We start from the raw sequence: 144,179 nt of genomic DNA on the forward strand, positions 1-144,179 counted from the left end.
TGTGATATCTTTTAAACACGTAATTTTAGCTGAACAGAGATGCGGCATCCTTGTGGTGTTGTTTGTTGGTAGTGTACTTGTGCATGATGATGTTGATCATCATGGTCATTACCCTTGGGTTACTCAGACCCTACGTGAACTTGGTGTCACTGATGCACTCCTATTCTCAGAATCCATTGAAAGACCAGGAGAGGTGAAAAGATTTAAGCCCAAGCGAGTTGTCCAAAGGGGGTTAGATGACTTGCTATTAATAGATCGTCATTAACGATAACAGTAGTATCCATGTCTTAAAAGATAAAAAAGCATCATTATGGCATCCCCCAATATTCAATCAGATTTTTTTCTGATTCACAGCCACTACAAGAGACCCCCAGTTTAAACAACCAAACATGACAAAAAAACTTTTATCAGCCTTGTAGTGTGTTGAAAGATTATTTCGGCCATGAAGCCGATACCGTGTTTGCTCAGCCAATGAGAATCAGCGCAGTCCGATTACATCAACAGCACAGCTCAATATGTAAATAACCCCCAGGAGGTTTCCTAGCACACTAAACAGGTTCATGTACAGAGTGAGGACACAAGAGCATTAAAACCACCTCCTCCAAACATGCTTGTGGAGGGGCTGAATGGAACGAAAACACATTCAAGGCAATGTTTACCGAAATGTGTTCAGACGGGATAAACAGTATCTCTGGCATTGGATTACAGAGGAATGTCCCAGGGCTAAATCTCAGTCTACACTTATTCCTGTTTCCCATTTCTTCCTACAAACAGAATTCTGTTTAGAAGTAAACGTGGTTTGTGTGTGTCGTGCGTGCGGCAATGTTGGCAAGTCTAAGAGTCTGTATTATGTATTTGATGATGTATGGATGTGATCACAGATGAGTAAATGGTTGCATAACATGTAGGAGAAAGAGAGAGAGAGAGGGTATGTAGTGTATAAACACAATATATTATGACAAGGAAAAGTTAACAGGAATTAATGGTTCCTCATTAAGCACGCAAGGAAAGAAAGACGAATTGCCTTTTCTTCTCATTCTTTCTGTTCACTCTGTTTATTTTGTCTCAGTTGCCAAGGAACCACAGAACTCATTTGTTAATACAATGATTGCAAAAACATGAACCTATGAAAGTATGAACCAAACTCTGTCTCCTATCAAAGTCAGAATTTCTTTCGGAAAAAACTTCAATCTAAACATAATCAAACCTGTGATTGTTTTCTTTCGATAATATTTACAATAGCCTACTATCATGGCTTATCCATTGCAAAGAAAACCCAGGAGTTGCAAATGCAAACAGTCTTGATGTTTTTCATAACATACTGTACATTTTTCTGTGTGTGTGTAGAACCACATAGTGCTGACAAATTTAGATGTTGTTATTATAGGTGGTTTTGAATCTGCGAGTGATTCATTTGTTATGTATTTTTGTCAACACCTGGGCCCGTATTCATGAAAAATCTTAGCGCAAAGAGTTGCTCCTAGTGACACATTTCTTTAAAAACAAAAATTTAAATGTGGGCGTTTCCCCTTAAAAAACAGAAAAGATCCTAGTAAAAAAAAAGTAATTCATAAAGCATCTCAACACTTAAAAGAGCTCTTAAGGTCAATAGTTTAGGAATTGCGAGGAGGACTTTTAAGAGACTTAAGAGTTTCTTTAGCAGCAGAGAAAATGGACAAAAAGCACAAAAAGTCAGAAGAACTGTGTTGCAATGCATGACAATTTACATATTACTTTCAAGGTTTGTCTGGTTTTTAATTTTTATTGTTTTAAGTGTGCTCAACATTAGTTTTCTTGATTTTGGTTTTCTTGTACAGCTGCTTTGATGCAATGCAAAATGTTAAAGCGCAATAATAGATTCAATTGAATGACAGTGAGTCAATAACACACAACATATAAGATCATGAAGGGGTCATGTTTGTAACCGATCCTAGTAGAGACACGCTTACATCTCCAAGACAGCGCAGAAATTCCATAGCTCCAGAAATAGAAGAAATCATATTAACATATTTGGCAACTGGAGACATGCACATACAGAAACTTACTGTGTCACTATCACTGTTCATTTTCTATTTAATACGTTGATATTAACAGCATGGGAAAATATATGTATATACACACACACACACATATATATAGTGCATGTGTGCTCGTGATTATAGTAAAACAGAAAAAAAATTATAATGCAATTTCATACAAACGACCCCCTACTTAACAGTGGCCTTTCTTCCTTCTTGACCAACCCACCATACATATCATTGGGGTCAGCCCCGCCTCCTCACTAAGAAACAAGTTTGTGTCTTTTCCTAGCTCAAATTTGCTCTCAGATTGGTCCTGAATCGCTTTTAAGCTAAGACTCAAATTACAATAGGGTCGTATTTGTTAACATCAGTAAATGCATTAACTAACATGAACTAACAATGAACAATAAAGTTTTTCCACATATACCAATCCTTGGTCATTTTATATAATATCAATAGAATCATTCATGTTAGCTCATGATGCAATAGTGTTAACATTGATTTAAAAAATGTTTAGGCAAATGCTGAAATTAACTTGAACTAAGGAATATTGTTGTAGGAATATTGTTAGTTCATGTTAGCTTATGCATTAACTAGTACCAAATACAACCTTATATACCAATACCCGAAACCAATAATTTAACATTAAAATGTTGTCGTGTTATCTATTAATCAAATTGGTCAAGCTTCTAAAAGCACATTCATCCCTCATTAAAGTTTAACGCCACCAATGAGTTAATAAATGTCTTCTAAAGTTAAACAACACGACTGTGAGAGAAAATACGGCTAAAATATAGAAAACTTAAAATCTTTCTGGTTCTTGTTTGTCGTGACACAAAACATGACAACTAGACATGATACATGCAATAACACAATAGAAACAAATATAATGTATAGAAAAGAAATGAAAACAAAAGCCCGGACCTTGCTCAGAGATGTTGGTTGGCCCATGAGAAAATTTAATTACTTTTCTCTTTTGATTCTTTTGCCTTTTAATAATTAATGTCCCCTTCAGTGCTTCATTTTATAATCATGCTGAAAACTTCCCCTGTGGCACCATTAAATGAAAGAGGAAAAAAGCAAAAGAGCTGTGTTTAGTTTTCAAATGCACGCACCTCCCCATTAGTCTATGTAATACATTTGCTTCTCAATTTAGCGGAGGACCATAATTAGCCAGTTACATAATTCAAGATGCACAAAAAGTGTAATTGTTTAAATATGCATAAGCGAAACTGAAATTACCTCTTAGTATCTAAAAGGTTTTAAAACTGCCTAAAACTCACCTCACCTCACCTGTCATTCAGAGTATTGCATGGCCATCCCTCAGAAAGAGGCTGTCAACTTTAAAGTTTGTTTCCTGAGCAAAGCACCCATCGTAAAATATTAGATCAATTCTGTGGATGTTTTCCCATTATTTCTTACAACCTGAAATGATTGCAGATGTGAAAAAAAAGGATCGTCCTATAATGCATTTTATTGGTATCACTTGATATTACAGTCACATCCAAATTGATCCACAAAAAGTATGAAATCCTTATTGCTTTGTAAATGATCCGTTGTTATAAACACGACAGAGACAGCTTCACACATCTTTGAGGCAAAAAGGATTTCTGGGTACTGATGCTTTTACATCCCTGCGTTATCATTGCATCAAATGTCTAAAATTAGAATCAAGAGCAGCAAACCACATGCTAAACTATTTGGAACATCATTAGAAAGTAACTTTAACTCGCATTGCTTTACACAGACATCAGAAGCAGCTGGTCTGGCGTGATCTTAGAAATTGAGGTAATGCTCAGACCAAAGGAGCTCTCTAGGGTCCTCAGTAGATACACTTTGATGGCATTGGGTCTTTAAAAATCATTCCAAACAATCTATAGTCAATCACTCTCTTGTACAAAACATCAAGAATTAGAAAACACTGCTATTCTATCCACGGCAGTTCATCACACCAGGCTATAGTCGGTGAGTTGACCGAAAGTATCTAAATGAACTCTCAGACTACCTCAGGAAAACATCAAAGGACTTTCAGGGAAGGGTTGCCTCCATGTCAATGAGCATGAGTTAACAATTCTCAAGTAATAACTTTTCAGTGCATGTAAGGTCAGAGAAGCCTCTGTTCTCAAGAAAAAAAAACATGAAAGCATGACAGAGGTTTGCCAGACAACATCGTCAACATAATCAGAGGATTAGGATTACTGGAACCATACTCACAGCGGACATGACACACGGATAGAGAAACACAAGAAATCATGGTTAAAAGCAAACACTGAGGTGGGTTTTCATTTCAGTCATAAGGTATATTTGTGGAAGAGGGACTGCATTCTTGCCGCAGGGCCTGGTCGACCATTATGGATTCAACCATGAATTTCTCATTGTACCAATGAGAAATTGAGGCGAATGTGAGGTTGGTCTGAAGTTGAATTACAAATAGACCCTTAGGTAAAAATGACCACTGGCCAACAACAAATTGTCGATGTACAATGTGAAGAAATGACTAAAAGGATGTGATATTCTATTGAAGCTTTATATTAGTGGTGGGCATAGATTATTTTTTTAATCTAGATTAAAATGGCTCATTTGAATTCTGCCGAAGGCATTCAGAATATGTGTGCTACCCAAATAATGACTAAAAGTAAGTCTTTGAGAACGGGTTTCTCAAGCCAGGTGAAGCATTAGACCAGGGGCTCATCTCCTGTTTCCAAAATGCATCACAAACTGCTTGAGAAAGCTGTTCTACTATGATAATTGGTGATGAAAATAATTAAATTATGTTCAATAAGATGAACTTGTGTTTACTTCCGCATTAGCTAAGGGATGATTTGCGTTTAGGTGGTACTTGAGACTGGAAGAGCTCTTACAGTACATTTACATTTAGTCATTTAGCAGAAGCTTTTATCCAAAGCGACTTACAAAGAGTGAGGGAGCAACAAGCGATATGTCATACAGGAGCCATAATACATTAGATCTCAATACAAAGTTACTGGTTTCAACTAAAGCTAGACCACTACCTGTTGAGAGAAAGTTTTTTTTTTTTTTAAACCAATTCCGCATTGCACAAGGTGCAAACAACCTTAGTCTTGTCGATGTTTCCATTGGGAAGCTTCTTAAAAATTAATATTCCCTGAAGCAAACCCGGCGGCTTCATAGCTGGATCCATGTTAGCACGTCACGTTTGATGCGGTAATTTCACAGTAACGTTATGTTGTGTTCAGACCAAACGCGAATGGCGCGTCAAGCGCGAGTGATTTATATGTTAATGCAAAGAGCCAATAGACCTACTTGCGGCGCAAATCGCGCGAATGAAGCCCTGGTTATGAGATGATGAGGCGGCGCGAATGACGCGAATCACGCGAGTTGAAAAATCTCGTTCTCCCCCCGTACAGTGCAGTTAAGCTGGTATACATCCGCGCTAAAATATCAAGGTGAAAGTCATCATAGCTTGCGTAGTATAGACCCAGCTCCCAACCCAACTTTGAGAATAGATTAACGGCGACATTTTTTTTATCGCGCGATAAGAGTCTCACTGCGTTAACGCCGTTAACGGCCCACCACTACTTTATATATATAAATTCATGTTCATTTTTATTTCAGGTTTATGTGTTTTACCGATGTTGCCGGTGGTATAAACTCCCAGTCGAGCTTAATAAAGTTTTGATAATAGTCTTTCATGGTTAAAAATCTTTATCCAATAAGAGGAGATTGGCAAAAACTGACACATTTTTATTATCATAAATGTATCATCAAATGTTTTATAATTTTATTTCATAAATCAAATTAGTTAGCTGTTTATTTCCCGTTAATATTACTTATTTAAAACAAATACATTTTGACTCATATAACTTGGAAAGCACAAATAAAATCATGATTTTAATGTGTTTAAATAAAGTAAAAAAAATTGCAATGTCAAATATGCTGAAAAGCCCACAATTATTCATGGAGTACACTTATTTTCATACCACAGTACAGTACAGTGATGTGCTGTATAGAGGCACATAAAAGCTAAATCCGGACAGTGTTTCACTGAAAAATAACCAAACCATTAAAAAGGTTTGAGGGCCGGAAACATTAAGCAATTTCCTATTGTCCTCCTCAGAGCTCACAATACAGCTTATATCTTATTACCGCTCTTTAATGTTTCCTCTTGACAGTTTCAGGATTCCAATTTAAAAATTGCAAATAAATAACGCCGTGAATGTACTGATGTTCAAACATAAAAGCACAACTGATGGAAACTTCCGTCAATGACACTAATAATGATGGAATTGTGGTAATTAAATTTCTTCAAGACGTTTGATGTTTTAATGAATTTGGGTGAGGACGTGTCATGAGATATTCGTATTTGATTTGATAAAAAGAAAGGAATTTGAAGAGACCTCATTGTTCAAAGTCTGCATGTGTCCTCAAATGCAGGTTTTGCATGGGATGTAGCCAGTTTTGAATTGCAGTCTATGTTATATCAATAACATATAACACTTTAAAAAACTGTTATTGTAATCAGTTTTTTCTACATATTTTTGGAAATACGGTCAAAAAACGCAAAATATTTTTTTTTTACAAGAATTTAATTTCATTGGGTGAACCCGTAATTAACAGTTTGTTTCCGGAGCCCAATCTGCGGCTAAAGAAATGATCTGCAGTGTAAACCGCGGATATAGAGTCAGTTAACTGTTCTGTAAATACGGTTCAGTCTATAGTAATTAATCATTTGATGGATCTAGTGTTGGGATAAACAGCAGGAGCGGATGTAGCACCATAAGTGGGTCTGGAAGATAATCATTAAAGGATAGTTCACCCCAAAATTACAATTCTGTCATCATTTATTCACTCTCATGTCATTTAAAACCTGTACGACTTTTCTTCCGTGAAACACAAAAGAAGATATTTGGAGAAATGTCTCAGTGGTTTGTGGAAGTCAATGGGGACCAATGTTCCTCAAAATACCTTTGTTTGCGTTCTACAGAAGAACGAAAGTCCTACAGGTTTTGAATGTCATGAGGATGACTAAATGATCATCTATCTGTGATGTAAGGGCACCTTGTACATTTCACTTGTGTAAAGTACATACAAATGTCTCCATTTAGTTAAGCTGCAATGGATTTTTGGTTTCCTGGAACGAGGAAAAAGCCCACATTTCCTGTACACTCCCATTAATCTGTTTTGGGAATTTCCCCTTTCAGAGAGGGTTTATTGGTTAATGGGAGCAATGTTTTTTCTGTGACAGAACACTTTCACCTGTGACTTTCACCTTGTGTGGCATCGGTAAAATGAAACGCTCGCTGTGAAACCTTCCCCTGTGATGGTCAGAGTGCGAATGAACTCCTCGTTCATGTGTTTAATTGACAATGTTGAGCCGTATACGCTCTTGAGATTCCACAGGGATTTAATATGATCAATAGTGTCAAAAAGGATAAAGGGAAATCCAATGAAATGGTCATTACTTTTATCTCATTATTAAATCCTTCTCGCCTCCTCATTAGTCATTTGAGCTCATGCACAGAGGCGTCCTGCCTTAATGAAAGCTTGGAATCTCTCTCTCTCTATCTCTCTCTTTCTCTCTCTCTTTCTTTCTGAAACTAACTAAAAAAAGATACAGACAGAAAAAAACTTGAGGGTTTATTTCCCCATCTGTATGTGTGTGTGTGTATGTTACGCTGAATAGCTATTTAAATATCTTCTGTAAGTTTTGACTGTCATGAGGACAGACGATGTTTCTAAAATAAAATGGATAACAGATGGCCAATAATACACTCTTTCATTATCTTTCAAATGCTAATAAACTGTTCGAGTCTATGTCATTTGCACATATCGTTTGCCCACCTGTAGGTAATGTGAAATGTGAATAAACATGAATAAGTGCTGAATAAATAGGTTGTTAGAAATGTTTGGTTACATTGAAATTCAGTTACAATGAATCTGCACGAGATCTTAATGAATATGTATATATGTTCAATAAGAACTGTTTAATATTCCCTTTGCAGCGAACAGTGTGATTCATGTCCTTGGATGGTCTTTAACTGTCAATCATTATGTCAAACAGATGCTGATTGATATAATCAGATAATCTGATGAGAGGTGTCTGGACACTTGTGGGATCTAAATAGCACTACTGCAGATTCCCTATCTGCAGTGACAGAAGTTTTGAAAGAATCTAATTTTGGTCACACTTTATTTCAATCCCAGAAAATTCACTTTTAAATGTTTATCTATCAAAAAATTTAGTCACAACAGTGACACAAAACAGGGTGATGGGGATTCCCTAACAATCTTATGTCACATTGTTTTACGCCTGCCCATGACCGCTCATAGACTCCGCCTTAGTTCCACCATCCGCCAGAGACATGCTGTCCGCTATTTTCAGGCAAAAGCAGATGTAGCCACTAGCAAGCGTCAACAAATGTGTGCTGTTGTTGGATGTTGGAGGCCGGGAGGAGACCATTCCGACGTGCCTGGGTTCGTCCAGAGAATAATTCATTTTTCGGATCGACAAACCAACATTCACAGGTCCGTATCTTCTTTTGTGATCAACAGAATAAAAAACAAGAGTATTTTTCCTACTATGTTAGTCAATGCGGTCCAAGAATTGTTTGGTTAAACCCATTCTTCCAAATATATTTCTCTGTGTTTATCAGAACAAAGAAATTTTAACAGATTTGGAACAACTCCAAAGAGAGTAAATGATGATTTGGGTAAACTATTATTGATGCTGATTTATAATAAACAGCTCATTTTTTGCTTTTTCGTCTGATAAATAAACAGCTGATAAATAAACAGCTATTTTTTTTGCTTTTTTGTCTGCTAAATAAGACAAAGATCTTATCAAAGAATAATTAAAGTTCACCCAAAACTAATAAAAAGGGTCATCATTTATTCACCCTCATGCGGTTCAAAACCTCTATATATAGAACACCCACAACGATTGTAATACATCTCCATAAAATGGAAGGAAGGAGTCGGGAACCGGAAGACATTTTAAATATTTAATAAATTAATATAACAGCCGGCGGCCCCTCACGGACGACCGCCGGCGAACAAAACATATATACAAATACAAACATAACACAAGTTCGGGCCCGGTCCTCTCTCTTCGACGGTCCGGTCGCTCGTTCCTTTTATATGCTCCCATCTCCTACGTGATTCGAGGCCGGTGTGCGCACAGCTGGCGCTAATTCACAATTACTCACCGGACTCGAACCACGGTCTCGCCCCCCCTACTCTACTACAACGATATTTTGAGAAAAGTCTCAAAAATGGTGTGGTGTCCATACAATAAAAAATTAATGAACGCCAGTGTTGTCTGGCCAGCGTTCATCAAAATATCTTCTTTATCATTCTTCACTAGCGAGTCAGGTTTGGAATGACATGAGGGTGAGTAAATGATGAAAGAATTTTCACATCCTCACCTCACTCCTCACCTCTTAAACTTAAGGTGAGAACTGTTCTTCTGAGTCACATCAGGTCATGTTCAGAGAGGGGGCTGAGCTCTGCAAATCCCAGCATCACCCATCCCCTTCACCCTCTCTCCAAAACCCCTCCCTCCACTCACGTGTCAGCAAACCAGAAGTCAACAAATGCAAAAAAAAACATATCCAGTCACAGAATGTCTGATTCCTCTAGTGAAAAAATGCTTACAGCACCTCAAATACAGTTTATGATGCTTTTATCCTACATACATTTTACGTCAGTAAAACATAAAACATCTATTATTATTTTTAATACATCCTTCTCCGTTTTAAAGGTACGATTTTGAACAAGCTCCAAAATGTTATACATAATTGATAAACTAAAGATGCAGCCCTTGTAAAAATAGTCGAACTCGCCTTTTTTGAAACCGCCTGTTACATGCACTCCGTTCCTCTCAAGCCATCATTCATGGCCCGGAACCAAAGTGTCAGATGTTCACACATTGTCTTTGTGTTGGCCAGCACTGTCCTTCAAATCGATGCCTTGCTGACAGTTTAATGGCGCTCCAGCATGTACAGTCTCAATGATGATCTAGTGTTTCACAATGAAATCTGATTATGTTGACCACGAGTGTATGCGTTAATGCCTTCACCTTATCATAAGTGCTGGTCACAAGCTCCCATCCTTTCACCATCCATTAGAGCTTTCTCTGAGAAGACCGGCAGATGCCACGGTGGTCGTGTTATTACACACTATTGAATAAAATTGATTTGAACGGAGCTGGGGATGATTTGTGGGAAATGCAGTATACTTTCTAGACTAATATGAGTAATCCAGGACCGAGAATCGATCTACAGTGACAATGCAAATTGTTGCCTCTTCCCAGAGGATTTTGTCACAGCGATATTTTGCTGGAACAGTTTCGGAAGTCCGTAATTTCAGCAGCTCTGAAAGGGAAGGGGGGTGTCAACATTTGCCGTTAAAATGTATTTCGACAAGCTCTAAACACTTTTACATCTTTGTTTTATATAAATAAAAGAGGGCACTTGAGAGCCATTAGGTTTTCACGAGAGGTGAAATCAACCCGTATTTGAAAGTGAAAACATTGTGAGAAATTCAAACTGCATTGCAAACTACACATCGACTGCACTGAAAGAGAAGAGAAAAAATGAGTATGATATACACCGAGTACTCAGGGGATACTATGCCCTGTGGCTCTTTTCTGTTTCTCATCATTTCTGTGAAATCAAGACCAGAGAAGGTTTGTTATGATAGAATCATTCAAAACACTCAGGCATGCCTCATTTCACAGCTCAGCATCAAATAAAAAAAGAGAGAATATTAGCACTTTCAAATAACAAGGTTAACTTTTAAGTTTAACCCATTTGGAAAAACTCAAATGTTAGCTGAAAGCTGTGCTTTGTTGACTTGATAGAAGAACACGATTTTGAATAGAGCTGTTTTTTTTAGATTTGCACTGGGGACAAATATTTGACTTACAAAAATGTTTGTTTTACTTTTTTAAACAAGCAAAAACAAATATGTTTTATCATTACTATTATTATGATTATTGTTATTATTTGTTTATATGGTGATGACTAAATACCACTGAAATTAGACCGTTTTGGTCTATGTTTTAAAACATTTGCGTAATTTCTTTAATTTTATTTACAATTTTAATTAATGAATATAGGAGAACAGAATGGGTTGTGCAATTTTGTTTCTTGTTGACCGTAAAAATATATACATACTTTATAAGAGCATTTAGGCCTTTGCAACAATATGTATATGCTTTACTTATTTCACTTATTTCACAATAAAAGATTTACAATTCTAAGTTAAAACAATAGGTGCATTGGTTAACCAACCTGGTTATTAGTTAGTCTAAGCTGTTTATAACCAGCAGCCATGCATGTCCAAAATTCAGCATAACAACCTACATGACCATTTGATTTCTTTTTGTCGATCACCTTGGGCCAGCTTATGTCTAGTTTGGATTAGCTGATAAAGACTTTCAAGCGAGGAATTTACAACTTCATACATCTGAAAAGTATTTTGCATGCCAAGACTTGCGCAACAAGTCAGCAAGTCATTGTAAAACATAGAAGTCTAGTCGATGGGTCAGTGTTTACCTCATGTTATGACTCAAGGTTTACTGAGAGCTGCATATCACCAAGGGTTTGCACACTCCTCGGTCTAGTACAAGAGCAGCAATGAGCAATAGAATAAAATAGTAGCCTGAAAAAATCCTGAAAAAGCACTAAGAAGTACTAAAACCACCACAAACCCTTCCTCCAATTTCTTTGTTGGACAAATTCTTATTTGAGAACTGAGATTTCTAGATTTTAACTACAGGCAAGGAGGAGAATCTAATTATTGATCCACATAGTCTGTGAAATAGTTGTGTAAAGCCAGAAGAAAATATTATTACACAGAAGTTTCTCTTTAGCTCAGGAGATTTGATGGAGTTCTCAGTTGTGTTTTAAGTATCAACTCAGTACTTAGATATTTATTTTCTTCATAGAATTAAGAGATGTAAAACTAGAAACAAATAAAAAAAAATTGAATTTGATTGAATTAACAAAGATTCTGTAATTAAAATAATCTGGATTTGAGTTCATATTAAAAATTTCAAGAATATTGACTTTTGATTGAACACACAATCAGTACTGCAATGGAGACATTTGTCTGGCTTGTTTTCTCAAGAGAAATATACAGCCGTGGAAAAAACATTTCTAAATTATATAGGAGAAGCTAAAAAGTCATCACAAGTCTGCTGTAATGTGTGAGTCTGCTATTTACCCTGTTACCTTGTTTTAACTGTTGAACTGGACTGTTGCCTGTTGCTAGTTAAGATTATTTGAGCTTGTTTATTTAATCACTCGTTGACTGATAGTTTGAGCCTGTTTATTTAATTATTCGTTGACTAAGTGCTAAATTGTTAGCAATTTTGTTGCGTTGGTACTGAAGTGAAGTTGCCGTTAGCCGCTCATTACGGCTTGACATTATAAGTTTGCACTTAAAAGCACCGAGCTAGTTGATCGCTGTTTGATCCGTGGCCCATTCAAGTCGTTTCAGACTTTGTTTTGCTAATCGAGAAGGCGTGTTCCAGCTGTATTCTGTTTCCGCTAATCTCATCACATACTTAAGCAGTGCCTATGCAGTGTCAGCCCTCGTGTTAAGAACGACGAGTGTAAAGACCTGCGACTCTACCTGCGCGACTCCACTGAGCAAAGACACCGGCAAGGCACATCAGTATTCTTAACATACCTTTGATTTCATTTAATTGTCTACTAACATGTGTTTCGAGTTTATTTCTGTACTCCTCCGTAGGCAGCGTTCTCACCCAAGACGCAAGTAGGGTGACCACCTGCTAATAAGCCAAAGGGGGGACAAGGGGTATGTTTCTGAGGGACAATGTGGGACACTGCCTGGCGCGGCGGTGCCCCCACCCCCCGGACAGACTCACAGATAGTGGTTTACCCATTTCTAGCACATACCACCATACATGGTATATTAATAATGCTCTATTCCCCTAAACATGTGTAATTGCTGATGTATGCTCATGAATAGGCCACCCAATAAATATTTTTTTACATAAAGATTCACAATATTTTGAACATTCAATGAATTGACAAATGCACTTCCACTTACGATTTACTTTAGCTATTTTATTTTCCAAGTCTTTCTTGTACCCACACCTTCTCTTTTTAATTAATGGCTCAGACCAGTGGCCTTGTTAGGCCCTTTTTAGGGGAGCTAAATCCCCCCTAAAGTTCTAGCTCAGCCCCCCTAAAATATTGTGTGTAATGTAATCTGTACAAGAATTCGAGATCGCTTTATAGCCCCCTTTAAAACTCTTATTATGAAAACGGCGTTAGGCTGCGTTATTTAGCGCATTCTTCAGTTCACACAGTAGCACATTGGAGTTAACGTCATTAGCAGTAACGTTATAAGGTGTGTTCATTAACATGACATCTGCATTTTTGCCATTCTCTGTTATAAATGCATCTTAATATGATTTGGAAGCGATACAAGACCCTTTCCCATTCACTGTTTAAAAGTTTTATGTGCGTTCACCCCTCGTTAACTATTTGCTAACTTTACCTCAAGCCAAATGAAAGCACTAAACACCAATGACGGCATACTTCCACGATCAAGATGATATTGTAGCGCACAGAAAGTGTCATTAATGATGATGTGCTATAGTTATAGAGAGTTGACGGTAGTTTTGACAGCTCTGTAAAGAGGACGGGCAGAGTTACTGTAGATCAGCTGGTGCGGCAGTGTTATTCATTGTTCTGAGTTCAGAGGAAATAAAAGTGTACAGAAGCTCGATGTCGTTTTTCAGACTCTTCAGTATTTTTATCATTAATTGAAAACATATTGTGGAGGTAATAGATGAACACGCAGTCATGCAGAGAGAGTGACAGCGCTAATGTTAAACAGAATGAATGGCAGAGAAACATTTTAAGTTATTTTTACGAAATAATGATTCAGCAGTTGATTGTGATATTTATTTTATGGATTTGCGGCTGTTGTTGTCACTTTGAAATATAAATGTTGCAGATTAACCGATTAATGTGATATTCATTTGAATAACAATAACTTGTATTTATGCTTTTCTGCATATTCTTTCTTAATTCTTTATTTTAGTAACGTATACAATATGTGGTGATTAGAGTGTGGCTCTCTCTCTATATATATATCCTCATTGGAGGCTGAGCCCCCCTAATGTTGAAAACCTAGAATCGGCCCTGGCTCAGACTCAGTGTCTTTCTCCATTTTTCAAATTGGAGCGCGCATCTAAAAGTTCCTTCTTACTGTGTGCACGTGTGCGCGCTGTCATGACGACAACAACGGAACAACCTAGTCAGCAGTTCAACTGAGGGGTGGGTGTGGCAACAGTAGCGTGCTGAACTGTCAAGTAATGTTCGTTTGGTTGTCTGGGGCTCGAGGATATAGAGCGACCAACTTTTTTTTGAGCAAGTATTGATTATGCGTGACACGGTCTCAATTTGCGGGACGCATGAATTGGGCTTCAAACGCTGTGCGCGCACGCGCTACGCGGGACGGGTGGTCACCCATAGACGCAAGGCATGATGCACACACTCTCAAGTGTGTCCCATTCACATCTCCCCTTTTACACCTCTGTCTATTCTATGGGTCTCTGGAACTGCCAGTCATCTGTGAACAAGACTGACTTCATCCATGCGTTTGCCAGCCAGTCTGACATTCACAGTCTTCGTCTTACTGAGACATGGATTCGTCCTGAAGACTCCGCCACACCCGCTGCTCTCTCCATAAACTACTCCTTCTCTCACTCTCCCCGCCAAACCGGAAGAGGAGGAGCCACAGGTTTGCTTATCAACAATGACTGGAAATATTCCACACTATCTTCCCTATGCAACAACTATTCATTTGAATACCATGCCGTTAAAGTCACTTTTCCCACTCAGCTCAGTGTTTTTGTAGTTTACCGCCCCCCAGGTCCTCTTCACGACTTCATTGAAGAGTTAGATGTGCTGCTCTCATCATTCCTGGAGGATGGCGGCCCTCTTGTAGTCTTTGGGGACTTCAACATCCACCTGGAGAAACCCTATGCTTCTGACTTCCACACTGTAGTGGAGTAGGCGGGGCGAGACCATGGTTCGAAACCGATGAGGAATTGGTAAAGAGCGCCAGCTGTGCGCGCACCAGTCTCGAATCACGTAGGAGATTGCACCCGTTTACTTAAGACGGAACCTTCGCTCTCTCTCCCCGAGCACACTCTCTGCTAAAGTGACATCCTCTCTTCCCTCCAACTTTGCATCTCTAGATGCTGACACTGCCACCGACACCTTATGCTCAACACTTACATCCTGTCTAGATAACCTTTGTCCTCTGTCTTCCAGACCAATTTACATTTACATTTAGGCATTTGGCAGACGCTTTTATCCAAAGCGACTTACATTGCATTATCCTATACATTTTACATAGGCATTTGCAATCCCCTGGGATCGAACCCACAACCTTGCATTGTTAACGCAAGGCTCTTACCACTGAGCTACAGGAAAGGAGATGGCGCAAGACCAAGAATCCTGCTGACCTAGGGGACTACCAGTCACTACTCTCCTCTTTCTCTGCTAGTGTTACCAAAGCTAAAATGTCTTTCTATACCACCAAGGTGAGCAATGCACCTAACACTTGACAGCTTTTCAGAAATTTAACTCTCTTCTTTGCCCCCCTCCCACTTCATCTTTGACTGCGGAAGACTTCGCTGTATTTTTCACTGAGAAAACATCATCCATCAGCAAACAATTTTCGGTAACTCAGACCTTGGTATACACCTCCTACACTTCAACCATCGAACTCTCCTCTTTCATCCCACTGACGGACACTGAAGTAATCAGACTTTTCTGCAGCCACCCCACCACCTGTCCCCTTGACCCAAACCCCTCCGATCTCCTTCAGGCCATATCCAGCACACTCACACCTGCACTTACACACATCCTCAACACCTCCATGCTCACCGGCACTTTTCCATCTACATTCAAACAGGCCCAGGTCACGCCCCTAATGAATAAACCCTCATTCCACCCTTCTACCCCTGACAGTTACAGACCTGTTTCTCTCCTCCCATTCATTGCAAAAACACTTGAACGGGCAGCGTTCAACCAGGTGTCTTCCTACCTATCCTGGAACAAACTACTTGATGACAAGCAGTCTGGTTTCAAAACGAACCACTCCACTGAGACTGCACTGCTATCGGTCACAGAAGCACTGCGGCTAGCCAAGGGCGGATTCTAAATCCTCGGTCCTGATTCTGCTAGACTTAGCTGCAGCGTTTGACACTGTCAATCACCAGATAATGCTATCAACCTTGTCATCACTAGGAATCTCAGGCTCCCCTCTCCGCTGGTTCAAATCCTACCTCTCCAACAGATCCTTCAGGGTGTCATGGAGGGGCTCGCTGTTCACTGCTCACCACTTGATCACTGGGGTCCTTCAGTGATCGGTGCTTGGACCACTGCTTTTTTCCATCAACACGACATCCTTGGGACCCATCATACAGGCACATTGCTTCTCGTATCACTGTTATGCTGACGACACCCAGATCTACATCTCGTTTCGCTTGGATAAAAGGGCATCACCTCCAGCTGAACCTAGCCAAGGCACAATTTACTTGTGTTTCCAGCACACTCTACGATGCAACACGATCTCAACATCCATCTTGGCAATACCACAATCACTCCTTCCAAAACAGCCAGGAACCTCAGAGTCATATTTGATGAACAGCTGTCCTTCAATGATAACATTGCAAAGACAACACGGTCATGCCGATACACCTTATTCAACATTAGAAAGGTGAGACCCTATCTCACTGAGCATGCGGCACAACTCCTTGTCCAAGCCCTGGCAATCTCAAGGTTGGACTACAGCAATGCTCTCCTTGCTGGTCTTCCTGCAAAGGCTATCAAACCACTTCAGCTGTTTCAGAAAGCAGCAGCACGCCTCGTCTTCCAACAGCCCAAAAGGGCTCATGTGACACCCCTTTCATCTCTCTCACTGGCTACCGGTGGAAGCCCGTATCAGATTCAAGTCACTAATACTTGCCTACAGGACCATCACTGGATCTGCAACGGCTTACTTTCACACCCTCCCGCACTCCCCATCAAGATCCCTGCATTCAGCAAACCAGCGGCGTCTTGTATTGCCTTCTCACAAGGACAGTAGATCGCGTTCCCGGTCATTCTGCTTCACAACTTCTTCGTGATGGAACATTCTTCCTAACTCTGTCTGGTCAACCACATCTCTAACATCATTCAAAAAACTACTTAAATCCCATTTCTTCTGTGAATACCTGACAGATAAAAAAAAAACACCTACCCTTTCTCTCAACAGGTAGTGGTCTAGCTTTAGTTGAAACTAGATTTAGGATCTTTGTATTGGCACCTACACTGAAAGGAATTACTGTAAAAACTACAGCGTTATTTTACAGAAGCTGACTTTTTTTTAAATAATACAGAATATTGCTGTAAAGTGCAATGCATTCTGGGGTCACGTGACGGATTAACTCAAATGTACAGAATAATGCTGAAAATTTGATGGGGGGATGATCTTCAACAGTCGAGATTGGGGTAGTGCACAAAATGAGTTATTCACACCTGTGGTAGGTGACTTATTACGTTTTTTTTTCTCCATATTTGGTAACTATCATACTGGTAACATATCTATATTCGCGTTTTATATTGGTAACCCTGGATTCAACCTCCATCCGCGGGGACTGAAGGAGTCTTGCGTGGGGTTTCAGCACCGCCGGTCGCGGTAAGATTTCGGTAACACTTTATAATAACTGCACGCTATGAATCATTTGTTAAGCATCAGTACATAGTTAATTAATCATTTATGAAGCATTAGCCCCACATTAATAGACATTAGTAAGCAGTTTATAAATACAGCTATAAATGCTTTGTTCTTGATTTATAAGCATGTATATAATATGCTTAATAATCAAATTTTCATACTTTATTAAGGATGAATTCATCATTTCTAAATTAAGGATTGCATTACTTACAAACAAGTTAGTTAGGAGTTGTCACTGGTTCATGAGATCATTTAAAAAAGTGTAAGTAAATGATGAATAAACTCTTTGAATGCACATTTATACATCTTATTATTCTGACATATAGTAACAGTTACTTAATGTGTTAATAAATGCTTTTTTAACACACATTCCTGCTGTAATTCATGATTAATTAAGATAGTTATAAAACATTTACTAGTTGTCAGTTAACTATTTTTGTGAGCTCATCTAAAGTGAGGACTATGTATGCCTTGGAAAGCATTTACAAATGAGAGTTAAACGCTCAGTTATCTTCTAAACAGAAATAGGAAAAACACAACACAGAGGGATACAGAACATAGAAATATTTATTTTAAGATGCCAAAGAAATTAAACTGTACAGCTGTACATATTAATGAATATAAAACGATTTAATATAAATTAAAAAATAAACCTCTGCAAAATTAAAATTGTACAACCGAACGTATAAATTAACATTAAATGAATTGATATAAAATGAAAAATAAACTGTGAAGTGATATGCAACTCTCATTTGTAAATGCTTTACAAGGCATACATAGTCCTCACTTTAGATGAGCTCACAAAAATAGTTCTCTAACAACTAGTAAATGTTTTATAACTACCTTAATCAATCATGAATTACATCTGGAATGTGTGTTAAAAAACATTTATTAACAAATTAAGTAACTGTTACTATATGTCAGAATAATAAGATGTATAAATGTGCATTCAAAGAGTTTATTTATCATTTACTTACACTCTTTAAATGATCTCATGAACCACTGACAACTCCAAACTAACTCGTTTGTAGATAATGTAATCCTTAATTTAGAAATGATGAATTCATCCTTAATAAAGTATGAATATTTGATTATTAAGCATATTATATACATGCTTATAAATCAAGAACAAAGCATTTATAGCTGTATTTATAAACTGCTTACTGATGTCTATTAATGTGGGGCCAATGCCTTGATAAATGATTAATTAACTATGTACTGATGCTTAACTAATGATTCATAGAGTGCAGTTATTATAAAGTGTTACCAAGATTTCAAACATTCCCCGTCGCTATAGCACCTGAGGACAGAAGTTGTTCATGTTATTTAGAGTTTTTGTACACTCCAGGAGCGAAGGTGGTGTGTGACGAGCTACAGTTCATTGTATAAGTAAGTTAACGGTTGTTTTTTTAATGTTGAACATCGCGCCCGCCGTAGACACGGTAAAAGTTACATGCTTCGACTGTTGGGATTCACGGAACTTAGTGTTGAAGACCACACTCGGTCGTTGATTATTTTGGGGTGTAATTCAAATTTGCAAATGCAGTTATCCGTTAAATCGAGCACCCAAATTAAAACGAGTCACCAAAGCTTGCGGTAAATCGATGTTCACAGAGGATAGCCCGGTAAAGTGATTAATGTACGTAACCATCTAGATATACAGTATATGTAACGGAGGCCAGCTGAGAGCTTGAGCAAAAGACGTTAGCGACACCCTACTTTTAGTTTTCTCTGTCTCTGACTGTATATGTTGTCCTCTGCTTTTCTCTGACTATAAATTGAATATCTAACATTATTCTCTTTATTCTTTTCCATAGTTCTATCTACTTGTTGCGCTCTGATGGATCAAGATGTGGACCGTTTTACAGACTCACTTGGGCATTGTTTTGCGATGTTGTTACATGATGGTTATATTGGTTAACGTGTTGTTTAAACATGAATGTTAACATTCATTGTTTAAAGAGCCATGATGGCTACTATGAAGTTGTAACTGAATATCCATACTGGATATACAGTGATTTATGTATTTCTTCTAAAGACAGGAAATTAAAATCAAGCACTTTGCTGTAAAAAATACAGCATTATACTGTTGCTATTCAAAATTACAGTAAATTAATTTCCTGTATTCTGCAATTACAGTAAATACCTGTAAATTAAATTATAGTACTTTGTCTGTAAAGTTTACAGTAGCGGGCTGACAAACGGTGCTGCCAGTAATTAACTTTAAATTTTACAGGATTTTTTTACAGTGTATGTATTATGGCTCCTGTATGACATATCGCTTGTTGCTCCTTAACTCTGTAAGTCGCTTTGGATAAAAGCGTCTGCTAAATTACTAAATGTAAATGTATATATATATATGAATAGGTATGTGTTAAGGTAAAATGACCATTGTTTCATTTTGGTTTTCATTCTACTAAACAATATTTCTCCCTTATAAAAATATTTATTTTCGCAAATTAATGAATACTCGAGAAACAGGTAAACATAACAGAAACAAAAATTCAGACCTCAAATGCTGCAAAGAAAACAATTTAAGAGGTACACTCTTAAAAATAAAGGTGCTTAAAAGGTTCATAACAGCGCTGCAATAGAAAAAAACATTTTTGTTTCCACAGAGAACTATTCAGTTTCATGGACGTGGGTGGTGAGAACAAAGAAAGAGGACCCAGACGCAGACAGCAGGTAAGGGTTAACAAGACATTTAATAAAATATAAATACAAAACAAACACTAACGAGGGGGTAGCACATGGCAACAGGAACAAGGATTGACCAGACTAGACTAGACTAGACTAGACTAGACTAGACTAATAAGAATAAGAATAACACTAGACATGTAACTACAATAAACTAGACTTCCCAAAACACAGGAACCCACCCCAGATGACAATGATCCAGCACAAGACAAGAGACACGAGGTCAATATATAAGGAGATAAATCAAGAGGGGGACAGGTGCAGGGCATGAACCAATTAACAACCAATAATGAGATGAAAGGGCGGGAACAGAGACGAGACCTGGAGAGAGCATATGGAATGCCAACAGGGACAAAAACGCTATCTCCACATAAAACATGAAGTTCTGTCATGATTCTTCCACTAGATCAAGAGAAACATGCAAAGATGGGACAGAATCATGCCAATTCATTCCAAGGTTCTTTAAAGAACCATATCTTTCTCGCCTTTCCTAATCTGAAGAACTTTTTTCTCTCAGAAAGAGCCTCTTGTGAAACAGAATGGTTCTTGGTGTTAAAGGTTCTTTATGGAACGATTTAGACAAAAATGTTCAAACATTTTTATGTGATTTTATGTGATAACAGTGATTTTTATCACAGTTTTCATGTGTCTTGTCATGCTGTCAGTAGTCTTTCACATTGCTGTTGGATGACTTTATGTCACTCCTGAGGTTTGATTTTGTTGAAATTCAATAGACACTGGACTGGAATGGCCACAATACATCTAGCTGATTTGGAATGGTCTCTTCATTTTTTTCACAGCTGCATGAGGGACAGAAGACATAAGCAATTGCTCTTCATTTAATCTCACATGTCTAGGAGAAATAATTGAGACATTAAAGAGATCTCATCGGTGACTTTCCTTTCTTATGGTATGTTTGCATCAATATGAATGAAGAAGAGAAACTCCTGTCTAATGCACAAAAAGTGATGTGCTTTGGTCTTGTAGTATATGCTTAGTATAAATAGGGAAAACTACAGAACTTCAGCAGGATGTTTGGAGATTGAGATTCAACACAAGCGTGATAGTACACTGCTTATTGGTGAAAATGTATCTTGTTGCTCAGCTAAAGCAGCAATTATCACGGTATTGAAACCAGACTTTGTTGGCTAAAATGTTTTAAATTTGATTTATCTATCTGGACGAAATCTATTTGTTTTGTTGACATCCAAAACCCATTAGCCTGCCTTCCAACAAAAACAACCAATAACACAACAGACTTTTCCATTTTTCTGCCTTTCCAAGCCCAGCATTAAGTGACAAGGGAATTTGTTTTGGCGCATTAAATGTTTATCCATTCCATTAGACCTTTCGGGGAGTGGCAAACATATGCCCCATCACAGCTATGGGTGATTGCCTGTGCTTTCGATGTAGAAGATATGCTCTGCTTTATGTGCATTCACTTTTCTTTTTATCCTGGGTGTTCCTCTCTCTCTATTTTTCACATCTTCTCACTCTCCTTTTGTCCTTATTTTACTTTTCTCTTTCTCTGATGAGTAGAAAATTACCTAAGATACTTCAGGTTCCTCCGCTCCCACAATTTGGAGGCATGGGGGTTGAAAGAGAAAGAAGGAAAGGAAGGTGCGAGACGAGAATTCATACGTTAGATATCTGCCTGATCTGCCTGATAAACGTTAGAAGACACGTCATTTATCAAGGGGCACGCTGGGGAATGGAGACTCTCTAACTACTATGGGAGGAAACAGATACTTTTTCCACAAGGGCAGATAAAGAAGAGAAAAGGAAAAAACTGCCAATCAGTTGAGCAAATTAGCTGCAGAAAATGTCTGGAGGAAAAGAAGTACAAGTAATGCCATGGCAGTGTTACAATGTCACACTGGTTCATTGTCTGAACTTGAAGCCTGGCATATTATCATGCATGGAGTTTATATAATTGTCCACTTTCTGACAAGGTTACAGTCTTAGTGACTGAAGTGGTAGACTTGAAGGCTGTACTGACTTTGGTTAGATAGGAGAAAACATTCGTGGTGGGAAGGATAATGAGGAAGGTACAGTATATGAACAGAGCTACTCTATATATGGTGCTGATGAGGCAGTTCCTAGGGTAGACGGGCTAGTTGTCACTTTTTCCTGTTAATATTTCTCAGGGTAGATTTATTATTTTTGTAGGCACTGTAAACTTTAGCCGCAAATAAACAGAAAAAATATAACATGAAACAATACATTACCCAAACAATTTTATTCTAATGTATAAGTTAACACGATATAAGCTGTTAGCTAATATGCTAATAAAATAGCTTATTGTACAGTTATTTGGCAAAAAAAAAGTAAATCAGATGCACAAGCTGTAACGTACAAAACAATTTAATCAGAGCAGCAGACTACTGTTGATCAACAAATACTATAGTTATTGTTATATACTTTAGATTGATAACTTTGAAAACAGTGTCAATTAATATTGAAAACAGCCCCAAACTAACAGATCTATACTATACGGATAGACTAAAAAAATTGGTCCAGAACATACAGTTCAACATTCATGATTGTTGAAGAAGATTCTTGCTTGAATGTAAGTGTATTTAATTTATTTCAGTATATTGTAAATGTATTGGATTTATGTAATTGTATTGTGTGGTCAAATTCCTTGTACACTTGGTTATAAAGGTCCTTCTTCTTTTTCTTCTAGTGTTTAAACATGATAACACTGAAAATCTGGAGTAAAGAATTCACAAATATCAGTGTTTAGGAGATTTCAAAATCAAATTATTTAACCGTTTTCTGGAAAAATAAATTTATCTTTGTATCTTCTGGACATTTGATTCAAAAGCATTCAGTTATTGAGATTTTGGCCCCGTGACAACTAGCCCCAGTTTTTTCTACACGTTTTTTTTTAAGCAGCCAGCAACTGTTTTAAACTATAATCCTTTGAAGTAAACTGTGCTTTCAAAAAAGTCACGAGTTGTGAGGATTGTCGTTTCCATAACAATATGCAAGGAAGGTGATTGGTCGACCAGTATCAAGCTCGAAAAAATGAAATGACAGCTGAAATGCCGGTTGAAGCATAGTGTTGTATAAATTAAAGTTTTACTTTAATTCATTTTCACTTTTGATTGCACTTCTATCAAAATTTGTATTATAATTTTTAAATATGTGATTGGTTATTGCAAAGACGCTCTCTGTTAAGAATTCGTTACACTGCCTACGAAGCTTGTCCGAATCTGCTTCTCTGAGCTGCAAAAAAAAATACATCCTTGTCTGCTATTTGTAACCACAACGGTGCTAGCTTTATCTTTTTAAAAAAGCACCCCTTGTCAATTTTTTCCTGTCAGAAAAGACAGCAAATGTGAACACACCCTAAGACTGCAAAACAATTGTCTTTTTGATTCATGTCTTCTATCAATGCCAAAATCGCGAGAAACAGAGCAGCGTGTGGGTCAGGAAGTTCGAACGACAAACGACAAATTCTCATCACTGATGAGTTCCTCATTATATAAACATTTGTTCTTGTACTTTGTTAATCAGTGCAGCTGTCAGTGAGGCCAAGAAATGATAAAGCTCTTTATTCTATTGAGTTGAGCCTGTGCCGCGAACATTCAGATCAATGAACGGGTCGATGAGAGGCCTCTTTTGAGTACAGCAGATGCAATGATGTGCAATCATGAAGCATTTGATATTTCAGTAGTTAAAAATCAATACCTTTGTGTAATGGGCTATTTGGAGGTACTGTAAAAAGTATGATAAGCAAAGAAAATGTCCATCAAAGATTCTGATGGATGTGATGTGTTTTGAACTGAGCTCATGTGAAAAGTCCCCTGGTGCTTTTTTAAGTATGGCTTTTGGTGAATAAATATGTTGTGCAGGAATGCTAAAACACAGCAGATGCAAACACAAAGAGCATCAGGTATGTTTCTCTGAATGTTTGTTTTATTTTTATACCACAGTGAGAGCAGATAGGAGAGTATGAGGGACTTTTTATTTAAGAATTTAGTTTTAATAGAAGTCAAAGGTGCCCCAGAAATCTCAGTAGGTAACATTCTTCCAAATATCTTTGTGTTAACCAGAACAAAGACATGTATACATGTTCGCATCAGTTTGAGGTTGAGTGATTCATAACAGAATTTTTATTTTGGTGGGAACTATCCCTTTAGTTTTTCAGTCCTGCTCTTTATATTCACTGTAATGCACAGAATATTTCCAACCATAACAAAACAGTTCATCCAAAACTTGATTTGTAGGTTCGGGTTTGTTTTATTTGGGTTGGAGCTAAACTTTTCTGGACAGAAAGAAGGTATGGGAGTAGGCCTAAAGACACCTCTATACGCTATGATAGATCCTGTGACAATTGAGTTTGGCTAAGCTATGGTTATAAAAACATTATTATTTCTCAGTTTCAGCATTGGCAATGATTGCCTGTATAGCAATGCAGTATATTATAACATACTCATATATGTCATATAAACATAAGTCATATTTGAGACATGGAAACTGCAGAAATACTTCAATGAAAAATAGAGAGACATTTTGGAGTGTATAAAAAGCTTGAACGCTTTCTCTATACTGCTGTTAATGTATGAATTACTTGCCCAGTGGCACATATTTGTCAGAAAATTGAATCCATTGTTGTACATTTTGTATTTGTAATGTAATGAAGGAAGAGGGAAAATTTTATGAACATATGGCCTGAAGATGCTGCGACTTGCATAAATCAATTTCGCAGAATATTTCCCTTAACGTCAGTTGGATGCACATAAAAAGCATATCCACAAAAATAAATATTTTTGAAGAGATGAAGGAAAACATTTACTGTCACTCTAAATGTGCTGAATGAAAAACACAGACAAAACAAAAAGAAGGAAAAAATAAACATTAGCATAGATATCTCATCGTCTCTTTTTTAGCTTGTTTTCACTTAACTCTGTAGAATATTTTACCTGAGGGTTTTGGAGTCATGATGTTAATTCACTGTATTGTTTTTTATTATATGTTTTTGTGTGTTTCACCCAGTTACTGCATATAAACATCATGAATTGAACGCTTGCATGGCACTAAATAAAACCGAAAACAGAATTGGATCCATTTGTTAGACTTTCCATGCTATTGGACTAAATTTGAAAGGATGGCAAAATTCGGTCATCATTTACTCATGCATATGTCATTCCAACCCGCAAGACTTTCCGTGAAAATATGAGAGCTGCACTTTGTCATTTAATACAAGGAATTGTGGAAAAAGTTTGTCAATAGTAACCTCCCTCTTTCGAGCATCTTGAACATTCTGAAAGATACAATAACTGCTTTCGTGGAAAATCATTAAAATTCTGTCATCATTCCGTCACTAACATTCTTTCAAATATCTTCTTTTGTGTTCTGTGGATAAATACATATAATAAATAGAGACAGAAATTTCTCTTGGGTTAACTATCCCTTCTAAAGAGATTCTCGGCTGTAACATCAGTCTGAATGAACCCGAGCATTTTAGCAGTGAACATTACATGACCTTCTGCAGCAGAAGACTGCAGTAATGATACTTCATCTAAACGGTGTGGAATGACAACCAGTGCCCCAGTGCAAGACAATACAATGACAAAATGATGATCACTCACAAAGAGCTACAAAAAATTCTCCAGATAGCTGAGCTCTGTTCGGATTTGTTAGCCTGTAGTCTCTCCATAGCCAGGTCATATGGCTCTCGCATAATGGGGCCTAATTGCAAGCAATTACAGGGTCCATTATAGAAATAATAGTCACAATTTATCATCCTCACAGACAGAGTCGAAAAGGGGAGTTTTATATGCTTAAAATGTTAGATTTCCCAGTCTTTTAGGAGCTGCTTTGAAAAAAATGATCTACAAGAGCCAATAATTAATGTGTTAATTTTGACATCAGTGGATTTATTTTCTCAATGCTGTTCAAATAGCAAGTTTCTGCTTTCTGAAGCTGCTGACGCTATAATGGGAGTGGGGCTTGACTAAATGTGAGACAAGGGTGTGAGACAATAACTGTTTTGGATTTTCATAGCTTTTGTCATGGGTTTTTAATTATCTCTGGCTTAGAATTTGAACGGCCAAATATACAATTACAACATTCACAATGTCCCCAAAAATCTACAGAATCAGTATCACCATTCTGGTTATCATCGGTTGATAACAGCATTTTCACACTTTGTACACTCAAAGACATTTTGTAGTAAAACTCCTGAAGCCGTTTTAAGGATGTTACCAACAATGAAGTTGATTCCAGGTTTAATTAACCTTGTGAGGACTTTTAAAGACCCCCCCATACACATGCACGCCTGCTCACATGCACGCTCACACACACGCTCACACACACACTGTGTTGTCCTCCGTCATTGGGAACATTTCTATAGAACACGTAATTAGCCAGAGCTCTGCGAAGTCCATTGATTTGTCTTTTGTTGTGATAAATTATCTCTCACACTTCGCTCCATGTGACATACAGCACATTGAAAGTCAATAGGAGCCCAGGGGCAAATATTCCCCCTCAGCTGCCCTAATACATTCATGTTTGTCTATGTGTGTGAGGAACGTGTGTGACACACTCTGATAATATCTCTGTCATAATCACAGTCCTCCAGTTGATCTGTTTTGTCAAGTGTTGTCATGTATTAATGTACTGACTTGATGGATCTTGCTGCAAATGTTGGGTTCAGGGGGTGTGGGAATGGATTATAAAGCTGGGATGACATAGTGAGAAGCAAAAAAAAGCAAAAAACTGCATGTGGACTACAGGGGATAGTATTGATTTTTGTTTCATATGACCACAATATACAATTCTTAAACATACAGTGCATACAAAATAATATCACAAGACAGAAAGGAAACAATGGTGATGTATCCCATGTAGCTCTCCTCACTATTAAATTCACTATGAAGATATACTTTTCTTTCTTCGTGCACATTCAAAACAAATGTTCACATACAATTTTTGAATGAGGTTTATGTTATTATAGATGTTGGAAAAAACAGTGCGTTAAAAAAATGATTTTCTTACTTTTTCTTGTTTTTCTGTAGAATTGTCTACAAATTCTTGAAACAAGATGTATTTTCTTGATGATCAAAATTACCTAAGAAAATAAGTCTTGTTTTTAGTATGTCAGAGAAAAAATCTCCCAATGGGGTAAGAAAAATAATCTTGAATTACTGTTTAGCTGTTTTTAGTCAATCAATTCAAGATTATTTTTCTTACCCCATCAACAGATTTTTTTGCTCATCAAGAAAATCCTTCTTGATTCAAGAATGTTTAGACATTTTTACTGGAAAACAAGAAACAAGACTAAGTAAGAAATTCATTCAAATTCCGTGGTGGTTAGGTTTAGGGGTGAGGTTAGCGGATAAAATATACAGTTTGTATACTGTAAAAAGTTAAAACAAACGGTCATTTTCATGTTTTTGAAATAAAAAAAGTCAAATGTCTGAAGAACACTGAAAAGGTGTTACTCAATTTTGGGGCGTTAACAAACCAGTATAGGTGCTTTCAACCATCCAATGGATGGAACTGGAAATCGCCCACTTGATTTTTGCAGATCAATCAAAGAAATCAATAAAAATCGCCCAAGTAATTAATAAACATCTCTTTTCTATGAAACAAGAAAACCAAACCTCTGTGTGTGTGTGTGTGTGTGTGTGTGTGCTTGCATGTGAAGGGGTTTCAGATGTGCGTTAACTATCACTCAGATCACGCAGCACCTAAGATCATCAATCAAAGAGTTGTAGATTCTGATTTATTAATAGCTTATCAGAGTTACATAGAACCATGGGAGGTGAAGGGGCTGTTGCCTCTTTCTGCAAAGAGAGAGAGAGAGAGGCTTTGATCATCTGCCTGATATGAGAGGCAACACAAAGACAAGCTGATCTTAGATCTGGTCGGACTGCCTGGGATGACAGGCACAGGGGACAGTTTGCCCACCCGCCGCTGATGTCACATTACATCTGTACGACACCGGTGATATGAAAGAAACCATTATAACATTTAGATGTGGAGAAACTCACTGTCAAACAAGAGAGAAGTGCTGTTGAGTTGCAAAGCGGATATGATGATGAATTATGGATTTAACATGATACAGGCCTGCTTGGATGTACATCAACATGTATATTTCAGTACTTTAGGGGTGGTACACCGAATGAAAATTATTTGATCATCTACTCACCCTGAGGCATGTATATTTTATGTATGGTTTGTATACAGCTTCATAAATACATAGATATGTATCATGTGCATCATCTGAGTGGGAGGAAATATAAACAGTGAACAACAACTTTTTTGCAGACTTTTAATGCCATGCAGATAATAACTGATTGAGATGTGACTGAATTTCTTCAGAAATGTGCTATTTTTAGAGCTAATAAACAATACTGCAATACAAAGGAAAAAGCAAAAAAATGCTTACAAAAGTTATTTGGATTTAGTTTGGATTTAACCGAAAAATGGCGGATCCCACTCACTTCTATTGCATGGACACATAAAACAATGCAAATCAATGGGTGCCGACGCCGTTCGGTTCTCAACATTCTTTAAAGTGGCCCTAACACACACGGTTTCTACCAATCTCATATAAATCTTGAGTACCTATAGAGTAGTATTACATACTTTGTATCTTCGAAGAGTATTTAGTTTAATGACATTTATAAAAGAAAGATACAGCTACATGATTTTTTCCGAAATTATACAGCGTGAGCGGGGGGGAGGGGTAGGCTGAACTAAATCACATTGTCAACAAAACAAAGACCTCAGTTCTGGGACGCTGGGACGGCTCAATATATCAGTTTCAAACAATCTCCAAATTTAACGTTATATCCACAGTTTATATAACATTCATCACCTAAATGCAGTGAACAGACAAACAGCTGAACTTCGCGAACGTATGCTCTCTCTCTCTCTCCTCTACACAAGTGAAAGTGACGTCTGCGCATGCTCCTTCTCTTGCTCTCCTTGCTGCTGTGTTCTTTTCCGGGAGAATAGTCCAATATGGGACTAAAAAAAATGTTACAAAACAATTTTATGTGTTCGAATAAAACTTTCCGAAACCTGTACGATCGCTGTACGAGTAAAATCTGTGTATCGAGCACAGAAACGCTACATAATAAGCCCAACTTGTTTTTTGACAAGTTGACCACGTTAAGCATGATAAGACAGCACGTTTAACACTGTAAAGAAGTCAGAATAGATGATACATCATTGCAGCACCCCTTTAAAATATCTTCTTTTGTGTTCTGCTGAAGACAGAGTCATAGCGGTTTGAAATGACAAGAGGGTTAATAAATGATGACACAATTTTCATTTTTGTGTGAACTATCCCTTTAATTACTATGTATAATACTGATATTTAACTGAATTAACATTCTCTAGAAGTAAGAAGATATCAAACCTTTAAGAGGAAAAAGGATGTAGATTGTAGAACTTAAAGGGGGTTTTACCAATGTGTCATGCTTTCTGACTTCTTTACACTGTTGAACATGATGGCTTCTCATGCTTAACATGGTCAACTCTTAAAATTACTAGCTTGACGTATTACGTAGGATTTCTGAGCTCGATACACTCCCCCAAGGCTCATATAGGTTTTGGAAAGTTTTTTTCGAACATGAAAAACCGTTACCCAACAACTTTTCTCAGGGTCTTATCGGGCAATTCTCCTGGAAAAGCACACCAACGGCAAGACGAAAGAAACAGCCCGTCCACGCATAAACCGGCGAGCGATAGGAAGACCCATTTTCCATCAAGATTGGTTGTGCCGTGGGCCTGCAGTTAGTTACTCTTGCGACAGTGAGAGAAGTAGATGTGTGTTTGTTTGTTCGTGGCATTTCAGTGATGGATGTTATATAAATGGTGGATATAACGCTGGATTTGCAGATTTTTGTTAAACTGATAGATGGCGCGGTCCAAGCGCTAAAACACGAGGGACATGAACCGCAGGCGGCAAGTCAAACAAAAGCCGTATTCTCACGGGATTGGTATTACCTGTGGACCATGTAATAATTGATCTCAATGCTGACAGGTACGGTCATATATAATTCAACACCATACAACCATAGGCTATACAAACTATACGCAAACGCATTGCCATTACATCCGGGAAATAAGTCCGTAAATTTGAGTAAAATAGTTTGTAAAATCACTTAAGACTTCACTAATCCCGTGCGAATACACCTCATGAAATACAGATGTGGGGAGGTAATTTATAAATCACACAAGGTAAGTTTGTCTTTTGTTGCCAATGAGTGATTACGTGCATAATGTAAACAACACAAACTTATAGACTTATAGTGTACCGGAAGTTCAGTTGGGGTCACAAAAGTGTGAACACGCAGTAAAGTTTGTTTATATTGTTTCGATGAAACCGTTTATATGTGGATCGAGAAATGTGCATGATTCTATTTTTTGAGAATTGCATGTTGGGAAACGATCCTATAGCGCCTATATACACCTATAGCAATGTTCATGCATCTTGTGATCTGCAATAACTCTTTATTCCCACTGCAAGCATGTAAACAGAGACACACGCAGAAACGCACACACATGCACACATAGTAAATGTCAGTTTGTCAGGGAGTACGGCTTTAGCTCAGACCTTCTGCTTGTGCCAGTAATATATATGACATTATACACAGCCCCAACCATCTGCTGGCTGCGTCTATTCCCCCCTTAACTTTCTCTCTCCCTCTCTCTCTTTCATCTGAGCCAACATCTCATCATCTCAGCCAAACAACCTATTTAAAGTGACATGTAATTCAGAGCAAGGATGGCCCGGAAAAATGAAAGCGTTCTCTCCCGCACGAGCGACATCATGGCTGTGGAGATGCTCTCTCGGGCTCATTTGGGAAGATAGATGACTTTTGTTTACTGTTGAGACTTTTCAGGTAAAATTCCACATGCCCGTGGAGACTGTATTTGCTGAACTGTGTTTTTGGTCAAAGATTATGTTTCTGGGTAATGCGATGGCAAACATAACCTTCTAAACAATCTCTTAGACATGGATTTAGAATGTGATCAATGTATCTCAAATGAAATTTAAATTGCCATCCAAATTCTGTGCACTGCACTGGATATTTGTGTCATACTTTATGCTTATGTTCCAAAATCTTATGAGATGCCAAAACAAAGTATCTTCCAAAGCATCAAGATTATAATTGTTTTCTTAAGCCCATACTGTTTAAAAAAATTGGCAATTGAAATATATTTTAATATTGGCCTAAATTAAAAAAACTAAATAAACTAATGTTTATAAACTGAGATAAGTTAAGGTGAGGCACTAAAATTATTATCTGACAATAAATACAAACCAAACTTAAACAGACACATACATGTACATTTAAAAAGGATAATAGTTTTTTATACAATAATTAATAAATTATATATATATACAGTATATTTAAAATAAAGCTGAAAAAAATCTATCACTTACAATAAAACTGAAATAAAAATCATATAACTTCAAGGCAAAAGTGATGTCTGTCCATCCAACATAGACCAGCACTACATGTACTGTAAAAGACGACCCTGCCCACAAATACTGTATGCTGAAACATTAAAAACAGTCATCAGCATGACTCAGTGAAAACACAGAGGGTCATTTAAGGTTCATTTGAACAAACAAATAAACCAATAGTTAAATCTAATGCAGCTGCAGAAGAAACAGCCGGCTTCATCTAAAGAACAGCTAAAATAAACCAGTCATTAGTCTTAATCTCAAGCAGGGTTATCTAACTCACCAGAACCCCTTGTTTTTCTGATGTTTTCCAGCCTTGAATGGGCATTTTAAATTAAAGCAGGATTAATATTTTTCTCTGGCTGATATTTCTCATGTTGCTTGCAAATGTCACATAAGACATGTAGCATGCTCAAGATTCAACTTCCTCGTTGTACATAAGCATTCAATGCTGTTGAGGTAACGCCCATCTACAAGGTCAAATTTAACTGACCTGTGGTTTTAAAGAAGATATTCTGTATCTGTATATTACAATTCTGGTAGATTCTTGAGGAACAGAATTGCAGTTCCACGCATCTTCGTATACAAAAATAGTGGGTAATTGTATGTGTTTAAAGTGCAAATTGAGACCGTATTGGTTGATGTTACATAAACATTCACTGCCCTTCAACACCCTGAGCTCAAATGTGAAGCGGTGACCTCAGGTAAATCAGCATCACTGCCGTCATTCTTTCTGTGTATGCTGGGCTGCGGCTTGCTTCAATGTGTTTATAATGTAAACTCAGGTTATGGACAGAACTATATCCTGGCTGCTTTTTTTAACTCTACATTTGGGGTCACTGACAGGGCTACAGCAACACATGCATTAGCACAAAGGCCCTGAGCTCATACATCCATCATACAAGTGAGCAAATCTGTACTTCTACTGTATGTTTTTGTATTCTTATCTATTTGCCCTTTTTAACACATTTATTGAGAAATATTTTCTTTTGATGTACTTGTGTACTTTGTGTGTGTGCGTAGGCCCAAAACGTACTATAGTTAATGTGACTGCTTTTGATAGCAAGATAGCAAAAAAATTTTTTCAAAGAAACGGTTTAAAATTATTAGAGGGATCCTTTTATGTCCCTTTACAAAGTCTTGAATTTATTTAATAGGTATAGGCTGAATAGGTAATGCTTGATTGTTCATAAAACACATTATTTTTATACATTTAAATTACAGTATTTACAGTATATTGTATAAACTTTTATCAGAAATGCTTTGCTTGGTTAAGATGGCTCTGTCTGTTGTGATTGGCAATGACCCGGGTTCTGAAATGACACGCCCGTAACCACAGGGTGTTTCACAGTATGTTTTAGTTTTATGTCAGTGATAGACAATTAGGGAATAAAAAGTCTTCGGCATGCGGACAATCACAATGACAGCAGCTCAACCACACCTCAACCCCTTTTTGGTGAATGACCTGGGTGGGAAACAATTAAACAAGGAACATTGTGATGTGAGACCTGACAGAAGAAGAGTTCCAATAATTAGTTTTTATCAGAGAATGTAGAGTACACTTTGAGCATTATAACAATATTACACACTTAATAAAGTTCACTGTAACTAATCCAGTAAAAAAAACGAATTTGCAAATTGACAGTTTTTCCTGTAAAATTACATGTTTCTTATAAATTTGCTGACTTGTCTGTAATTTGAAGGGTTTTATCTTTAAAATAGACTGTAATAAAATGGGGTCCGGGGCGCCAGAAACCCCTAAATGACATGTTTTCCCTGTTTTTCTTGCAAATGTTCTTGTGTATTTAAAAATATGTCAACATTTTGATAATGAAACACTAAGATTTTGTAAAATTACAGTATTTTGGACATTATATGTGAAAAACAGGGATCTGTGTTTAGATACAGTAAAATATTGGTAAAATGTAAAATATATGAGCTTTAAAACCAACAGCTTAGTTTTTGCAAGGACTCATTTCTTATTACAGAAATCTCTGAAGCAATCAAGCAATCATGTGCAATTAAAAAATATATACATAAATACAAGTTTTAAATTATTACACAGGTAAAAAATTTGCGAATGACAATTAATTTGAGTCATTTATCATATATTAAATTGGTAGGGTCAATATACACCACACAATAAATCATTGCTAAAATTTGCACACATGTTACAGGGGGTTAAGATATAAGGCCAATTCCAGCGTTATGGATGTAACATTAAAATGCTCAGAGAATGAATTTGTTACGATTATATTGAACCATCTGTTAATATTTTACTGAATCCTTGTTGATAGTCTAAACATCAGAAAGTCTATGTTAATAAAAGGGAAATAAACAAATAAATATTTGTTGAAATAAACAAATAAACATGTGTTTTGAATGTGTCAAAAAACTATGCATTCTTTGGGAGACGATAAACTTTGTAGGATTTCTGTATAATAAAATGCACAGTCCTGAAGCAATAATACCCAATGAATAAAGAAGGGATGCCTCTTTATAGAACATGAAATAGTTCTTTTATTAAAATGTTCATGTGTCCATTAATTAGGAATCTGTAGCGTTATGAATGTGACAATCCTGAAAATGGCACTTACCTGACTATGAGAAATCATGCATTAAAAAAACAACAAAAAAAATTCTTTACAAATTTGAAGAAATTTGAAACACCAAATGTTAAAATCTAAGCTTTTACCTTGGTAAAAACTGCTGGTAAAAACTTTTTGGTGGTAAGGTTGACATTTTTCACAGAATTGCCCATAAGATATATTTTACTAACTCAGTGTAACATACAGTATCTTTAAATCACATAAGAAATGATTCCTGTGGTTCATCTCTCAAAGCACAAGCACCTGTGGATGTTTTAGTTTAGTCAGGTTTAGTGGATGTTTAAATTTGGTTCCTTTTAAGGAACCAAATTTAAACATCCACTAAACCTGACTGAAGTAATTGTCAAGATGTCCAGACACAGCTCAGCGTTATTTCTGTACAGATGTCACTTTGTTTAAAATGTGGTTATCTATGCAGTAATTCATCTTTAACTGCAAAACAAGTCCTTAAATTATTTTCAAGGCCGCTGTATTTATAGTCCAACTCATTCCTGATTTGCAAATCTGTCATGCATTTTCTATGCCTGAGCACGTTAAACCACTCAAAGCACAGATGTTCTCAACAGACATTCTCAAACATAAGTGACAACCACCTTAGAATCGAGTCCTTTATGCAATCAGGTAAAACCAGTTTTGGTTCTTCTCAAGGTGTCTAAGTAAAACCATGTGGGTTAGAGATTAACCACACCGACAGGGTCTGGGTTGGGTGGTGAGTGAATGGTCTTTCTTCAGGGGAACTCATGCTTGTCACAAACTATTTGGAGCGCTAGAACAGTACGGATGCGGACTGAACTAAAGGCGCCGTGGAAGATATCATTATCTGTCTAGGGAGCCACTGAGTGTTTCAGATGGTCTATTCGGTTTATGCCAAGATGTGGATTGAACCAGGGAAGAGGCGTTGAGTCACAGACAGGCTGTGTAAACTCCAGCAGACAGTAGATAGACAGCGAACACCTGGGAAGCTGCGATATGTGTAAGAATGTATATGTCAAGTAAGCAAGTTGGCGTTTCCCGGCCTGTCAGATGTTTTGACTGCAGCCGGCACAGTTTTGACTCTACTCTTTTCATTAAACACTTACTAAACCACATTTCTATAAATCAGGCAACCTGTAATACGTCTCATTTACATAAAAGTGGGACGTTTCTTTTTACGCTAATCAGGTCAAGTCTCTCCCACCTCAAGTACCACCCACAGGAGGTAATTTGAAAGAGATGTTTGTGTATATTTGCTGTTGATCGTGACAGCAGTAATTAATCTAATAGGACACTGGACATATATTTAGATGTGCCACACGAGTGTGTACATGTGTGTCTGTTTTGTATTTCAAAGCCACTTCAGATACCTGGATCTTAGTGGTGGAAGTATGCCGGATCTTGGTAGACAAACTCAAAAGATAGAAAGTGTGTTGTGCAAATTGTGTTCGGCATTTGTGTAAAAATATTTTGTGTGAACCAGGAGCTAATGCAGTCTGTGAATAAACAGTGCTATGTCTAAATAAATGTATTTTTGAATCTGTTAATCCCTGCACAGCTGATAACACATGCATGCACTTGAGGTTATTGATACACATGATCCAAGAGTACACATGTATATTTTATGAGTTTTGTTCTCCTTCAGTGCGCATTTTTTTTCTTTATATCTTCATAAATGTAAACAATTTTAACCCTGAAACTGCTATTAAGTGTATTAATGATTGTATAGACTCAATGTGTGCCCTGTTCAGTGGATGAAAATACCACAAATACACAGTGTTAAAATGTCTTATACGGTATATCGACTGAATTTCTGTTGTGGGTTATAAAGATCAATCTTTCAATGCAGGTAAAACACAAACAACACCTCTATTCTTGTACGGTTCAATAGTGATTCGCCAAAGGGGAAATGGGATCAGAGTTCCAAGTAGCCCTCTCATAAAATCCTGTCAAATTCTTATAGAATAACATTCCCAGTTACATTTCTATAGAATTACCGTTCCAAAAAGTAAACTTTTGGTGTGTCACAATTCCACTATTTATACTCTGCTCTAAAAGTATGTACTGTTTTAGATATGGAAAAGTATATACATTTTACCGCAAGTGGCCATTGTTGCATAGACGACACTTTGATCATGAACTTTCACGAACATTAAAATACAACTCTTCCTTGCATTTATTGATTCATTAATTCATATGTAGCCGGATGTTTACTGTATACTTACATTTATTAATTGCATTAACAAATGATTAATTCACACTTCAAATTTTTACAGGAAACAGGACCATTCAGGTAATTTGAGAAAATTCATTTCAGCATCCTTTGATTGGAACATACTAATTGTTAAATTCCTACAGAATTACTCTTCCAACTTCAAAGTACCTCTGTATATCAACTGCAACCTAACAAATGAATGTACATTCTGGACGGACCTCCTGTGATCCCGCTTTTTTATCGACAACAGACTCTTTTTGACTGAAGAAGACATAAGATCAAACAGCAATGTTTGTGGCTCTCTGTTTTCGCACCGGCTGTCAGACGAACCGAGTATTCATTTTACACCCCGAGATAACAAGAAGGCCAGAGTCTGTACATTGGAATTCATCAGAGTCCCCCACCAACAGAAGGAGATACGCAGGATCACGGAGGTCCTCTATGTCCGAGCAAATGCAGCAACAACTGCGCACCTGACATGACCTTGTCTGTACAGGTTTTGTCCGTGCACAGTTCTGCAGAGGAGGACTGTCTGATAGAGGGCTCAGAGAAAAGAGGATGGGTGACTACTTACACGATGACAACTCGGACTAAGGGTTTACATAAACAAGGAAGAGTTTGGGGTCATTCACTTTAAAGAGCTATTTCAAAAATAAATGTAATCCCCTCATGATTTACGTACCCTCAAGTTGTATAAATGTCTTTGTTTGGTTGAATGCAAAGAAGGGTATTTGTAAAAATGTTAGCAACTGACATTTCTGGGGCATCATTGACCACCATAGTAGGTAATAGTAATAATTGTATATTTTTTGGTTCTGTTTGACCCAAAAGACGATATTTTGGAATTTAGGAAATCAAACACTTCTCGGTCGCCTTTGACTACCATTGTCATTTTTCCGACTATGGAAGTCAATGATGTGCCAGAAAAGTAAGCAGTCTGCCAAGTTGCAAGTCCAAAGGTGAATGAATAACACAGTTCTGTGCTTGTAAAAAAGGGAGTCAACTCTGAATCACGCAAACGAGTCGTGACCTAGTCCGAGTCTCTAACCGCCATTTATCTACGTCACTAGAAATAGTCCCCGCCCACGTTTTGCTGGGACTGTCGCGAAAACTTCACTCTCCTCCCCCGAACACTGAAGCTTGTTCGTGATGCATCATGTCTAGAACCTGTGTTCTACATTGTGAAACTAAGTCCGTCTTATTTAAAGGAAGAACCAAAGGAAGACCTTCTAAAGAAACAATGGTTTCAATTAATTGAATCTGTTTGACCAATCACAACAGACTAGACCATCTGACCAATCACATGACACTAGGCTAGCGGATAGGAGGGGATTAGACGGATGAATTGTAGAGCGAATCATTTGAGAGTCAGTCAAGAAGTAATGTAAGAATAGATGCCTATTTTAACAACATTATCGTGTTTTTATACCTTCTATTTACATAAACTTGTTGTTGGACACTCCATAAACCAAAGTAGGACCTTAAAAATTATGTTTCTTACTCTTTAATGTTCTTATTTGGTAGACCATGATGTAAATGTTTTATTTATTTATTTAACATATATGTTATGAATATTTGTATTCATTTAATTATTATTTACTTCATATATTATTTTTATTGATGTGGATAATGTATTTTTACAGTTCTTTTGGCCTTTCTTCGGGTTTCCCTTTGTGATCCCTCCTGTTAGGAATCTTATTGTTGTTGTTGTTTACTAAATGGCACTAATTAACAAAATAAATTATAAAAATACGTATTATTTATTGGTTAAGGCTATAAATGTTTTCATTTCTGAGTTAGAAAATGTAATACAATTTACAAAACAGGCAGATAATAAGGGAACTGCATAACAGGAATGATTTAGCACTTTACTGAGAAGAATACAAAGTTATTTCCATTCTTTTACACCATTCTGAGTTTTCTCCGTTTTTCATTTTGTTATTCACCAAGTCTTATTTTTGCCTCTGTGAAACCATGATTATAAAAGCCTAATCTCTTTCTAACCTCTTTCTTTCTAACCAAAGCTTGCGGGCATATGTTCTTTCTCCTAGTTACACTGGAGCCTGATGATCATGTTAGATCATTTATAGTAGCAAAACACGGTTGAAACCATCTTCTCTTGCCAAATCGAATTCCTGTTCTTAAAAAGAACCCGATTGCATTTTGTCATTATGGAATCCCAATGTGATTATACTGCTCTGGTGGAGGACTGGTGAAGAGGACCTGCGTCTGGAGACAAAAACACTGGTCAGTTTGTAAGATCCGATTATGTGGGTACTTGACAAGACATCTCTGAATGACTTTGGCTTGATGACAAGTCTATTGTTAAGACATGAGAAACATAATACGCTCGGGATTAATGGTATATGTTTACATGCTCTCTATTTTTACTAGCTTTCAAAAGCTTGGATAGCTTGGAACACAGATTTGGTATCAAACCAAAGGCTTTTCGAAAACATATACACAGACGATTTATTCCTTGAGTCTCTGCTTGAAAAAATCTTGCCATTACGATTATTATATTCATATACACACAATTGACCACAAATATTGCAAAACAACCAGAAGGTACTTCCTAAAACATCAAAGGACATCTATTTTCCCTCTTGGTGGTGTGTAATCCCTGTGCGAGTCTGTCAGCGTGGTCTAAATTTGGCTCAGTCGCTCACTAGGGCCCAACAGAAGCTTAATGATACCAAATCTGTGGGATTCTTACCATGCTGAAACGAAGGACATCGTTTAACCAAGGACACAGTTAGCTTGACAGATCAAACACCAGAAGGATGGGAAAGAGACATTAATTAACTTGAAAGCAGATGAAGGATGATATGGGACCAGATCCAGGAGCAAGCAAGCTTTAGCATATCCTCACATCTCCAGTATCAGTGAATAGATTCATGGGTGACAGCTGGTCCATCAGTCAGCCTGAAGTGACCAACGCATTTTGGTTACAGACATTCTTCAAAATATCTTCTTTTGTGTTTGGCTGAAAACAGAAAGTCACACATGTTTGAAATGACATGGTGTGAATGATGACAGCATTTTCATTTCGGGGTGAACTATCCCTTTAAGGATTTGTATCTTTATTCTGTTTGTACAATGCTACGGCTGGAAAAGACACAGGGTATCGGAAAGCAACCTGATCGCACCCAATTATGTATAAATAACACGCTTTTGCATTATCATCTAATACGTACGGCAAATTGTGATTTTGCGTGCATATGATACGCCAATGAGTGCTTGTACCTGGGTGGAGAGCAGCCATTTTAAAACACTGAAGAGGAAACACTGAAATAATTAAAATAATAAGGTTAGGTTTAGGGTTTGGGTTAGGGTAGAGGTTATAATATGCACGGACGCTAACATTAGGTTTAGGGTTTGGGTTAGGGGACAGGGTAATTAGACAAATTGCTGTTTAATATGCAAACGCACTAATTGGTGTATCATGTGCACGCAAAAAAAGGCGTATTTATGCACGCAAAATCGCAATTTGGCGTCCTTATTATACGATAATGCACAGCGCGTGTTATTCATACGCAATTGGTGCGAATGGGCTGCGGAAAGTTAATGGGAAGATGGGTAATTGAGTTGAAATATGACAAAAGATTATCAGTTGTCTGTATATTTTTATCTGAAAATCTATAATTTGTGCTGTGTTGCAGTCTCTTAAAGATATTGAGAGGTTATTTTAGGCAAGTATCTCTACTGTTGAACATATGGATTATGAACGCCAGCAGAGAACAGCTAATGTTTTTTTGCCAAGACGCTGTAACCTTTCCAGTCAGGGGAATCGCAGATGGTGTCACAGAACCACAAATTATACTGTAACTAGAAAGATTTGTGATAAAAATACGACCGAGGTCTTGGAGTACGTTTCTCTTAGAAGAGGGCAACAGGTGCAAAAACAGTGTTTAATACACGCGCACTCTCGCTGGCCATTTTGACTCTGTAAAATTGTATAATGGTGTCAGTTATTTGTGCTTTCAGACTAAACCTTGACAACACATTCCTCTCTTCACTCTCACCTCTTTTATCTTTGTTTACCACCCTTAAATGTCATCGAACGAAGAGGTTGGAATTTAGAAAGCTTTTTGTGAATTGCGGTTATAACCAGTCAACACTCAACGACAAACAGCACTCCTGCTTTTGGACGAGTATTGGCTTGTGGAATCCATGTTAGTGAGACTCCATTGTTTTCGTCACGTGTTCCAGGTGTACCCTTATTCCCCTTATTAAGAATGGAAATAAACAAATGAAATATGTAGCCGCTTAAATAAATATGAATGATTACAGAAGACAAGCATTCAAAGAATGTGCACGAGGACAGTGTAGTCAGACTCATTTACTGCACCCAGATGCTAATGATGAGTGGTTTTGACATGATGCGACACTGCGCAGACCAATCGGCTTATGACATCAAAGTACTGTGATTCGCTCGGAGTACTTTGATGTCATACGATGATCGGTCTGCGTGGTGCCTACTAAATTCTGTCTTCAAGGAGGAAATACTGTAATTATGAGTTACAAGCACAGGGACGACCAAGCAAAGTCATATTTACCAGCGGGGAAACTTGGAATTCTAGGGATGTGTCTAAAATTTAGACAGCTAAGCAGTCAGGCAATGACTTCGAAGGCAGCAGTTGCACATGAAGGCATCTTCAGAAACAAGTTTCAGACCGGCTTTATATGCATTGAAATGAAATTCTGTAAATAGAGAACACTTTGGCGGTAACCAGTAGAATATTCTAAATTTACAACTACTACTTTCTGACAAAATGCATTTAAAAGTTGTTAAAACAAACCACAAAAAAGGTTGCTATTTTAATTTGTTGAGCTCGACCCAATCACAATTTCCAGGGATGCACAGGATTGTGGGATATCAAAGGCACTGAAGGATACATATACATCAATCAGATGATAGTATCGCCAGTGACTGGAAGTAAAGCAAACATTTGGATTTTCTTGTGAACGCAGCCTCTAAAGCAGCATTTTTCTGTTTTTGGACTCAGATGATACATGAGTTGCATAGGCCATCATACATGGATGATGCCGAGGATTGGAAACTATTTTCAGTTACATTCTGTGTTTCCATCATTTTTAATATGCAACTGATGGAGCACCTTATGAAAAATCCACACGACTGAAAAAAGAACAAAAATGACAAAGGTTTCCAAGACTTTTGTACCTGTCTGCCCACGTCATAGTTGTACAGTTGTCTGTGCAAATTGTGTATCTTTAACACTGTCAAAGATTATACATTTTGAGCCTTTAGCTTTGATTTCACAGGCATGTTCACATAACCTATCTGTTATAAAGCCCAAAAGAAAACACATTTTGTTACATTCTATATATTTTTGTTTGGTTTGCGCTTTTTCGAATTATGCCACTTGAACTCACGTCGTAGTAACGAATACCCAACTCAGAGGTAGTAGTCGGGTCTCCGAGGTTCACTTGAAGACATCACAAGTCGACCTGATGTCTCTGTCCAGAGGCAACACACCCAATACTTGTTTGAACGCCTAACATGACCCGCAGAGATTTTCATGTCTTTATTAAATTAGGTCATCTGAAAGCATCCCTTTGTACAACTCGTGACTATTACCACTACACACTCAATCGGAAAACCTCGTTATTCGTAACCTAATATAAACGCTAAGCACCTCTCCCTTTGTCTTATACGGTGGTAGACGCGATCTATACAACATAGCTGTCCTCTTTTTGCAATTTATCCTCGGCTTCTAAACTTATTAGTTATCCACGCAGTACCGTAAATCAGATAGTGTGTCCGCGCCGTGATTAACTCATCCATCGCCGGATCATTGAACATGTGGGCTGAGCGTAACGGTGGCACGTGCGCTCGATTTTACAGTCTCTCCTCGGGAGCGCACTGCCTCCGCCAGAGCGCGCATTGAGGAGTCAGAAGTCTGTCCGCATAGCACTGCCATCTGAAGTTTCTCACTGTCTTTGCTTGGGGATTTAATTTCGAAGATAAACGGGAGCGGGAGTTTATTTCCTATAGAGGAACAGTAATAAGCCATACGTTTTAATTCTGTATCATTTTGAAATATCACAACGCATCAGCATTCGGGGAATATGTGTCTTTCCACACGGTAAAGGTTTCTACGGAATCTGGGTTTGAGTTCCCCTCCTGAGCGGAAGAGTGAACTTTTCTCTAATAAATGAGGCATTGGATTATTTAGACGGAAAAAGAAAATCATGGTGCGACAAACGCTGGATACAGTTTGGGATTTTTAAGGTCAGAGAACGTTAGACAACAGCGTCGGTATTTTAACAGGATAAAGCAGAATTCGGTTATTCGGAGGAACATATGACAGGAGGAGCGCGCATCTTTTACGCACACGGATTCCCTGTCAGAAACAGCAAGATGTATATCTATATTTACGGCGTTCTGCTCTTTTTAGGTAAGTTTCTTTTTTAATTGCATCCTGCGGGCAAGAGTTATTGTTTCATCTGAAGTTCATACGAAAGCATATTTCGTTTCATTTCGTGTCATCTTGTGCACTGAAAATAACTTTGCTTAATCGTCATGATTTGACGGGGAATCATATTTTGACAGCTCGCGTGAAGATAATGTCAAGTTTACAACTGAGCAAATAATGTACATTCTTTAATTTAATCTCATATCTGAATCCTATTTCTTATGGAGGCTGTTATTCGGAAGCGCGTAGCCTTCCTTTAAACCTTTAAAATGCCACAGCGTTTTAAATCCCCAGAAAACATAATGTGCTTATCTGTCCTAACAAAGATAAAATAACATGTCTTAAAATATAAAATTTATATGAACTTTTACACGACGTCTAATTTGTATCTCATTAGAATCTAATAGGTCTAAATCCGCGTTTAATAGTCGTTGATGAGAAATAAATCGTCCACGAAGGTGAGAAATATCAAGGTCACTTTGTAGATTTATCACTGCCAGTTGCACACCTTTGTGCGCACTTTAAGACGAAACTAACACTGAATGTTTAAACAGCCTGCGGAACATATTTACCACATAGTAAATTTTGTAATTATACTTTAATTTCCAGTTACTCGTACTGTACCTTTGTTATTCATTTAACACCGAACTTCTTTAAGTGCATTGTACTGAGAAATAGCTACTAATAAACAACGTTTCACTGATGATTTATCATTTGTTGCATTTCTTGGAATTAAAGATGGCTCATTTTGATTTAGCAATTTGTTAAAATAAGTAAAATGTATAACCATCTGTAAAGGATTACTTAATATCTTTCCTGATCATCTTTAATTTCACGCACACGCTCTTAAGCAACACTTAAAGGTCTTAAGATGTATCGTAATTCAGCCTTTCTTACAGTCTTCTCTCATGAGTGAGACTCTGGCCAACGATGTCTCGAAATCTTTTATAATGATTATGAAAAAAATGATGATGCATTAAAAAACTTTGAAAATTATAAATTTGAAATGACAGAATTTTTGTTAGTATAGTGATGTTTTACACCTGTAGGTGTCACTAGTGAGTTGCACCTCTGTTAAAATGACCCAAAGACCATAAGAAAATCTGCATGCATGTACAAAAAGATCTCTGTGGATCTTTTTTATACCCCACTCATACACTTTTAATAAGAGTGTAAAATGGAGACATTTAAAGCTACAGCCTAATTTGAAAAGTGCTGTATAATGGCCCCAAAAAGTAAACCTATAAAATTATAAATGTATTACAGTGTTGTCAAATATTCTGTTGGAGTGATATAATGAATGATTCAATGCTATGATGACTTAAAGGCATGTATTTTATTCTTGGGCTGCACCCTGAGCTGTCAAGCTGTCTTTGTGAGTCATAAAAATGATTGCACAATCATCTGGGTTTTGCCACTGGTTTTACAGTCACTAAATCACCCTGCAAAGCTGTAAATGTGAGTGACTGTGAGACTACACTGAGGAAATCCAATCGTTAATATCTTCATAAAATCTTTTGGCAAAGATGTGGACCTTTACCTGATTTATGCAAATTATCCTATTAAACATTATTATTTCGCATTAAAAAATCTCATTTTAAGTGAAAGATGTAAACAACACCTGAACTCGCTCCTCTCCAACCTCTTTCACAGATGAGCTAGTCTTCTCCATGTCAAGCTCCTCCATTCTCTCCGAGTCTGGGCACCAGGAACCAATGGACTGTTTAAGGGCCAACGAGAACTGTAACCAGGACCAGAAATGCAGTCAACGCTTCAGGATCATGAGGCAGTGTCTGGCAGGCAAGGACAGGAACACCATGCTGGCCAATAAGGATTGCCAGGTTGCCATGGAGGTGTTGCAGGAGATGGCTCTGTTCGACTGCCGCTGCAAGAGAGGAATGAAGAAGGAAATGCAGTGCTTGCAGAGTTACTGGAGCATCAACATAGGCATGACTGAAGGTAGGAGCTCTTTGGGATTATGGATGTATGGTTGTATGCACAGATGCACTTCATAGATCGCGGAAAAGAGAAGCGTGAAGGAGCGGCAGAGAGGTCCGGGGCTAGTTGTCACACTTTTTATGGCATATTCACTACGTGTTGATCTATAGTGGGGCATGTTATCAGCGAAATTTAAAGAGTAGGCCTACAGTGTGTCATGCAGTGTGTAATGTTGCAGTGTTTGAAAGTAAGCAGTCTGCCAAGTTGTAAATCTGATGGTAAATGAATAACAAAGATATTGGCTTGTAAAAAAAGGGAGTTGACTCCGAATCACGCAAAGGAGTCGTCCCTAGTCCGATTCGCCAACCGCCACGGATGTACGTCACTACATACAGTATAGTCCCCACCTACTTTTTGCTAGGACTGCCCGCGAATACTTCACTCTTCTCCCCCAAAAACTGTAGCTTGTGAGCCTCATTCGCGGTAGACCAATCACAGCAGACTAGACCATCTGACCAATCACAGCAGACTAGGCTATCATTTGCGAGTCAGTGAAGAAAAAATGTAAGAATAACTGCCTATTATAATAAATAAATAAATATAATAATAGTGTTTTTACCCCTTCTAAACTTGTTGTTAGACACCACATAAACCAAAGTAGAACCTTAAAATCCCTAGTAAGGTACTCTTTAAGCATTGAAACAACAATGAAGCATAAGGAGTGACATACAAAGACATTAAATCATTGATTTGGCCAACATATATTGGTAATAAATTGTATGAAAGAAAAACAACAACACATCAGGCTGCTCTATAATGTAAAAATACACTTGTCTTTCAAACACACTTTCTTTATAGGATTGACTTCTAACAGAATGCATCCTAGCATGGTTTTTGAGATAGAAGCCCTTGTGACAACTAGCCCCCGTCATTCTTTCATCATAGCGTGCACACAACCACTGTATTAATATATAATATACACTGCAAATGGGGAACAGTGGGAGAAAGTAGAGTCCAGTGAAAGTACATGTGTAATCTGAGTGCATTAGCTGGTAGTGCTGTCAGGCCCATAAATGAGAGGAAAATGTCCTTGTGTGCTGTCATTACTCCTCACCGATGTAATGTGTAGGAGGAGGGTGAAGACTTGGTATTGCGGTGTCATGTTGGCATGAGTTGAATTTATATAACCTGATCAGTTTTGACCAAACACCTCAGTGTGATGTCACCGCGCAGCACATCTTCCTCATTCCTGTGGATCAGAGCAGGTGCGAAGCATAAGAAAAGAATCTAGTTTGTTTGTAATTGACTTGAACATTTTTTTCTGCTGGAATGTTCTGATTTGTAGACGTGCAGACATTATTTTTATGCATGAAAGCATGTCTCAATTTAACCGTTTTATGTTTTTGTTAGACAATTTTTGTATATGTGACCTTGGGCTAAAAATAAGTAAGTCATAAGTAGCACAGGTATTTTGTAGCAACAGCCAACAATAGATATTAGCCTATGTGTCAAAAGTAAAAATCATGTTCCATGAAGATATTTTGTGAATTGACTACTGTAAAATTGATCATAACTTTATTTCTGTGAGTGGATGCAGCATAATCGAGAGAAAAAATGGCCGGAAACACACTTACAAACTTCACTCGCTGCTGCCTGATCTTTAGGAAGTACCCACTCAAGTTTGGAATCTGTGTAAAGCTTTGAATTTCATCTTTGTCATTAGAGCGCTAAACAAAAGAGACCGTTAAAACAAACCGGTTTCTTCTTAGCAATGGCCTACTGTACAGCGCCCCCTATTAACAACTTAATCAATTTTCTAAATATATTTGGATTTTTTTGCATCCTCAGATTCCAGATTTTAAAATATGTGTCTCTCGATCAAATATTGTCCTATCCTAACAAACCATAGCCTGGTAATACCAAACTCTGCTACTTCGCTTTTATTCGTATACAGAGTCTGGAAGGACATAATTGACCAGCGTTTACTTTCTCGTGGGGGGTAGTGCTTGTCTGAAGTTTAAAATCATTGGTGTAGCCAATCACATAGAGTTTGGTTATGATGTATGTTAAACTAAAACAAAACCATGGAGTGAAATATCGGAGTGAAGATGGCTGTGAACGACTTTTGCAGATTATGTGAAGTAAATCTACACATCCACGGTACAATTATTAGATTAAATAGAAATTTCAAAGTACCCCCTTATTTACTATTCAAAGTTCTTTGAAGCCACCCTTCCATTTTGAACACAAAGCATACGTCCGCTTGAAAAGTGTGACTGGTGTGGAAATGAGAAATCACTGTCATAATACTGGTTTGAGAATAATTTTGGGTCTGAACAGAGGGGCCATTCAATTCCAGGATGTGTCAGTATGGTGTCAACCCACAGTTAACAGAGCACACATTCACTCTGATGAGCGCACAGACACCCTCAGGTCTTAAATGCAAAATGTGACGCCACCAATTGATCTTTTGAATTTGATTAGGTCTATTATGAACTGCATTGCAAGAATCTCAACATCTTAGTCCACATCTGCCCTTTATACACTAGTGAACAGTCCATCATTGTGGGTAACATTGCTTCTGTGCCTTGTGGTTTGGGAATATTTTTTATTGTGGTCCTGATCAAGCAAACCGTGTGGAGTCAAACTGATTGATTGACCTATTTTGGAGCGGTACGCCATATCAACCCCCGTGTGAACAGTGCAAAGCTTATTGGCTCTACTCCCTTAACACTGTTAACAAGAGGTTATATATTGTTTATGAGATAAAAGTGCATCCCTTATTGCCTTGTTAGGCACTGTTCTTGCAGACACATCACTGCATCACATTCCAATTCATATTCAACTTCAACTTTTTTCAGCGTATATTTCTGTACAGTATGAAAGAATTATATAATAGTTTACATTAATCCAATTTTATACTTAATGTGTTTATCAGTGGCTTTCTGATGTCAATGAATAATTCTTTAGATAAAGATTTTTAGTGTCCCACTTCAGAAATCAAAAGCCAAGCCTTTTCATTACAGAGGCAGCTTATCTGCTGACTTTCTCATTCTATGGATCTTATTTTTTACCCAGACTTTACAGGCACATTTCCCAGCAGGACAAAGCACGCAAAACATGCTGAAATATACAGTTAGATGCATCACAGAGGTGGATACAGTTAAAGTAACCTAAACATAAATGAAACATTGTGCTATAAAACAATATTTCACATTTGTATTTGTACATCAAGCTATCAGTCCAATTATCCTTAAAGGGACAGTTCACCCAAACATGTAAGTTCTGTCATCATTTAGGCTACTCACCCTAGATTTGTTTCATATCTGTAATGTCTTTGGTCTGATGAACACAGAGAAAGATATTTGGAAGAATGCTTGTAACCAAACAGCTCTTGGCCACCATTGACTACCATAGTAAGAAAAACTTCAATGGTAGTCAAAAGTGGCCCAGAAATGTTTGCTGTCCTACATTCTTCCAAATGCCTTCTGTTGTGTTCATCAAAACAAAGAAAGAATTTTCCCATGATGGTAGTCAATGGAGGCCAATTTGTTTGTTTGTTTCTTTACAAGCATTCTTCCAAATATCTTTCTCTGTGTTCATCAGAGCAAAGACATCTACACCAATTTGAAACAACTTGAGGGTGAGGAAATGATGACAGAATTTTTATTTTTGAGTGAACCGTTCTACCTTTGGGGACTGACAGCTGAGTTCATTCAATGGGCTATATGCATGCGTGGCTTCAGCGTTTCACATGAAGAACCCTAGGCAGTTTCCAGTTGGGGAGACTTAAAGCAGAGAGAGATGGTAAAATGGGAAAATAGTTAAGCAGTGGTATATAGAAGTGCTAGTCTACCATATTTAAAATGATACTTTCATAAGTTAACATTCTGTTATAACATTCAAATACGACAGAGCGCCAGTTCTATATACAACTGTTGTGTGCCGCAATGCACAGCATCTCCTTCTGTGAAACGCGGAAGTCACGCATACATAGGGCCCTTTCTCCACCAATATCATAACATAAAAAAGACTTATGCTTTATGTATTATGTGTGCAACAGCGAGGTTGGAATGCAATGCAGAGGCATGACCTGAAAGCGAACCAGTGGGTCCTATTAGATTTCATTCAAAGGCTCCAGTGTTTCAAGGCTATGCATCCTCTGTTGGATCAAGGTGCATGTCTGCACTTCAATGATGACGGTAAAAGGATCCCTGTCGCCATGTCCTGCTAGCTCTATTCTTACATCTCTCTGTAGTTTATCACAAACACCCTGGATTTAAACACAGGAAAGTTATGTTTTCTTATAGAACAGAGAAAGCCGTTCATCTCATGGCCTGGAAGTATGTGATTTGAATTCTGCCATCTTCCATATTTAAGTCAGTCATGCAATATAAATGTCATGTGACTAATCACTCTGGAGCTGCAGAAAATGATGTCATGGCAGCACTGATTTGTTATTGGTATAAAATAGACTGGCAGCAAACAGGGAAAAATATTCAAAATACAATTTCATGCTCCTATGGCCTACAAAACAGTCACTGGCAAAATATTTTCTGCAACATAAATGCTATTTATGTTGATTTATAATTAACTGGTTTTGTTAAAATACTGTATTCATGGTTATTTTAAATCTGCCTTTATTTTGTTAATGTAAAGCTTATGCTCTACAGACTAAACTACAGAAAGACGTATTGTAGGTTTACATTTGTTTGCTTATATAGATGGTTTCAGCGGCAACAATATAAACAAAGATTATGTGGCCCAAACTTAACCTCCAGGAGACCTACAAGAATCGATTACTGTTAAGTAGCTTTATTTTTATACATTTATGATACAATATAATATTAATTCAAATAACATTAATAAATATTAAATATAAAATAAATTGTTAAATTATAACCAAACACACATCGGAAGTTAACTAAAGGCCAGCCGTGTGTTCCAATGAAACGTCTATAGTATCTTGTATTAATATAGTTACAGTTTCCTGTTTATTGATTTAAAAATGTTTGAATTTCTAGTTTGTCATGTTTTTGTTTTGCTTTGGTCTTTTGTTACTTTGTAACTTTTTTGAAAATAAACTGCACCTGGGATCTCATCTCCACAACACCTCCAGCAACCCATTTGTTACAATCACACAGCTACTTTTGAATGGCTGTCACTGGAGAAAGATACTTTTGCCCCCAGAATAATGGCCAAACCCTGATCCCATTTTATAAAGCAATACTAAGTACACTTACAAAACATAGTGTGAATTAGAATTAGAAAGTCTTAGAATTCAATGAGATGAACTGAAGTACAGTATGAAGACAGCATCAAGAGGAGACAGTATCAAGCGAAGTGGTTGTGCACTTCTGGACACTGGCAGTTTAAATCAGCCAGATTCAGTCGCAGTTCATCTTGATCCGTTGTTCAGTGAACCAGGTTTAACTTACTGGCAGGCTAATTGATTTTGACACAAGCTTCCTCAGTCATCCTACCAAAGACAAACACTTTGCAGTAATTTTACCGCGGGGAAAACTGCGAACCATTGAGCAGCAGGAATGTGAAGCTCAGGGATCTGAGTTGATACCTAAAGGCTGGAGGTTTAGTTTTAAGATGCAGATGAAAAGAGGTTGAAGAGAGACCGAGATCACAGTGCTGTTCTCACCAAAGCTGAGATCTTCAGAAACACAGATAGGCCTCCTCTGGGTCTTTGGAAAAATACAAAACATTACCAAATAATTAAGGCAACAAGGTACGAGAAAATAATTTCACAATATCAACTACGTCTAAATGCACCCTCATAATTTGATTATAATAGCATTTCTGCAATACTGCGTTTACACTTAAAATAATAAGCGAGTAAGCATAGTCAAAGTAACAGATGTGGTGTACGCCAGTTTTAATATGTAATTGCCTCTGATCAGTGTCAGATCCTAACCTTCATACAGTAACAACGCAAAAGCGTACAATACATTTGCGTAAGCCATTTTTCATCGTATTTCTATATTCATCACGACGCCAAATAACTTAAAATTCTCCCACATAATGGTGATTTGCATGTGACGCCGATATATCAAAACTAGAGCCAGTAACACACACCAACTGTGTCTGAGAGCATCGTCTTTGTTGTGTATTATAGCAAATAATCTGACTTATTAAACTTCCATGTAAACGGGAGCAAAGAGTCCTTACTCTGATTATTGAAAATAATCGCATTATTGATGCGCATCATTGATTCAGCCGGTATAGATTCTCAATCAAAATGTTGTGTTTTTTAGGGAACACTTCAATAGACTACAAATTCAAATTTCTTCCATGGATGGATGGACAAACAGCTCAAATATAAAAAATAAAATATATATATAAGTGAATACATAATTAAAAATGTATTTTATGCATAACTTGATTTTAAAAGTTATGAAAATGCCCAAAGGCTACAACCTATTCCATGAAGAAAATATGTTTCTTTAGACTGACTTCTAGAATTCCATTAGCATGCCTCATTGAGATTTTTATTTTTATCTAATGAAAGTCAACTTGAACAACTTTCATTTAAATGTCTGACCCCATCATATTCTGGTTCCCATGGATACTCCTGAATCTCTATGTGTGCAATAAATACCCAAGGAGACAATTTCTCATCTTGTAAATGAAATGGCGGTGTTCTTCACTGGTCTTCTACAAAATCCGTCGCCAAAGGGGACATCTCATCTCATTCTACATTTTCTGTATGAGATTTATAATGTAGTTCATTTAAAATTTCTGTCTGAAAGTGAAAATCGAATGACTTGCACTGTAGGTTCATTGAACTGTGAGCGGGGGTTCTCGGGTACAGTTCAGGAGATGAACAAGTTCATCAAAATTGAGTTGCGGTTAACATTAAGGTCCTTAAGAACACCTTCAAGGTCAAGGTCGCAACAATCGAACTGATATGGCTGGAGTGGGATCAATTCCTAAAGGGTGTCTGGTTTCCCCATAGGTACTTTAGCGTATAGAAGATGTACAGTTTACGTGTTGCCGTGTGGCGGTTTCTTCGCTCCTGCCGTAGAGTGTCTCGCTCTCTTAAGCTATGATACCAACAGCAAGCACAAAGAATCTCTCCCAAGCATCTAGCTATTAACTCTATGACCGATAGCAGCAGTCAAAGTCTATTACCTCAGTCATCCACTTTCATAAGGACAGACTGGCCACAGGGAGGCGATAGGACGCCTCACCCCCACCTTCTCTATTTGTCCTCTGCTCTCTCGGTTCTAACCCATCCGAACCCCCCCAATTCCCCCATCTCCACAGCCTACTAAATCATCAACGCTGGCCCTAGGGCAGTTTGATAGCTATACACTGGATCACACAGGAGTTTCGAAAAGTGCCAGCCAGGCAGGAGGATGCACCTGCACACTTCCCACATTTTCCCCAGAAACATTTTGGTGGGTGTTTGTGCGTACAGCAGAGAAGAAATACGACGACAGGCACAGCAATTGTATCTCCTTGTGAATCCCTTTTTAATGATTTCCATTACTGTAAGTGGAGATGCAGAGAGACAATGGTGCTAGATGGATGAGCCGCGATATGCGGCGTTAAACAGCCAGGCCACACCACTGGGACTGGTCTAACTTTGCCGAGTAGGCAGAGGAAAAATGCTTGGCTGTCGACTGGGGAAATACCGCCTGTTTATGACTTTACAGAACTATGCACCTTTGTAGAACCACACAGGTATTATAATAGTGCTTTCAAATATGACCACCAAGTTTTATGCGGTGCGACTTTTGAATCAGGAGGCAAATGTTTTTTTTTCTTAGGAATAGAGCATTTAAACGGTCAAAATGCAAGACGCACTTTATTTTGTGTTTATTTTAAAGGGATAGTACACCCAAAAATTTTAATTCTTTCATCATTTTCTCATCCTCAAATGTCATAAAAACCTGTTTGACTTTCTTCCGCAGAATACAAAATAAGTTTTTTTTGTAGAACGTTGGTAACCAAACAACAATGGCCTTTATGGCTTTTAATATATGGAAAAAAAACACATTTCTCAAAATATCGTATTTTCTGTTCCACATAAAGAATTAGAGGCCGTTTATACAAGAATCTTTTTAACAAAACACAAAAACGTTTTATGCGTTTTGGCTAGGGATGCACGATAATATTGGCATGCAGATATTATCTTCCCATATTGGCTTATAAATGAAATTTTGGCCCAATGTGAAAAATTACGGCATTGTTTCTCAAACTGTTTTCTGCCATTTCCCACTTTTGAGCTAGGGAAGGGTTCCGAGCCCCACCTGTCCCCAATTGGCGATGTGATGATGTTGAGTGGACATTTTGATTCCAATTTTTTTTTCACTTTCGTCACGTGACTCTCGCTGCTCTGCGGTGCGGGCTATGCGTTGCAAAAAAACAGATCATACTAGCCTGACTTTATAACTGTGAAGCTCTATTTAAAGAGAACGCACAGTTTGCGCAGACCAGATTCACGTGAGGCGTATTCAGTCAGTACAGAGTCTGCAGGTATTTATGAATGTATGCTATGAGGACAAAAACTCATTGTTTAATGCAGATTACTGTGTGAAGGCTTTCCGTGTTGCCCTTCACTGTAAATACAGCAGTCGTTTACACGTTAATCACACCATTACAACAAGTGTTTCATTTGATCGATTCTCAATATGTCTGTATAAAAAACACTTATCTACCCGTTAAATAGCTGGGTTTTTTCTTTAAAGGTTTTATTAGACAATAATACTATGTGCTGTTTAATTGCCGTCAAATAGTAAAACTCCCTTTACAAATTTCATAGAATTATGTGGAATTAAAAATGTAACAAATTTTCTGCAGATACTTACAAATGACCTGAAAAATATCGGCATATCGGCAAAAGTAAATATCGTGCATCACTAATTTTGGCTGTTCATTTACATGACAACGGCTTTTGGGGGACTGAAAACGCACACTTTTGAAAACGGTCTCAAAGTGCAAGTTTTTGAAAAACGGCAAATGCCAAAAAACGTCAATAAACCTGTTCATTCTAAATACAACTATCTAACAAAAATGTTTATTGACATTTTCTGAATCAGACCGAAAAGCCTTAAATCTCAGGTAAATTAATAAATAAATAAGACTTATAAAAGATGACAATAAAAAGTCATAGAAACTACAGTAAATTTTTAATATAAGTCACTTTTGTTGTGATTTCCCTTTTGAAGAAACACTCTTGAGTCTCAGGTTTTGATGCCAAGAAGATAAACTGTATTGCTGAAACAATCAAGACGAGTTTTCTATAGAGAACTGAACTGCCTGGTTGGGGAAATGACTTTATTGAGGACACATGTCGAACGGAGTTATTGAGAGGCACTTGGAGTTACCATTTGAAACAGATGTTCTTCGTCACAAACAACACCAAAACCTTACCATGTACAGCAAGAGATGTGCTTCCACAGTTAAATGTAGAATAGAACTATAATGGTAAAATAATTTGTACATGATTCCTTTATATTTTGGATAATAAAATCTTCCTCACTCTTCAGCATGAATTTAGTACAGGCAGGTTGCTTATAACCGGTTCACTCTTAGGTCATTCATATTTCAAGTCATATCAAGCTCATTTCGATTTAGACGTGATGAAAGTAGTACCTTCTGTGCGGTAGAGTTTCCACCAGTTTAACCCATTCAGACCATATGAAGACCAGTTGCAAACATTATAGGTGGCATTTGCCAAATAAATCGATGTCACTTTTCAGCTGTGTTTCGATATATTTATGCTGGTTAGTGCTGATCTAGTCTCAGGCTCAGACGTCACTCCCACAGACAGTTGGCGGAACATCTGATGTATAATGCACACTTTACTGGATACACTTCAGCATGTTCGAAGTCGTCATCTGATTGGTTGATTTCAAGGAGATGTGGGCGTCGCGTTCTTCAATGGTCTCCCTGGAAACAACTTAGAGTTGTTTTTACATCGGTTGCAAAAAGAATTTATCACGATCGACTAAACGCTTAATTCTCAAAAGTATGCGAAGTATCGAAGATAAACAATTTTGCTGCTGTTAACCTTTGACACATTCATGAATGTACACCGGTCTGTTACTCTGAGGACATCTCCATGCCTCTAAACATGACGTGGCACAAAACGAAACGTGATTGGTTGCTTTACCTCTCAGTCATATGTCTTGTTGGGCGGGCATTGGCCAATGAAGTATAAGGTCTGGCTACATGAGACTAGTGCTGGTCCTGCAACAGTGCTATGCCATTCACCAGCATAACCTAAGGAAATTTATTTAAGCCATCTAGCTCGGACGTAAGCACACAACCATTCAAAACACGTCAGAAAACACTTATGAACTGTTATGTTGTTTGGGGTTTAACAGCAGCTGCGAAACAAAGTCTCATTAAGGTTCACTAACAGCATATCCCCATGCCCTGAAAGCAAGGATGAGGTGGGAGTCTTTCTTGTTTTGCCCGATACGAATTTGTATTACAGTTACGCCTTTTGGCACTTTCCATTTCAGAAGATCTGCCTCCTGCTGTTCAATAACCCCACTCTTCTGGAAAGATGTAGTTTGAAGAACAAATGCCGCCACAACACTGGTGAACATGGTTTACAGGCAAATGGGACAAGCAATCATGCCTGGGGGAATATAGACTCACAGGTAGAGGATTGTTTGAGCTCCATTAAACTGGAAATGGATGTGCGCTTAGAGGATGTAATGAAAAAAAAAACAATTATTCGGCAATATGCTGAGGACAATTCTTCATTTCACTGTGAAGCCCCCATTTGAGCAAGTGATTTTTCTTCTCAGAAAAAAATCTTTAGTAAATATATGGGAAATCAAGAGTATTTACATGCTGATCTCAAAGAAATATTGAAACCCAACAGAATTATACCTGCTGGCCATGTATTGATGTTAGCAGGCGGCCTAATCACATTTTTAATATATTTTTGTATTTTTTTGTTTGCGGGGCCTGTTTATGGAAGATACAACAAATCAGCTATGAATTCGTTATTGTGGGAGGTACATTTGGGAGATAACATCATTTTTAACACTTGCTGTCAATGATATTAAACGAAACAGAATTATGGGTCTCGAGTGTAACAACTACCTTCAGTTTTCAAGAAACCGTCATGTACAGACAAATCTGTTCTTTACTCTTTCCAAAAGGAGCTTTTGCAATCAATAATGCATTGTGTGTCTTGTTTTGGATTATATCTTGGAGGCACTCCCAATGCTAGGTAGTTCTTTTTTCACAGCAGTGCCTTGAAACGCACAGCCTCATTTCATGTTGATTTAAATACGATCGTAACAGGCTATGATATAAATATCACAAACAATGACGGCTGAACCCATACTTGTGTTTTGCTTTATTCAAAAACACCAACAAGTTTGAACCTTAAGTTACCTGAAAATAACCATCATTTATGTTTTAACCTGTATAAATTTCTTAGTTTTATTGAACACAAAAAATTATATTTTCTCCAATATGGAAAACCAAACAGCATTGGGGCACTATTGACTAATATTGTAGTTATTTATGGTGGTCAATAGTGGCCCAGAACTGGTTTCAAGCATTCATCCAAACATCTTTGTTTTCAGCAGAACAAAGACATTTATTGAGGTTAAGTAAATGATGACAGAAATGTCATTTTTAGGACTATCCCGTTAATAGTGCTGAATAAATATCTATATCTATAATAAATATGGCACCTTCCTTACATTATAAAGGAAAGATGAGAGAATCGACAACAGAAGACATTGAGAACATTTTGGATTTATTGAATCCCGCAACCTTACACACAGTTATCATATACCATAAACCAACATTTTATTCATTTTGATAATCTATTACTGCTACATAAAATATTGTAATGCATTTTATTAGCATAATCAAATACCATCAATTGGGTATGTTGTGTTGTTTTTCTAAAGACAGCTCTTCAATACAACTGAATAAATTATTATTTATGAATGCGTTTGGATTTACAATAGACACACTGCAGGTAAACTCAGAGGTCAGACGGATTATTACCACAACTGTAAACTAATTTGAGTGGAACAAAATATGACTATAAAATGATGCAGGAGGAGCATCCCCGTGAAATGAAATGAACTCATGTCAGCCACATGTCAGCCACACGGAGACTGACCCCTCACAAATCTCTCATTTGCCTCAATTTACTGCCAATAGAAAAAAGGACAACGCCATTTCAATTGAATCTATAAAGCTGTGGTCAAGTGTATTGACTCTTGTGATGCAGGGGTAACTGATAGATCTAAAATGTATAATCCAATGCAATTGAATAATTGAGTTTGAGAGAAGGAATAGAGATAATGGATATTAATCTATACCTTGCATTTCATTTTATTACTTTCATAGATGAATTAATACATTCTGGAAATACTTTGGAAATATCTTAGTACTTTTGGTACGTGGTGGTAAAATGACATTTTATGCACATAGTGTGGTATACAGGACATCTTGCTAGAAGCAGGCAGAACTTTAATCTCTGAAGGAGGTTGTAAGGAAGTATATACTTATGGTTTAGAACTATTGAGTGCAAAAATATCACAATGGCTATTAAAAATCATTTTTATTTATGTCTTGAGTTCACATACTGTTTGTTGAAGCAGAAGTGTTGTGGCTCCGTTGTTCCTCAAATACCTCTCTAATCTTCACTCCTTATTACCATCTTGATTTCCCAAGAGATGTCTTAGCTGAGATGGCTAAGTGTTTTTGGTAATTAATGTACAGATTTTTGTGACACATTAGGCATCAAAGCAACAGTGAGGTTTATTTAGTCGTCTCGCAGGACATTTTTTGATGACTATGTTAATATAGGCTTCAAAGTTTTATATAAGCAACTAAGAGGAAATTTACTCACACCCACTCACCCTCTCTGTCTCTCTTCTCACGTGATGGTTGAATTTTCACCAAATTCACTTTAGTGATAGTACAAATGGCTTTGTTGTCAATATTTTCTTATGCTTCTTTATATGTTCCTGTTATATAGGTCATACTATATCTACAACTATAGTTGCATTTTATTATTTGCATGTCATCCATTTCTAGTCATTATACTGACAATCACAACAGATCAATTTTTTGGAAGCAACACAACAGTACCACAGAGTTAGTAAGGCATATAAGTTAGCCCATACCTGTATTGTTTTTTATTGTTTTAAACTAATACTGCCAACCTTTTAATATATATCCAAAGGGCTTATTATAAAGCGCTCTGTATTACTTGATTCTGATTGGCTAGTCGCAACATTCAAATGTTATTTCCTATTTCAGCTTAAAAGTAACACATCGGCTGTTCGTCAGCTCCCTTGTTCTGTAGTCAATGATTAGGGAGTTGACCATTTCAAGGTTTGTCTCATTCGCAAAATCTATCCAGTGCACTTAAACGTTCGTTCCCTTAAAATTCTCACAATGCACCGCGAAAAAACAAGGAGCATCGATGCTCCCTATCTTCCCCTTCCCTCACATGACAATTCTTGAAGCCGTATAACCGAAAACGCCCAAGCCAACTGGGTACTGCCAGTCATCTTGACTGGTGTAGTTTGATGACCCTGTCTGGGTATATTATGCAATAACAACCACGTGGCATTATCGCATACACATACATACAGTATATTGAATGAAAATTATATATACTGCATTATAATTTTTTGCACATTTTGCATACTTAACATGTATGAATAAATTTTCCTTCTCCAAAGTAAGGTTTTATCAGATTTAGTTGGAAATCTGTGGACAATTTTTCACCAAGCAAACCCTTCCACCCACAGACATACACAGTTTATTTTAAAGCAAGGATCTTTCCTAACAGGATGTTGCTAAAATAAACTATTGGACGTTGTGGATTAAATCACGACCTGTTTCTGTATCCAATGTCTATTTGGAACAGGATCAAAGACCTTGTTCAGTGAGGTTGATACTGAATGGCTTGGCCGATACTCAAGCATTTGCTTGCTTTGCTTGAATTACTTTCTTCCTGCTGACCTAATGGAGCATTAACAGGATGGCTGGGGCTTATTAGACTGTTTGTGTCCCAAACATCAATGAGATGAACAAAGGCGTTGGTGACAGCATTAAACAGTCTCGTCTTTATGTTAGGACAGAGCACTGCTATTTTGAGTCAGGGATAACTTCATTCTTATCAGCATGAAGGCTAAATAAGTATCTATGTATATATCAAATCTTACAACATGTGAATATAGGCTACAATCTGCCATCAAGGGTTTTTAGAGGACATGACGTTATATGCAAAAAAATATGGAGGTGTTGCGGAGGTCACATATTTTGAATGTCTAAAGTCATCCTTAATTCAGGTCTTTCACAAACAATTATATAAAAGCAATACCCAGCATGCATCAGTAGAGCGTACCACATGATTTAGCTGTAGATTGGGAGCTCTGCTGTATTAACTATTAAACAAAATCTGTATTTTGTCTACTGACTAAATGCTAGATTTACCCCACAGCAGTGGTGTAGTGTGCCCTGGAGAAGTGGGTATGCTCTGACAAAAGAGTAAATGATTACAGAAATCTCTTTTTTGGGTGAACTATCCCTTTAAGGAGCAACATTATTTGTAGCAATGTTGTTAAAACCGACAGTATATTGTACATTTTTATTAAATACTTAACTTCAATACATTAATTTAAAAATAAACAGGTTCTTGCCATCTACATAAAGTATAAAATTAGTTGTTATACAAAATATTGTCTCACTTGTCACACCAATGGTCAATATAGTGAAGCACCACTAACTTCGGTAAACATTATAACGCACTTTAAAGAATTATAGTCTCTCTATAGCAAAAATCCGCTGGTATAGACAGCAAGTACAAGTCATCTCATGTTCTGAGATGTTCTGTGGTGATACTGTGAAAGTGTTGAGTGGGTCGCCACCTCACCTCACACTACAGAGAGGCATTGAATGTTCTCCATAGAATGCCATCAAACAACATGTGTCCGTTCAGCTGTCACGTCACAACTCCTAAGCTATTCTCCCTGACAAAAATAGACAGACACAAAACGCAGACAAAGAGACAGAACTCAGAAAGCGCGAGAGGGAGAAAGACACAAGGGGAAAAGGAGAGACACAGACTCCCTGTGGACTCGGGTAATAAGCTGTCTCTTCAAATGACCATCAGAGTTCACTTCACATTGCGATGATTGCAGGTGAGGGAAAAGCCAGTGAAAGATGGAGCTCTTTCAGATTGAAATGTCACAAGTAAAGGACGTATGCTCATAAGTGCTACTTAAAACGGGTTCACACTGCGCTCTGAATTATGAAGTTCAAACATAACCGATCAATCAAAACACAGAGGAAAGCAAAAGACAATAACGCTTACTCCTGCGGTTTTCAGAAGCGCTATAGGTGTAATTCGGGTACCTGACACGTGTCGGAAAAAACAACATCAGTCATTCAAGTCAATTCGGGTTGTCTGTTATAGTTAAACTAAAGTAGCCTAACTTGACTTTATTTAACTGGACTTTAGTTTAGAAAACATTTTAGAATTTCAAATATCTAGTATATGCTTAAATGAAGAATTATTATTGTTTGTGTATAATAATTGTTCATTGTTAGTTCATGTAAGCTCATGCTTATGTTAACTTGTTAACAAAAACAACCTCTTTCTAAAGTGTTAACCTTCTATTATACTTAACCAACAAAATTGGTGCTTTTGCATTTATCCAGTTGTGTATCTGCTTTTCCATCCTTCCAAATGTCTTCAAATGTTCAACCAATCCGATCTCACGGGAATTCGTAACTATTCTACGAGTTGGCAAATTCATATAAATTCGTACGATGTGAATCCTAAAAATAGAAATAGCAACACTGAAGCCCCTCCCCTAACCCCACCCCTGAACCTGACATCCCTGGCGGGAAAGCAAATCGTACTAAAACGTACAGATAAGATCGTACAAATCTATACGAATTAGACACCTCGTAGAATAGTTATGAATTCCTGTGAGATTGAATCTTTTTTCTGCTTAGTTCACTCCGATTTAACTCACCCTCATGCCGTTCCAAACCTGCATAACATTTGTTCTTTTACAGAAGAGACATTTTGAGGAAATTGTACCGGTGTCTCTTTTCCATGCATTCACGGTAAATATAGACCAAAGTATTTAAGCTTAAGATGATCATAAAGTACTTGAATTTAGCATGTGTACTGTATTTGAGTCAATAGTCACTGATAATCTCTAGTGAGCTGTTAACCGCTATAACCGAAGTAAATGAGAACTTCACAAGGAGATTAGTCTCTAGACCAATCATATTATTTAACTCAGTCAACCAATCAATTCAAAGAATGTAGAAGAGACATTGCTACTTTTCAATACACTCTTATTTATGGGACACTTTTATGGGAAATTTCCATCTCACAAAAAGCTGTCCAACCTGATATCACGGGAATACATAACTATTTTACAAGGTGGCTTTTTCGTATGAATTCATATCTTGTGAATCGTACAAACATGTGTGATTTCTAGAATAAAAACAATTCTGAAACCCTAACACTAACGTCACTGGCGCATAAGGAAATCGTACATAAATGTAAGCATGAGTTCCTACGAATTAGCCAAAATTAACCATACGTCCTAAGTAGCACGGCAAAATTTTTAGTAATCGCCAAAAGTACATCTTTAAAACATATTAAATAAAGATCATGTTCCATGAAGATATTTTGTAAACTTCCTACTCTAAATGTATAAAACTTAATTTTTGGGAGTGGATGGTCTGCTAGAGTGCCTCAGATTAACATTTTTAAAGGTGATTTTCTCAATATTTTGCTTTTTTTGCACCCTCAGATTCCAGCTTTGTAAACAGTTGTTGTTCCGCCAGATACTGTCCAATCCTAACAACCCATATAGGCTATCAATAGAAAGCTAATTTCTTCAACATTCAGATGATGTTAACATCTTAATTTCGAAAACTTGGTTTTGTCTTCCAGGGTCGCATATTGTAAAATATATAAGTTTTTGCCGTGAGATTGTGTTGAGCTGTCACATACGTGAGAAATGTTGATCAAATATAAACTGTGGAATGTTAAGTATTGCTAAAATAATGAATGTCTTGCAGATTCTGTCCAACTGTAGTAACTCCATGGCCTCTGGTCAGCAGATGGAGTGATGCGTAAATATGCACTGTTCCATGTTAGTGGTCTCATGCGAGTTAGGGACCGTCTGACATACGTCATCTTTCATAAAATCTCTACACGTTCACGCGGTCCGGGCCTATCCCGTCTAACTCAGATACATCAGTGTAGCTCACAGATTCTTTATCCAAAGTGACAGTGGAGTTCACTGTATGATAAAACAAGACTGACACGCCTTAAAAACGCAAATGATCCACACTCCCTAACAGAAATGAGCAGTTGAGTGCAAGGTGGAGGGGTGTAAATCACACAGAGTTATTGTTGAAGCTTGAATTTAGAACTACCAAGAAATGAAGGGAGCATTAATGCCACTGTCTTATTTTATTTTTCACTTGCGCGATATTCACACACTCATTGCTCTACATTTATAGTAGATCACATTTGCTTTTATCAAAATTCAAGCTACACAATTTATAAGCACATGCATTCCCTGGAATCAAACCTATTGGCGGCTCTGCCAGTTGACAGGAAAGCTTGTATGTTGTAGGCTAGATTTTTCATCTCACCAATGAATATAAATAATAGACAAAAACACATGTAAAATAAATGCTAATTACATTAAATGTTAACAGTAGCAGATTCTGTTTGGAGTCCAGTGTAAATACTTAAATACATATGCTGTTTTCTTATGGTAGAGTGTAGTGGTAGACAGCCCGACTTACATGTTCAGTATCTTGATGCAGATTTTTATTCATCTCATTCAGGACTATTTTCACCATTATGTTTGGTGGACACAGTGTCGGAGCGTCTGGGTATGCAGGTGCATATGGGCCCATGGGATCGGGGCCATACAATACTGTAGAAAATGAATAGATTACTGATCTCAGATTTGGTCTACCTATGGATATTTGTGAGCGAGACATACCCCGGAAAAATTGTTTTTGAATAATCATAAGGTTAGGGGAAGTATGGAGGTCTTTATTGTCCCAAATAGGTGGCATCCATTTAATCATATAACACATATAATCATTTGCACTTACTGGATTATTTACGTTGTTTACATTACTGTATCAAAACGGAATTAAATTAGATTTATATGGACTCTATGAGCTATGAGTTTGTCAATCTCAATCTGATTGAGGTGGTCGAACAAATAAATGAAGGGGAGGATTATTGTCCAATCAAATGAGAGAAGGCGGGATTTGCTTTTGACAGAAACAGAGGTTGAAGGAGTGAAAAAGCCAGTGCGATTTAAGTAGCTTAATGTTTATTATTTGACAACTGTATTATCATAAAAATGTAAGGACGGTTCACAAGTCGCGTGTCACAAGTTGCGAGCCCTTCTCTATATATTTAGGTCTGGTGTCTCTTCTTAGAGTAAATATACTACAACAAGTATTGCAATCAGAATTGTATCATCTCATTCTCAACATGTCATTTCAGAAGACTGCTTCGAGAGACTCAAACAAGTAAATATAAAACATTAGGATGTCATTGCTAACCGGCATCTTAAATTCTAATGATTATTTTTTCTTTTTTAGGCGAAGACTTTTATGAGCCATCTCCTTATGAACCAATGACGCCTCATCGCCAGTCAGATGCATTTCGCCTGGCGTCAATCATCTCAGGTAAAAATATATTTTTAGTTTTTAATGCATTATGTATCATGTTTAGAAATGTGTGTCATTTATATGTATATATGCATATGGGTCAATGGTGCATAATGATCATGTGCTGCGACCAATAATACTGTATCAATCATTTAAATACGTATTGACTATACTGGAATGGACTGGACATGGTTGACTTTTTATCATTTTCTTTAAAATTCAGTTTTTATAATAAATCCAGACAGCAACAAATTATTCTCTGTTATTTTACAGTGCGACACTACAGACCAGTAAAAAGTTTCTGGATGTCAGTTATAACAACGCTTTCTTATTGCTATATTTCATCAACAGCCATACAATATTGAAAGAGAAATGAATGAGACCTTTTCTCTTCTCCACAAAAAGGAACAAAGAAAGTGATAATTTCAGTGAAAAAAAAACACTTCTAGGAATTTGTCACTTTGGCATGAGTTACAGTTTAATGTTTAATTCACCGACAGCAGTCATTATAGACAGAAGATGACAGAAATATTGCCTCCAATCCATTATCAGACTTTCACAGAGTCTGGAACAGCCAGAATAACTCATTTTTATTCAGATCTGAAAAATAGCCGAGGAATGACAAATTTCATGCACACTACAGGAAATAGTATATTCAACAGGGTTGCCAGATCCATCTTCTTGCCAATTTGCTGTATAATACCATTTTCGTGTTTTCAAAGGCATGCTGTGAGTATAGAAGCGGATGTCGAGTATTTGCTTTTTTCTTTTACGTAAAATAAACAGTACAGCGAGGGAATGTGAAAACAGCTTCCATTATACGATAGTGTAAATTCAGCACAACGTTAGTGCAATTTTTGTAAGATTACACCGAGAGGTGAGAATTGCTTTAGTGCATTTTCATATGTATTGCTATATCTTTACATAAGGGAGAAACGGGGAACACGCAACCACTTTAAATTACTCTTTAATCTAACCAAGAGTCTTTCCCACAATTCAGCTGCTCTTTATTCCTCAATAAATCTTTTAAAATGCTCGCAAAATAAGGAGCCCTGACTAATGTCGCATCGCATCTCACTCGCAGTCGCAACCTTCACAGATGACACTTCTTGATTTGATGTGACAGCGCAAGTCATTATTCTCGATTCCAGATGTCCGGTCATTTGCTACAGAGAGTGTGAAGAACAAGTGGACCGCAGCACTAATACTGACATATTGAGGGTAAAGCCGGCAGACCCTCACGGCCCAGATCCGCTCCCTGGCGGGAATCTCTCCCGATCTGGAAGTGGAACAGCCCTGTGTGCCGTATTCGCAGCATTAATTGTGATCCCTTAGCGCTCCGGTTGCAGTCTTACACAAGCCAGTGCTCATCCATCACTGGAACCAACAGTGTGTGTGGCTAACTTTCATTGCAGTCAGTAATTGGATAGTTATATTAGTGTGTGCTGTAATTAAGTGCAGAAAAAAACCTTTTTATTCACTAAGCACTCATGATCCAGCTTAACGGTTTAAAGCAAGTTCTGGGCATCTTTTGCAACCTTGCAACCAGAACAGATCCAAAATTTACATAATTCCTTTAGTGAATCAGGATCTAAAACAACATGTAAATAAAATGCATGGTGCAGTACATTCTTATTTATTTCCTAAAATAGTATTTAAAAACACATGGAGACAAAAAGTGCATTTCATTAAGTCACAGGAAGGGATTATGTGTTGAATCATAAGGGAGATAATCGTTTTAAGGTTTCTGGATCCTGTGTAGAAAACTTGAATTGTGTTTAATTTAGTCATCATTTACTCACTTTCAAGTTGTTTCAAACCTGTATACGTTTTGTTGTTCTGCTGAACACTAAGAGAGATATTTGGAAGAATGTGGGAAACTAAACAGTTCTGGGGCACTATTGACTACCATAGTAGTTTTTTCTTACTATGGGAGTCTATAGTGCCCCAAAACTGTTTGGTTACTGATTTCTAATTGGTTGCTTATTGATGATAGATTTAATTTTGGGTGAACTATGACTTTAATGGCCTGATAACCAGATGCTAAACCAAGCAAACCCTGGCATACGGTTACTGTTAAATGATTCAGGTGAATATACTGCACGGGTCCAATAATGTCATGAATTACACAGTTGTCGCGTTCCCTTCCCTTAGGCAATGTAATGTAGTTATGTTCTCACTCGGCATACAGTTTGATAGATATCCATCCAGGTGAGAAATATTTGTGTGCCTGAAATATGACACAGCTTTTTATGATATGACATAGACTCCTTCATGGGTCATTTCAGGTCCTTCTGAAGACTCTATTAACAGGAGAATCTGCTCTTGTCCTCGTTCACTTTCTTTTTCATTTCTTTTGACAAATCCCTCAAGCCGGAGAGTAGAAACGCTTTCCAAAAGAATAAGCCATCGTCCTTTTTCATCATTTTAAAAAAATGTAGCGAGTTGAGGAATATAAATGAGATTAAACCTTTCAGGCGCTGTGGTCTTTTCAGGCCATCTGTTCTTTTCTCATTTCTCATTTTTGCGGAATATAAAGTAGGAATCTTGGCATTTATATGAACATTTTGATTGTTGTTTATGGAGAGAGAAAAGAAGTTTAGAGCAGGTAAAAGTGTTATAGCTGAATGGAGGTGTCGAAGGCAACATGAGGCAAAGTTTTGATTTAAAACAGTACAACTGTATAAGATATTACTTTCATGTAAGAAAAATAGATATATTCTCATATCTAGACTGTTTCAGCCCCAAGAACATGAACCAAACGTTATGTTGCCCAAACTTAACTTCCGGTAAACCACCACAAAGAATCAAAAGCTGTTGAGTAGTTTTATTTTAATTTCTTACAATTAACATACGATAAAATATTACTAGTAATTGATATTAATATAAATAAAGTGTTATGTTATAACCAAACACAGGTTGGAAGTTAACTGGTCCAGCACGTGCTTCTACGGAGCCCTTTTAGGGACATGGTGGTGGGAAAAAATGAGAGGGAAGAGAAAAATATTTTTTTACACTTTTGCGTTATCTCGCAAAATCTTTGCGTTCCCCCGAGGAACATTGCGTTATCTCGCAAAACTTTTGCGTTCTCTCGCAAAACTTTTGCGTTCTCTCGCAAAAACTTTTGCGTTCTCTCGCAAAACTTTTGCGTTCTCTCGCAAAAACTTTGCGTTATCTCGCAAAACTTTTGAATTCGGACAAACACTTCCTGTTTAGATTAGATAAGATTCAACTTTATTGTCATTACACATATACAAGTACAGTGTAACGAAATGTAGTTTAGGTCTAACCAGAAGTGCAATTAGCAAGTGCAGGATATACAGTGTGAATAAATACAGAATACAATATTAGGGGAATATATTTAATGTCCTTCTGGCTGAGTTTGAGACTAGCTCCTTAAACATTGGTTTATATATGCAGATTCCCGAACTAATAACTAGTGAACTAAAGGTTCTTATAACACAAATGATACCTCATTCTACGTAACGTAAACAATGAACATGAACTAAATATTTTAACAAAACGAGCCCCAGGCGGGAGCCGGCTGAGACAAGACCGAAGGGATCCTCTATAAAGGGCAAACCCAGAAGATCATTAGGCTACTCAAAATAGTAATTCACTTCAGTGCTACATAATGTAGTATAACTAAAACCAGTTTAGATTCAGCAGGAGGCCATTAATGTGTAATCTGAATTTGGTGAGACTACAGTGTGTAACATTTAAGTTATTAATGACAATTTTTTAATAACGCTTTTTGGATTTACAGTCAATTTGTAGACGGTCTCTTTGAACTACCCCATGTTTCCTGCTCATATAGAGATACATTTATATTCTCGTTTTGAGGAAGACTAGGTTGTTGATCCTTGTCTAAGAATAATGTGTTGTTTGTGTTATAACAACGTTTAGCTCACAAGTTATTGGTCCGGGAATCTAGTATGAACCGCTCCATTGTTAATGTACGCAGTTGAATAACAGGACGTTTGAATGTTTTGCGAGATAACGCAAATATGTTTGCGAGAGACCGCAAAAGTTTTTGCGAGAGAACGCAAAAGTTTTGCGAGATAACGCAATGTTTCTCGGGGGAACGCAAAGATTTTGCGAGATAACGCATAAGTTTTAAAAAATATTTTTCTCTTCCCTCTAATTTTTTTTCCACCACCATGTCCCCAAAAGGGCTCCGTATGCTTCAGATGAAACCATCTATAAAGTATACCACATGGTGCCATGACATGTGGCGGCACAGTATAAACAATTCTGATAATTCTGCAATTGTGTAGAAATTTTATTCTAAACAATGCACAGAATAAATGCACAATCAGTGCAATTTCCACCAACCAAACCAAAAACATTCAGAGGCACTAAATGCCTAGCAGTCAGTATTAGAAACCACTTTTAGCTTGCATAATCAAACCCAAAATGTGTTTTAACTACACGTTTAATTTAATCATTTAATTTTTACCCATTAAATCCCTTTTGAGAAAATAAAATTCTAATATAGGAAAAATCCGTTCACTTACAGTACGAGACATATCAACATACATTTTACTAATATCGAATAAAAATGGTCGCCAGATTTACAGTACCTCCTGATCAAATCGATCGTGCCAATAAAACAGAGTACAGACTGACAGTTTGACCGATGGCATTCTCTTTCATAACCAATCCTCAGCAGACTACGTTGATTTTCTCCTCTCTGCTATAGAGGTCCACTCCTATATTCATGGCAAGCCATTACTGTCACAACAGGCCAAAGAATGAAAGAAGATAATAACAGTGAAAGTAATAAAGGCACAGGTTTATGAGTTTTCCTCTCATATTCAGAACATGCGGCTCCTCATGCACACGCGCATGGAAACCCATAAACAAAGACACACGCAAACACACACCCATGTTTGCACAACATGCACACAGGTAAGAAGGGTAATAAAGGGATGATATTGACTCTCAGTGTTTTTTTATTTTATGATAATGTGCTGTAGCTCATGCACAATGGATGACATAAATAAGAAATATTGACATCTATCATTAAAGTCATATTAAATGAGATGAGTATGCAGTTTACCTATCAAATACCTTAATGTTTATCAATCATTGCGGCCATAATCTGTATTCTTGGTGTATTCGGGTGTGTTTGCCAGCTAGGCTAAACCCTTGAGGGGGTGGGTCCGGGGGTGAAGTGATAGCTACATGCAGTGATGTTCTCAGACAGCATGCTGAGCCAATGGTAGCAGTAATTCCTTCTCACCTGCACTGCAACCTTTCTATAGTTTTCTGACTGCCGAATAAGCTGAATACAAATATTCCTGTAGCTCAGTTGCAGTGCCAGGATCACGGTTTTAATTCCCAGGCAAACACACAAACTGATTAAACATATCCCTTAAATTTACTGAAAGTTGCTTTGTATGGTCTCCAAATCTCCTGAAAAATAGTTAAATAAAAAGTTTTCAAACATTATTTCATTCTATCATGCCGCCCTTAGACATGCGCAAACTCTAGCATTCACATTTACACAATGGTGTGCTTGTAAACTGTAAATCCTTTAATGTATTACACTTTGAGGAAATTGTATTCGTAAATGTTGAAACACTCATATGTCGCTACGGAAAATTACATTTTATGAGAACATAAAAGTCTGACAATGTTTTGCAGAATTGTAAAGATTTTTAACAAGTTAGAGAGTAAAACACAAACCATCTTTTGGGACCAATTCACTTTGTGCTCCTCTTTTGCCTCCTCATTCGCTTTCAATAAATCTTTTCTTCAAAGGAACAAGACTGCTTAAGTCAACACGGCTTCTGCACAAAACAATCTTCTCTCTCATTCCAGATTATTTTCTTTCTTTAGTGCCTCCTATGTTACCTGTAAAAGCATTTTTGAAATGTATACTTCACCGCTGCCGTTGCGCCTCTTCAAGGGAGATATGTAATGAGACTTTGTTTACCATGTGCCATCCCTGTAAGGAAGGAATGACATATCGTTGGCGTCATACAAAAAAAATGTGTTATAGCCACTGAATTTTGTGCGAAGGTTAAAATTTGAGGAGGTTCTTTTCAAGTTTGGGCTTTGGATTTCATGTCATGATGAATCATTTTTTTCTTATTTTTTTAATGTAAGAGGTTACATCTTTAAATGAGAAGTTCGTAATCATTTCAATCATAACAACGTGACATTTTAAAGTTTACATTGTTTTGTGAAGTGAAAACCTATACTGGACCTTTCATTTAACAAGCAATTTGCAAATGACCCTATAAGAGTTTTCAAGTCAAGTTATCTCTAAGGAGAGTGCAGTTAGAAAAGTATTAATATACACAGGTACCTTACTAGCACTTTCCATTTGGTCATTTGTGTATGCCAAACATGTATTTGATCTGTAAGCTGACTAGCTAAATAGCACCGTGATATGTGACCCTGGCCAACAAAACTAGTCTAATAGGTCAATTTTTCGAAATTGAGATTTTTACATAATCTGAAAGCTGAATAAACACGATGAGTTGTTGTATGAGTTGTTAGAATAGGAGAATATCTGGCTGAGATACAACCTTTTAAAACTCAGGAATCTGAGAGTGCAAAAAATATTGAAATATCGAAATATTGAGAAAATTGCCTTTGAAGTTGTTTATCAGGGTCACTGTGACAGGAAACCCACTCACAAAAATGAAGTTTTTATATATTTAAGGCAGGAGATTTACAAAATACCTTCATAGAACATCACCTTTACTTCATATCCTAATGTTTTTTGGCATCAAAGAAAACTCCATAATTTTGACCCATTCAGTATTTTTCCTAAAAATGCTCCCATACTACTTACATTTACATTTAGTCATTTAGTTGATGCTTTTATCCAAAGCGACTTACAAGTTGGGTACACAATGAGAGCAATTGGGTCAAACATTAGGACAACAAAAAGCATAAGAGAAATGAAAACATTTCGCACAAAACCTACTACAGTGTCCAGAGCCAAGTTTAGTTTATCTAATTTATTTTTTTATTTTTTTTATAATGTAGAAAAGATATAGAAATCAGAAATGATCAGTCACTGGCAGACGAAAGAGATGTGTTTTCAGCCGATTCTTAAAGATGGCGACAGAATCTGCTCACCTTTTAGCAGCAGGCAGTCTTGTACTTTTTGTGTCACATATGTGTAATATTATTTTAGAGTGTGTATAGTATCTCTAGAACAGAACAAAGGCAATAAAAAAACAACAATAAAAATGTCTTACATGTTACATGTAGTGAATTTAATTCTAAAGGCCAAAACAAAATTCTAAAGCAAGGGTGAACAAGGGTGATCATTAAAAATACATTAGACATTAAAAATACAAAAAGACATTCTTTGGCTCAAGAAAATTTACTTACAATATGTGGCCTTCAAGGGAAAAATTAAATTTTAAAATAATTGTACGATATGACCCCTATTTTGCATAACAGATCAAATTCATCTCTCTCTGTGTATCGCTGCCAAACAAGTGTTATAATAGAAAGAAATGAGGAAGAAATGAGAAGAAGGCTTAACATTCTCCTAACAGAGACAGTAAAAGCTAAAGACTTTCTAACAAGCCCATGCACCACAGAGAAGATTACATCTAAACTGTGGCACTTATAATTGCAATCAACAGTCAGTGCCAGGAACTGTGAATAACCTGGACTGAACCTGCTGTTCCTTTAGCTGCATACAACATAGATCTAATCATTATTCACACATTATGGACCTGTGAATGGTCATAATATAAGTATGCTTAGGACGAATTGCACATTAAATAAACCAATGTGCATAATAAACTCCAATTCATCATATTATAGCGGTTATCAGAGAGAAATTGTGACCTTTAAGCTATTATCTGGGTACTTGAGATTGTAATTCATATTTTACCAGCAACTACATGGTACCCTGCAGCATTCTTGCTAAGAAATAAGAAAACATAATTATTATTTTTTTAGTTTGGTCAGAGACGTAATGTTACGTCACACATTCGCCTTATTTGCACAGGATTAGTATTATCTGGGGACCTTGTGTGATTTATAATGACCTCCCCACAAATGTATTTCATGTGGCACATTCGCATGGGATTGTTGAAGTGATTTCCCGGATGTGATGGCACTATCTGGTTCTGGTTGTGTTACTTCAGTACTGTAATACGCAAACCAGTGGGCGGGGCTAGAGAAGTATTTGTTGATATTTTTCCGTGGAGGCGGTGTTCAACCTATCAATGATGTCATAGATAGGTGCATTCCAGAACCTAGCATTCGCTGGGCCTGGGCGTTTTCAGTTCTGATACTTACATGATGTTCGCTGGAATACGATTCCCTTTTATATAACAAGAGATCAAGTAAAATTTAGGTCTTAATTCATCGCCCCTTTAAATGAGGCTCTGCATGTCAACGTACAGCGCTGAAGTCATAATGTATCCCACCTGTAGCACTAATTTAAATGTAAAATTGTATACTTCGGATAATGCAAACAACGTTGTTTTAACACTGGCCATTATAACTCCCTGATTACACAAACATTTTGAACAAAATTCAAACAACAGAATTTTACAACCGATACAAAATGTTAAACAGATATATTTATTTAAGATTTAATTGTATCTGTAAGATCTGAAGAGTAATAATAATACAAAAAAATTAAACTGAAACTGTAAGTTGTTTCTGAACCGCTGTTAACATCTTGTGAAGTGTTCTATAGAAAACAAAAGCAAGCATGAAGGTCCACCCTTAACCCCGCCCCTAATTACATCATTGGGGCAAACACATATAGAAAACCAAAAGACTTAGAAATAAGATTGCAAAAATTCATATGAGTTACAAATGTCACTACAATGTAAAAACAACTTAAAAATTGTCTCAAGAGATCATGTTGGTTGTTGTTAGATTGTCATAAGATATAAAAAATAAATGTTCTTTTATTTGTAAGTCACTTTGATAAAAGCATCTGCTAAATGAGTAAATCTAAATAAATATGAAAACAAGAAACATCAGCAATCAGTGAACAAACCAAATGAATAAAACATATTCATTTTTTTATTTCACACCCATTGAACATTCATCCCAACATGCATTGACCCGCTGTTTGTGTAGTAGCTTAGTCTCAAACACTAAGCCCACAGACCACCCACAATCACTTCACTATCATTCAGATAAATCTTAAAAGCACTTTCTTGGTCTCCAAGCTTTCATCAGATTGGGTGAGATCTAATCTAATCGCCCAGGCTTGGAAAAAAAGAGGTGCTTACAAGTTCTACAATATACTGTTATATAGGGAAGAACTACAGTAATCACAAAAGTTTGGCAGTTTAGTGATAACAATGTCCCTGTTTTTCGGTTTTATTCCTGTTCCATCTTTAACCAAGCAAATGTTTGTGCATGCAGGCCGCAGTGCATACAGCATCATCCGTTGACCTCCAGACGTCGCATGCTTTTTTAATGTACATTCTCACCAACCAATTTCATACCTCATTTACGACTTCTTCCTACTCTGTGAGACACACCTAAAATTGCTCTCTCCCAAAAACAAACGCACACACGGCGAGTGAGTCAGGACCCCTGAATCAAATTTAGAAGCACTCTGAAACCACACAGTATTTTTAGATCTCGTCAGATCGTTGTAAATGGCTTTTGTCGCTTTTTTAAAGCAGGGCTATTATTATTATTATTTGGAAACACAAGATCGCACCAATTGCGAGATACTTCTGTTGTCTCAGTAAAACCTCCATAAATTCACAAGCATGCGGAGTGCCCGGTGAGACATTTGTTGATGTATGTTTTCAAAGACAGCGAGGATCAGCGTTTCTAGATCTGCCGTTCTAGTCCGTTGGGAACAAAACTTTATTTTTAAGCTCAGGGAGTGAAGTTACCAGGAAGGAAAGCTACATTGATTTCACTTGAGCTAAATTGTATCGATTGCATGCAGCGGTCCCTCCTGTATTTAACTGTGATGAAACTTCAGCTCCAATGCAATCTGTGTTTATTTAATGATTAAATATCTCATAAATCCAGCTTATTTGCTTCCATTAGTGATGCTGGAGGTGCCCAGGACCTGTTTTCCATAAAACTTTGCCAGTAAAACATCCTTGCTGTCTTTAATGTGTAAGGATTCGTTTGATGTAAACATTTATTAATGCCGTGCGTTATTAATCATTACCGTGTAAGTCTGAGCTGCGACGTGTGTTTCGGAAACCCGGCTAACCCAAACATCAAAAAGTTATTAATATCAATCAGTTTCAAAAGAACTTCAAAGGTGTTCATAAAACCCCCCAAAGTGTTTCCAACTCCATCGCAGGCATAACACAAGGTAATTTGTATGCCTGTTTCCTTTTATTTACATAAATATCATATTCCCGTTCATTTCGAATAAACAGTTCAGACATTTAGATCATTAGCACTTTATTCATAAGTAACGAAAACCCGTTCGGAATGAAATTCATCTTTCGTCCCTACAGGGGGTCTGATAAACCATCTGTTCTCAAAGTTATTCCAACACCCGCTGGGTTTTATTAGTTCTTCTATCTTCCTCGCTCGCCCTCTCTCTCCAATCACCAGAAGCATCAAGGCTAGAGGCGCCATTATAGGGCAACATATCGATGCCGACCTTCGAAGACTTTTAGAGGTCCAGTGCTCCCCCTCGGTCTCAAGTTGATACCTCCCTAATGCTCAGAATGCTTTATTCAGTGAAACACTTAAGGTTGTCACGCAGCTGGATATATGCCCTTGTTTTTCATTTTTTCCACTTTTTGTTCTCGAATGTAATTATTGATTGCACTATAAAAACACAGGAGGTTGCAAAAGTGGAAATTTTAAGTAAGTAAATGATGAGGTCCTGAAACACGATCAAGGTGAAGAGTGAATATGCCTCCCGAATTACATTTTTAGCAAGTTTTATTGAAATGGTCATTTAGTCATGATTAAGCATCAAGCTGTTTCCCGCTGTCAGTGATGGAATTATCACCTTAAGGTGATAATTCCATCATTGACAGCGGGAAAACAACTTCAATTCAATTCAATTCAAGTTTATTTATATAGCGCTTTTCACAATGTGTATTGTTTCAAAGCAGCTTTACAGGGGCAAACAGGAAAAACAGAAAAGTTAAAACACAGCACAGTGCATGGTATTTATACAACGAGTAAGTTCATTCTAATAAATAACATCTAATTTCTAAATAAATAAATAAATGAATGAATGCAGTCTCCAGGTGAGCAGGCCAACACTGCCCTGCTGTGGCGAGGAACCCAAACTCCAATGATTGATTAATGGAGAAAAAAACCTCGGGAGAAACCAGGCTCAACCGGGAGTGCCAGACCCCCTCTGACGTGTCATAGCTGCACTCAAACTGCTGACATGTGATTTAAGTTTAGCATTTAATACCAAATATTGTAATTTCAGCATTAATAAGACAAATAGTCCGTCTTTGCTCTTGGTTGGGGATGTAGTGGTCTGAGCTGGGATGGTCCGATGGTCATATTTCTCTTGGCAGCTGGTGGAATTGCCTTAGATGGAGCTGGGATGGTCAGTCAGTCTGCAGCTGTATCTGGTGTAATCTCAAATTGGGGATGGGCATCTATCCGTCGTCTGGACATGGTGGAACTTCTTCCTACCTCGGGATGGGCATCCCGAGGCAGAGGCGGAAAGAGAATAAAGAGAATAATTAGCGTAGCTGCTGTTCATTAACTATGCATTAAGTGAAAGCTTGGCTGAAAAGATGTGTCTTTAATCTAGATTTAAATTGGGAGAGTGTGTCTGACCCTCGAATAGTATCAGGAAGGCTATTCCAGAGTTTAGGTGCTACGTATGAGAAAGCTCGTCCACCTTTGGTGGATTTTGTTATTCTAGGTATTGTCAAAAGTCCTAAGTTTTGAGATCTCAGCGAGCGTGATGGGTTGTAACGTGATAAAAGCTCGGTTAAGTAAGTAGGTGCTAAACCGTTCAGGGCTTTGTAAGTAATTAAAATAACTTTAAAATCAATGCGATACTTAATGGGTAGCCAGTGAAGCGATGATAAAACTGGGGTTATGTGATCGTATTTTCTTGACCTAGTAAGAACTCTGGCAGCTGCATTCTGAACTAACTGTAGTTTGTTTATCGATGATACAGGACAACCACTAAGTAGAGCATTACAATAGTCAAGCCGTGAGGTCACAAATGCATGAATAAGCTTTTCTGCGTCTGCAACACATAAACTATTTCGTAATTTGGCAACATTTCTAAGGTGGAAGAAGGCTGTTTTTGTGATATTTGAGATGTGATTTTTAAATGACAGGTTGCCGTCTAATATAACGCCTAGGTCTTTAACTGTATTTGTTGGAGTAACAGTGCAGCTTTCAATTTGCAGGCTGTAATCGGAGATATTCGGTTTACTTAATTTTGGTGCTATAAGTAATATTTCTGTTTTGCTAGAGTTTAAATGGAGGAAATTACTAGTCATCCAATGTTTTATGTCCTCGATGCACTCTGCCAGTTTGGATAGCTTAAAGGAATCATCTGGTCTTGATGAGATATATAGCTGAGTATCATCTGCATAACAGTGGAAGCTAATTCCATGTTTTCTAATAATGTTGCCGAGGGGCAGCATGTATATGGAGAAAAGCAAGGGTCCTAAAACCGATCCCTGAGGTAATCCATAATTGACTTGCGTAAGATTTGACGATTTCCCATTTAAGTGGACGTATTGATATCGGTCTGTTAAGTAAGATCTGAACCATTGCAGTGCCTGTCCCTGAATACCGATATAATGGTGTAAACGATCTAGTAGTATTTTATGGTCTACAGTATCGAAAGCAGCACTAAGGTCAAGCAGGACTAAGAGTGAGATGTTTCCTTTATCTGAAGCAATAAGAAGGTCATTTGTAATTCTAACGAGCGCAGTTTCAGTGCTGTGATGCGGTCTAAAGCCAGACTGAAACTTTTCGTGCATGTCATTATTTTGTAGGAAGGTACACAGTTGAGTTGACACTACTTTTTCTAGTATTTTAGACAAGTACGGGAGATTTGAAATCGGTCTATAGCTTCCAAGTTCATTTGGGTCTAAATTTGGTTTTTTGATAAGAGGCTTAATTACAGCCAGTTTAAAGGGTCCTGGGACATGTCCTAGATTAATAGACGAGTTGATTATGTTACAAATGGGCTCAATTACAGCAGGTAGTAACTCTTTTAATAAAGTAGTCGGAATGGGGTCTAATAAGCATGTCGTCGGTTTGGATGTTGCAATAATTTTAATTAAATCTTCCTGATTTATAGGAGAAAAACACTCTAGCTTTTCTTTTTGGGTGACGGTTGAAACTAATTCTTCCGACAAACTTGGAGGTTTCGTTTTAGCTATGTTGTCTCGTATTATTTCGATTTTCTCTGTAAAAAATTTCATGAATTCATTGCTACCAAGGTGCGGCGGAATACCCAGGTCAGGTGGAGTCTGTTTGTTTGTTAATTTAGCAATTGTACTAAATAAAAACCTTGGATTGTTTTTGTTATTTTCTATGAGGTTACGGAAGTGCTCGGCTTTTGCTGCTTTTAGTGCCTTTTTGTAACAGCTTGCACTCTCTTTCCATGCAATTTTAAAGACCTCTAACTGGGTTTGTTTCCATTTTCGCTCCAGTTTACGCGTTTCTCTTTTTAGGGCGCGAGTGGTGTTATCATACCATGGTGCTATGTTCTTTTCATTTATCCTTTTTGACTTCATAGGTGCGACCGCTTCTAATGTATTAGAGAAAATAGTGCCCATGTTGCTGGTCATGTCATCGAGCAATTTTATATTCGTTGGAAAGGTTATTAGAGAAGTCAGATCTGGCAAGTTCTTTACGAAACTATCTTTAGTAGTTGAGGTGATTGTTCTACCTTGTCGATAACGAGATATACAACTGATTTCTGCAGTGCGCAGTGTACATATTATAAGATGGTGATCGGAAACATCGTCGCTTTGAGGTATAATATCGATATTGGTTAGATCGGCTCCGTGATATATAATCAAGTCTAGGGTATGATTAAGGCGATGAGTAGGTCTATTGATGTATTGTGTTACACCACAAGAGTCTAGTAGTTCTTTAAACGCCACAGCTAATGGATCGTTAGCACTGTCTACGTGGATATTAAAATCTCCAACAATCAGTACTTTATCGACGTTAACCAATAGATCCGATAAGAAGTCTGCGAACTCTATCAGAAAATTAGTGTAAGCCCCAGGGGGTCTATACACAGTAACCAATGTAAGAGAGACCAATGATTTTTTACTTTTGTTTGGAACTGTTATGTTCAACGCAAGCATTTCAAATGATTTAAATGTATGCATTGTTCTCCGAGTAACGGTAAGAAAGTCTCTAAAGATTGTTGCGACACCACCACCTCGACCAACCGGACGTGGCTCATGAATATAACCGTAGCTTGGAGGAGTAGACTCATTTAGACCAAAATAATCATTTGGCTTAAGCCAGGTTTCAGTGAGGCAAAGTATATCAAAACTTGATGTTTCCGATTTGGATCTAAATTCAGTGTTGCACCTTCAATTTCAATGGTTGATGCTTGAATGAGACGAGAAAGTTGCAGTGTAGTCTAGTTGGGTGCATTGGGCTAAATATGTGTAAATAACGCATTTAAAGCGACTTACAAAGAGTTTAAGGAGCAATAAGCAATATGTCATACAGGAGCAATAATACAATAGGTGCTAATACAAAGTTACTGGTTTCAACAAAAGCTAGACCTTTTGAGAGAAAGAGAGGGTTAGTATTTTCTTGTCTGTCAAGTATTCACAGAAGAGATGGGTTTTAAGTAGTTCTTTAATGTTGTGAGAGGTGTGGTTGACCGTACCGAGTTATGAAAGAATGTTCCACCAGGAAGGAGTTGTGAATGAGAATGAGCGGGAAATGCGATTTACTAATCGCAGATAAACAGAGCAAGAACTCAACAAACAGCGTGCGTTGAGCTTAACCTTGACAACACTTCTTTATGTTCATGAAACATAGGCCTATAGATCGCATATTTTCATTGGTTTCATGTTGGTGGTTTCAATCAAATATGCGGCCAATCCAAATCCTTGTGTGGCACAAATGAAGCGCTGGTTTAAGGTTTCAAGCGGGTTTTGGATAATATATTCAAATGTATTTTAGTTTCAGAAAGGGTACAGCTAATGTGTCACAGCCATTCTCAGGACCTCTTTCGGAGAAGGGCTAGGATTACATGGAATTATCCACGGCCGCGTTTTATTCAATCCTTACTTAGATTTTCATAATTTTCTTTATCACAAAGTTGTAAGAACGGGGGGAAATGCTGTGAAGGTTTCCAAGTATCTCAGCTGCAGTCAGGAAAAAAGCTTTAACTTAATTGCTTGTTGAAGCATCATCTCTATTCAGGCTCGCCTTCTCAGGTTTTTGAGCCGAGTGGATTTTAAAAGGTTTGTGTGGGAAAAAAACACAGTAAAAAGAAATGTAAATCATTGCGGCAGAAATCTTACATCCGCATGTTTAAACTTGGTCAGTCTAATCAAGTTATTTTTCAATAATATGATTCTGTCGATGTCAGCCCACCTCATGTCTCTCAAGACTTTGTATGACATATGGAACACAAAAGAAGATTTTATCAAAATGTCAAATCTGCACGGCAACGAACGTTCACGGTGATCACCAGCTGTCAGCCTCAGTTTGCAATTTCTGCCAGGGTTATTTTAGCAAAATTTTATGTTAGATCCGTTTTTATGCAAGCCCCCCGTGCAAAGATCCACTGCTAGAGTATTGTGTATTACACCTTATTATATCTCACTTGTGCCACCAATAAACCCAAGATACCCCTTCAAGAAAAAATGAAGATAACGAAATGCAAGATAATACATGTTTCTATATTTATGAATTAAAGGTCTATAAATATTTATTAAAAAATAAATCTGTATATTCGTTATACACTGCCCGACCAAAAAAAAGACACCACCTGGATTTAACTAAGCCAATAGGTAAGAGCCTCCCAGTGGATTAGAGGTCTAGGTTCAGCAACGTTATGTGACCAAACAATGAGGTCAGCTGACTACCTGACTATACTGAATGACCAGATTATTCCATCACTTGGTTCGTTCTTCCCTGATGGCCCGGGCATATTCAAAGATGACAATGCCATGATTTATCGGGCTCAAATTGTGAAAAAGTAGTTCAGGGAGCATAAGAGATCATTTCACATGGATTGGCCACCACAGAGTCCAGACCTTTACCCCATTGAGAATCTTTGGGATGTGCTGGAGAAGACTTTGTGAGTTGTCGGACTTTCCTATCATCAATACAAGATCTTGACAAAAAGTTATTGCAACTCTTGACGGGAAAAATTGGACATTGCAGAAGCTTTCGAAACGATACCACGGCGAATGCGTGCCGAATGCGAGCTTTCTTGGGCAGGTCACTCTTGTAAAATAGATTTTAATATCAATGAGTGTTTTTCACCTGATTAAATAAAGAATAAATGAAATGTATATTAAAGGAATTTTTACATATATTGACAAATAAAAGCATGTGATTCTTATATATGGAAATGTATGTAATATATTTTTATACAAAATGTACGATGTTATAATAATAGATAAAACACAACTATTTATTATTATTATTATTATTATTATGGATATTAGTATTATTATGATATTAAAATAATGATTTTACACATTTTATTAATATTAATATATTAATTACATTTTCCAGTATATTATTATATGCAGAAAGTGCCTTGTTCTTAAACAATTTAAACCAGTTGCACTTTGTAGAGCTTTGATCCAAAGTGACTTAACAGTGCGTTTAAATCCCTATACATTTCATCAATTAATTTGTTCCCTTGAAATTAAACCTGTGACAGGTAATGGTTAGGGGCATGCTTTACCAGCTGAGCTACAAAAACACCATATGGGCACATTCTCTCCTTCACAGCCACTCTGTACAGTTCCTCCATCACACTTATCTTTCCTGTCCTTCTCTCGTAGGCATACATTCTGGCACTGGAAAAGGGCAACCGCACTGCTCTGATCCCAGCCGCCCATGCAACCCCTGCCTGGACGCCACCAAAGCCTGCAACCTGAACGAAAACTGCAAGCGGCTACGCTCCAACTACATCTCCACCTGCAACCGCGCACAGGCGCAAGGGCAGCAGCCCTCACAGACGCAGCCTCAGTCGCAGGAAAGCTGCAACAGGAAGCGCTGCCACAAGGCCCTGCGTCAGTTCTTCGAGCGCATCGACACACAGTACAGCTACGGGCTGCTCTTCTGCTCCTGCAAGGACCAGGCCTGTGCCGAGAGGAGACGGCAGACCATCGTGCCCAACTGCTCGTACCAGGACAAGAACAAACCAAACTGCCTTCAGCTGCGCAACAACTGCCGTCTGGACGTACACTGCAGGTGGGTGGATGAATGATTGTTCGTGTGATATGCATTAAGTAGTTACGAAATAAATGTAATTATTTGTTTATTCATACAAAGCTGGGTTATTAATAACATTTGAGGTCATTTAATAATGTGCTTTATAAGGGTGCACGATAAATTAGCGTCCATATCGGTATCGACCGATAAAAGGTAATTTTAATGTTTTCGGTATTGGCCGATAATAAAAATTTAGGCCGATATATTATAGCCGATAAATCATTTCCTCTGGTTAACCTTCTTCTGCTGCACGCTGCTCACAGTTAAAATACTGTACAGCACTATCTTTCTATTGTGATCATTCATTTATTGCTATTAGCAAAACATTGTTGATGTAGGTACAGTATATAGATAAAGTATTTATAAATGTGTAACTTATAGGAACTAAAGTCTAATGGTTACTTTGTTTTCTGTAGTCAATGTTTTCAAATAAAAGCAGTTCTTCACTTTTTGCCTTTTGCCTCAGTCTTAGAGAATCTTATATTAATATTTAGTTACGGTTTGTCTGCTATATATCGGTTATCGGCTTCCAATATTAAAGAATTATCGGTTATTGTTATCAGCCAACAATGTACACATCGGTGCATCCCTAGTGCTTTATGTGGAAACCATCATTTCAATCTTTATTCGTTGGGACACAAACAGAGCTGATTGAACTTGTTTTCTAGACTTTCAAGCTTTGTGCAAAGTTCATAGGGTTCAAACAAGCAACCAACAACTACAGACCTGAACTACTATACGATCTGTGATGAAACGGTTTGGATGTTGTTCGCACCTTTCTCTTCAGGTCATTATAACGTCAAACTCAAAAGCCAATTACATTTACTGCTCTTTTGAAATAAAAGTCTACGCTTTCCCTCTACCATATTCTATTACTGTCTTGAGCTTTTGCCAGGAAAGTAATTGCAGACATTTTAAGAACCTTCCTTTAGAATCTGAAGAGTCCTTCTGCTTAATTGACAAGACAGTGTTCAATTAGGCTGAACTGAACATTAGTACATCACTTTTACTGTGTTTCCCAGTGATTTAACAGCCAACCGTTTACTAACACAAGCTTATCCACTGCCACTTACCAGCCGACCATTTCTGGATTACTTTGTCAATGCCTGTCAAGAAATCAGGCCTCTGTCGAATAAGAAATCTTGTACACAGTTTGTATGTTTTTACACAATTAATGGCAAATCGTAAAAGAACACATCGGCGGCTGCAAATACGAACAGCCAAAGCACCAAAGCACAGGACCACAAAAACAATAATTGGTGTTCATTGATAATAAATAAATTTGGTGCTCACACAGACATCCCGAGAGGTTCAATATAAGTTACATGCACATTACAGAAGTGGCATCAAACTGTAAGGCCGATGCTGAAAAGCATCCAGACACTTAATCCGTGTGAAAGTGCTGGAAGAAGGGGGTAGATGAGCTGTTATTCTTTAATTCTCGGCAGCGAAGCAGAAATAGCTACGTAGTGCGAACAGCTGATAGAACGACGTAATAGTGCAGCTCAAAGACTGTTCATTTGATTTGATACACGTTAATGTCTCTCCCCATCTGAGACAATTTTGTCCTGTTATGCTAACGTGGCCCTTGGTAGTAATGTGCATTTAGCGATGATGCTGTTAAACGCACGGGTTCATTGAGCACATATACATAACCGGATAACCACTGGAGCATTAACGAAGAGAATTAAATGAACAACTGAAAAATCCAAGGACAAACACACAGATTGGACGGCCTGTATGGTTGTGTAAGTGTATAGATGAACGTAAATTCCAGTGTAGTTTTGTATGGAGGCATGAATGTGGTGGTGTTTATGAATGTGTGCTTATGTGAAACAGAAAATGTGGGCAGAAAGTCATCTATTCCCTCGGCTGACTGCTTCGTGTTGAGAAATAATCGTGAAAGGATTTAGTAGTATAGCCAAATGTACATATGGATATGAACGGCACTCTTACATATTGACTCATCATAAAGTGATGTATCTTGAGTTTAACTGTAAAATAATTAAAGTAAGTAAACTCATTTTCTTCTATCAAATTATTCGTATTATAAATTATTTATTATTATACAATCAATTATTTTTTTAAAAAGTATATACTTTTTACATATTTAACATGTAATAAACAAATACAAATATAAAAATACATAATACAATACATATTTTTTTTAGATAAACAAAATCACATATATATATGTGTTTTTATCTAATAAAGTTGTTCATTAGCCATGTCTATAGTACTTTAATTATGAATAGTTTATTAAAAAAATATTATTATGAAATAAATAGTTTAGTCATTATTAAAGTACTGTAGACATGGCTTATCATTGAGTTTAACTGTATAATAAATAAGTGAGACAAGTCATTTTCTTCTATCAAATTATTATTTTCAATAAATTATGTATTAATATACTATAAATTATTATGAAATAAAGTATATATTTAACGTATTCAATAAACAAATAATAATAATATAAAAATACATCCTAAAATACATATTGTACTAGATAAACATATATATTTTATAAAATAATTATTTCAGAATAATAAAGTACTGTAGGCAATTCATTGAAACGGCATTGCACACATTGCTTCATCACGTTAATTTCAGAGTGTATTTACGTGAAAAACTGTTACATTTTTACTGTAAAAAAATCTTAGTGTTCCTGCGCACAAATAACCTTACATATGATTCCTTCCACATTCACTCTTCATTTTTATCAATTCCCCCATCCCGAATGACAGATTGCTGTTTGAATGTGCGTTATTAAACACAAATGTCACTCACAGATCACAGGCAGCTTAATCCACTGCTTCAACAATAAGACTGCTTACCCATCCATCCCCACAAACCCATCCTTCCTCCCCTCGTGCCTGAATTCCATTGCGGTGAAAATTGGCCTTGCATCACCTCTCGTTGGCCGCTGCTGTGAGGGATGGCATTGTCTGAGGAGGTATACATGATGAAGCGAGTAATGAATGACACCGCAGGCTCATACAGTGCTGATCTATTTCAAGCCGCAGTCCGCGACCCCACGCCCTCTCCGATTTTACGCTCTTTGGGTCAATCTTAATAGCCTTATTCAATTGACTGTCATTATCTGCTCCAGTTCAAACGGCGCTGAAGGTCAGAGGCTTCGGGCCTCGGCGGAAGCATCAGAAATTTATGCACATTAGGAATCGGACAACTTTTGTGTGTGTGTGTGTGTGTGTGTTACATAACTATAGGCATTGACTATGTACTGTAACTAGGAGTAGTTGACTTATCAACTAACTTATGTAAGTGATCCAAACATTACATCATCATTATGTCCAAGGCTGTCTTGACCCTACTGGACTATAGTTTCTATCAACCTGTGGGTTAAGCCCGGTCAGTTTAAGAGTATATCAAAACACTTTGGCTGTATGTGAGGTTTGACTATCTCAGATATCTAACACACATGGGGCTTGGTTTGCTCATAACATGCATTATGGACTCAGATTGCTCCAGGTTTATTTTACACAAACATACCCAACAGCTTGTCTTGTAATGTAAGTAAACTCATGCAGCAAAGAGATTAATAATTGAAAGTAGCCACAGTTTGAGCCTGAGGCATGAGAAGAAACTGCGTCTTATTTTCTCAGAATAAACCATGTTAGTGGAGCTGTGGCGTAGAAGAGCAAGCTCTCGGGTCATTGAGCTGAGGTGCTCGTGTGGGCATCCGAATATTGATAAGTCTATCATCATTTACTCACCCTCATGTCTTTGCATACCAGTGTGACGTTCTTTCTTGTGCAGAACACAACAAATATATATTTTGAAGAATGTTTGTAACCAAACAACATGGTATTTTGTAAAATATTTTATTTTATCTATACAGGTTTTGAATGACACGAGGGTGAATAAATGATGAGGGTCAACTATCCTTTTAAAGGGACCTTCCCTCTCATATGTATCTGCAAGAAAATAGCTTAATTATGTGTAACATGTATCATGGGAAATCTTCGAATTTTGTGAATATAAGCCAATTTATTATCAAAATCACCACTCGGTCTACAGAAGAAAGTGTAGCAATTCATAATAAACAAAGCTGTATGTGCAGCTTTTTGGTTTTCATAGCATTAAATATCTCTAGTCTGCCTTTGAGCATCTTGTGCTTTTAAGCGTGCAGAGCTTGAGTTGACTGCCCGCAACCATGCCTGTCCACGTCAATACGACAAAACAAATTAATCCATTTCAAATGAATGCTTTCAGCACTAATCTGCTGCTTTCTGTTTTACATAATACTTTTTAATAGAATCTCGGCAGAAACACAACTGCATCTTTTTACGAAAACCTTCCTTTTGGAGCTGCATCTTGATCAGTCCTGACGTGTTTAATTTTCTCGAGGTTGAATGAGGCGTGACTGCTGATATGATTTGTTTATTAAGGCCTGATGTTCGCATACCGCCTCAATGACACTTGTCTTATCTTGTGTGCCTGCAATATTTGATACGTTTTTTTATTATTAAAGGCGTCTGCCACCGAGGCCCATCATGAACATATTGTAATTCTTTCATAAAGCCATTGTTGACTTTTGCTGTGGACTGAATTTTTATATTAGGCAATATGGTATCAAAAGATGACTTTTTCCTACTCGTTAACTATACTGCAATTTTTGCTGTACATTTTACAGTTTTTATGCTCAAAAGTAATAGATGAAGGACGTTAAATGATTTTTAAATAGCCAAATGGTTGTAGATTTTAGACTAAATGAGCTGTGAAATGGTCATGGTACATTTTGGTGCATTTAGGTCTTATCTGAGACTCCATGTCTACATCTTTCTGTCAGGTCAGACCAGAGTGTGTCTGTTTTAAAGATGACAGATTTTGCAGCTTATACACCTTGTTATTGTGACTATAAGCTTCTAAAGCCTGTCATTTTTTTTAACATTTGAATCTCTTTCTCCTTTGATATAATGCTACACCGCCAAAAACGTTGGCAAGCCGTATCACGCCCCAATTTCTGCATCTCTTGTCCTCGGAATATAGACCACATTTTGAAGTTTAAGCGTATTCCTCCATGCACTTCGGGAGGTAATCTGCCCTGTAGCGGAAGCAATTGCTCGCATCTTTTTTTCACTGGAACCAATTTCCCCAAATACACGCAAAAATGCCCAGCGCTGATTTATGCCGGGGGAATGTTGTTTATCTGTTTTGATGGGAACTAGCGGGAGATGGTTCTAACCACACGGGCAGCCAGGCCTTGTTCTGAACACGAAACCCCGGCTAATAAAACACAGCCTGACAGGGTAAGTTATTGATCCCTCCACAATAGGTGCGGGCTCAGGGTTCTGCTGGAGAACGATGGCTCTGACAAGCTTTCGTGTTGTGTTTTCCAAATGTGGGTACGCTGCCAAATGAGCAGACTGTCCTGCAGCTGAATTTATTTGTTTTTGCATCGCGCATAAGAGAGACTTGATCACATATATGTAAATAACAAATAACAAATATTGTTTGATGGAGGCCTTCCTTAGGAAAAGTACCATGGTTTTACTATAGTAAAATGTAGTAGCAATGTTTTTTGTGGCATATACCATTTACAAAAGGTAAAGTCCTTGAATCTGATTGGTCAAAAGCTGTGCTTTACTTAACCTAACAATTCTTTGTTTCACTGCTCAGCACCCTTGGCAACCATCCTTAGGTTTTTTTCCTGCTGGCGGCATATCTTTTAAAGGAGTGATAAATTAAAATCACAATTTAACCGGAGCTTTTGTTATATAAGAGGGAATTGTAATCACGCGAACATCATGGAAGTGTTAGAACTGAAAACGCCTTTGTTACTTAAATTACAACTGTTATTGACACCAGGTCAAGAGCACCAGGTTCTGGAATGCACCTATCTATGACATCACTGATAGGTTGAACACCGCGTCCACAGAAAAATATCAAGTACTACTTCTCTAGCCCCGCCCACTGGTTCGCGTATGACAGTACTGAAGTTGCGCGGAACCAGATAGAGCGAGTGAGCAAGCAATAAACAATCATGCCATTAAAGATAGCTTAATAATGGGCCACCCCTCGTTGTGGAAGAATACAGTCGCTGCATAACCTTCCTTCGGATTCAGATTAGTAATACGGGGTTAAAGTAAATTTTTGAAGACGTTCCAGCTCACGGGGGAAAAACATGAAGTGTTTGTTCGTTTCATTTATCAGAGAATTCCTTTATAAAAAAGGCAGACATCGACACTGGATTTGTGAAATGACTAAGCTTTAAAAGCAGTGCTGTGTCGTGAATATTAGATCCGATAGGAATGGCGCAGCAATCTAATGTGAGTGAAACATTTTTGTACTATGCGTCACTATTGCTTTGTTAGATATTGCTTGAGGTGCCCCGAGCAATATCGCACGAGATTAGTATTACCTGGGGACCTCAAGTCATTTGTAAAACTGAGGTTGTCTGTGATCTTAAGCCTGTGCGAATCAGCATCTCTGTGATTTGGTGGGCTCATATATCATTTTTCAAGGTTTTATCCACCGTTTGCGAATAATGGAGGCTGTTTTCAAGTATTTTGGTATTATTTCGGGTGCTGGGTGATATCCATAAGTTACCTGGAGTCTCCAGTTTGTTTATTTATCATGGAAACTTTTTCGACATTTTTAACATTTTTGATCCGCGATCGCAGTGAACTTTTTTCCGGTTCACAATCACGGGTCTCAAATGCTGACAGGCACAGTCATATATCATTAAACGCAATACAACTATAAGCTATACAAACTATACGCAAAGCCTTGCCATCACATTTTGTAAATAAGTAAATTTGAGTAAAATCATGCCGCGCGATTACGTCACATGAAATACTGATGTGAGGAGGTCATTTATGAATCACAGGAGGTCTCCAGATAAAACTGATGCCGTGCGAATAATGTGAATGGTGCTAATGTGTAACCTAACGTTTAGTCTCTAACTATGTTCACAGAAGGCTCCAACTAAGCAAACTGCTATCCAATCAAAGCGGTGGGCGTTTATTTATAAAGTCTTCCATTTAAACCGAGCGTTTGCAGAGCTGGCCTCAAAATCCTTGTAGAAAATAGCCTTTTACATATTGATTTTGATGTTTTTGAATCTAAAAACCTCTCAAACGTCATAAGTAGACCTCATATAACAGTATTAAACAATAAACAAGCACACTTCATGAGACCTTTAAGTTGTTTACTATGGTTACTTTGATATGCTACGAAATAGCAGAGCATTGGTGCTGAGCATGGGGAAAGAAGCTTATCATAGTAAGGGACTATTTTTTTCCAGCGGAAGTTTAAGTTGCACTTTTTTTTAGCTTTGATGTTTGTAGTGTATGGATTTTTAACAGTTTTATAAAAACAACAAGGTACTCAAGCTAGTGCTTCATTTCATTAATATTTAAATTAATTTATATTACCATTTTAATGAATAATGATTTTATTAAGTTTGTTGAATGGGTCGTGTAACTTTGTCGCATTTAAGTTTAGCCAAGTCAAGGTTCTACTGGTAACCCGAAATAATGCTGGCTAGACAAACTTTAATTTGCTAATGTAATTTACTTGTTATTTCTTTTGCTTGTTTTAAGAAATAATCTGTAGGGATAAAGCCCCTACATGCAAATGTGTACCAGAAGTTCAGTATGGGTCGCAATAGCGCCCATGCGCAGTAACGTTTGTGTTGTTGCTTTGAAACCGCTAAAATGTTACAACAACAAAGCTCTTTTACCATCATAGTATTTTAAGCATATGTACTATAAATACTATAAATTCAGCGAAGTAAATATTATAACAAACACACTAATCTGGACAAGTACTATAATTCAAACCAGAACATTCGGAAGGGCAAGAGGCAGATGTTTTGAAATTGCACGAAACCTTCATCTGCCCTCACAGAAACAGATGTGGGGTGGAGGTAAAGAGTCCAGCCAAGTTTTGTTCTCAGGACATGTGTAAATCTTTAGAAGCGATAGTTAAAAGGCTCCTGAAGATTTTATCTCATCATAATTGGTGACACGGTACAGGAAGCATGGAGAAATTGTTGGACCAAATTGAGTAAATTGGATGTAGACAATCACCTGAGTGTGATGTATGGTTAGATAATGGATTGTAAGTAGCAGAGTGCCAAACCACTGACTGCATTGGCAAGAAACCGTTTCTTAAATTTGATTCTGGCAGGGATTGCAAGTTAGAGAACTGCATAATAAATACAAATCAAATAACGTTGAAGGGGTTTGGATGCATGTAATGAAGAATGCTGTAAACGCAGTTTAACTTAGTCATGGATGTGTCATTAAAGAAACTGATTTGACTAATGACGCATCTTCTGCCATAATGTGCTCAGCAAAAATTAAGTGTGGCTTTTTCACTTCTGGAAGTTAACACTGCTATCTTCAAGGATAAGAGACGTTAAGTAAGGGAGGTTTTAACTGTTTCGTCAAGGTTATGTTTAAACTGGAAATGTCATTTATGTTAGATCTTCTCTGAGATTGCTGAGGTGGTTACAAGGAACAATGATATGTTCATAAAAGACGAATAAACATTCTACAGTTCAGTGTTCTAAGTTTGAAAACAGACACCATGAGATAATGTGACAGAAGCCATGTTATCTATACTGTACATGCCCCAGAGCATGCTGGGTAGAGGACGAATACGACTGAACCACAAAACCAGCCAGACATTTTACCAGCGTTGATCTCAGAAGTTATTGCAGTGTAGTATTATTTAAGAGAAAATATCACTGCGAGAAGATACATCATAACATGTGTCATTGTGCAGAAGATTACAGCTGTGGGAAAATCCCACATCAGATGAGGAAAAAGCCCTGTAAATGACATGGCGAGAAAAGACGAAGCTTGGGCTTTAAATCATTTTCCTTGTACAGCTCGGAAACTCTCTCAAGCGAAGGTGTGATGCTGGATCGACATCACATTAGAATGTTTGAAGACTCCGGTCTCATGTTGTTTTTTATTTGTCTGAGGGATTTGGCTCGTACAGTGAAGGCAAGGCACAGATCGATTTTAACACAGATATCCTGACCAACTTCTCTGGTCGAACAAGGTCCTGACAAGGGTGCTCAAGAGAGAATTTATGTGGTAAGGATTTCTAAACCTTCATTTCAATCCCACAGAATATAATATAGAAAACACTGAACTGGTAAATCAAAGGTTGCTGGTTCGATCCCAGCAGCCACCACCAGTGTGTCCTTGAGCAAGACACTTTACTCCATGTTGCTCCATGGGGATTGTCCCTGTAATAAGTGCACTGTAAGTCGCTTTGGATAAAAGCGTCTGACAAATGCCTAAATGTAAATGTAAATGTAGATATAATGTAAATTAGCATTTTCACTCTATATAAACAATTTTTTTCAGTGCACTGTATTCTATTTTATAAGATTTATTTCAGTATTATTTGTATCGAGTCCAGTTATTTAACATATTATAGGATCAATCATTGAAAGGGGGGAAAAGATACAAGAGATCTTTGTGGTCATCAAACAGAACTTCTTTATCAAATTGTGAAAGAATCCCAGAATCTGGTGGAACAGAGGCCAAGTGTTTTCTGTTAAAAATATTGGCAAACATTCCTTCAAACTTTTTGAAGTTGTCGTAAAAAGATTAAGATCTGCTTTCATTGCTCATGGGCTGCCGGGGGTGATGGCTCTCGGTTGCCAAATGATAGAGGCACCCGTACTTGAGAATGAAAGAGCTCTTCTGATGCCGGCTTGAAGGACAAAATGGCGAGCCACTTTGACTCTGATGATTGACACTGGCAAACAAAAGGGCTCGGCACCTTTCGCCAAGAAAGCAATCGAAGCGCTGCAATCTCTATTGAATTTCAGACTTATTGATGTTGAGGTCCAATACTAGACCTTATTGCTTTAGATTCATCTTCCGTGAGCGAGGGGGCACATTCAGATTTATTGACTCAGCCCAGAAGAAAACATTTCTTTTTTGTTGTATACAGTCAACTTAAAATATTTGCCTTAAAAGACTGTGGGCTGTACTTGACACACAGATAACTTTTGTCACTATTTACTCACCATCTTGACATTTCAGATCTGTATGACTTTAATGGAACACAGAAAGACAAATTATGAAGTTTGGGCTACTCGTGGAAACAAAATCATTCAGACCAGTTTTGTGGTCACACTTAAATGCCCATTCAAAAGTCGATGAATTGTTCAAGAATCAGCCTTCACTTTTATACTTTCTCTGTCATGAAATACAGATGACAAAATTTTCAACGAAAAACATAGATAATGTATAGCTTTATAATATATAGTTGAACAGGCCACTTTATGGTCCTTTGACGTCTTTTTTGAAGCTTGAATGCTCCAGTTCCCATTCACTATAATTGCATGGAAAGAAGCAAACAGACATCAAAGTCAGTGTTCCATGGAAGAAGGGTTTGGAAGTAAAACAATGAGTAAACAATTAAATTTTTTATTTTTAAAAGTCTGTGGGTGGCTTTGATGACAAAACATTGAAATGACGTTTTCCCAAAAACTCAAGAGTGGACAAAAAAATTGATTTAAAACAGTTACAAGTAGGCATGACGTAGACCAGGGGTGGCGAACCTGTTTGACATGACCATATCACTGCAAAGAGCCACATATATGGAACAATTTTATTAAAAAGTAAATAAGCCCAATATTCCATGGCATCTACTGTTACCGTCTCTGAATGTTTGTTAAATTTCCATAAGAGCTGAGTTTGCATATCTAACTGACGTTTCAATGTTTTTACCCTGTGCTTTCAAAGTTAACTGCCTTTGGGAAATTTCCTATCCTCGGTAGGATGGGGCGTTGTAAAATGGCGCTCAAGATTTGAAGCTTTAAAATGCGACAGTGAAGTTTGGCATATCAAGTAGAAGTGTTTTCCGTTTCTTTCAACAAAAAAATATAAATCCTCCCATTCAGATTGAAATGTTCTGTGCTCATCAACATATTTGCGTTTAGATGTACGCTTCCCTGACTCCACCATGATGATTGACAATTGCAGTATGAACTAGATAAGGCTAGCCACTAGTAGCGCGTGACGTTTAGTACACAAACAATTTTTAAAAAAAATAATTTGTTTTATTTCAAAATTAATTTGTATACATTTCTGTTTAGTTTAGTTCAGTTTAAAATGATTTAAAAAACAAAAAATGCGATAAAGAAGCAACTTCTGGATAGATGATTTTTGAGCCACAAAGAGGCAGTCAAAGAGGAGCGTGTGGCTTAAGAGCCGCGGGTTCGCCACCCCTGACGTAGACATTGAGACAATTTTTTCAACCCAGTAATCTACATAGTATCCCTTTTGAAACTAAAATATATGGGAAAATACTGGGTGGGAAATTATGTAATATATTAAATAATACATTTCCACATATTGGAACCAAGAGCTTAAAATATTATAAATACATGTTTCGGAAAATAAAGAAATATTCAGTATGTATAGTTAATACGAGTAAATATAACCACCAAACTACTGCTATCATCAAATATCACTTTGATAAATGGGATAGGTTACCCAAAAATGAAACTTCTTAGCAGAACAAAGAAATGTATGCAGGTTCGCAGTAAATACAGAAGTTTCATTTTTGGGTGAACTATCCCTTTAATGGGCTATCAGTTTTAAACGGTTGAATATATTGACAGTTAATATACAAGAAAAAGTATTTTCTTTGCATAAGGGATGCATCAAATACTTGTTTTTCAAATTTGTGAATCTGCAGTCCACCCTTCATTAAGCTCAGAAAGTAAACAGACATTTCTGATGATTCAACTGTTTCCTTCCACATACCGCTAAAAGGCAATGAAAACCATTTCTCATAATACATTCATTTCCCATAAACCCAGAGAAAATTGGATCGGCATTTATCCCCAACACAAGCTGACGGAATGACAGTGTTTCAAGCGTCCGATTTTTCCTAATAAAAGAGCTCTTAGCGCTGCTCATTTTGGGGTTCTTTCAGTGAATAGAGAATCTATAAGGACCTTTAGAACCCTTCGCAGGACGACAGGCTGTAATTTAAGCAGTTAGTGGTCCACTCAGGTATAATAGAGGAGTCCTGGCAAGATCTGAAATGTGCTTTATCTTGATGCCAAAGTACTTTCTGCCCAAACAATCCTAGACAGGCTTTTCTAAGCTTCAAGTGAACAGTAAATTATAGCGGTTATATTGTCCTCACCTGAAAGGAAAAACCTGCTGGTGTCTCAGTCCATCTTAGTATCTCTCTTCTTTCTCATGAAAAACAACTGTTTGCTAAATTTCTTGCATCTCCTCTGCTAATAAGATACATTACAGTTACCGGAACAGCTCCCCGAAGACACATAAAACGCAAAACAACCTTCCCCTACACATAAGCAGGCCTGAGTACTTCATTCGACCCGTAAAGAAGATATACAATAGTCTGACTAAAATGAGAAGATAAAAACTCATTACGCTGGGTTTCAGCAAGCCATGTTTTTAGAAAAGGGAAGAGTGAAATTTGCACGGAGATTAAAACTAATACCGTGGAGAGACTGAACAAATAAGACATTGAACAAATAAGACAGGCATTATTTGCTTCATTACCTGGTTAATGCGCTAGATGAGAGAGGAAGTCTGTCTTCAGATGAAGCAATAGCTTTGGGTGAGGAAATAAGAGATATTGTTATTGATTGATTCAAAGTCAAGTGGCCATTTCGATTCTGGTCATGCGGGGGAACGGCGTCTTTTGTGATCATGAGCATCTTGAATTGATGGAGTCTGTGGTACCCGAAGAGTTTGTTTGAACTTCAATGTTGTTCATTACACATCACCACCATGATTTTGTATCTTTGCGTATATCTGAGCACATCTCCTTGATCTTTCTCAAACGTTTTTGTAATAATCTATGTAGGATTGGAGCTTTTACATTATTTATGCATAAATTTACTGGAGTAAACCAAAATGCTGTCAAGTTAATACTGTAGTATATGGTTTATACCTTTTTTGGAAAAGCATTGCAAACTATTCATGGATATAAAACATTTCGTTATATTGCGTAAAAGTAAACGTAAGAACACTGAACTTACTAAGTTCATAAAGTTTTTTTGATTTCCAGCTCATAAGCATTCAAGCATTTATACCATGTAGGGAACCCAACTGGTACATCAATATTTTTGCAGCTCTTCATTTGATTCCTGCAGTGGGAACAGATGTAATTAGACATGTAAATCACAGCAGGGTTTTTTAGCGATATGCTAATTAAAAGGTGAATTTACAAAAAGGGAGGGAATGAATTAAATACACACTAGGCTCCGCTGGGAACGCATCCATCTTTAGCAGCAATACACTCCATGGAGACTGTGATTTTCGTCTCGGCTCAAACTTTCGTGTGCAGGAAAGGGCACTTGGAGAACACACCTAAATGTCTTTCAAAGAAAAGTTCCTGAGACTGGATTGGTTTTGATTCAAATGTGCAAAATTGAGTAATGATACTGTGATGAAAATAGTTTGTGCATTCGCTTGCTTGACAGTAGGCTTGTTGATTTGTAAACCATTCCTATATGGAGCTACCTTAATGAATAATTCAATTCCATACCTGAGTGCACCATAGGATATCAATGTGGGGAATTAAGGATTTTTGCTGTGGATCTGAGCTAAAGGCCACAGAGTAACACTGTGTCCAGACCAGACCTAATCCAACAAAGCAACAAAGAGATTTTTGCCCTGTTGCACTGGGACGTGTTGTACCCCACTTAGAGGTAAATTAAACAAAAGACAACAGAACCCAATAAGAATAATGCGTTTTTCACGTCACATCAAGATGCATCCAGAATTTCTGACTGGGTTCTGTTTAGGGATGAGTCACGAATTTCGAATATTCGAATAGTATATTTAATTATAGAATTTCGAATAGTGTGTGCGATCTTAAAAAACTTGCCGTGTTTTCACGTGTAACGCGTTCATGTAACCAAAGGGTGGCGCTGCCAATAACGACGCACCTAAAACCTAAAGGCTGTCAATCAAGAGACAGTAGAGCAAAACATTTTCCCACAAGAATTGGTAACGTAGTTACGCACACTGTAGACCCGCGTGGCATAACGGAAACGGTAAATTGATATCAAAATTGTGTTCTGTGTGGGGGTCCTTTAATAAAATGAATGAGAATAAAGTGCAGTGCAAACTCTGCAATGCAAAGCTGGCTTATCATGGATCAACAACTACGATGCACAATCATTTGAGGGGTTTGCTAGTTTATGGTCAGACCAACCAATTTGGATGCCAGACGGGCGGAGCAAATAACGGTTCTAACTAGCAGGATGATTGCTAAGGATATGCTTCTGATCGGCTTTGTCGAAAGAGAGGGTTTTAATAATCTTATGGAGTTTGTACAGCCCAAGTTAACTGTTTGTCTAGAAAAACGATCACTGCCAGACCGGAGAAACTTTTATATGACAATTTAATGACAATATTATTTTTCCTATAAATGCCCATCCCTAGTTCTGTTGTCTTTTGTCGTGTCACATTGCACCGTTCACATCTGGTGTAGACATGGTGTCACAGTGCATCTTTGGGGTACAGAATCACTCTCCACATAGATATAAGAAAACATTAAAGACAATGATTTTTTATAACAAATTTGGTAAGGTGTAAAGTACTTGGCAGGACAGTACTTAAGTATTTGCACATTGTCAAGTGTACTATATCAAAGTGTTTTGACACTTCATTATAAAGCATATCTCTATTTTTCAAGATTTTAATTTGTTAGGACATCCAAAGTTTTGTCAGGACAGCAATAGATAGAATTCTTACTTCAATACATTTCATAAATGTATAACAATATATACTTTAATACTCAAGTACATTGAAAGTACTAGTACTTTCCTTTAGGTATGTTTACAAAAAAAGGACTTTGAGTAAAAGTAGGAAAGTGTTAGATTTTTTTGTACTCAAACAACGTAAAAATGTATAAATGAAATGTAGTGGAGTAAAACTTATGATTTAGTATATGATTTGTAGTGCAAATGAAGATTCTGTCATCATTTATCTTGTCATTTCAAACCCGTGTGACTTTCTTTCTTCTGCAGAACTCAAACATCTACATTTATTTATTTGGCAGACCGTTTTATCCAATCCGACTTATAAGTAGGAAAGCATACGACCATTTTGTCAACACGCTAAACAGTACCGTTAGTTTACAAGGCCATGCTACTCAGAAGATATGCCATGATGATATTTTGAAGAAAGCTGGTAAACAAACAGTGCTGGCACCCATTCACTTCTATTGTAAGGACACAAAACCAATGCAAGTGGTTTGGGTATTATGCAAGGTCTGCAAGGTCTGAGTATTAGCTACATGATGCAGCAGTCTAGCGTGATCTTGCATATTTTACAGAAAATACAGCGTCGCTCCACCATTGAGATCCAGACGTCTGAATCGTCTCTTTAAAATGCTGAAACTAGGCTCGAGTACACAAAAAGTACACTTTTTAAATACATTCAATTTACAGCCTGCTTTCCACACATTGTGGCAGGTGAATAGAACATTTTGGCACATAGCATTCTGAACAAGGTGCTTTCTATAATAAACCCACTGCAATTTACATAGAATCAAACCCTTAGCACTGAAAAGACAACACGTAAATGAAATATGGAAAATGTGTTTTTATTGAATGCAACATGCAGTTAAACTTAACTGCGTTTTGCCGCTGAAATACTGCAAAAGCAGCAAGACGGTTTAGTAAAATGTTAGTCAGTGTTTTTGTGTGGTTGTCTGTCTGTGGGTGTTAAGAAACATTCACCTGTAGTTTAACTCTATAGAGAATTTACCCCCAGGTCTCCTAAAAACATCTACGAAGTCTATAAACTTGTCACATTTTAGAATTCTCCACCATAACATGTAGCCAGTGACTTATTTATTGCCCCAGAAAGACAAACAGACTAAAAGATAGACAGAGACCAAAAAAGAAAAAGATGATTATAGAAGGAGAGTTCAAGTGCTGGGGGATACTCTTGCGGCCCTCCATGCTGCAGAGAAGAGGTCCTTTCTTCTATCTGACCCCCAGGATGCCTCCAAACCACTAACATGTTGTGGTCACGGTCAGCAACGATGACTAATGAAGAGCGGAAAAGATGAGAAAAGGATAGAGAGCTAGTCATAATTCAGTCTTGAGGAATAAGCAATGATGTGGAAAAATGGAGATGCAGTTGAGCTTGCATAAACTCAATCTCTGTCCTTTGTGTATTATAGACTGGAGTCTTCGAGCATAAACACACACACAAACAAACAGACAATTGACATAAACTTTCGAGTCTGACCCCTGGGCGAACTGTATAGACTGCACTTAGTTTTTCATGTAAAGTAGTTTGATGTTGGCATTGATGTTGATGTTGTGTTTTTGTGCCAAGGTCACGGCTGGCTGATTTCCACACAAACTGTCAGATGACCCCTCACTCCGTCTCCAGCTGTCTCAACGATGACTATCAGGCCTGCTTGGCCTCCTACACCCGACTCATCGGTGAGTGAAAGAGTTTTAATCAGACTAGAGGCGTCACAATATACATTATTGTCAATTACCATAATATTATGAACCGTGAGTATCGATACCGTGTTAATTCCACGAATGAAAATATTGTAAAAAATCAGCACCCATTTGAAGTTTTGCCACAATGGTTTCAAACTTATTTATTTATTTTATTTTAAGTATGATGCTAAAATAAGGAGTTTGACTGATAGCATTATTAGTTCATTAAAAAAACCTTTTAAATAGGTATCATGAAAATATTAATACAGCGAATATAATAATTCAATTCAGTGTGGCACGTAATTCAGGAACCTTGACACCTTTTAAGATTTGTTCGGTCACTTTCCCTGTAGGTACAGACATGACTCCAAACTACGTAGACTCGAGTCACTCCAACTTCACCATCTCCCCCTGGTGTACCTGCCGAGGCAGCGGGAATCAGGAGGAGGAGTGCGAGAAATTCCTACAGGACTTTAGAGAAAACACCTGCCTACGTAAGTCTTTCTTCATTGTCATGTCAAAGTCTTCAAACTCTGTTTGTGTCAAGCGTCACCTTTCTGTATTTACATTTGATTCAAGGTTGATACTCTGCTTTTTGATTGCTAATTCAGAATATTGTACAGATATATGTGACCCAGTCGCAACAGTTTTTAACAATAACAACAACATAAACAGACGTTATGTGGGCCAAACGTAACTTTAGGTAGACCTCCGCAAAGACATCAATAACTGTTAAGGAGTTTTTATTAAATTTATACAATTAGTATACAACAAAATATGGATACAAATGAATATAAATTAAATATAAAATATATTGTTATATTAGGCTACTAGCCACTACCCGATTAACCAAACACAGACTGTAAGTTAATGGGAAACTTCACCCAAAAATGAAAATTCTGTCATGAATTACCCATGACAGAATAGTTGTTCTCTAGTTGTTCCAAACCGGTATACATTTCTTTGTTTGGTTGAACACAGTGAAAGATATTTGGAAGAATGTCAGTAACGATACAGTTCTTGGACTCTATTGACTACCATAGTAGGAAAAATTGCTTTGAATATGTCTTCGTTCTTGCCCTGCGATGGGTTGGCACTCCATCCAGGGTGTATCCTGCCTTGATGCCCGATGACTCCTGAGATAGGCACAGGCTCCCCGTGACCCGAGGTAGTTCGGATAAGCGGTAGAAAATGGAATGGAATGTCTTCGTTCTGTTGAAAACAAAGGTTAGGGTGTTGGAAAGCAAACAGTTCTCGGGCATTTTTTCCTACTATGGTAGTCAATAGTGGCCAAGAGCTGTTTGTTTAGAAGCATTCATCCAAATATCTTTCACTGTGTTCAACCGAACAAAGAAATGTATACAGATTTGGAACAACCAGAGAGTGAGTTTTTGGTTGAACTATCCCTCTAACATCTGGCCAGGTGCATCCATCCGGTGAAATCATAAATAAATATGGTGATTTAACATTTTTAAAAAGGATTGATGGTGATTTGTTTGTGTTTTCCTTGTGTTGAATCTCACCACCAGAATGTTAAAGTCTGAGGGGTTGGTAACTAATGTCATGCTTGTTAGCTGACAGTAAATATACAGGCTGACGCTACAGTAATAAGACTTCCACTCAGGTTTGTTATCATCTAAGGACGTCTTTTTTGGTATTTCATAGTAATGAAATGTCAGTCCAGCCATTTAAAAGTCAAGTTTATTCATTTTCTCATGACAATTAGTCTCTTCATCCCAGCCGGATGTGCGTTCTATACTGTCAGCTGTAGCACACCTTAATACAAAAATCTCACATCATCATTAGAGATAATGGCAGAAAAATCTCCATCCCTGAAATGAACATCTCATAAACCACATAGCCCAAAGTACATGGTTACCACCTAACAGGTTTGACTAGGCCTTTTAATTCTAGTGAGGATCTCAACACTACATCATACTGACGTTTTAGAAATGTGTGTGCCTCCAACAGTTCGGAACGGTGCTCTCTGTTCCAGCATGATAATACCGCTGTGCACAAACTGAGGTCATAAAGAAGTGATTTACTGAGTGTGGTCTGGAGAAACTTAACTGGCCTGTACATAGCCCACAACTGAAATTCACATTTAGGATGAACTTAAACGCCAACTGTGTGCCTGATGCTTGTGGTGAAGTCAAGATGTCAATAAAGATATCAATTTTAAAAGTAGACAAGCTCTTGTTTCTATGCAGGCAAGTACATGTCTGGATGATTCTCAAGAAAATTATCAGAAGATCAAGCGTTTTCCTGCAAAGTTGGCAAGAAAAATACGTTTTTTGGGAAATGGTGATAATATCATTCTGCTCTATCAGGAGACATATGTCATTTGAGAGCTGAGAAAAGAGACACAGAGAGACTCTTTGTGTTTTCCAAATGCAGAGCAACTACCAGCTCTTTGAGAGAGAAGTTGTAAAGAAGAGTTGATTTGTTTCTTTTGCTCTATATATGGGGGAAACAAATGAAGTTTAGTGCTCCTTAGGGCTCTCTGAGTGTTTCTAAAAATACCAAAAAATATTTTGGAGATGCTATTAAGGTGGAAGTAAAAGAGAATGTGTTACTTCTCAAAATAATTCCAAAGTTTGATTGTTTGGCAGGAAGATCTTCCCAAGAGTGAAGTAAATAACAGCGAAAAAAGACACGCGATAATAAGCTTCACAGCTTCAGGCATTAACTCCGGAGATATTTCATCCAATATCCCATTGTGAGATGCTCAGATATACCGAGAGAGATTTTTCAAGTCAAAACAAGCTGTGTTACAGTATAATTTGCAACGGAGATCATGGTTCTGTTCGAAAACTCTCTTCATAGAGCGTTTTAAGGAAGGTCTCAAATTGTAGGTAATGAAATTTTTGATTTGAGGCAGCTTTGAAAGTGCCCTGGATCAATCTCACAATGCACTGCAAAAAGAACAAAATGACACCAAAAGTAAAACACAATCAAAGTTTTCATAAAATCGATGAAAATGTATTATATTTCGTTAAAAACTGTTTTTACAGTCCACACTACAATGAGAAAAAAGTGCTTTCAGATTTATCAGTGTGAATGGAGGGCCACAAAATGTGATCTTTTTCAAATGAAAACATTAGTATGGACAAGGTCCAAATCACTATACATATGGTAGAGAGTAGTGACTGCAAAGTTTCTGTCTAAAAGATTATTTTCATGTAAATAACTACTGTGGCTGATAGTAGAGAGCAAGTTCACTCAACTTTTTTCACGTTTAAGCAAACAGATTGTGAGCATGTGGTGGTGAATATGTGTTCTGGTTTGTTTTTCCAACAATTAAATCTTTGCCAAATTGGTATTTAACAGAGCTGCTGACCCCCAGATACAGCTTACTTTGCTTTGCTGTTAACAAACTTGGCAAGCGAAACGCATATTGCTTTCTCCTGGGAACTATAAACTCGCCGACTTTCTTCCTACTGAAACATTCGGTTATGAAAATGTATTTTCCCCACACAAAGGTCAACTTTAATAATAATTTTTGCCATCTGTTTCGTTTCATTTTTTTCCCATTCATTTTCCTGCAGGAAATGCTATTCAGGCTTTTGGCTACGGGTCCAAGCCTGACCCTCAGCCTACTAACAACTCGATCAAACCCGATCCCGTGGCCACTGCAAATGTTCCCAAAACAACCATGGAACCCGGGGAGGAGCCTTGCATCATCTCGTCCTGTGCAAATTTACACGTAAGTCAGATTTCTTGCTTTTATAAAAACTGCAACTTTTTTCTAGATGTTTTATGTTATTTAGATATATAACAGAGTGTTGTATAATGCTGATATGTTTTGGTGATTTGCATGATGTCTAATGTAAGTATAGTAACAAAAAGTGCTTGAGAGGCTTACTGTTGCTATAGGTACCTTCCCGGTTTTGTGAACGCCTGTTTGCCAACAAATAAAAATGCAAGGTCATGCTAACCTGTAGGGCCGAATTAATTATTTGAAAAACTAAAATGTCTGCAAACCCCCTCTTTCATAATGTTTTGTTTTGTCTGTCCTGTGGAATTTCATACCTGCGTCTGTCAAACACCCTTATAATTTGTACCCTGTGTGTGCAGGTTGACCACCTTATTGTCAAGGTGGTCTTTATTAGCAATTACCAATAGCAATATTTACAAACTGTATGTACAATTTGTAAGATTCTAAAGAGAAAAGAAAAGTGGTGGAGTGAATGTATAATCTGAACATTGTAAATATTTAGAGGAAGTGACCCCACATGTAGTGTAAGTAAACCTTCCAGTAATGCCTTACAATAATGTTGGTATTAAAACAAAGAATTAGCGTAGTTTATTTAATGGGCTCATCGGATAAGCAATTTCCAAAAGTTGTATTTATTAAGGTCTTCATGAAATGTCTGTTACATATTTTGCTTAAAAACACTAAATGGCTGTGTAAACAAAATATTTTTGCCTTGTCAAAAACAGCTACAATTACTTTGGAATCAAACTCGTTATGCTATATGTCTCTTTAAATTATAATGAGTTACTGCTCACCCCACCCCTCGTCCGTCCGACGTGTCAACACAACACACGCGTAGTACTGCCATGGCAATGGTTTAGCTAAATTATATTTCCAGAACTCCTCCGCGATTAGTTTCGTTTTAAACAGCTAAAATCATTCTTCTTGAGAATAAAACATCTATTACTGCTCAAGTTCAAAACTAACCACAGTGTTCTGCCAGGGTCACTGACAAAACAATAGTGACTGCTAGCCGCAGTTAAACATATTAACACACATAATGTATTAACATACATACAACCAAACTCCAAGTGCCCATTTGCCAAATAACATACAAATATACAGTAAGTTTAACACTGGCTTTGAATGTTCTATTTAGTCTGTGACTGACTTATCGCCCTTCGTTATCATATGCTAACGTTATTCTCCTATATTTTCAGTACATTTACATCATTTCAGACTGTTGATAAATATTACTTACATCGGTAGCTTTGACTCATTCAGTTGGTCTCGATCCCTCTTGAGGAACAAATTTGAAGCTAATCCTGCTTGTACTGTCCCAGGTTGGTAAAACACTTCAGTGTGAAGTGATTCGCGCACACAAGCAGGTTACTTATGGTTTCTGAGGGAATTCCACTAAATAAAATAAATTCACTCCTCTCTAGTCTCCTCTGAGGCTGTGATTCTAAATAAGGATATGTGTTCGTCTGAGCAGCCAAAGACAGTATATTTAGCATGTTTTCCGCAAACTTCTGCCATGATGTCAGAACAAGTTCACCGCTATAGCTTGTGAAAACATCAATGGTGGCAGCACTTTGGGTGAAACGCGGGTGGTAATATTATAAACAGAGCCTCTTCCTATGTCAGAAGAGGAGTGAAATCTGATCGGCTCGATTTCTCGCATTGTTGCAGAAAAAGCCTTACCAAAACAAAGTTGCTCTGTAGTTATTTTTCAAGTTTTCTGAGTTGGAAAATGAGGAATGCGATTATAGCACGTAAACACAGAAAAAGTCGTATTTTTATCCAAAGACTTAATGAACATTTAAACCCACATGCTTTTCAAACAAGCCCACTTTGATGTGAAGTATTTCACATTTCACTGAACACATGCCTCTGTTTTAATTGAGATTTTATATTATATTGTACTTCAAACATCATAAAAAGCCCATGAATTTTTCTGCGATAGAGTTGAGCTAAAGCTTATGTTCTGAGAAAAGTAAATGTTATTGAAAAGTTGGATATGAGGTTTAGTGATCCTAAACTTTAGTGTACATCTATGTGGAGTAAAGATGTATCATCTTATGTACATCTTGAAAAAATTACATTTTGCTTGAAGAATGTGAGGATTTTTTAAAAAGGCATAACCTTTTATTTCTTTAATGCTTATTATATTCTCTTGTGGCACTGGGGATGGGGAGTTGGGGGGTACTTAGGGTTGTGTTATAAGGAATTATCTGTTTAAACTGATCCGTATTTTACTGTAAAACCCAATAAATGCAATTAAAAAATATTTATTCTATGATCAAACAGGCTTTTTTTAAGTAATAGTTTAGGAGTGCAACTTATATTAAAGCGTAAGTAATACACAGGGTTTCTGCCAATCCATATTAATTACATTTCCATTTAGTCATTTGGCAGAGGCTTTTATCCAAAACGACTTACAGTGCACTAGTTACAGGGACAATCCCCCTGGAGCAACATGGAGTAAAGTGTCTTGCTCAAGGACACACTGGTGGTGGCTGCTGGGATCGAACCATCAACCTTTGATTTACCAGTTCAGTGGTTTAACCCACTAGACCACCATATTAATCTTGAGTACCTATAGAATAGTGTTGCATTCTTCGTATCTTTAAATAGTTTTTAGTTTGATCACATTTATAAAATATAGATACAGCTTAATGATTGTTTCTGTAAACACACGTCGCGTGCGGGGGGGTGGGGAGGCTGAAACAAAGCACGTGCGCATCCCTTGTCAACAAAACACAGACATCAGTTTCACTCATCGCATGCGGTTCATTTCCGTTGTCTTTAAGCACCGGGACGGCTCCATAAATCAGTTTTAAACAATCTTCAAGTCCAGCGTTATATCCATCGTTTATATAACATTCATCATCCAAATGCAGTAAACAAACAAACACCTGAACTTCGCAAACGTATGCTCTCTCACTCTCCTGCTTACAGGTGAAAGTGACCGTACCATGTGCTTTTATGGGAGAATTGTCCAATAAGGGATTAAGGAAAGTTGTTACGAAACAGTTTTATATGTTTCCGAAACCTGTACAATCGCCGGGGGAGTGTATCGAGCACAGTAATACTACGTAATACGCCCAACTTGTTTTTTGACAAGTTGGCCATGTTAAGCATGAGAAGACAGCACGTTTAACATTGTAATGAAGTCAGAATGCATGACACATCGTAGCAGGGCCGCTTTAATGTTATATGGTCACTTCTCCCAGGTATTGCCAATAACAATTCTGTATTTATAGAATACAAATGAATGAAGTACCATATTACTCATTCATTTTGCTGTTATATGGTGAATGAGAAGCACATGGCGACATATTTACACACAGGGATACGGTATTCTAACTGGCACTTTGCATTTAATTAACAATGATTGGACAAGTTGACAACAGTCAAGCTATGAACAGCTGTAGAATAAACGGTCGACAAGAAACAAATTAGTTGACATTGGTACCTTTGTTTAGTTAATTGCGTACACAAACACACAATATTCCTTTGGTGTTTCAGATTTTTCACAAGTGCAGGATATTCTCAAGGGATGTTGACGGGCACGTAATTAACATATTAAAGTTAAAAAAAAATGAGCGTGCCCCTAAAAAACAGAACAAACTAACTACAAAGAAAAAAGTGTCGTCGTGATTTCCCCCAGGTGCCAAAAAACTGCATGACGTGCTTGTGCGTGTGGCTGTTTGTGCACGCAGACGTGCTAGGCCAGCACAGCAATGCTTAATTTATTGTAAAAACGATAATTAGTGCATTACCCAAGCAGGAAATTATACGTAATTAGAGATTGCCTGAGGCGAAACATTGTCAAACTTTCCCATTCTTCGGCTATTGAAAAACGTGTCAGATGTGCTTCACAGATTCGCTCGAATGCGGAAACTCATATTTTTCCTCTGGTCCCACTCAAATGAAAGATGAATAGTTTGCCATGGGCCATTTTTCTCATTTTGACAGGTAGAGCGAAAATAGGCGAAGTCGCGCTCTGTTTACCGTGTTTTAATTCCAGGCAGAGTTTGACATCGGTGTGATTTTTGGAGGTTAAATTGAAAGGGAGCGCTTTGCTCCGTCTAGCAGGTCCAATAGCACTTAAAGCTCGCCTAGGGCAGGAAAGATGTTCCCATACAGAATCTACATCTAAAAGTGACGTGTTTTGCTCTTGGGCACAACTGAGAGAATGAATCCATTCAGCCGACACTTTTTGTCGCCGTTGCTCAGTTGAAATTAAATACTCTTTTTCTAGATTTGCGTTTTTCGTTATAGTTCTTTTGCCTCCAAAATATTATTGCGAAGCATCATGACACTTTTGCATGAAGAGCACTGGTCTGCCACTGCGTTATTACATTTCTCAGAATAAAAGAGAAAATACACTATACAATACACAGCACTCAAACAGAAATACAGCACAAAAGGCGAAGCAAAGAAAATTTATATCAGCCATTTAAAATCACAGCTTTGCTTTCATGATCCACTGAATATTTGACAAGATTTAGCATTTAAATGGGTTACAAATGCTGTTTCATAATGTTGTAACAGTCCTTTATTCCGGACATTTACACACAGGTGTCAGGATGAAGTGTTTTATTTCCTGATAAAAAGGGAATTTAAGAATAGAGTGGCTGTGAAGAAATGCACGAATATGATGGGGCGTGCAAAGCTGCACAAGATGACACATCAGTGTCTCTTCCTGTGTTTCTGTGTAAACAATCAAGACGAGCGGGAGAGTGTATTAATGCAGAGAGAAGAGATGTGAGCGAGACATGAGGGGAAATGGGGAGCATGAGCAGAGCTGTGAACAGAGATCTGGGCTGATGTCAACAGGCAGCTGACACACATCACTGCTCTCGCTAATTAATTGGCTTTTAGTCACTGTCCTCTGTTTCTCTCACCCCCTCTCACCGACATCAGCTCACAATTGTGCTCTCTCTCTCTCTCTCTCTCTCTCTCTCTCTCTCTCTCTCTGTTCTTGCCAGCTGCACTTCTGGTGGTTGTGGCTTTTGCCTAAGCCTGCATCTAATTACACATGTTTACACAGGAGACGCTGAAAGTTCACTGCACGAGCTAACGCTAATTCAACACACTCGCAGATCAGGTGAAGTGACACGTAAACCAACAGAAAGATTTACTACGCCAGTTCGCCAAAGCAAACTGAAATAATTAGACATTGGGAACGGCAACAGTATTCTGTCCAAAATTGATACAAAAAACAAAACAACACGTGCAACGATTACAAAGAGAATGTAATGAATATTACAACAAAAGAGGATCAACAAATATTTAAAAAGATGGCCATTTCTGTGAAAATGTCAACCTTACCAAGAAAAAATTAAGTTTTACCGTCGTAACAGCACAGATTTGAACCTTTGGTGGTTCAGATACCCATGTGAGATCTCTATTCAAATCTGTAAAGCATTTGTTTTATTTTTAGTCCATGATTTTTTATAGCCAAGTAAGTGCCATTTTCAGGATTGTCACATCCATAACTCTACATATTACTCATAAATGGACACATGAAAATGAATATAAAGTAACTATTTTCTGTTCTATAAAGAGGCATCCATTCTACATTCATTGGGTATTATTGCTTCAGGATTGTTAATATTATTTTACGGAAATCCTACAAAGATTATCGTCTCACAAAAACTGCGTCCTTTTTTTTTTATTACATCCATAACGTAGTTTATTTTCCTCTTAGACTCTATCAACAAGGGTTCAGTAAAATATAAAAAGATGGTTCAATATAATCGTAACAAATTCATTCTCTGAGCATTTTTATGTCACGTCCATAACGCAAAATGTCACGTCCATAACGCTGGAATTCCAGTCAGGCCCCACGTCCCAATTCGCATCCGTCCAAAATATTATTTAAACTTAGAATTGGCATATCCCAAATTGTAGTATGCTGAAATGAGTATTCTCAAAGTCCCTGGATGGTTTACTGTTTCTGGTAAAATGCAAACACGGCTGATATTACCCACAACTCCTAGCAAGAGGGGGGAGTTTCAACACAGTCTTGTCCAAGTCACAAAACGTAGAATCTATTAATTCATGTTAATGGACACGAATTTCCTTTTTTTCCTGTTACTAAGCACGAATGTCAATGTGATGTAAGCTATTTTTAAACGCAGTATCTTATATATGAATAAATGTATATCAACCCAATCTTAAAGTTATTCGTATCCATGTTATAAGGCGACTCATTCGTGTGAATTCTTAAGGTGTCATATGTACGTTTTATGTAAGGGTAAAATCGATTATGTACGATAATGTACAGCCAGCCGGTTGTTATCGCGGAAATAAGATCAGGAGCCGACGCGAAGTGGAGGGTCTTGTATCACACTGGAGGGGCTTATTTCGCGATAACAGCGGGCTGCTTGTACATTATCCCGCTTATTACACGGCTACTTGGCACATGAGAAAAAACTGGACATGGAATGTAAATTTGAGATATTTTATGAGCTCATTTTTACCGAATGTAAGAAGTTAAGTTAAGTTAAGAAATGACTTCAGATGTCGCAAACAGGCTATTTGTTATAATGATTTGTCAATATAATGTCATATATATTATTAAAAAGATGTATTTATATTAAATTTGTCAAAATGATTTGCTGCATTTGCATTTTTTGAGAGTTTTTTTTCCTGGGAATAAAGAGACTGCAAAAGTCGCAACTTGCCAAACAGAATCATGGATTCCAACGAGCCATGTAATAATATGATTTCACTTCGCCCCAGTGACGTTAGGTTTAGGGGCGGGGTTAGGGTGGACCTTTATCATTGCTAAAATGTGTTTTTTTCACAAAGTTTGCCTTTGCGTTTGATTTTAGGGTTTAGGTGGGTCAGGGTAGCTTATGTAAAATATGTCTTCCTCTGGTATCAGGTTATAAACATATAAATGTATGTACACACGTGGTACAGTATATATATCAAAAGTCGTGCTGAGTGCACGGAAAAACGTTGTGCTAGTGACACAATAAAAAATTGTGATGAGTGATACGAAAAAAGGGCAAATTCTTGTCCATAAACACAAATTAATATATTCTAAATATCCTGACTACATCACAAACTGCCTTGAGACTGTTTTGGGAGTTGTGACGCAACACTGCAATAATAAAATTAAATAAGTGATAAAATTCACTGAATTAATAAAGCTAAGTATACAGTAAACATTACTTAAGAAATAATAAATGAATAAATACTTAAATGGAAAGAAGAACTGTATTTTATGTTAAGGACGTCTAGGCAACAACCACAACCTTAATTTCGCATTACTGTAGTATGTCGCAGTGCATGCATACTGTTTTGCTCTGCACTAAGATGTAGCCTTCCCTAACAAAAACAGTACATACTTCCAGGGCGTAGTAAAAGTTGGGAAGCATCAAATGTCTGCTTTCTTTCCTGTGAGCTTTTGGTTTTCTGTGAATGTAGAATAATATCCTGATATGCTTGTGGTTTGCTTTTTTGTCAAATAACTTCAATAAATAAATTCCAATAAATTCCTAATAATTTAGTGAGGTGCATTTTGTACCACACATCTTATATTTTGATGGTTTAATTGGACCCAAGGGGTGATTAAAAGCAAATATTTTGGGTATAAATCGAACTGCGATGACTCACAGTGCTGTTTATCTGCAAGCGCGTATGCAAATAAGTCATAGGCATGACTGCAAATGAAAATCGATTCAGTTTTGCATGCATATGATCTTCCAATTCCACAGGATCTACGCTGAAATACCATGTGATAAATCACTGCATCTGTTCAATAAATTTGCCCATTTATGACGTTTCAAAGCATCTTCTTAGGTATAAAAGATCCAATAGACCAGGGCACCTTAACAGCTCATGTAATGCACTTACTTTCAAAATATCTTGAAATCACTCATTCTAATAGCCTTTCATTCTCTACCTTTTAATCAGAGGAGGAGAGATTAAGATCGATTGAGTCTGGAGTAAATAGCGTTGTGTGGAAAGAAGGTTGACCAGGGGAGCAGCGCACAGTGAACACAAAATAAGGCAGCAAATCCCTACGGGATGCCGTCTCTACCTCTTGGCCGATGTGTGTTTCATGTGGCCTTTACGTTTTCTGGAACACAGCACTTGATTAATGACCCCGTGAAATCAAAATTGGAGTTTTGCGCCTTTTAGTTCATGTTAGTTAGCTTTGAAGATATCTATAGGATATAGTGTACTGCTAAAAAACGACTACATTAACCTTTAGCAGGTAGACACATTAAAATATTATTTTTCTTTCTTTCAACCAGACAAAAAAATTTGGATGAATCATTTTGCACTACACAAGTTTTAGTCCAATCCAAACCTCTCTATAACAAGACACCGCCTGCAAGCCACTAGCAAGTTCCACAGTGTAGTTCACAGCTATGAGAAACTAAAGTCTAACTTAAAAAAGAACAAATAAAAATATTATTCTGTTAGAAAACTATGCTTTCAACGTCTTTAAATGCCAAGAGGCATTCCTGATCTCTTTGGAAACAATTCGGCACTGCAATACAGGGTGAGATCAGACATCAGCATTGTCCACGTGCTACACTTCTCCACTATCTGAGGTGTTGGTAGAAGATTATATCTCCTCTAAGCCTTAGCTGTCTTATTGCAAATGCCAACCTGGTCGTGTGGATGTGCTCGAGGCCCAGCTGAAAGGTCTCTGTCTTTATTCCAGTTTAATTGAAAACAGATTTATTGGATTAGGTCGAGTCTGCATCTGTGCAAGTGCACTAGTTCAATCCCAACCTTCTTTGTCATAAACAATCCCGAGCGTGATGAAGTGACGTCTTGACAAACAAGCCTTGATAACCTTGTTTGGGGGAACAGAATTCCGCGTTGCGTGGTAATAAACCTGAGACGTGTGAATGGAATGGGAAGGATTTGCACCTCCTTGTGAAGACCTTCAAGAGTATCAGGCCTGACGAGAATTCGGCCAATTTAGAGAAAGTGGCAGAAAGCAAAGGGTTTAAAAAAACAAGATGGGTACACGGGGACAGTGCCAAGACAGACTGCACAGCATACGGAATAATACATGTCTGCCTGTATTAGGGTGCTGGCAGTTTACTGAACAAATCTTTTACAAGACTTGCATTGCATGTGAATGATGCATTTGTGGATCTCACCAAAAATGGCAAAAGAGATATGTGTGATTTAATGTATCGTGGTTAATTTGATCTGTATAGAGCCATAATATTATCCCATATAGATGAAAAAAAGTTAGAACTTTTTTTAATGGAAATCATTTGAGAAAGATGTTTTTGAGAAAGAAGGCATCTAACAGCTGCAAAAATTACAACTGTGAAAAATAAGTATGAATCTGCTCAAAGAGATGACGCTTGTTGAGAAAACCAGACACATACTGATTGTTTTGACACATTTTGAGGCAGTATTTTGATTACATGTACATCTCAAAATACTTGTTTTTGCTTAAACATGATGTTGCGACTGAGCAAATAGGCAGTATTTCCTATAATAGTATTTTTTATAAAAACATACTCTATGATTTTTTAATTTACAAGGTTCTTAACGTGTATATGTATGACAATAAACTGTTAAGGGTACATTGAACTTTGCTTCCATTTCCATTTCCATTTAGTCATTTGGCAGACACTTTTATCCAAAGCGACTTACATTGCACTTATTACAGAGACAATCCCCCTGGAGCAACATGGAGTAAAGTGTCTTACTCAAGGATACACTGGTGGTGGATGCTGGGATCAAACCAGCAACCTTTGATTTACCAGTTCAGTGGTTTAACCCACTAGACCACCATCTCACATTGGTGAGATGGTGGTCTCCATAAAAATCTGTGATCACCTCAGATCAAAATAGAATACATACAAATGTGATTCATATATGACAGAGAACACCCCCATCCCCCCATGTTAAAAACTGCCCCTACAATGAATGGTGCCTATAATTAAAAATAACAGATTATTAATATAAATACTAATATTAATCTGAAATCCGCCTTTTTTGTTTTTCAGGAACTTGGAGAGGACTGCTATCATTCAAAAGACTACATCTGCGAAAATGAGGTAAGAAGTGGAAAGACACTTTCCAAGCCAAAACTCAAGTAATTCATATGCATGAGAAGGAAGATGTTTGTTACAAGTCCAAATGAAGAGTTCCTTCACCATTTTTTTATTTAAAAAATAATGTATAATTTTTTTGCATTCCAATTAAAGGTCCAGTGTGTAATTCATTTGGAGTATCTATTGACAGCAATGTCTTCAGAGGTGTATAAAGATATAAACAAAATCAAGCTTTATGTTTTTATTACCTTAGAATGAGCTGTTTTTATGTACATACACCGCAGGTCCTCTTACATTTAATTCGCCATGTTGTTTCTACGGCAGCCCGAAACGGACAAACGTGTTTCATAAATATCTCCTTCAGCAAAGAAGCGAAAACGTGACGACATCTTAGTTCTGTGTCAGCTACCATAGTGCTTTAAAAGGGAGGGGTGGACCGAGCCATTGGTTGCAACTTTCAACCTCACAACTAGATGTCGCTAAATTTCATACACTGGGCAATCAAACTGCAGTTGGGCTGTTTTAATTACGTAATACTAAATCAAAAGAACAGAGCTAACTAACAAGTAATAATAAATCAAAAGAATACAGCCAACTAACACAATAAAACACATTTACTGTACTGTATGTACCTTTCAAATGTTATTATGCATAATAACTGGAGTTTGATTTGAGTGTTATTCTGCAGAAACATGTCCAGGTAGCCTACACATGGTTTAAGGACCAGATTTCTATTGCGAACAAACTATTACATAGTTGTCACACAATGCAAAACTCACGATGCTCCTAAAACCATCCATAGGCAACCTGACACGTTCATTGTGTTTTAAAAGTCCAAATTTTTTATGCTGTTGTATTTAATTATTATGGGGTGAAATGTAACATGTTCTACTGGGATACAAACATTTTACACAGTCTGGTGCTACATTTAAAATGATTTTGTCAATCTGGTTGTTCGTAGGTTCCTGGCAGTCCACCTAACACAAGGGTAGACGATCCCAGGAATTCAAGTCCAGGCACAAAAGCCCTGACTGACATCTTCATGCTCAGTCTGCTGCTTGCTTTCGGAATCCTCACTATATAAAACTACCTGAGCTTCATATACCTGCATAGGGAGGACAAGGCCGGTGGAAACTCTTCATGATCATCTTCAGACCAAACTCACACCTCTCTCCTCTATACTGCAACTCTTTTTCCTAACAAACACACACCAAACCACAGAGAGAGAGACAACAAGCATATCGCAAGGACTGCGGCATATTTGCAAAGGCAGAATGGGAGAGATACTGAACAAATGACAAAGAAATGGATATTGCTTTCTTGATTCCAAAGTAAAGACCTGTTGGGTATGCCGATGGGTCTTATTGAAGATTGGTGGACCTGGAACTAAAAACCCAGGCACAGAGCTTTCCAGTCTATTCCTGCCGCCCCCGCTGCCTAGAAAGGGGCATCTCGCACAACCCACCAAGCCCGTTGTCCGCAAACGGATTACCCAGACACATTCTCCATACCGGCCCCACTGCCCATTTATCGGATTTTCAGAGCTCCTCTTTGACAGGTGCTTCAGCTTTCTCATCGTGATTATTCTTTCCGCTTCCGTCCTTTTCCTTCCCTTTGTCCACCAGTCGAACAGGAGTAATTACTTTCCCGTTGTACTTTTTAAACATGAACCATTTGAAGTTAAATCCACAGCCTGTCGAGACGCCGCACGGCAGTGACAACTCTCTCCGTACTTTGTTTGACAGATTCGGAGAATCTAGAACATTGAGCTGAAAGTTGATTTAAACGTATCGGTGGGTGAAGAGGCGCTGATTTTTACGAGAGGATTAGCCGGGGGTCAGTGAGTGTACGGTGACGATGGGCTACCCACACATGTATAATTTTGTCTGTGAATATGAATGTTTTTTCTTTCCAAAAGTACAGTTGTTAATTATTACGTAATGTCTTTAAGTGAAGGATGTCGAAACGAGCAGTAGGAGGGGAAGGACTGAATGACCGCAGAAGTGCTCAGACCAGTAATCACGCTAGTAATTGCAGAATCTATCTCCGACTAAATGGAGAAAAGTTTGAAAGACGGCGAGCACTCTGACACATTCTTCGTTACGTGAATCTTCGTGTGCAATTTATGATGTGGCCTTACTCTTTGTTTTTCCTCATTATTTTCGAGACGCTAAGGCAGCACGCTGTGTGGAAAAGACAGTTTTTGGGGAGTTTTAATAAGGGGAAAAAAGTGTATTCAACCCAATTCACAAATTCAGTAAACGCACTAGATTCTTTTATCAACATTCCAAATAATGACGTTAAGAACAGACATCTATATATATATAAAAATATTAATGTAAAGTACAAATCTGAAAAGATTTATATATTGTGTCTTAGGCTTGTTAAATATGTACCATCGCAGCGAAACAAATGACAAATACTAACATACTTTGTGTAAATACGTCACTATTGAGAAAAGGAGAGGACATGTCGTATTGGTCAGGGTTCATGTGTGCAAAAAGATTACCAGTCAACATCAACGGGATTTTGTTTTTCACTCAAATAAAAATGAGTCAATACTTTGTAAGGCTTTATAAGATCAATGCTGTGCAGCTGTAATATTGTTTCTGAAGGATGCGATGATTTAAAAAATCCGCTCTATTTTACCATGCCATGCCGAAAATGAATGTTTCTGTGCTTTTTTATTTTATTGGATTGAGTTGCTTTAGCAAAGCCCTGAAGTGTGAGTGTTCTGATTTAACGCCGCATTTCTCTATTCGTGCTGTGTTTAAACACTTGAGGTATATAGACGTGTATACAGTATATTTTTGACAAAACAAAATATATTTTAAGGGAGTTATTAAGGCAGGTTTGTCACTGTTCGGTGAGAACGAAAAACAAATTTAAACGGGGAAAAAAAATGATCTTGTAGCCAGATTGACGTTGATTGATTCGATGTGGGAACGGACGTACTGGTGATAAACAAAAAAAACATTTGTTAAAATTCTTTGCAAGTTGTCAATTCACATTCAGTACACGATCATTTGAATCCTAATGTACCGAGGTGCAAAGTGCCTGCCAATAGTCCCCAAAACAGCGTTGAATTATCAAAAACTGGTGTGGATACTAAAGCGTGCTATTGTTGTGTGTGTGTGTAGGGAGAGGGTTTGTGTATCCTACATGTACAGCAAACATTTGTAACACACAAAGTTTCCTCATGGGTGTGTGGGGTGTTTGAGACTGTTTGAATGACAAACGCAAGCTTCACATGCACTTATATGAGTGCTCATCTAAAAGAAATGAATGGTGATAAAGAGTAGCACTTCAATGACAGCTTATGCCGTGTTACCTGACTTTGATAAGACATTGTGATTTGATCACCAGTTCTACGTCATCTCATTGTTGCTTTGATGTAAGGCTCACCTCCTTTCTGTAGACTGCTGTGAGGTCCAGATATGCTAATGCTGTGCTTGTTTCCTGATCAATAAAGCCACTTCAATTTGTACTGCTTTCTACATTTGTTACGTCAGTGTTTGCTCAAGAACAACATACGCTTCCATTAAAGCCAACTCAACTGCAACATCTATTACATATACTGAATGTTTGCAAGTTTTTTTATTTGCTACTAATTTCAGAATTAAAGTTTAAATGTGTTCTAAAGTTCTGTGGCAATAGCATCTACAAACAGAGTTACAAAAATATGAATCGCTTTCAAACAATTCTACTGATCAATCAAATGTATTGGTTGGATAAACATGTAGTCCTGCCCCAAACTCACTTGATGTTTAGTTATTGACTCTTTGTTTAATAATTGAAAAGTTAATTTGCAAAAACAGATACAAAAATCTAAAATCATTGTTTTATTATTGTACATTGTAAAAAATATTAATCAAACTGTAGTTGGGTTGGCTGGATTGATTAAGTAATAATAACAAAATAAATACAGCTAATAATAAAATCTTAGTAATAATAAATCATTGTTTCTGCAAAATATAGTGAAACAGAAGAAAGTTACATTAAAAGAAATACATACACAAATTACGATTTATATTTATTTAAGTATTATAGTAATCTAAAAGATGCCTATTGCAACCACCATTTCCAATCTGACTGATGTTACACAGCTTCCAGAAGTGAAGAGGTGACTTGATCTTTAAAAGATCTAATTATGGGATTTGTCAAGGGTTTCCAGGTCAAGATCAATAACCTGATATTTTATTTATTGCTAGGTCATCGGTAAGAAGTTCACATAAATGTCATTTCTCTACACACCAAATGATTTTTCCACAGAAGATTTTATCATGGCTGCAGCGATTGAAACACTTTAGAATGTCAAAAATATTTGGTTGAGAACTAATTGTGACTTTTCACCAGAACAAATATATTTGATTGAAAAGTTTTTAACACTGAAAGGATAATCTAGCACCATTTAGACTCTTCCTTCAAACATTTGTGACAGCTACCACATCATGGTCAAAATTATTTGAGAATATTTGCATTAAAGCTAATATTAATAAATACATTATTTTGAGATACTGTTTGGAACTAATCAATTGCTCCCATAATTATAATTTTAACTTTGATTTCTATTAAATGTATTATTATGATCAAATTGCTCATTAGACTAAAAAAATTCTGGGATATATTCAATCTATAGTTTGGTCAAATGGATGAACTCATACGCACTATACAATATATAACATATAATAGTACAATATGGGGGCTAGTTCGCCCCGAAATGAGAATTTTTTCATTATTTTTTCACCTTCATGTCATTCTAAACCTGACTTTCTATCCTCTGCGATTCACAAAATTTATTTTGAAGAATGTTGGTAACCACACAACATTGGCCTCCATTTACCTCTAACTATAGACACATAACCAATTAGATCTTTCTCAAAATACCTTGTTTTGTATTCCACTGAAGAAAGAGTCAGATACAGGTACAGATTCAGGTGAACAAATGACAGAATCTTTTTTTTAAGTGCACTTTCCCTTTAGTACAGAGAAATATGTGCTTATGAGACAATCCCATCAAGTCAAACAACTAAATAGATTGTAGATCAATGCAGCTCGCTTTCCTTTAGAATCCACTAAAAGTTTTAGCAGCCAGTGTTGTCAGGTATTTTGTCCAGAGGAATGTAAAGAGCCTATTCAACCTTTGTTATATAGATTCGATCTAAGTGGGTATGACGTTTGTTGAAACTGGCTCCCTGAAATGAAGGCAAACATGATTTAAATCAAACAACCTGCACTGTGTGTTCAATGGTCATGTATCCTTGGTCATTTTATTTCACAGTTTTATCTCTGAATTAAATACATTAGCGAGCCAATTTCGAGATAAAAATAGACCCACAGTGCATGAATATCAACAATGGCTCGTTTAAATTCTCAAAGAATTTGAGGCCTTTTCATAAATGAGAGGCTAATTAGTTTCTACTGCATGCAAAGTGTATTCACACACTCGGTTCAGCCACTGTACGTGATGATACTACAAAACAGCTGTTGATACTCCAGACAGAAATACTGCCTCATTTACTGAAAGCGATAATGCTCTTTTATCTACAATGTTATTCATTCGATCAATCTAAGTTTGAAATGTCTTCGAGGGAGTCTTTGACTGACACGTGACGAAAGGAGTTCATTCAGGATACGAATTGGGATCATGTATTTGTTCCAGTTTGATGGCATGCCTACATTAAAAAAGGAAAAAACATTTTTTCTCTGAGTTTTGCGCAAATTTACTATGCTGTCTGTGCATTTATTACTGCTGGTATTAAATCATGCAAAGTACATGTAGAGACTTGAAATCTGCATGCGGTAAATACTTTCATCAGTGCAAGGGACCTATTATTGTGCTAATGTTATGTGCTGTGAAATCAACGAAAAGTGGGCGTCAGGCTTTAGGAATCTGACTTCAAAAAGCGTACCAAGCCAAGCTCTGCATGTATCTGCTTTTGCTCTGTGCCAACTTAGAGACTTGTGCTGTTTCAGCTTACAGCTGTTCTCCTCTTCCAGCAGACTGACAAAACTAAGCAGTGAGGAAAGACCGAGATTTACATTTATGCATTTGGCAGACCCTTTTATCCAAAGTGACTTACAGTGATTTCAAGGCATACATTATATCAAGATGTGTGTTCCACATGGTCTCAGATTCAAACTTCTTGTGCTGCTGACGCAAGGCGATAATAGCTGAGCTACAGGAAGATCATTTTAAAATATCTTGAGTTACATTGTTAACTAAAAACATGTTTTTGAAAACGAGTGAAAAAAAAATATATGGATGGTCATGCCAACCTCATCGTTGGCTTTCATCATCTTGATTGCGTTCACTGCTCTGTAAAAGAATGTGTGAGTGCAAAGTGACATCACCAACTACTGGCCTGGCTTGCATAATACAGCGTTTATTTTTTTTGGCCTTTTGCGTCTTTATATGGATGGGACAGTGGAGAGTGAGACAGGAAACTATCGGATGAGAGAGAAAGAATCGGAAGCCGGGAAAGTACCACGAGCCAGGATTTTAACTCGGGTCACCGGAAGTGCTGCTGCACAATATGTCAGCACACAGTCCACTGGACCACTTAGCGCCGACATAATACAGCGTTTTTACAGCGTGTTCACACTCGCCATCTTTTTTTAAACTGCCAGCGTCTGTTTTACATTATAATCCTATGGAGTAAACTGTATTGTCAAATTTCCAATCGCCTTTTTAAACGGCACTAACGCCTTCTTTTTGTAGCCCAGAGCGTCTATTTCAACTTGAAACAAGTTCAACTTTTCTGAAAAAAGCCCTACTTGAAGCATCGTTTTCCCAGTTGACCAATGACAAGCGAGTTGCGAGACCAGTTGTTTCCATAACAACAAAAACAACAGGCAAAGAAGGTGATTGGTCGAGCAGGATCGAGCTAAAAAAATAACGCCGGTTGGAGCATAGGTTTGTTTAATTTTCACTTGCATTTGTAACGAGAAATTAGTATTGTAGTTTTTATGTGATTGTTTTTGGCATAAGACGCTCTGTTTATAGACAGTTTCATCTTCATCGCGGTTCACAAACTTCACTGCGCATGCAAGTGCCTGTAGTTTATTTCTGATAACAATCAAAAGAATCCGAGAAGAACCGTTACTTGGCTAAACTTGTCTCTCCAATATTTCAAACGCCTCTAAAGTCATTGCCTGATTGGGCAGTGAGGCAACAAGTCAGCTGCCTATAAGATATCGGGTGTAGCCATGAAGAAGGTGCCGGTAGATAGACGGCTACTTTTGCAGCTGTTGTTATAGCAACAAAAGATGCCCTTGGCTGCTACATGTAATCACAATGCTATCAGCTTTTTTTTTACCTTTTTATGTTCACTAAAATGACATGTTTATCATGTTATTTTACACCAAACCTGTGAATTGGCAGTTTATAGGCCTAAACCTCATTTCAAAAAGATAAAAAAATATTTCAAATAAAACCGTAAAATTCCACAATAATTACTGTTTTTTTACAGTGAAAACAATACTGAGTTAACGATTATAATTGTATCACGATACATTGAGCAACATGTAATAAATGAATCCAAATGATAATTTTATTTCCAAAACATCAAAGCTTTCAAACCACATTTGTTATTTTGTTAACAATCTGAACCTTCAACAAATAAAAAATGCATGTCGGTCTAAAAAGTATGTCACTGAATTGTAACCTTAAAATATACTAACAAACGTGACACAATCGTAAAGCGTTTTGATACATATCTTACTTTTTTGCTCGACAATATCTGATACATTAACACTATATTTTATCTATACTCCAATAGTACAGACTTTTTAATTGAGATTTTTTTTACTGCATTTGCATTTTATTCAGGCAAATTATTTTGTCTTTAGGCTGATTTAGAATTTCCCAGATAACACCATGCACCAAAACCTCGTTGGAATTTGGTCTTTAACTTTGATACTGCATACAGTGATGGCATTGTTGATGCAGTGTGAGCTCACCGCACATTTTATCATCAGAAAACAACATGAAGGGCTACTTCTATTGTTGACAGGGGATAGTGTTGTGTGCAGTAGGGGAATGTGGTGGTTTTAATGAGTGTTTATGAATATGTGCTTACGCATGTGATTAATGCAGTGGCATTTTGGGTAGTGAATGGTTGCAGACTAGGCACGTTTTATCCAGTGCATATCTGAACTAATTAGCACTTCATCTGCCCTCTGAAACCATGGAGCTGAGTCAGACTGATACAGTATGTACACACATACAAAGTCAAGATATCACACACGCACATGTCCAATTCAAAATATTACCATTTAAAGAACCCCTGTGGTGAACAACAAATATTAATGTTGTTTATAAGTCTGTGTGATGTTTTTAATTAGCTTTAAGACAAACCATGTGCACATTCATCAGTCAACACCATCGTTGAGTATCATTATAAAACTGCAGTTTATCAAAGACAGACTACAAAACGAGGTTTGAAACCAACTCTTCAAGCATGCTCTGTAAAAAAAGTAAAAAATTAAGTAAATTTGAGTTACTCAAATATTTCTATTACAATTCACCAAAAATTAAAAGTAAATATTAAAAATATAATTTGTTAATTAAATACTTAAACATTTATGTACATTTTATAGAAATTAACCATTGGATTTTTATATAAAAAAAACTTTATAAATCCCAGTGAAAAAAATAAATAATAAATATTATTATTTATTAAATAATAAATAAGCCACATAAATTAGGGTGTGTTCATATATGCCTTGTTTGCTTCGATTAAAAAACAAACACTGGTGCGATTGCTCTGTTAGTGCGGTTTATTTGTGAAAGTGTGAACGCTGTCACCCAAACTCTGGTGCGCACCAAACAAGCGGACCGAGACCACTGAGAAGATGTGTCTCGGTCAAATTTCAAATGAACTCTGGCGTAGTTCGATTGAAATATGAACGCAACATGGACCAAAGGCATCGGACCAAACCAAAAACAGCAGTGCTAACAATATACGACATGAAAATCAAGTTATTTGGTAACATAAAAGCAAAGTTTATTAGATATGTGCATGCGCATGTAACGGATGACTTCCTGGCGTCGTTTGACTGCTTCAAACACTTCATGAGATCTTCGCGAGTTACCGGCTGGCTACAAATACTCTCATATGTGCTGTGTATGTATAACCAGCACACATCATTATTTTGGATGTTCGGTAAATTCCGGTTTAAAATACAAATCATAAAATCCGTCCAATCACATTGCGACGTTATAGGTAAGCTGTTAGGTTCAATATCTTTAGGTTCACTGTTAAAATGGCAGTCTGAACGCTAAATCTATTTTTTTACTTTATGGTCCGGACCAAAGGAACCAAAATAACCAAATGTGACGAGGCGCTGTTCTGGGATCAGCTGTTCTGGGACCTGACGCCGATTAGCTGCCGGGCATATAAGCCGCCTTCTTCCAGCACTCGAGGTCCCAGGACACACAACACCCTATGCTGTGTCTCACATACCCCCGAGTGAGAGCGAGGATGTCCCCAGTGAGGGGGACACGGAGGAACCGATTGCCCAAGCACGGAGCGGCGGAGAGCACCCTGGATTATACCCTTTTGTTTATGTTTATTTATGAGTTGTGCATTAAAATCCCTGTTAGGGTTGCTTACATCACCGCCGTGTCTGTGTATTGTCTCTTACCCCCGTCACAACTGGTGGAGAATGTGGGCGTTAGAGGTGAGAGACCGACACGACAACTGTGCGGGTTTTCCTCCGTGTTTTCGGGATCCAGCGAAGGACGGACAGACCCACTTTCTGCACGTTCGAGAGGGAGGATCCCGAGGACGTTGAAGAAGCGAGAGAGAGGGAGATCGACGGCTCCGAACCGGAGGTCAGTCCCAGCCGGCAGAAAATGCGGCCCAGCCGACCGAGGGAACGGCCCAGCCGCTAGAGACCACTGTCCAACCGCCCGACTGTGCTACCCAGCCACTGGAGAGCGCTGTAGCCGCCCAAGAGCACTGCCCAGATGCCAGAGAGCGCTGCCCAGCTGCCGAGGAGTTTGGCTCAGCCCCGTGGATGGCTGCCGAGCCGACAGAGGACACTGCTCAGCCGTCTGCAAGTGCTGCCTAGCGGGGAGTCCCGGTTGTGCGTTAGCCATCGATCCAGTCCGTCGTCCAGCCCGTCTTGCAGGCCGTGGTCCCGTCAGGATAGGACCGGCTGTCAGACGGCATTCTCCCTTCCACCCCTTATTATCTTCACGAGGCGCATCCAGGAGCTGTCCGGGTACCAGGTTGACGCTTGGGGGGGGAATGTGACGAGGCGCGGTTCTGGGATCAACGTCACATGGGACACAGCCCGGTGCATATGCCCGGGCATATTTAAGCCGCCTTCTCCCAGCACTCAAGGTCCCAGGACACACAGCACCCTATGCTGTGTCTCACATACCCCCGAGTGAGACCGAGGATGTCCCGAGCGAGGGGGACACGGAGGACCCGATTGCCCAAGCACGGAGCGGCGGAGAGCACCCTGGATTATACACTTTTGTTTATGTTTATTTATGAGTTGTGCTTTAAAATCCCCGTTGGGGTTGAACCGAACTAGAAATATGAATGCACCTTTATTTAACTAATCCTGTCACACATTTCAGGATCAGGTATTCAGAGCTGGTGTGATGGAGTGGAGGCGGAGACTAATTTACATATTCATGATTCTATGCATATAATGAACTCAGTATGTGGTTACATTCAAGCTATTTAAAGATATTTTCACAGAAAAAGTAATCTTGATGATCACATGTGAGTTTGAAGGTTTAAAAATGATCAACTAATGAGTGTTTTAAAGGGCACATTTAACACATTTAATAGCAGTATATTTGAACTGATAAAGTTGCACAATCCACTGTAAAAAAACGCCACATCCAATACCATCTATCTACATGCTGTCGTCTGGCATTATTAAACAGTTTGTGAGTAAATGTATTTTAGGTTCTTAGCAGCTCTACCCACTTCACCCCCACAGCAGATATCAACTGACAAGAGTCTCTATTGCGTCTCTATTTCACCCATTTCGGTCTCTAACAGCCAGAGGAAGGAAGTGAAAGACGTCCTTCTTAGTTCTTCACCTGTAACGCATATGTCTGATGACATCTGCAGAACAACAGTCGTCCTACTGTGGGCATTCCGGTCTAGCCTGTTAATAATTGATTTGCGTTTAACCCTCACGAGAGAAGTGTGCATGTCATGAGTTCCTTCAGTGATGCCGACAGGCCTTTAGTTCTGTGAGTTAGAGGAAAGTGTGAAACATCAGTGTGTAACCGGAGTCTCCCAACTAGTGCAGAAACAAGAAGATAAGCCCTATCATCTCTCGCTTACTCAACACGTTTTCTTTTATTTACTTTATCTCCGTCTCCTTCGTATCCTCATTCCTCTGATGCGCAGCGAGGCTACAACATGAGGTGTGACCGGGGGGAGGGAGGATAGAGGAGATGGGCGCCTTGAATGAAATTTAATCCATTTCAAAAACCGAGCTGATGTTTATGCACATCACACGCGTCTCCCCCGGTTGCGATAGTACTATTCGACAGAAAAATTGCAGTCCAGGGCAACTGCTGCTGGTCGACTTTCTGATAACGTTGCAAATAGTTCTTAAAGGGACAGTTCACCCAAAAATGTAAGTTGTCTTGTACATAGAATTGTTCAATAGAACTGAATGCGTTCACCCAAAAATAAATCATCTGTCATCATTTATTCGTCCACATGTGGTTACAAGAAAACGTGTATGTGACTATTTCTTCTGTGGAACACAAAAGAAGATATTTTTGAGAAATGTGGTTTTGGAAGTCAATGGGGCCCAGTGTTGTTTGGTTACCAACATTCATCAAAATATCTTTTGTGTTTTTTTCGGGTTCATCAAGTTCAAATTAATGTACATGTTTTAAGAAGTAAATTTTACATTTTGGGTGAACTATCCCTGGCCTGCAGACTACCATTTTAAAATGTACAACACTTTTCAGTAATATTGTAAATGTATTGAACAGTAAAAGCGCTTTGCGGTCATCATTTTGCATCATTATTGTTTATTTTGTGCCTCTTTTTCCATGTTTAGCATTAAAGTGAAAACATCAATCCAAGTTGAAAGTTGAAGAGTGCTTATGAAATATGAAGGATATACTTTTTTGTACTACTTATTAGATAAAAAACATCAATAAACATGACGTAAAGATTACTAACTCCGCTTACTAACTTGCTACTAATGCTCTTAGCACTTCAGAAAACCTCACTGTTGATTTTCTCCTATAGTTTTAGCCGTAACTCACTTTTGAACTCACGTCATGTCTAGAGATATCCATTATGTGATATCCGCTATTAATGGAATTTTGGTGGGGGCGTCATGCTAGAGTGCTCTGCCTCTGACAACACAGGAAGCATTGCTGGATGTATGTGTCAGCACACAACTGAATCGAGCGGACATGCAAATTATAGAGGCGAAGAGAAGAAAGGCCTTCTGAGGACTATTGGACTGCACAAACCAGGGAAGGAAAACTAGAGCTTGGCTTAGATACTGAAACATTTCAGTGAAGTTCTTAAGAGGTGCCGCCCGACACTGGTCAAGTTCACATCTGCAAAGACAAAGCCTCTCACATTTCATGTAACAAGCAAAGTTTTGCCCTTTGAACTTTGTAATGGACATATTTCAATTTTATTGTCAGTTGTAGCTTTACAAGAGTTGAGAAGGCAACAGAACTTTAGATTTACATCTAGAATAAGCAAGTCTTTTGAAGAAAAACTACATCCATTTCATATTTCCATCAAATTAATAGTGACCAAATGTTTGTTCACTTCTTAATCAAATGTATATATATTTATATACATTCAAAATGAAAAAGTAACATTAATTTTCACAAAACCTAAGCCAGCCAATCAGAGTAAAGCTAGCCACATGAACTGTTTTATGCATATGCATGTCAGTCAGTGGACTGTGGATGGTCTCTAAGGGTCCAACTATTCTGGCCTAAGTGGTCAATGTCTAAAAAATTATTGATCGTTTTTTAAAAACATTTTTAAATTTTACTTTGGCAAGTTTGGCTCGATTTAACGGTTAGTGTGGTTCAAGTATGAACGCTGCCATCTGAAATCATGGTGTTCACTTTCAAACAAACTCTGGCACGGTTCGACTCAAATATGAACGCAACGCAAATCCAAGACATATAGGATGTAATGTTAGATTTTGCACTAAAAATGACTATTCAACAAGGTACTATAATGAGCATTTATTAGGTCTTTTTTCACAAGGGAGGAATTCCTGTATTTGGACATTCCAAACTACAAGTGAGATTCATATTTTAGTTTCTATACATAAATTCATTTTCATTTTAGATATAGACGGTTTCGAAGCAACAATATAAACAAATGTTACTGCGCATGCGTGCATTCGTGTACTGCCCTTCCGGTACACATTCGCAAATAATAGAGTGCCTATAGATTATTTCTGATAACAATCAAAAGAAACCGAGAAGAACGTTACTTGGCTAAACTTGTCTCTTCAATATTTTGAATTTAAACTACGATACCAAGCTCAACCGCTAGATGTAAATGTCCCTTACGGTATCTTAAACTAAACTACAGGACCCATTCAACAAATTGTTTATTTATTTAACATACATCAAAATTCCAATAAAATTACTGTACAATATAATAATAATATATATGAATATTAACAAATGAAATAAAATATAAATATTTATATTATAAGACACTAGCCAGACCGATCAACAAACATAAACCGGAAGTTAGCGGCAGTCCAGTTGCGTGAGTCGGGTGAAACGGTCTATGGTCTGAAAAAACCTGATGACAAGACATAATATTAAACATTGCTGTTAGTGTGGTAGTGGCATTGCAGATAGAGATCTGTTGAGTGAAAGCGTGAGCTGCGGGGGTGCCGGGACTGCCCTGCACCGTTTTATCAATTTTGACAGCACCATTACAGTCAAGCAAAATCACAACCCATATTCAGATTTGTTTTGCGTGTGTGTGCGAGTTTGAAAGTGTCACTCATGCTGTTTTCAGAGGGCAGATGAAGTGCTTAGTGTTCACTTCAGACATGAACTGGATATGCCTAGTCCGCACCGTTCACTACCCAGAATACCACTGCATTAATCACACCTGTCAGCACATTTCCATGACTAAAGTCACAATATGGCTCTCGCTCATCCAACACCAACACTCTGATGACAGTAAGAAATTAACATAAGAAAATTTTTATTCTGCTCCTTGTTGCGAATCAACTGAATCAACAGGAAGCTTAAATTGATGATGACAAATTAAATCAAGATGATGCTTGAATCAAAACATTGAAAAGAAGATGTCATCATTATACTCCGTTAGTTTAGCAAAAGCAAGTAAAAGATTTAGTAAGAGACGACAGATCGTTTCATCCAGAGCTTTGACAGGTAGATGCAGTACATTAGCTGTTGTTGTTACGCTTTCTAAACATGTTATTAAAAGAGTGTTGTGTTCTACAGACAACTCTGAATAAAAACAGGTTATAAAGAATTTAATTCTAATATTTCCCATACTGTGACCATAAGCAGTTCTTGTATATAATAACTGCAATATGCAAACACAGGTCAATCCATCCATCCATGTAAATAAATAATAAAAACATTCTGCTAATCTATAAACCAAGTTAAAACAGCCAAAATACGGGACGCGTTAAGGGACAAACTGCTCTCAAACTGTGTTTAGATGTATTTCATGTCTGACGTCAAGATCTCTGGCAAAATGATACCTTGCAGAGGTGCAATAAACAGTTTTAAACCCCCACAGGTTTCCCGGATTTTGGTACCCAAATGTTGACCAGTATGCAGAAAAACACTACAGCTGAACATTGCTATATGCCTTTGTGATCGTGTCTCGAGTAAGTGCAAAAGTTTACTAAGCTTTTTTCAGATTTGTGAATGTATCTTAAAACAGATAGCCTGAAATGCTTCTACTTTTTGGTTGTTGATGTATGACATGGTGTTTGGATAATTTGACTCACATCATTGACCATAGTCCTATGTGCATCTTGAAGCGGCCGACTGAAAAACGCCATTGTTTCCTATGGATGCTACGTGCGGTGGATGTAACAGAGCTGGCGGAGATTTTAACGTGCATACATCATCGCTCTGTGTGCATATATCCTATTGTAAAATGTTGTATTACGTACTCTATTACAAGTACATTTGCTATATCTCTGCAACAAAATAACAAAAAGAATAGGCGTCATATATTTTTATCATTTCAGAATTGTGCTCATGTGGTCCGTTGGGTTGGTTTTATATTCCCCATTTTATCCCCCTTTCCTTTATGGTCAAATGTGTGTTCTAAGGGGTTAAATTATTTTTAAAAAAGTGAACATTTGTAAACAGTGAAATATACAGCATCCAGTATACTATACGTATATCTGTTTGTTTTACATATATAATCGTAAATGATGTATGTAGCAAAGTTGAAAGTGGGGAAGGAAGTAGGCGGGAACCGGCGAACATTTAACAAACTTTAATCCAAATAAACAAACAATAACACGGAAGTAAAAGACCGGCAGCCACCTCGCGGTCGACTGCCAGCCACAAGAACATAAATACAAACTTAACACATATCCGGGCCTGGTCCTTTCTCGTCCGTGAGATGTGCGGGACCAGTGTGACCATTGTGCGCACGGCTGATTCCCACTATCACTCACGCCACCGGACCCGCCTCACGGCTCTCGTCCCACCTTCCTCATTACAATATACTTATTCATAATCCTACATATTCAAATATTTATTTATTTTTAATAGAAAACCACAAAAAAAAAACATGTCAAACATTTTCAGCAAATATTTTCGGTGGGAAAGGGAAGTCAGCTTTGGTACTAAAATTAATTATTTATAAGAGCATAAATGAACAGTGTGCATCCCTTAGCCTACTCAAAAAAAGGAAAATCGAATTGTTACGATTCAAATAATTTTGTATGTTCTTTTTTCTTAGATTCCCACGTTCTTGTGTCTAACAGAGGCACGGCAATAAAACAACTTCTGTCTTTTGGTGTAATTAAGTCTTTAAGAAAGATGTCTGCTTTTGACTCAGCAAACCCCTCAATGCAACAGACGGCAAGGAAGGACCAATTAATGAAAGTCATTTGATCTCAAGTCAGTAACTTCATCTTTCACTTACCCATCCCTCCATTAAATATGTTTAGGTAATTAGGCTAAATTAATGAGCAAAGCTCAGGCGCTGCCTACCATGAGTAATTACCTTCACTAATCCACTGCTTCTACATCCAATGAACCACCAAAAAAGCATGCGGTATCAACATATAATAAATGTCGCTTTCCCCCCTTCAGATAATGTAAAACATTCTTTTTATTTTTTTCTATATTGTCCTTGTAAAAATATTAACAAGCATTTGTTTACTAACCAATTACATCAACATGCTCCTCACAGTAATGACCTCGTGAACCATGCAAGAATACAAAGCCTACGTCACGCTCCAATGCTTCCTCCCTGTGGGAGAGATAGAGCCGTTGCTCTGTGTATCTCAAAGAAACTTCACCTCACACCAATGAGAGGAAAAGCCCGGAGGGTGCTCATTAACTCCGGGTTAGAGGTACGCTACACCCAAATCCACCTCCCGCACTTGGAGTCAAGACCCGTGGGGCTTTTTCTACATGCTCGGCATCAGGGGCGATTCTTGGTTTTCAATATTAGGGGGGCTCAGCCTCCAATGAGGATATATATAGAGAGAGCCACACTCTAATCACCACATATTGTATACATTACTAAAATAAATAAAGAATATGCAGAAAAGCATAAATACAAGTTATTGTTATTCAAATGAATATCACATTAATCGGTCAATCTGCAACATTTATATTTCAAAGTGACAACAACAGCCACAAATCCATAAAATAAATATCACAATCAACTGCTGAATCATTATTTAGTAAAAATAACTTAACATGTTTCCCTGCCATTCATTCTGATTAGCACTAGCGCTGTCACTCTCTCTGCATGACTGTGTGTTCATCTATTACCTCCACAATATGTTTTCAATTAATGATAAAAATACTGAAGCGTCTGATAAACGAAATAGAGCTTCTGTACACTTTTATTTCCTCAGAACTCAGAACAATGAATAACACTGCCGCACCGGGCTGATCTACAGTAACTCTGCCCGTCCTCTTTACAGAGCTGTCAAAACTACCGTCAACTCTATTTAACTATAGCACATTATCATTAATGAAACTTTCTGTGCGATACAATATCATCTTGATCGTGGAAGTATGCCGTCATTGGTGTTTAGTGCTTTCATTTGGCTTGAGGTAAAGTTAACAAATAGTTAACGAGGGGTGAAGCACATAAAACTTTTAAATAGTGGATGGGAAAGGGTCATGTATCGCTTCCACATCATATTAAAATGCATTTATAACAAAGAATGGCAAAAATGCAGATGTCATGTTAATGAACAGACCTTGTAAAGTTACTCTGCTAATGATGTTAACTCCAATGTGCTACTGTGTGATCTGAAGAGCCTAACGCCGTTTTTTATAATAAGAGTTTAAAGAGGACTATAAAGCGATCTCGAATTCTTGTACAGAGTACATTACACACAATATTTTAGGGGGGCTGAGCTAGAACTTTAGGGGGGCTTTAGCTCCCCTAAAAAGGGCCTAGCAACGCCACTGCTCGGCATGCATGGAATGGCTCTGGGGTACGGCAGCCCTAAAGGCCGAATTCAAACTATTACTTCATGCCTTTGTACATAATCTAAGCTCACAGGTAATGCTTGATAATGATGCAAATTAAAAGCGCTAAGTACTGTTAGGTACTGCCGAGACACTGTGGATATTATCTGATAATGGGCGGTTAATCATAACTGCATTTTTTCTATTCTGTGATTTTGCAGGTGTGCAAAAATTCATTGGATGTTATTATAATGCAAGTCTGTTGGTTAACTTATCGCGGATCTGTGGTGTAGATTGTCACGTGTTTCTTTCATGTTCACGGTAACTTTGGTCTTTTAACTTTTCTTCTTTGAAGTTATATGGATTACTATATCTTTCTTTAATAAACCCACAACCTGCAGAAATGTTTCAACAGAATGCTCTCTTTTTCAATGCAATGAATATCCAACAGGTCAATGCCAAATGTCTGGAAGTAACTATGCGCACAAACATGTGCATATAATCACTATTGGTGAAAAAACACATAAGTAAGAGGTTACAAGAAAGAATGCAAGAATGAACAAGACTTCTTTCAGAAAGTTGTGCTGGACATTATTTAAGGTAGAAAGAAAACAAATATTTTTTAAGCAAAACTAATTCCTTTCATACAAAGTTCTGCTTTGAAGATGAAGTAAGATGACTCAGCATTTTTCATAAGAGTACATTTAAGGTTCATTTGATACTTCGGCAGCGAAATACAGTGTCTGAGTGTTGTATTGATTTACAACAGGAACCGAACAATGATTTTATAATTAGTGAAAAAAAGTACCTTATTTTTTAAATAACTTATTAATTATATTGATACATAAATAATGTTTATGTTACAATCTGTGACTGATTAAAGGGGAAATATTCTTCAAACACTTCAGTTATTGCGTAAATGTTTTTGTATCATTTGGGGAAAAAAATTAAACCCTATATTTACCTTGTGCCATGTTTATTATTTATTTTTTAATAGACACCTAGTCTTGCCTCATTTGGTGGTAGAGATGACAATATGACCAAAGATGAGAAGATATTGTATGACATCATGACCACATAATAGTTTATTTGGGTTTTTGTTATGGTCAGCGTTCTTAGTCAAACATTTTGAATGCCCATCACATTTCTGTATACAGCAGTTTTCTATGAAAACATAATTGTGATGAGCAAGGCGGGATGAGAGGCGTGAGGGAATGACGCGGGGCAGGTGACACGAGTGATTATGAGTGTCAGCTGCGCATTGCACCGGCTCCGTATCTCTCACGATGGAGATCGGAAGCATAAATGGACGAGTGGCATGATGTACAACGAGAGAGGACAGGGCCCGGACATATGTTAAGTTTGTGTTTATGTTCATAGAGTCGCCCGTGAGGTCAACTGCCGGCCACAAGAACATAAATTAGTGGTCCTCTCTGGTCCCTATGCCCCCGATCTCCTCCGTGAGATGTGCGGGACCGGTGTGCGCACGGCTGATTCCCATTATCACTCACGCCACCGGCCCCGCCTCATGGCTCTCGTCCCGCCTTCCTCATTACAATAATGATTTATGAATCTGATAGTATCATGGTATCACCAAGGTTTGCTTGGTAATGGGCAAAACCGTTACCACATAATTCACTTAAAATCTCAAACCCAATTAATAATCATGATCTTTCTGTCAGTATCAACTTTTTTTCACTTTTACATTTATTACACTTTGCTGCCTTTTATACATATTATATGTAACTGCTGAACTTAAGTGACACTGTTGTGCTCTCAGCCCTAAAAAAAAAAATTCTGACCATATCACGATGGTTTCCGCATTCTGTTAACACATTAATATCGCCATGATTATGCTTAATTAACCGCGGGGGGCAGAAATCGTCATCACGATTAAAATGGGACTTATAATGCAGCTCCAGTATTACTATCTTATTTCATCACTTACCCGTCAAACTTTCATGGTGCTTTTGTAAAGATCTGTTGTAAAAGCTGAGGTGATAAAAAAAAGTTGACTAAAGAATGAGAAATAAAAGCACACTCTTAAAACCCTTCAGTGCAAATGTGTTGTTGGATGTAAAAAGACACAATCATCAAGGCTCTGATGAATGATTGACAGTAGAGGAAAGAGCGGCATATAAAACCCTCCTTTCAAAACATTTACAGGTGACAGCATAACACAGACAAAAAACTACTCAAATATGACACGACGTTCGCCACCCTGTGACGAAGGGTCTGTATTTTCAATCGTAGGAGACAAATGTAGGTGGAATACATTAGCTGTGCTATGTTGATGTGGTAGATGAAAGCAAAATCAGACAGAAATGTATCAGAACAACAATACAGAAGTACTTAAAGGAGCATTGTGGGATTTTAAGGAGGATCCATTGACAGAGATACGATATAATACACAAAACTACGTCTTCAGAGGTGTTTTAAGACGTCCAATAATGAACCGTTATGTTTGTATTACCTTATAATAAGTTATTTCTATCTACATGCATAACAGGCCTACATACACAGAATTCGCCATGTTTTGTAGAGCAGCCCTAAATGGACAAACAGCTCTACAAAGCACGTTTCGTATATATGTTGTAGCACCAAAGAACTCTAGCTAGATTTAGCGAATAAAACACTGACACAATTATAACCATGAAACAATAACTTTCGCAATAGCATAGAGGTTAAATGGTTACTTGCATTAAAGAGTTACTGTTACAATGTCCTTAAAGTGACCAATATCTCGTATTAATCTTGAGTACTTACAGAATACTATCGCACCCTTCAAATATCCGTAGAGTCTTAAGTTTGATCACATTTATAAAAGAAAGATACAGCTGTACGATTATTTCCGAAAACATACGATGCGTGCAGCGGAACAAAACACAGACAAATGACTCAGTTTCACTTACACGTACGGTTCATGTCCGGCATATTTCAGCGCTGGGACAGCTCCATCTATCAGTTTCCAAAATCCAGCGTTTTATCCACCATTTATATAACATCCATCTTTACAATGCTGTGAACAAACAAACAAACACACCTCAACTTTTCTGAATAATCCCAAGAGCATCGAGCTGCAGCTGCAGGCCCACAGCACAGCAAATCTTGACGCACCACAGCCGTTCTTGATGGTGAGCAGGTCTTTCTATCACTCATTGGTTGACGCGTGGACGGGCTATTTCTTTGGCCTTGCCGTGGGCTTGCTTTTCCGAGAGAATTGCCAAATAAGGGACTATGAAAAGTTGTTACGAAAAGGATTTTCATGTTAAAAAAAAAACTTTCCGAAACCTATACGAACCGAGCACAGAAATACTGTGTCATACATCCGACTCGTTTTTTGACAATTTGACCATGTCAAGCTTGAGAAGACAGTGAGTTTAACATTGTTAAGAAGTTAGAATGCATGCAACACTGTTGCACATCCCCTTTAAAATGACATTTCATGCAGTGTTTAATGTTGCTGTGTGTGAATGTAAGTAGTCTGGCAAGATGTTAAGCTGAAAGTGAACGAATAACAAAGTAATGGCTTGGGGAAAAAAGGAGTCGACTTATGTCATGCGAACAAGTTGTCTGTTGTTCAAATTTCAGTTCCGGGTATGATTTGCATCACTCCGTGTAAAATGGGCCTACGTCCCATTTAGCAAGCAGTAGACCAATCACAGCAGACTAGACCATCTGACCTATCAGAGTAGACTTATAGAAAGGAAGGAGATCAAATCATTTGAGAGTCAGTCAGAAAGTGAGGAAAAATAACTGGGTATAATTAGAAAATTTAAGTGTTTTTACACTGTGTATGTATGTGAACTCATTGTTGGACACTCCATAAACCAAAGTAGGACCAAAAAATATCAATATATTTACTCTATAATATATTTTCTTAGGGTCGGGCGACAGTGAAACGATGACGTGTGGTGGTGTTGTGTCTGGATTGTCATGCTACAGAGTGGTCTCCTAAACAGAAATATGTTTCAAACAATAGGGTTGTGATTGTCAAAGTTAAGTATGTAGTAATTACAATGTCATTGTTATTAGATTCTGCAGCATCCTGCTAATGATTTTGTGTTCAAAGTGCACATCCACCAATGAAAGACAAATAAAATATGTCCTATTTAAATGTGTTTGAAACCCAACTCTTAAAATACCGTCATCTTTAAGGTATTTGAGCAGTCTTGCCATTTTAGGGCTCTGCAATACAAATGAGACAACTGATGTAAGAGAATGGTAGGAATCCTCACACATCCAACAAATCAAGTTGTCACAATCACACCAAGGGATGCAAATGAAGAGATAACTGCAGAAAATGACTTGAGAATCAGGTCATTTAGATGCTGAAGCAAATGTTTAAGGAAAAATACTTTTTATTCCCTTTTCTTAGAAATGAAACGTAATTACACTAGGAACAAATCGTTTCTTACATCTTTCAAATGCAATATTATTTTTTTTTGCAAATAATTGGATAACTAAATAAAACTGTCACTAAATCAAACTCTGCATGTTTTGCTGAAAGGCTTATGAAAGCTGCAGTCTCACTGTGCAAATCGCTGAAGGTTTCTATAACCGTAATCACTCCCATAGCGGTGATTATCGCTAACAGCACAAAATAGACAACAGATCTGACTCTGAGCGAGGTTAAACAGTCAGCCTCACTGAGTTTTACCATGTAAAACATGAAGTCGTTGGTGGGAACATTTTAGCCTAAATTACCAGCTTCCGACTTAAAAAAGTGTTCCAGTCAATCATATGTCATAATTAAAAAAAAATAAGAAAGCACCAGGACATGTTGCTTTCTGATGACATCTAAAAAACTAAAATAGTATTTGACCAATAAAATGCTTGCATTTGCTCTATAACATAAAATAAGATTGTATGAAATGTTAGTGATGTTTGCCCTGGAAAAACTCCTTATGAATGGTCAAACACGATTCTAGGAAACTTTTTATTATGATGTTAGAATGTTTAAGCTTGATGCTAGAATTATTCAGCTTGATGCTAGCAGTGTTTCAGCTAGGATTTTGCGGAACTTTGGCCATCATATTATAGTTTTTGAGTTGCAATTTCAGACCGGTTTCACTTCGTCTTTCTGAACGTTCTGTTCTGTTACGAAGCTGTAAGGCATACAGCTTATTGCCTTATAAAGCTGTTCGTTTACATATGATCTATTTCTGTTATCAGTTGTGATGTATAACCGTGACATCGACAGACAAAATCACCCCACACACCTTAAATAAATATAGATTCTGGCCATATTTTTCCAGTAATACGTAGTTTTCTATTGCCCGCCATACCTGGGCCTTGCAAGCTGGTTGGGAAATCAGAGCCGCCAATTTTGCAATTTTCCAATACATCAACAACTGTTTATAATAGGGCAGGGGTTGTCCACAGAAACACATTTTCTTTAAGTTAATATGCTTTCAGTAAAAACAGCTAGCTATGACATATTTTGCATGCTGTTTTGTAGAGCGAAACATAACTTATGCAAGATGATGCTAGCTAACATGACATAGTAGTAATAGTAATAACGGGTTAATACGTTTAAAAACAAATAAACTCTCACCTGAGAACGGTATACCATATTTGGGGTATTTGAATTGTTTTATATCGTATAGTTGTTACAGCAAGAATCTGTGCAATGTTCTTCCATTTTACCAAACAGTGAGTGACGTCAAAGCAGTTTAAACGTTGACCTACTGACATATTTTCAAAATGGCAGGCGCATCTCTAAAGCACTCGAATGCTGCGGCATCTAGTTATTAAATATCTATGATGCTATCATGATTAAAGATGTTAGAATGATTTAGCATGCGCATGTGTTGGCATAACAGTATTCCGTAACAGACAGACAAACTGAAAAATAAAGACACACATTTCAAAAGTTTTGGGTCAACTGTTAGAAGTGTTCATGTTAAATAAAACATTTTGATCTGAAGGCATGTGTTTCATATTACTGATTTGGAGACAAATATAACTATGCCCATACTACATATATATTAAATTAATGACAAGGGCCAAATAAAGAAGGTCAAATGCCAAGAGTACATTTTTGATAATTGTTATGCAACTTTCAATCTTTGCATTTTTCCTCACATTTAGAAGATATGTGCCGTTTCAATCCCTCATGTCACACCAAACTGCTTTCCAGCTCATACATTGGAACTTGCCAGGATGCTAAAGCTCTTCCTCAAGATCTTCTCCAAGAGTAAATTTATGAGTCTACAGTACTTTACAGTGCAATGGCACCACAGTAAGCAAGATCCTCAAACTCTTTTAAAGCACACAATCACCTCCAAACGCTGAACACTTCATGGAATCCTGCTGTCAGGCCAATCTCCCCAACCATAATTACTTCCCGAGGCCTAATGATAAATGTTGAGATGCTAGTCATGATCTTGGTTTATTTGCCGCCTGCTGTTATGCAGGAGTGCACTTAAATGACTTTGTGTTGCAGTACGTTGCACATACTAAACGTGTGTGCCATCAATGTGTGTGCGGTGCAATTTTATACCGCATATATAAATACATTCCATTCCGTTGTGTATTGAAGTCCAGTGTTTATACTGAACATTCATATTTTCTATGTTTGCTTATAAAAAATAACAATAGGTTTTTAATCAAGTTTTGATACTACCACATATTTGTTGAATGTTAACTATTATAGTTTACTAAAATTAAACTTTTATTATTAAAACAATTATATGTATTACATTTTAATAAGTATTTGCCTAAAATTATTGGATCATCTCCAATAATTTTTTTTTTATCTTAGAAACAAACTAAAATACGCTTAAGGCACTAAAATGATAAAATAGTAAACAAAAAACTAAATTACCATGAGAAAATTTTTGATAACAAAATAATTTAAATCTTAAATTCATTGCAATAATATAAAATGTTAATAAACATTTAATAAAACAAACTATATACAATTTTTTTATTATTATTATTTTGTTCTAAAACTAATAGTACATTTGAAAAATAGTCAAGTTTCAAAAGGTATTGCACTTTGTTTTGTAAGAACAAAAGCCTTTACAGTACACTTTCCTTGCTTTGCAATATACAATTTGGTGTGTCCTGAGATTGTAGAAAAAACGTATTTGCTAGCAGGACCAGCAACACGTATTTTGAATAGTTCTCCAGGTCTTAGCGTATTTTTCTGCTTGACCTGTCAGTGGCCTTTAAGAATGAGTTTCAGCAACTACATGCTTCCCTGGTCAAACCTGGTGGCTTCTATCCAGTGGTTCACTATTCTGGCCTCCTTCCCGGGAAATAGATAGCCTCTTGGCAGCAGCACCACACAGGTGGTAGACGGGCAGAAGAACAGTGTGATTTCAATTCTGAATGTCTCTCTCTCTCTTTGAGATGAAGAGTGCCAGTCTGTGTCTCACTTTCAGATTATGGATGTTAATGCATTTTTGAGGGCAGCTTCATTGTGATTTGGACACAAACACAAATTATACCAACAATTCTGCATGCAAATGATTCCCATTGTGGCTATAAAGGACATCTTGCAGGCATTAAACAAATAACTTGGCTATTGGTTGATTTAATGGCGGATTTTATTAAAAGGAGGTAACAGTTCATCAGTTTTACTCACTGAAGTAAACTGGTAAACATAATGAAATGATATGTGGCATGAAATGTTATGATTTATATGTAAAACTGTAGGATCCCTGAAATGAGGATTCTGGCAGGGAATTTATCTAAGGATTCCTGGAGATTACAAGAATGTTGGTGTATAGAACAAATATTGAAAGTAAATCTTTGTGTACAAAAGTCTGGTGCTGGAAAAAACACATTCCCCAACAACCTTGGTGGATGATGTTATTAGATAAATAAACAAAATGGAGTAGTGGAAAAAATTAATAGACCATTCCAAGCCTCAGGAGTGACAGTCATCCAACATCAATGTGGAAAAACTGACAATATGACTAGACAGGAAAACTTTGATGCAAATCGATACACATAAAAATTGGTGAAATGATGAAAAATGAACTTTTCCTAAATACTTGTAGAAATAGTTTTGTTGTTTTGCTTAAAAGTGAAAATGAAGTTGTTTCTTTGGAGTATTTGAATTCAGAAAAAAAACGAACATATTTTCTGTTGTTTTGGTCTGTTTCTCCAGTTTTCATTTTCTGCAAATAAATATACATAGAAATGTTTTATTTTAAATTTGGGAAAGTATTATTATATATTAATATTATTAGTTTCCTGATATTGTAAACAGTAATTTTGCTGATTTTTTTGCTGCCCACGGGAGCACGATCTCACTCCCGACTCGTCACATTTTGCCGCCCGGTCAGCTATGAAGATAAATCGGCAGCAAAACTTGAAAGCATGTAGCTTTTATTTTTTAGAACATGTAGAGTAAGTATTTGTACCTGTACAACTAAAATGTCTACTCACAGACCTAATGTGAAAAGACTGAACTGAAGTTGAATGTTGAGATTTGCACTCGTGGACAAAACTCCCAAATCTTTCTTCTGAAATTTAATTTGCAGAATAATAATCACAAATGTGTTAACTGCCATTTAATTAATAAATAAGTAGATAAAATACATAACTTTTATTAACACTTTTTTTAGATTCAGATTTGAATTGCAAATAGGCATCTACAACCTCTCAAGTCTATAACTGCAGTTTCAAATCAAATTTTCCCGCCTTTACTTTTGCTACTTCTTTCGCGATAAACCCGGTGCAAAACTAACTTGAAAGCTCAAGAGATGAGAGAAAGAGCGGCATTGGATGACGTCAAGCGGTTGAGCCACACCGCCCCCTAATGAATATTTTATCTTCATAGTCTGTGCCCTTATGCGTCACGTTTTAACACGCAGGCAAAATACCATTTGGCGTAATTTGTCGACGTGCAGGTCATGCAAATTTTACCGTCGTTATGAAATCCTTTGACAGGATAATTGTGTTTACATGACACTGTTCAGGCAATCTGAGCAAGTTACGAAGCTGTTTATTTATCGTAATATAAAACACAAGATACAAGCAGTCTCAATGTTGTCCAAAAACCAACGCAAAGCGGTCAATTTGAACGAGGAAAAGAAGCGAAGGTGATCACCATCAGCCATAAATGTCAGATCAAAAAAGTTCAAGAAAGTTCAAAATTGCCGCCTGAAAAAGAATTATCAGCTTCGATGCCACTGGCTATCCCGTGTCTCATGACCGATCGCGTAATTTCATTGGCTTTGAAAGTGAAACGGTATTGACTTTCGCGATCGACTGCTTCATGCTTCTGTTCCGATTTATTTTTTAAATGAACTGCATGAAATCACGGACACGCCATCTTAATATTAATTTATCGTGAGGCTTCGGTGCAAAAAGGTTTGTGACACGAGTTGTTTGTAATACTTTAAAACTGTCTTTGGTCAGTTCGTGCAACCTGTGACTGTACTTTTATTCTTGTGTTGTGTTTTACATGGTTGAGAAGTGGTAAGGTTTAGGTTGGAGTTAAGAGCTCCAAAATATTAAAACCACAAAATAATTATGAAATGCTAAGAATTGCACGCGCCTCAGTCTGTAACATTTTGCGAACAACAACGAAGTTCGAAAAACGACGCCAAAGGGGTACCCTGTGTGTTCAAAAGTGATGTCAAAGGGCTCTGACCGAGCGTCAATATGTGACGAGTCGGGAGAGAGAACGGGTTGGTTCACATAGTAAAGTGACGACACGCCCCTACCGATAACTTACCCTCTATTGGAAGAAGTTTGTTTTTTCCATTGTGTGAAAAATCCTACAGCTGCATGAATGAAAATCCATTACATAAGATCTGCTGTACACAGATAAAAAGGCTGACTTCACATTAAACTGACGGAAATGCAAAGTTTGACTTTCAAGTATCACCAAATGCGAGCTACCAAAAGTTCAATATAGAAGATTTCATAAAGGTACGATACAAAAAAAATATTTCATTTGTTTGGCATCGTCTTGATGAGTACTTGATCTGCATGCTTGTCCAACTTTTAGAAAGGAATTGCTTTTTTTTGCTAATGTCAACACAACAATGTTTTTCTCCCCCTCACACAAATATATTTAATATCATTTTTTCGTAAAAACTAAAATAGGAGCAGGCAATTCACACAATTGGACGTTGAGATGCGTAAGAGCGGAGAAACAATTTGCTATTTGTTATTGTTTTTGCAAGCAAAATTCTCGTCGCATCATAAAATGAAGGTTGAACCCCTGTGGTCACAAGTACTATTTTAACAATGTCTTTACTAACGATTTGCACCTTAAAGGTTGTAGTTGCGTTGCTGTCCATGGGGGGTCAGAAAGCAGACTTCATCAAAATACTTCATCTTAATTTGTTTTTCGAAGATGACGAAGGTCTAACGATTGTGGAGCGACATAAAACAACAAAATAAAATGTTGTTTTCTATTAATGACAGACTTTTCATTCGCCTGTGATTATATAACATTTTGTTGTTTGCCTATGTAATCTGATAGAGCATTTGGATCCGGAAGTGGTGGTGTGTGATGTCAGACTTAAGAAGCGGATAGGAACTATCAGTGACGCAAGTGTTGACTGGCTAAGTCAGAGATCAGTGTAACAAGACATAAGTACACAGAAAGCTAATGTTAACCTGTCGCCATTGTGTTGTGTTCCGTTCTTAGCCTCAATGACAATGACAGGTAGCGTTGCCCTCTCTTGTAGGAGATAGCATCTCTTATCCCATCTTTTTACTCTTTCAATTACAACTTAGATGTCTATTCTATCTCTGTTATCACGAAACCTAGGGCAGACAACCAAAACAGCTCCAAAAAAATTTGATTTACAAAACTACCATAGCTAGGATTTCTGCGCACCATGACTTAAATTGCTATTTTCCCCTCACTATAATGCAATAAAAGCTCCTACAACCGTTTCCACCCTTCACCCCACCACATGCCCTTGTCTTAGTTACTTAATTACTCATAAATACAGCAAAAAAGCAATTGACTTAATTTCTCTTGTGAATATGATAATTCATTATAATCTTGTATAACATGCTGAGGTCATATTATCATGTGTAAGAAAGGAAAGGGATCTGCGGGTACTAATGAGAATGAATAGCTGCAGGCTGAATGTTTTCTGGTCTCGTCAGACAGAAGACTCTTTTCATCCCACTCATTAACGGCTGATAAATCGCTGTGGTCTTCACACTCCTTCCATGCATGTTAAAGTGGTAATCCTCTCTCAGCACCTCTCTTATTGATTACGCTGATGGCAAAACCAATTACGGGACTTTTAAACTTTCTTAACAATGACACAATCTGGAAACCCATGGATAATGAGAAGCCTCAAAAAACCCAGCGCTTTCTTGATAACCTACCTCTCATTTGAAGTTCTGAGTGTCTGAAATTTACATTCATACTTTTGGTAGACACGACTTATGATGGATGTATATCTTGCATTTGAATGTCCTCGCAGAATCTAACCCACAACCTTGACACAAAATGAGGAACAGATTCGCAAACTTGCTCATAAATCAACAAAGCGGTTCCTTTTAAATATTATTCTCAAACAGCGGGGAATAGAAGGAAGATGAAGGAACACGGCGATTGCTTCTAGTTAAAAGAAAAATCTCATCTGAATAAATGTACCTCAAAGTTCTCCTCAAGTGCCAGTGAATTAAAGGTAAGGTCCATCACCCTAAGGCAACGCTCCGAGGATAATGTTTTCAGACAGCTACACTCCTTCAAAGAAAAGCGAAAGAAAATGAGCCATTGCAGAGAAAAAAGCTGTTTCTTTTACTCATTCCTTTATTCCTCCCATCCTTCAACTAGAATGACCAAAAATGTTACATAAGGAACTTCCTTTATTGATTTTGCAAATCATTTCATGTAATATGCCAGGAAAGGTCGGCATCAAATAAGCATGAAAAGGTTGACAGGATAAAGGATAATGCTAATGAAATTCTCCCGATCATGATTCTTCGCAAACGCAAGAGACGCTGTTTTAGAAACATTGATGAATATGATATAGTAGGTTTCAGGAGATACGGATAATAATTAAAACATTGCTTAAAAAATTGCTTAAAAAGCGTACCTTACTCTAACTTGTTATTAAAACACTTTGCACATTATTTGTTAAGATCAGACTGTTCAACAAAGGAACCTTTCCCCTTTCAGTAATTCCAGTCAGCAACATTATACAGGAGGCACACGACAGATCCCAATTATAAGAAAATTAGCATACACTCATACCACCACCATGAGCCTATCTCTTATTATCTGTTATTTCTTGTTGAACTCCACAATTATGAAATGCCAAAGCCCTGCTCTTATAAGCGTGTAATTAGGTTCCATCTAAGCCGAGTCCAAAGACTCTCAACCAGGTTCCTAGACCATTTCCCAAATGGGATCAACAGGATTAAATGGAGTGATACCCTTCCTGGTGATTCACGCAACACTGTCACAATGGAGCCTGGAAAAATGGTTCCTTCAGGGCTTCAATTACCACTTTAATTACTCTTTTAATTAATCACAAATGTACAGAGCCGAGCTCCATCAGCCATTCATCACGCTGTGGTTTTACCTGCCTGACTCTCGCTGAACACAGTTCTTTAAAAAACGTACAGATTCCGATCAAGGGATACACAACAAGATCACAAATGTGCCATATAGCTTGTTTGAATAAACTGCATACAATGACTAATATCATGTACGATCCTCTGGAGCGTGAAATCTCCCGTTTTAAAAATTCACATGCTGTACTTGGAAGTGCTGACAGGGCACTCTTTTGTCCGTGCAACGAAATTCAACATGAAAAAGAAAGGTCCAGGAAGTGTGCGGAAACTTCAAACGTCAAGTGTGGGGATAAAATAGAATGGGTTTGAAAGTGTCTGTTATCATACGGATGCACATGGCTTGGAGAACTGCCGGCATTCTGCAGTTTGTCACAGGTAGAGTAAATAAGCAACGCTTTTAATGTTCAGAACCAACTGGGCAAAACATTTTCAAAGTTCAAAATAAACAATAAACTTGATAAAGTGGACCAGAAAAGGTGGAATTTGACAAGTAGACTATCTCATTTTGTTTGGCAAGCAACTGCGACAGCAGATATATAACACCGACAGAGAAACTATTTGAGATATTGTCCTTAAGATCTTGACAAAAATCGTCCGGGAGTGTGTAGGATTCTGATCTGTAAAATATGAAAGTTTTGAATCCAGACAGCATGGGTTTTGTTTAAGGGATCGTTGAAATGAAAATGAAAAATGAAAATTCAACCCCAAGTTGTTTCAAACATGTAAACATTTCTTTTTTCTGTTAAACACAAAGAAATATATTTAGAAAAAATATAGGATTTCTGGGGGACCATTCACTACCATAGTAACCCTACGGTAAACTCTTCAAAATATAATTTATTTTGTTCAATATACCATTTGTTTTTCAACTATGTTAGTTAATGGTGCCTCAGAAATCCCAATTACCAGCATTCTTCCAAATATCTTTGTTTGTGTTCACCCAAACAAAGAACTTATATAGGTTTGGAACACCTTGAGGATGAATAAATGCTTACAGTATTCTTATTTTTGGGTGAATTACGTCATTAAGAAATCTCATGTTGTTTGGAATCAAAACTAGATGAATCTTCAATGTTACATCGAAACTGTCAACTTGCATACTAAAATAAGCAAGAACAGGTGCACCCCAATAGTTCTTAATGTACAGAATGAACAGTAAACTCATTGTTATGCCTGTGCTTAAGCAGACTATATAGACTCTATTTAGCATTCATTGAAGGCTACAGATGACAAACTGCCTAGCATTCCTTTCCATCAAACAAGTAGATTAATGACTTCAGTTTAAATGCATAGCTGTTCTGACCTATTGCTCTTTACAAGACGGCCATCAATAAAACGTGCGTCAATAAGTGTGCTGTTACCAAACCACAGAGAATGCCGAAAGTAAAAACGCATTATTGTGATGTCAGATTAGTGACATTTTTGCCTTGGATGGTGGGCTCTGTTCATTATAAACGGTAGAGGTTGTGCAACTCTGTATTGCATTGCAGAAACACAGGCAGCTTGCAAAGACCCAAGGATGGTGAAGAGCAATACTGTACAATTTGTTCCTTAAACCAATTATACAGTTCATGCAAAGAAAAATTTTCAAAGTTTCAAATTTCAAATCTCATAAATTTTCATGTGTTTAATGAGATGTACGCGTCAACATGTTCACATTTTCTCTTACAAACCCAACTCAGAAGACATGTATCAACCAGCTGAATTAAAGAAAGTCACATAATTGCATATTGTGCACCAACAAATAATCCAACTGAAAAACAAGATTAGCACTACCAAGCACTACATCAAACAGAATTACATTCTTGCATTAAAAACATCAAAAGAGGTTTGCAAGAAAACAAAGTTAAAACCAAAATGTGAATATGGCAGCAAAAACCTGTGAAGAGCACAGGCAGGAACTTTGAAAATAAATTGTCTCATTGCAATCTTTCTTTTTAATTTATCTATAACAGTCTGTATGACCCATACATTTTGTTAGGTGACAACAAATGCAGAAGAATGTTGGTTATCGAGGCAATATATGATAGATCGCTTGAAGAAGCAAATGGGACACAGCAAGACTTGAGGTTTATTGTTTGTTGACTGTGCACTACGTATATGCTTCGCGTTGTTATTTTTTGCAGTTCTATCAGTACAACAAGAGCAGACTTATTAAAACATCTAGAAGTCTCCTAAGCCCTGACCCCAAACCACCTGAGTTTGTGTATCTGATTTTGTGTGGGGAGATGTCTGACTCCACTGAGACAACACTAGCTGTGGAATGAACTGATGATTGATGTGCTAGCTGTAACCCTTCCTGCAAAAGCACTAGCGGGATCAGATTTAGAAAAAGTTTCTACAGGACTGTGTTTATTTCTGTATCTGTGCAACCAAAAGCTGTGTCATTTTAAACTGTGCCTTGACTGTGCTATTGATTTTTTTAACTTGAAAAGGCAGATTTAAAAAAAAATTATATACACCAGACAGGTGTAATAAAGAATTTGTCTTCATCAACATCTGATGCCAATATATCACTGTAGACCACAGGAGTCTCTGTGTCAAAATAACCCAGCCCTTGTCCATATGATAAATGTTAGACTGTAGTGGTTTGCCTAAGAATTTACAACTCTATGTTGTGGTATTCTAGTAATATATAGATATTTGCTAACACCAT

General features: G+C 37.4%; 1 protein-coding gene across 1 annotated transcript; it reads left to right on the forward strand.

Moving 5' to 3' along the window:
• The first annotated feature begins 42,463 nt into the window (after nt 1-42,463).
• Nucleotides 42,464-114,841, forward strand: gfra2a (GDNF family receptor alpha 2a). Its single transcript, XM_056729984.1, has 9 exons — nt 42,464-43,127; nt 44,799-45,104; nt 63,708-63,794; nt 80,711-81,122; nt 97,484-97,593; nt 97,953-98,093; nt 101,148-101,305; nt 111,307-111,357; nt 112,316-114,841. The coding sequence occupies exons 1-9, from the start codon at nt 43,034-43,036 to the stop codon at nt 112,436-112,438; spliced, it is 1,482 nt and encodes a 493-aa protein (XP_056585962.1). The 5' UTR covers nt 42,464-43,033; the 3' UTR covers nt 112,439-114,841.
• The last annotated feature ends 29,338 nt before the right edge of the window (nt 114,842-144,179 follow it).

This window comes from Triplophysa dalaica, chromosome 18 (assembly GCF_015846415.1).
Source record: "Triplophysa dalaica isolate WHDGS20190420 chromosome 18, ASM1584641v1, whole genome shotgun sequence".
Taxonomy (NCBI): domain Eukaryota; kingdom Metazoa; phylum Chordata; class Actinopteri; order Cypriniformes; family Nemacheilidae; genus Triplophysa; species Triplophysa dalaica.

Coding starts and splice junctions, on each gene's coding strand:
- gfra2a (XM_056729984.1), top strand. CDS start 43,034: ATGACAGGAGGAGCGCGCATCTTTTACGCACACGGATTCCCTGTCAGA. Junction 45,105..63,707: donor CAACATAGGCATGACTGAAG/GTAGGAGCTCTT, acceptor TTTCTTTTTTAG/GCGAAGACTTTTATGAGCCA. Junction 63,795..80,710: donor CCTGGCGTCAATCATCTCAG/GTAAAAATATAT, acceptor CTTCTCTCGTAG/GCATACATTCTGGCACTGGA.